General features: G+C 47.1%; 1 protein-coding gene across 2 annotated transcripts; it reads right to left on the reverse strand.

Annotated features, from left to right (window-relative positions):
* Positions 1-61,135: 61,135 nt before the first annotated feature.
* AMOT (angiomotin) lies at positions 61,136-121,333 on the reverse strand. 2 transcript variants are annotated; one of them, XM_053955778.1, is made up of 13 exons: positions 121,246-121,333; positions 96,316-96,481; positions 94,000-94,918; positions 87,028-87,481; positions 85,476-85,620; positions 84,068-84,160; positions 81,374-81,519; positions 71,720-71,869; positions 70,007-70,197; positions 68,011-68,133; positions 67,151-67,383; positions 66,156-66,380; positions 61,136-65,165 (listed from the first exon to the last, which is right to left on the reverse strand). In XM_053955778.1, the coding sequence occupies exons 3-13, from the start codon at positions 94,869-94,871 to the stop codon at positions 65,065-65,067; spliced, it is 2,733 nt and encodes a 910-aa protein (XP_053811753.1). In that variant the 5' UTR covers positions 94,872-94,918; positions 96,316-96,481; positions 121,246-121,333; the 3' UTR covers positions 61,136-65,064. The 2 variants fall into 2 exon arrangements, with proteins under 2 accessions (XP_053811753.1, XP_053811752.1); XM_053955777.1 differs by lacking the exon at positions 121,246-121,333 and adding an exon at positions 109,597-110,304.
* Between the last annotated feature and the right edge of the window lie 563 nt (positions 121,334-121,896).

Below are 121,896 nucleotides of genomic sequence, written 5' to 3' on the forward strand. Positions count from 1 at the left end.
TGCACAGACACAGACACAGACACACAGCCCGCACAGACACACAGCATGCACAGACACAGACACAGACACACAGCCCGCACAGACACACAGCATGCACAGACACAGACACAGACACACAGCCCGCGCAGACACACAGCATGCACAGACACACACTCGCACACTGACACACACCCCACACACACAGACACACACCCGCACACCAACACGCACTCTACACACCCAACACGCACTCTACACACAGACACACACTCTAGACACAGACACACACCCGCACACCGACACACACTACACACACCCCAGGACACCCCGCACACACGTACAACCCCCAATGCACACCCCGCTCAAGCGCGGGCCCAGCCACACTTCACACATTCAGCCACATCCCTCCTCCATTCACACCCTCACATGGGTACAGCCGCCCCTCACACACACACACACACACACACACACGCACACACCCCCCCATTCCAAACACACCTTCACAGCCACACCCGCACTGTTTGGGCTGGGGATGGAGTGCATTCTCCCCCCAGGATGTGGTGCGGGGCCGTGGGTTGGGTTCAGTGTGAGGATGGTGATGCTCACACCCCAGTGTTACAGCTGGCCAAGGGGATACCACAGTGTCCTGCCCAGTATAGGAACTGGGGGAACTGGCCAGGGTCACTGATCACTGCTGGGGGACAGGCTGGACATCTGTGAGCAAGTGGTCCATGTCTGCACTGTGTGTGCATCACTTGTCCTTCTTAGAGCTTATTCCTATCTCTCTTTTGTCACCTCCCTTTTCATTGCAGTTGGATGATGATGATGATGATGATAATAGTATTTTATTTCACTTATTAAGCTGTTTTTAGTTCAACCCACAGGTTTTGCCTTCTTTCCAATCTTCCACCCTATCCCATTTGTGGAGTGTGTGCATGTGAATGGTCTGCATTGTACTTTGTTGTTGGCTGGGCTTAAACCCCAACACCCACACACCCACACCCACACCCATCCACCCACCCACTCATGGTTCCCTCACACCCCTCAGAGCCCCCACCAGCCTGGTCCTGTCACAGGGAGGTTGAAGCATGAGTGTCCCAGAGCCAGCAGTACCTCTCAGCACAGCACTGGGTGACACCTTGTCCAGGGACCAGCTCTCAGCTGAGCTCTGCAGCCACCTCAGGGCTCTGAGCCCTCATCTCCTCCACTTTGTCTCATGGATGTCAAAGCCTGTCTGGCTCCTGATCAAGGCTCCTAACCCGTTTAAAGACAGACTAAATCCAGTGAATTCCAGCTTTCACCTTTTCCCTGGCCAGGATAGCTTGCTATGGCCAGACAAAGGAACTTTTCCTCCTTCGCTTTCCCACTGACCCCACCAGGTTATACTGGGGTTCACTTCTCCCCTTTCTGCACCTGGAGCTGCATGCAGGACTTTCCTTAGACCAGGAGAGAGGAACTGACCTCTGAAAGGAGCTAGCCAGGAGAGAGGTCCTGCTGATCCTGCCTCCCCTGTCACACTGTGACATTCCCACAGCCAGATCCATGAGGGCAGGACCACACCCACGTGGCAGCTCTGTCCCCTGCGGCTCTGTCATAGGCACAACACCACAGCATTAAATTCTTTTTCCTTTGTAAGCACCACAACTGTTACAATGAACCTTTCTTGCACTTCATGCTCCGAGTCTTGATGCTCGAGAAGAGCCTGTCGTTGGCCTCATAGACACATCAAACCCATGCTCTGCCCTTTTAATGATCAAAATCATTGCCAAACTCCCCTAAATTCTGCTGTGATGTTGTTAAAAGATGAATAATACATGCTCACACTCTGAATTTGCTGTACCTCACTCATGCTTCCCTTGAGGAAAGAGTTTGCTTGCTACAGCCTGTGCCCAGGGACCACTTTGTGTGGGACAGAGATGCAGCCACCTATGAGGAAAAATGCAACCACAGCTTTAATGGGACACAAAAACATGACACAGACAATGCCAGGCTCCATGGCTCAATGTTCCAGAGCCCACCAGCAGCCCTGCCAGGGAGGCACCACCTAAATCTGTCACAGCATTTGGGACAAACTCTTCTTCCCCTGCAAACAGCACTGGAGTCCACTCAATATTTTATGGTGCAAATGTTGAGCTGCCCTCCCTGTCCTCTGAGGTTCTGAGCAGCGCTGAGTAAATAATTCACAGCAAATCATTTATTCAAAACTCCTGCCTGTGTTTTGTGTCAGTCCAAGAACACAAAATTATGTTCTCCCTGTTCAGGTTCAGTCAAGCTGTGTTTTAGGGTTTGGGTTGGTGTTCAAGGGGCTGCTGCAGGGGTTCCACTGCGCTGTCCCTACGTGTACGTGCTGAGTGGGTGCAGTTGGCTTTGTAAGTGACATCCATTTGTCCCTGTTCCAGTGGGATGAGCTGAATTTACTGCCAGGGAACAGCCTTGAGCCCAAGGAGAGGGTCCATTTAGCAGCCAAGATTAGGTTCAGATTACAGACAGAAAACCATTCTAGTGAGACAAAAAAATTAAAGCAAAAGCCTCTGGTTATTGTGTAGAGAAAACATAGGAGGGGCTTCTCCAGCCTTCCTTTCTGAGGGGTGTTAGCAGGGGAACAGGGCAAAGCTGCAGCAGGGAAACTTCGCGCAAAAAGCAATGCAAAGGACCCCCCAAAATCCCACAAATGCAGATGATTATAAGCAGTGTCATTTTTGAAACACCATACCAACCCAAGCTCCATTTTCAAAGGCTACATATTTCTATCCCATTTGGGAATTCATTCCTCTGGAGCCACCTGAGCTCAATTAACCATCAAGGACCAGATTTCCATGTACACCAAGCTGTGGCAGTGCCTGGTGGCACTGGTGTCAATCAGAATCGGGCCCAGTGGGGCACTGACAACCCATTTTGTGTCACAAAAGCTGCCTGGTGCCAGTAATCTCAACGACAGTAACAAGTAAAATTGACAAAATTATTTATTTCCCATTTCTTTACCAGAAAGTGGACAGTTGCTGAGCCCTAAAAATGGAAAGGGAAGCAGTCAGCTATCCTCAGAAATAAAGCCTCTGGAAAAATGTCTTTTATCTCACTGAAAAAAATGTGTTTTCCTTCATTGTACAGAAAGGCAGATTTTGCATATTTTAATTAGATCAGTTGAAAACTTGGGAAAAGAGAAAAAAGAGAACCTGCTTTGCCGTCAAGCTCCTTAGTGAAGAAAAGTTCTGAAAGTTCAGGAACTTGGAGAGAACTTTAAATCTCCATGGCTAAAAATAATTCATCCCTTAAGAAAATGCCATAGACTTTTTTTTTTTTTTCTTTTTTTTTTTTTTTTATCATCGCTGCCTTAGATGACTTCAGGTCATCTGAACATGGAAATTAAAGTAGGAAACTGGAAATCTTTTTCTTCTCAACTTTCGGGTTCTTTTCAGAACCTTTTTGCTGCTCACTGGGCAGAGGGTAATCCCTGCAGGGCTGCCATTCCGCTTGGATTTGCAAGAAGTGGTGCAGCTTGATGAAATAGGGCTTGACAAGATGTTTGGAGCTACAGCTGGTGGTGCAGACATGAGCAGGAGATCTCTACACCTCCTCTTCAGTAGTTTTAATTTTTCTCTGGAATTATTAGCATTATTTTAGATTCTGTCTTTTTTTTGCTCCACTGAACACACACTGAGCAAACACCCCAGGCTCTGCTGGTGGCAGAAGGGACAGCTTGGCCCATGACCGTGGCAGAGCCTCGTTCACGTCAGGGGAAGATCAGGCTCCAGGACTTACACCTGCTGCTCCCACTGAACTGAACAGGAAAAGTAGTTTAATTCCTGCTGTGACAATGTTCTTTCCATCCTGCAATGGATCACAGAGTCATGGAATCAGCAAGGCTGGAGAAGATCTCTAAGATCACCGAGTCCAACCATCAAACCAGCACCATGTTCACCACTAAACCATGTCCCCAGGTGCCACATCCACACACCTTGTGAACTCTTCCAGGGATGCTGATTCCAGCACTTCCCTGGTCAGCCTGTTCCAGTGCTTGGCCACCCTTTTGATGAAGGAATTTTTCAGAATTCACAGAATGACCAGGTTGGAAGAGACCTTAAAGATCATTGAGTCCATCCCAGCCCCACCACCCCAACTGAACCCTGGCACCCAGTGCCACCTCCAGGCTTTGTTAAACACACCCAGGGGTGGTGACTCCACCACCTCCCTGGGCAGCCATTCCAGAACTTTATCTCCCTTTCTGTAAAAAGCTTTTTCGTAATATCCAACCTAAACTTCCCTTGGCACAGCTTAACACTGTGTTCTCTGGTTCTGTCAGTGCTGCCTGGAGAAAGGCAATAATAATATCCAATCTAAACCCCTCCTGATGCAACTTTAGGCCCTTTTCTCTGGTCCTGTCACTTGTTAATTGGGAGCAGAGCCCGATCCCCCCTGCTGTCCCCTCCTGTCAGGAGTTGTGCAGAGCCAGAAGATCCCACCTGAGCCTCCTTTTCTCCAGGCTGAGCCCCTTTTCCAGCTCCCTCAGCTGCTCCTCATAGGTCTGACTCTGCAGACCCTTCCCCAGCTCTGTTGCCCTTCTCTTGACGCTCTCCAGCCCCATTCTGTCAGCAGAGAGCTGATTTTGTCACCACCACTTTCTCAGCGCTGTCTGTACATTTTTTCCCCCTGCTCCTGCTGCTCCAGCCCTGCTGCCCAGGGGGTTTGTCTCCCTTTCCTTGTCAGGTTCTTTTTCCCTTTTGCTAACAGAGCATCCACATCTCTACCTCCCTCCTGCAGAGGACACACCCCGGGCTGCTTGGCTGCCCACAGCAAGCCGGGTGTTTCCTGGCAGGGCTGACACTGAGCTGCAGCATCTCACAAATGCTGGCTCTTGCAGGAGCCAGGAGGGGACAGGTGACCTCGAGCAGCAGTCACAGGGCTCCTTAATAGCCCCCTGCTCCTTTCTGCCGTTTGCTCCTCCTGGGGGAGTGCCCCTCTGTGCACACACGGAGGGCGATGTATCTGCTCCTGTGCCCCTGGTCCCTGCCTGGAGCTCTGCAGCACACACTGATCCCTCCAGGGATGCCTGCACCCGGTGGGAGTGCTCAGAACTGTCCCAGCAATTCCCCCACAGACACACACGCGGGTTTGGTACACACAGGAATTGTCAGAAAAGGAAGCAAAGACCTTGACCTGGCAAGAAATCTCCTGGGAAGAGCCGGCTGTAATGGCACACAGTGCCAGGGAACTGCACAGGGCTTGGCAGGCAGGAGCACTAAGGAATGTGAGAGTATTTGTATGAGACCAAAAGAGTTTAATTCCTATCTTCCCACAATTCACCTCTAATTTTAGCCTTCAGGACAAACCCCTTTGAAGTGTCTCTTCTATGCTGTCTTGCCCTGGATATCTGTCTTCAATCCTGGCCTTTTCCTTAGTGTGCAAATATTAATTATTTTTAAAAGAGAATTTTGGGTATTAGAAATAAATTCTTTAACTGTGAGGGTGGTAAGACACTGGCAGAGGTTTCCCAGAGAAGCTGTGGCTGCCCCTGGATCCATGGAAGTGTCCAAGGCCAGGCTGGACAGGGCTTGGAGCAGCCTGGGACAGTAGAAGGTGCCCCTGCCATGGCAGGGGGTGGGACTGGATGATCTTTAAGGTCTCTTCCAACCCAAACCATTCCATGACTCTGTGATTCTGCCTATAATTACTCTGGAGCTGGGGATGGTTACTTTGTATTAAGTGACTGGAACTATTTTACATTCCATCACTGCCTCATATTATTTTTGCTATGTTTAGTCCTTGGTTCACAGACTTCCTTTCCCCAGAAGTTCCAAGCCACCCTGCATTTCAAGAAAAACACTGAAATCTCTAGACAGAAGTGGAAATGTAGTGGCTTTCACTCTATGCCAGCTGGGCAAAAGCAAATGCTGCCAAAGGCACATCTGAGAGGGCAACAAGAAGGGTTTGCTCTCAGCTATACCTGCAGAGCTGCAGGGTGTTTGTTTTCCCCAGCATCATATTCCCCATCCACAGCCCCAGGGTGAACCCAGGGGAGACACCAGAGGCAGGACAGGAGTGGGGATTTGGGGTGCAAACTGCTTGAAATGCCAAGAAGGAAGGGGATCCCTTCTGTACTGGATGGTCTGAGCCCAGTGCTTTAGAAATAGGGGGGGTCACTGCAAAATCCAGTTGGCTTCAGATGCTCAGCACTGCCAAAGCATTTTTGAAGGGAATCTGCTGTGGGGAGAGGCTGCCAGGTGATGTGCATTGGAGAGTTCAGCCAGAACTTCCCAGACAGTATCCGAAAATGCTGTGGAACCACATAGCTCTGTGCCTGTCCCAGTATAATTTATATATATATATATTTTTTTTTTTTTTTTTTTTTTTTTGTGTGTGTGTGTGTGTGTGTGTGCTGCAAATAGATGCAGCCTACACTCATCTGTATTCAATTAGGATTTGCATACTGGGGACATCAAATCCTGTGCCCTATCCTTCTCAGGGCTGTGTTCTGGCTGAGCTAGAGAAAAAAAGGCAGAAAACCACATTGTGGATGCAAGGGGAATAAACATCCTGGAGAAAATCTTCCAATCTCTGCTGGCAATCAGCTTCTGTGCCGGAGCAGAAGGGATTAGATCCCTCAGAGAAAGATAAACTTCTTCTATCTGACTTGGTGGAGAAAACTCTCACTTTACAGATAAATCTCCCTGTGTGCCATCTTCAGGGCTGTTTATCCTCTATGCATCTCCCAGGCTAATTACAGGCTGTGGCTTTCTTTGTGTGCAGTGTCCTGCAGTTCTGAGCATTGTGCTCTTGGGATTTATGTGCCACGAAAATCAGGGGCTCAGGAGAAGTCTGCAAATGCAGAATATGCAATAAATGCCTCATGAGTGTCCATCCTTCTTTCTCTGAATCTGTTTCACCTCCCCAAACTGAATCATTCCCATCTTTTCTTTCTCCCCCTCAGCAAGGACATCTATTTTAATTCAGGATGTTGTCTTTTCATCTCTTCAGCCCTCAAGTCTCTCATACTGAAGCAGCATCGTGGTTGTCCAGGTCCCACCAGTAAGCCTGGTGTGCCCCTGCAGTTCTCACCTACAGCCAGACTCTGATATAATTTATGCATTGAACCTAAGCAAACTATTGATTTCAGTGGTGTTTCTCATGATTTACATTTGTGTAACAAAATTGTTTCTGCTACAAATACCCATTTTCTTTCCAATGTAATGGAAAGATGATTCTGGGAATAATTCTGCTCAGCTTTTAAAACTGGCTGCACTGGGGACTGAGTTTACCAAGTAAAAAAAACTCATGATTTGCATAGTCCAGATTACGAATTATTCTTTGGGAATAGGAACCTCTTACTTTCCTGTGGCAAACTTTTCCAAAAGGAGTCCATTCATTCATGTTGTCACACCTTACACAGTTATTAATGAGCTCAGAGATGGAGACACAGTAGAGGGGTAATACACTAATGATCCTTTATTGATTTAATTACAAACCTGCAGGTGTCATGGGATTTAAAATTGCATTTTAGCACAAAAAAGAACTATTTTTGTAGGGAATCAGCATCTATCTGCAATTTCAAACCGTGGTATCCAAACAGGTCCTTTAGTAGGAGCCTTTAAAGAAATTTCCCTTGCTTGTGCAAAGCCTCTACTACTTTGCTCTTAGTATTTCTACCCATTATATTTTACTGCCTTCTTTCCTTTTTATGACCCCATTTTTATTTACAGTACAGCCCTTAATTTAGTAGTGCTGACACAGTTACATTTGCAGCAATAGCTTAATTACCATATATTCATGAATAGGGTGGTTAGGGATAGTAGCTACAAAAGATGACAGATTCATTTGCATTATTATCATTAGCATGCTGCACAAACGAGTTTCTGTTTGGGAAGGAGCTGTTTAATGGGGCTGTATTGGTTCCATAAGAACCCAAGTCTGGAGGAGAAGAGTGAGCTGCCACTAGCACCACACTGGCCTGGAACCTCTGCAAATTGCACTGTGATCATGCTGACAGATGGTACCCAATGTCATTTTCCTACTCAGCAGAAAATGGAAAAATATAATAAAGACACGACAGAGATTAGAGTCTTTATCAATGAGACTTGAAATCTAGTGCACCATATGCTTGGTATAAAAAGAAACATTCATCTGAAAAAATTAAAGCAGAGCATGGGCTGAATTTATCTGTTACTCTTTGTAGACTCCGTGGTTAGGTTTTAATCCCTGTTTTTAAATATAAGTGGAACTGCAGTGAGTGATAACGTGGTGCTCCAACATCTTGCTTGTTCTCTAGTAGCAAGTCCTTCCCTCGCTGCTCTCAAAATGAGACTCTCTCTGTGCTGAGGTGGTTTTGTCAGCAGGAAATGGGCTGGTGTTCCCCACCCCATTTGCTGGTGGCAGATCTGAGCCAGTGCCTGGGGCAGAGGGACCTGAGCCAGCAGAGCCTGACCTTTCCTTTGGCAAAGGCCAGGAGATGCCTCCTCACACATCCACAGCCAAGGCTGGTGTTTCTGCCAGGATTATTGTGGCTGCTCTTTGCTGGGTGTTCCTTAGTGGCAACAGATGCTGAATGCTTGAAACGTGGGCTCACAAACTCTGTTGATAAACATATCCCTTTAGCACCATGCAGTGATGGCCATCATTCCTGGCCAAATGCCAAAGGCCAGTTCAGGTGTATGGGAAATTCTGGACCACCTCTGACTGCACGTGATCCATCCCTGGGCACACATTCACTGCACAGAGTTGGAGCTGCAGAGCTTGAGTCACTGGGATACTCAGGTGAGTACAGGAAAGTACTGAGTACAGGATACTCAGGCGAGTGCCTGATGCTTGGCACGGGAAAAATCCCACTGGAGTCGCTGCACTTGCTGAAAATCAGGTGTTTACTGAAGTGCAAACCCTAATCTGGAGCAGGGATCAGGTCTGAGGGAGCAGGGAAGCCAAAATGCTGCTCTGGGTGTCTCTTGAGGATGTAAACTCTGCTTATGCCATGAGATAAAAGTGGCTGGGAAGGCTAATGACACAGACAGGAATGATGATTCTGCTCCCACTGGGGCAAGGGGAGATTTCCCAGCCTTAGTGATGAATTTGCAAAACACAAAACTGGTGATTTGGAAATGTAACCATTTTCCCCCTCTTTGCCCTACCTGTTAGCTTGTTCTCCGGGGTAGGCACTGGTCTGAACAACAGCTTCTTTCAACCATACTCACCTGAGAGAACAGGAATTTGTTTGGAACAGGTAGAGAGGACATTCAGCCCATTTTCATTCTCTTCTGACACTCCAGAATAAGGCAAGAGAAGAGATATGTTCAGTTTTCTTATTCATCCAGATGAGATTGCTGAGACAGCAGGGCCATAAAACCCAAAAATTTTACCCGGCTGAGCCCTAGGAAAGCTTCATCACAGACAGTGACTATAAAGACACAGTACAGCTTGTGTGGAAAACTGGTGTGGGGAAGGATTTTTGGGTTAAAAACTGAGCTCATCTCTGTTAAGGAGCACTGGGTCTGCACCTTTCCAAAGATCACTCCTGAGTCACCACTCAAGAGGGGCACCTCCAAGGCCCCCGTGCTTGTAGTCAAATCCTGCTCACACCTGGTTTCCGTGGCATCATACTCAGGATATCAGTGCCTTATCTACATCAGGGGTCTTATCAGTTTAACCCAAATTCCCTTGTTCTTTTTGTCCCTGAATCAGAACTTAGAGACCCTAAATCCCATAATTTCTTGCTGGTTTGGGTCCATATTGGTTATGTGCAGCACAAGTGATAGAGGCTGTGGATAAACCCTTCCCTCAGAAGCTGGCAACGTCTGTGCTGGATCGTGCTGGAGGTCACTCTAGCAGCCAGGAGAGACTGCAAAGGGGGCAAGCAGACAGCAACACTTTCCTAGGAAATGCTCCCAGACCCTCACATACAGCCCTGGCACTTCCCAGCCAGAGATTCTGTCCTGGTATTTGAGATCCCTCAGTGATGCTTTCTTCTGTAACTTTCCCCCGCTTGTTTTTGAGCTTTATAATCTTCTAGCACCCACAGCATCCTGTGACAAGGAGTTCCAATGCTAATTCACATATTCTCTTAAAAACTCTTTTTTAAACTCATTTTCTGCTTGTTGTCTTCCATTCCTGGAGTTTTGATTGACTCCCCACAGGCAATCCCGTGACCCTGGATGTTCCTGGCTTCAGGATGTGTCAGCAGGATGTGCTTGTCAGGGTTGCAGAAGAGTTCCATTGGAATAAGGCTTGGTCTCTGTGTTCCCAAGCAGCAAAAACCCACTACATTACTCAGCAGTATATTCATGCTATAAATACACTTTTTTTTTTTCACATTAATTCATCCTTATTTACCACAGCAGATAACAGAACTCCAGGCTCAGATCCACACAGCAATAAAAAACGACAGAAATTTCTCCCAGATTATAAAGATTTGTCATGTTGTCACTACGTTTATTTTCTCCATCTATTTCTCTCCTTTCTGTGCATTGCTTTATGCTCTGCAGGGCCCTCAGGGGAGGCAAAGAGGGTATTGTTTTGAAAAATATAAGGGTTTTTTGATTAAAGGATACAAAATTAATTTGCTTCACAGAGCCTGGAAGCATATTATTTGACAACTGTACTTCACTGAACAAACACAGCACACACGGCCAAATTCATCATGTTGATCACCAGACCCTGGCCATTTGTTCTCCAGACTGGGGCATCTCTTTTGCAATTAGAGAATGTGAGTTTGGTAAAACACATGGAAACAGGGGTTGTTTTGTTCACTGGCTTGCACAAGGTTGGAGGAATGACATGGCTTCAGCTCCCACTTGTCGTAGTTGAGATGGAGACAACTCAAAGCAATGTACTCCATTTTCAGGAGGCTTCAAACTGGTTTCTCTATACATTCTTACAAAACTCATCAGTTTACACTTTACTCATTGGTCACAAAAGACAAACAAAGTGCTAATTGGAATAGGCAGTTGCAGGTTTCTCTTATTTATCCTTCTGAATTATCATCTTCACAACATGTTCTTTGAGGGTCCACGCTTCAATCCGCCTAGTGGCCAGTGTCACCCACTCATCCGACTTCAGCTGTGGAACCACCACCCATCCTGTTCCTCCCTGTATTCTCCAGACAAGAGCACAACGAGAAAAACCCAGCGAGGGCCATTCTCTGTCAGAACACACATGTCTCTTCCTTCACATTATTAATTCCACTGAGCCAGGCCACCTTCCAGTAATCAAATCTTTGACTCAGATTTCTTTCTTGGTTTCTATGTCAATGACCTTGGTAGAAAATTCTTTCAGGGGTAAACATAGATCCTCTGATCAAACTTCTCTCTGGCTCACAGAAGTTGCTGTAAAACCTCTTCCACACCCACTGAACTGGGAGGAGTGTTGGAGCACAGCGCTGACCACGCTGGGGATACTGGGCACCACAAAGACCAGTGCTGGAGACTGAACCACCCTCACTGGTAACCCCAAAGTAGGTTCATTAGCAGGTTTAATGTAGGGTTGGGTCCTAACTAAAAAGCAGAACTAGAAGAGTCACAGTGGTTCTCTCTGCAGGGTAGACTTTTCCCATTCAAAGGATTGGGAACTGAGGTTCAGAGTCACACCTGAATGAACAGCAGAGCACCATCACTGCCCTCATGCTGGTGCCAGCACTGCACTCTCAGGTTATTTTGGATATCTGATGCTCTCAAAACAGAGCACAGCCAGTCCTTGCACAGACACCATTTCCAACTGGGAAACAAAGCTGAAGACAATTTGCTTTTTTGGGGTATTTATGCACCAGAGAATGAGGGAGGGAAATCTGTGTGGCTGCCCTGCCCTGGGAAGGCACATCTGTGCTGTGCTGTCCCTGTGGATGCAGCTCCACTGGGACATCCCCTTGATGCACAACAGTCACATTGCCTGCTAAGCCTCTGGTTTGCTTTGTGTTTTTGAGTGCAACAAGGAAGAGCCCAAAATTACTCACACAGGCAGAAATGTCACTATGGAAACAAGGAGACAGCTTAGCCTAGTTTGGCCAGTATTGACAGAGCTGCTCTAATAACCCAGAAGATGGTGCGACCCTGGCTGCCTGCAGAGAGCTCCTGAAGAGCACAAATCCTTGAATCCTCTAAAATGTCTCTACATTAGGCCTCACAGACATTATCAACTCTTTCCTATTCTCACAGTGCCTCCCCATATCTAAAGGACTTTGGGAGTGCACAGATGGGATGGGACCTGAGCAAACCTTGTGAAGACACACTCTTCCCATCCCAGCCTTTCCACTGGACCAGATGTGTCTCTCCATCAGTGTGTGTTTAGAAATCACATGATGTTTACACGCACTGAGCAGTTCAGGTCTGTTTTCTGCAGCCTCAGCCTGGGCTCAGGATGGAGAGTGTCCCATGGCACCTCTGAGCACAAAACAGAGTCTGGTGGAGCACCAGCAGTGACTCCTGCCACAGCAAACACATCTCGTGTGTACAGCACAACCAGTTCTGTCAGCCCAAGTGAAAATAATGTTATAAAAACAAGTTGGATGAAATCTTGCTGCTTGTGAGCCCTGGAGAGAGTGCACGTCTCCATCTCCCTTCTCCCTGTGATTTATTTGCCTCCATTTGCTTCCATTCTCTCTGTGATTTTATGTGCCTCTCCATGCAGAGAGCTTTCAGGAAGCTGCTGCTGTAACCATTTTTCTCTGTAGATGTGTTCTCTGTGGGGTCTTACCCCATAGCCACTTGTCTGAAAGATGAACATGAGAAATACAAGGAGATGAGACCCTTCCTGCAGATCAGCACCAGCTCTCCCTGCCAGCACAGACTCTCACACCTCCTGTGGTATGAAACTAATTTAAGTTGAAAATACAATTAGAAGCAGTAATTCTTCAGAAAGCCAATGTTTTAAATACCTTCCAGACAACTCTGTACCCAGACAGAAACTCAATGTAGCATCCCAGTGGATGGTCCCCAAAAAAGGCTGAGTGAGGCTCCTAAGGACCCCCTCAGGGACATTTTGGATCTTTATTCCTGCCAAAGGTGGGGAACATGCTCGGGGCTCCCACCAATCCCAGAGACCCTCAGCTTGAGCCAGCTTCCCTGTGGCAAACAAAGTAATGAGTCTGACTGGGATGGTTTTGCTGGTTTTATTGCTTTTGGGGGGAAACTATTGGTGAAGAAGGAAAAGAGAAGGAAAACACAGCTTTTAACCATTGTGGGCACCACAAACCACCTCTGTCCTAGAATACCAGAAGTGCTTGGTGGCTCCAGAGCTCCTCCAGGGAGCCAGGACCAGACCTGCTGCCTGGGAAGTGTTTCCAACTATGCTGGGAGCTGCAGGGAAGAGCTTCAGGGGAGCTGCTCTCCCCTAAATCCATGAGCCACACTCAGCTGTAGCTCAGCCTTTGAACACAGGATTTGCTCCACTGCTGTCAGTCACCATCCACCCCTGGAACAACAAGAGAAAGAAAAACCCTTCTGTCTTTTCAAGCCTTGCCCCAGCTCAGGTCAAAGTTAACCTGCAGGGACGATTTTTGTCACCCTGTCCATGGAAGCAGCTAAGCCAGTGCAGGGGTTGGAGCTGAATTTGGGGAGAGGAGTAAGAGACACAGACACATTCCCACCCGAATTTCCTTAGCATGCATTAGAGGATGCTTTCAGTACAGCCAAGGAGCTGTGATCAAAGGTTGGCACCATTTCAGAAAGACACTATTTCCTCCAAAAAAAGATACAGTTTCTAAAGATAATTAATTGACCTATTTCAGCTTTTGCTTTTATTCTTTTTTCTTTTATCTGTTATTTCCTCAGCCCATCACTCCTAATCTGTAACTGTGTCATCTTTTACACAATCACATTTCTTACAATAGGCATCTTAAAAGAAAATTAATCCTGAAGAGTCAAATCTATCCTGGTCCTTCCTAGGCTTGTGTTTCTGATCTGATCCATTTTTTCCATGCTGCTCAAAAGCAGTGGAAACAAATCTTCCTGCAAATCACTGCCTCCTTCAGCCTGTGAGTCCTCTTAAATGATTAATTTAGTTCTGTATAGGAAATAAAATGAGGTGAGATGATCATTTTTTTCCCACTGAGGCAAGTTTATACTGGGACTTCCTGGAGTCCAGCACTTCTTACTCTCCTTACTCTCAATGTGATACTACCAAAAACACACAGGCAAGTGAGCTGGTGAAGAAGAGCTGTGAAAAATGCGAGGGATCTGCCAGGTTTCTCCATGTTAGGAAACACAAGGGTTTTGTCTCAGGCTGCTCTAGTAAACAGAATGTAAAAATGCAGAGTGAGAGATAGAATAATCTCCCATACACAATATAATTTCTGTGGGAGGGAGACGTCTGCACTGTTAGTTATATTGAACGTGTTCTGCTTCGCCTGCATTGTGCTTTCGAGTCTTGAGTCTCAGAAAGATTCCCCTTGGAGAACATTGAAATGAAAGACTGAATCAAGAATGAATTAATTGTGCTCAGTAATTGTAATTCTCACATTCCCTGGCCCTTCAGAGCAGTGGGAAGAGCAGCTGCTGCTCTGCCCTGGCAGGTTCTGCTCCCTGCAGCCAGGAAAGAGCTGAATGTTGGATTTTAATGCTTATTCCAGTCCCAGCACCTCGGGCAGCACATTAAACTTTGCTGATGCCAAAGTGGTCCCTGCCCTGGGATGAGCCTGGGCAAAATGCAAGGCCCTGCTGAGCTTTGCCAAGGTTTTCTCTACTGCAGAGGCACTTCACATTGAGCCAGGAAGGCTCTGGTGAAGGAGCATCCCATACAAAATGGTATTTCAGCATGTCAGCTTTCAGCCCTTTTCAGCTCTCCAAGTCCCTTTGCAGACTGGAGGTCACCCTGGCAGGTTGACCAGGGTTGCCACCTGATCCACCTTCCCTCTGGTGACCCCTCCCATGCCAGCTTACCATGGCAGTGAAAGTTGGTGGCTTTAATTTAAGGCCCAAATAGTGCTGTGACAGCTCCACTCTCCCACTGACTATCATCCTTCCCCAGCCCGAGTCACTTGCCACCAACTGGGGAAATTATTCACCTTTGTTGGATGCTTTGGTGTGACACTCTGATGTGACACTTCGATGTGAGGCAGCAGCTTCTCCTCTTGGAGCACCATTTGGCTTCACACACAGCATTCTCTGGGCCTGGTTTGTGGCCAAGAAACCAGTGGGAATGTCTTGGGTGCATGGTGAGCCCTCAGTGTGCCTCGTCCTGGGGAGAGACTGCAGCGTCCCGTGTCATCAGATGTGGCAGGGAGCACTCTGTAAAACTGGATGTGAATATAAGAATAGTCCCAAAAGGCACCTGTCAGTGTTATTGCCCACAGAACCTGCCTACTTTTAATTTTGGAAGTGTTTCTGCTGTGCTGCTCTGAGCTTACCAGATCTTTCATTCTAGTCCTCTAGTCTTCGACTAGTCCAGAGGTTTCTGAGCACTCAGGATGTGCACTGGGGGAGAAGGAGAGAGAAAGGTTCTGGAACTTGAATGTTCCCTGCAATGAGGTGCTGTTTCTCACCCACAAATCAAGGGCTCTTTGAATTTCCAAGGCTCACCTCCTCTTCCAAAGTGGCACAGACAAGTCCCCAACCCCTCAGAAGAGCCTTATGCCCAGTGACTTTACAGCACATCGGAGAACAATCCATAATGAACGTAGATTATCAAAAAAGTCACAGAGATCAGCCTGAGTGAACATTTTGGCTCTGGATGCAGCAGTGTCAAGTTAGAAAACAAGCAGACACACAAAACTTAACTTTTTTCATAAAAGCACACTTTAAATGGATGTCATCCCTATATATTTTTAGCTTTTAATGTGAAATTTCACTACTTTAAAATTAACTTCACTTCTGACATATAATGATGTGATTGTTCATCACATCTTCGATTCTGCATTAGCTGTTGGAATTCAAGGCTCTTTTTTCCACTTTTTCGAGTGTGTCTGAATAACAAAGTTCAGTTTAAAAAAAAAGAAAAAAGGTTGTCTTCATATGCATTTCCCATGCGTGTGTAAAACTCACAGGCAGCTTCAGAGCTGCCTCCTGATCTGAAAGCCCTCCATGAGCTTTTATAAACTCTACAATATATCGCTGTCATTTCGTATCTAACAGCAGGTGCTATTAAAGGACATAAAACATGTCAACGTAACCCTGGAGGAAATGGGAGAGGAGCGTGGTGGTTGCAGAGCTTTGTGTGCAGCAGGAGAGTGACAAGTGGTGGGTGTTTGGCTCTGGCACGTTCCCCTGGCAGGCTCCTTGCCTTGAGGGGTGCAGAGTTACAGCACCACTCATGTGGCACCAGCTCCTTACGTATGAATTGCAAATTTAGATCCTCCCTCTTTTGGGGGGGAGTTTTTATGGAGGAAAAAGGCAGGGCACTACTTCTTGTTTAGCAAACAGATCTCCTGATGTTCCCAAAGGGAGTGGGAAAGGAAATCCCTAATGATACAGGAGTCATCAGTCACTGTCACACGGCACCAGCTGGGCTGTAAAGGCATCATTATCCTATCAGTGTCACCCCTGGGCTCCGGGGAGAGGGTGGGGACAGACACTGGGACAAAGTCAGAGAATCCCAGGATGGTTTGGTTTGGAAGGGACCTTAAATCTCACCTCACTCCAAACCCCCTGCCATGGGCAGGCTCCCCTTGCACTAGACCAGGTGGAAGGTCTTGGAAGTCACAGCAGTGAGTTTTACTGCAAGCTGGAAAACTTCTTCCCAAGCAGTAAACTTGGAACAGATAGAAGCAGGAAAGATTCTGAATTTAGATCCCATCTCTGAATTTCACTGAAGCTGATATATCCCTGAGGCTCTGGGCTTGGCAGAGCAGAGGGTGCTGATATTACCTGCATTTCCTAAGTGCAGGATCTCTCCTCTGCAGTTGCATTTCAGACATTCGACAAGATAAAAAAATTCTCAGTGGTTCTCTACACACGTATGTGTGTTTATACAGATAAATATATATTAAAATATATGTGTATATATTCATCCCTAGTATGAATCTAGAGCACAACATCCCTCTAGCCCAAATTTAGATAGAGAGCAAAAACCTGGTTTGCATAGAATGGTTTGGGTTGAAAGAGACCTGAAAGATCTTCTACTTCCAAACCCCCTGCCTTCCACTAGACCAGGTTGCTCAGAACTCCATCCAACCTGGCCCTGAACACTTCCAGGGATGGGGAAGTGTTCAAGTGCTCATTTCATCCTGGCAGCATCCAACAACAGAGGCTCTGTGCCTTTAGGAATTTTCTGCTACAGCTGAGCTCTTGCTTGTAGAGCACATGGAATGCAAGCTACAACCTAAAATACTCAGAGGAATTAAAAGCATATAGGCTGTGGAGTTGTAAAGTGAAAGAAGGAAAACATTGGTTCACTGGTAAAAAGAAGGAAGAATTTATTTCCTATTTCATTCTTATTGCATTTTGGATAGCGTCAGTGAAGGCAAAATGCAAATGGCACCAGGGAGAACAGGAACTTCCCCTAAATCAAGGATTCTCACTCTTTAAGGGAAGAGCAGCTCCCTAAATGAAACCTGTCATGATTTTGGTATAAGAAAAAGGAAGTGCAAAGGATGGCAAGAGATGTCAGTGTGAGTGAAGCTGGGGAGAGGATGTGTGCTCTCGAGCCAGAAGGCTCTCAGGAGACAGGGGTGGGGCCCAGAGGGGCTGCAAACTGCCCAGGACTGGCAGGAGAACACTTGCCTGCCTGCAGGAGAACACTTTCCTGCCTGCTGTGCATCCTGTCTCCTGTGCACAGCTTGGAGTAATACAAAGGAGGTTCTGGGGGATATAAATGGCATTATTGGCTGTTTCTCATTTACTACCACGCTCTGCCTGGAGATTGCTCTCTCCCAGGGACAGGGATTGAAGCTTCACCCTAAAGGTGTTGGGACCACAGAGGCAAAACCCACCCAACCTCAGTGGTACAGCAGTATAAATGTATACATACACACAGAGTGCACTTGGGCCTGTTAAAATGCAAAAAGTAAATGCCGTTACAGAGCCACGTTTTGTGGTGTCTTATGTTCTCAGCATTATGTAGAGGACAACAACAAAAACAGGGAAGGATGCAGTGATTTTTGCTCTAAGCAAAATAACTGCAGCTTTTGACATGTATTTAGCTGGGAAAAGGCAGAATTATATTAAAAAAGTAATAAGAACAGAAAAGCAAAAGCCAATTTTTCAAGTTAATTATGCAACCATAGCAGCCCAACTTTTGGTAGGCTCCTTTGAAGAGTTATCACTCTTGCTTTAAAGCTGACTGTAAAGCACACCCTTTATCTTTGCTCTCCCAGCCACCTGCTCTCCGTAGATGAGTCCAGCTGCAATTGAGTCCTTGAGTCCAAGGAATTGCAATAAAACACTGCAAGGGGAGCAAGGCAGAGGAAAGAGGATGACTCCATGTCACATGTCCAAGGATCTCCTGGCACAATATAAGGAGTCAGTCACGGGGTACCCTGGGTGCTGGGTGCAGCTGAAAGCCCCAGATATCCCCAGTGAACGTGGCCCACAAATAAAAGTTGCCCCACAGTGCTGGGATGGCTCCAGAGCCTGCTGGGGTGTTCACAAGTGGGAAAAAAATGGCATTTTCACTGTCATTTACCAAAGCGATCCATTTCTGCAGCCTGCTTCATCTGAGGCTTTCCAGATGCTCCTGCTGGGCATTAATCACTGACAGAAAGCCTGAGGATGGCTGCAGGAGCTGTGTGCTGCTGAGGCAGGCAGAGAGGAAGAGCTGCTGCACACACCTGGAAGGGTTTTGCAGCACAGCTCGACTGCAGCCGTGCTGCAATTTTAAACGTGCCTGTGATTTAAGGGCACAGAATTACAGAATGCTTTGGGTTGGAAGGGACCTTCAAGAACATCATGGGCAGGGACACCTTCCACTGTCCCAGGCTGCTCCAAGCCCTGTCCAGTCTGGCCTTGGACACTTCAGGGATCCAGGGGCAGCCACAGCTGCTCTGGGCACCTGTGCCAGGGCCTCACCACCCTCCCAGGGAACAATCTCTTCCTAAATATCCCATCTAACCCTGCTGTATGCTTTGTTTGCAGCAGAGAGCAGTGGGTGACCCTGAGATGAGGGTGTTGGTGGGTGCCCAGCATGTCTGGGTGCTGCACAGCAGCGTTTGAGGCAGCAGATTTTGGGGTCCCAAAGGGAGCAGGGCAGCTCCTTCCTCCTCACTGGAAAAACAAGAGATCTTCACAAAGACAGAGATTTCTTTCTTTTACTCACAACTTGCAACAGCACTGACAGCCAGGGCAGGGGGCTGGAAACAGGGAAATCATTTGGGAGCTGGAGGAGGCCCAGGGAAAGCCTGGCAAGGTCGGGGGTGGATGCTCTGGCAGGGCTCAGGGCACCCTTGCAAACCCTGCCCTTTGTCCAGGTGGCTGAAACTGCAGCTTGGCAAGACAAAATCTGCATTATCCAACCCCACCGAGTTCCATGGAGGCAGGCCAGAGGCTTTCTGCCTGAGTGGATGCACATTCCTGGCCCATAAAATGTTTTGGGGGAATATGGGCTTTGAAAGTGGTTTTTATGCATGCTGGCAACGGGTTTTTTAATAGGGTCACTACCCAGAATGGCTGTGATGGTCTTTATATTGTAATGTATATTCTGAAGGTATAATTTGCTGGAATTGTAACATTTATGAGAAAATCAATAACGTTTTGAAAATTCTTTAGTGTTTTATGTCTCATGTACTGCTTAAGAAAAATAATGGGCTTCATTCTCATTTACCAAGAATGATGCCTTCGTATTGAAAACCAATGTTTTAAAAAATTCATTTCCACATCAGATTTGAAGCTGGATATTTAATATATAGATATTAGGGCTTTTGATTAATATCTTAGTTCCCCTGTTCACAGAATAGTGTTATTAATAACGACAAGCAAAATGGAGGCATTTTTCAGGCAGGTTTTTTTAATGGAAAATTTTATTTGAAGGTTTATCTTGGAACAACAGGCATTTCATACAAGAAAAAAAAAATTGGTTACTTTGCAGCCAGTTATCCTACCAAAAAATCTCTTGCTCAGAAAGGTTTTGCTGAGCTAAGGGCTATTTCCTTCATCATTTCTCCAAGGAGGCAAGGGCATCTCAGCAAAATCTGCTGAATAGAGCATTGACAAGAGATGCAGATTGACATTACAGCCCAGAAAACGTCTACAAGCATCTGTCACAGCATGTTCTTATTATCAAATCTCACATTTTATTGTCACCAAAACCGAGATGAAATCTTTATGGCCCTCCCTGACAACATTTCTGTATCAAATAGGAGGTTCCTATTCCCAGACCTAATGAGCCCTGAAACCTGCCAGTGGCCCCAGGCAGAACATGGCCCAAGCTGGATTTCAACAACACAGAATTCTGATAGAAATTTTGCTTTTTAGATGGGAAGAAGAGCACATTTCTGTGAAAAGTGTCTTTGCAAAGCTGGGGAGGGAGCTGGGAGTGCTGGGCTACGTGCTGCTCTGGTGGCCAGAGGTGCATCAGGCACACAGCTGAGCACATGGCTCTTTAATTGACTGCATAAATAACAATAGAGAGGATCTGAGAATGCAAACAGCCCAGCTGTGATCTGTGCCTCCCACAGAGCCCATCCCCACCAACCCACCGCTCCCCCGACGCCTCTTTCAAAGGTGCCACAGCCCAAAATCCTCACTTGCCAAAAAAGTTTGAAACTGGCAGGAACCTCTCTCAAATCCCTTCTCCACAGCTGAATTCCCATATCCTCCCGGCAAGTGCCTCATGTGCTGTGAACGTTTTATTGGCTCATTCCCTGGAGCAACCTACACACGGCTCCTGCCCATCCCTGCTGGCTCCTGCCCTGGGGAAATGAGCCTGGAAACTCAGGAAAACCCACACAAGCTCTCAGTCCAGCCACAACAGCAGTGTCCTGTCCAGTTAAGCAGAGGAAGGTGAACTTCCATGTGAGCAGAATGGGAAAATAAAATTGCAAGGAATTTTTTTTTCTTTTTTTTTTTTTTTTTTTTGGGGGGGGTTGGGGGGTTTTTTGTTTTTTTTTTTTTTTTTGTTTGTTTTGGTTTTTTTTGTTGTTTTGTTTTTTTTTTTTTGTTTTTGTTTTGTTTTTGGTTTTTTTTTGGTTTTTTTTTTGCTTAAAATACATTTCCAGGTGATACTGGTTTCTTAAAACGTTTCACTCTCAGATTTTCTCTTGCTGGACCATCCTGGCTTGCTGGACATGCTGCCTGAGCAGCTTCTTCACCAGGCTGATGCAAATTCTCGCAGCCCATCCTTTCCCTCCCTGGGGAGGGAGGCAGGCTCACCAGCAGAATTCAGTAAAATGAGAATTTTCAGCCACACCGAGGTGATTGCAGCCAGAAGGACCAGAGCAGAGATTTAATCAGGGCAATGTGCTTTTAATTTGGGTTTGTTTTTTTTTTTCCCTCTTCGTAACAGGCCCACTGAACAGCTTGGGAAGAGGAATAATTAATACACGAGGCCTGAGAGCAGCCTGGGTAGCAACTGCAAAAATTTCATTGAAAGCTAGGTTTAATTGTGCCTGCCAGCTCCCTTCCAGCAAAGTGCTGCCACACCAAGTGCTCTGCAGGAAAAACGGGACCATTTGCTGAGCAGCTTTGATGTTCTGGGCTTGCTCAGGCTGCCCTGGAGGGCATTTCATAGAATCACAGGATGGTTTGGGTTGGAAGGAGCCTTCAAGATCATCTCATTCTGCCCTCTGCCATGGCAGGGACACCTTCCCCTATCCCAGGCTGCTCCCAGCCCTGTCCAGCCTGGCCTTGGGCACTCCAGGGATCCAGGGGCAGCCCCAGCTGCTCTGGGCACCCAGTGCCAGGGCCTGCCCACCTCCCAGGGAGGGATTTCTTGCTGATATCTGATCTAATTGATAGATTTTTCTCTGCTGGGGAGCCACTGAGAGCTCCAACTTCTCTGCCTTGGTGTCTGAGACAAAAACTGGGATGAGATGCTGGGGAAGCATCCATGTGGCCTGAACCCAGAGCAGCACAGAGCTTTAAAGAAAATCATGACCCAAGGTCTTGCCACAGGCTTAGGGGACAAAGCTGATGTTGTTCTCTTCAGACTTTTTGAAAACTAGACTCTTTTTTTTTTTTCCTGTAGAGCAATGGGGTTTTTTTGTTGATGAAAATCTAGGAAGTCCTGAACTCCTTCAAAAAAAAAAAAATATACAAAATTCCCCTTCTCCCTTTTTGCAAGCCAAAGTTACTGGATGCACTAAAATGAGATTCACCAACATCAGTCTTCTGATCTGTATTTTATGAAGAATAAACTCACCTTCAAATTTCTTCTGGCTCTAGGCAAACCTGTAGGAAGCAAGCAAGTGAGAATTTTTTTCCTTCTAATGATTAAGCCATCATTGACATGATATTTTATTGAGATTATGACCTGTCATAACTACAGATTGCCCTCCACCTGCCCCAGTAGTCCCTTTCCAGTCTGTGTTGTCAGAGCCCTTAGGAAGGGATCTCCCATTGCCCTGCCCACTCTGCATTTTCCCTGCAAATTCTGTAAGTCTCTGGAGCATTTCAATCATGAAAGAGAAGAGGGAGGCCAGGAGCTGGTTGTGCTGCACAGAGAATATTGGTTTTCTTTGCACCATTTTCTTCAGATGCCATAGAAGGCAGTTTTGCTCCCCCTTCAATCCTTGTGTTTCATAAACTCTCTGCAGTTCTGCTGGAACAGAAATCAGCTCCCAGAAGACATTTTAAGAGTAAATGGTCCCAAATTTCCTGGCAGGAGCCTGTTAGCAGTGGCAGAGCAGCTTTTAAGGCCACAGTGCAGGGCTGCAGCTTTAGCTCAGGGTGAAGCAGTGGTTGTGTGTGAGCAGCAGCAGCAGCTCCAAGGCTGTGTGAACGCTGGCAGGAGGCACTGCTGGAGCTGCACTTCCCTCTGATCCCAGAGGAGAAGCAGAAGCTCCCCCCAGGTGTCACACTGCAACACCAAATAACTCACAGAAGCAGGCTAGATGTAAAAGGAAAGAAAAAGAACCCAAAAAAGGCAAACTTTATTTCCTGACTCCACTATATATACAATAGCAAAAGTGGCAGTGGATTGGAGGGTGAAACTGCCACCTCTCCAACCACACTGGTCAAACCAACAGCCCATCAATTCTCTCCACCCACAAAGAGTGCAAACCAATCATTATTTACATGAACATACATGAGAAAACTCAGTTGAAATACGTAAATATCAGAAGGCATAGGAATTTCTGGGAGAACTTTACAACTCCCAAAAGAACAGGGCGACACCCAAGCCTTGAACTAACACCTGGATAATGAGAAATCTCAGTGTGGAACCATTCCAGTAGCACAGGGCAGAGCTAACACTCATCTCCCAGTGCTGGGTCCTGCCAGTGCTGGATCCTCCCAGCTGCAGCAGCCCAGCACTGCCTGCTCCTCAGACATCACAGGAATTGGCACGCTGGAATTCTCATCCCCACGGCCCTGCTGGTGCTTGGCTCAGGCTCCAAAACTCAGACTGGGAGGGGAAGACCAGGACAGAGAGCACCAACTGTGCTGCCAACCTGGAGGCAGATGCATCATCCAGGGAGGAAACAACATTCAGTGGTTAGTCTGGGGACACGGTTCCAAATTCCTCTGTGCTGCCTGAGCTCAGTAACTGACTGTGACAAATGTTCCTGGGTGGCATCAGTTTTTCCCAACTTTGTGAAGCGTGCCCTGCTTCAGATGGGCATCCAAACCCAGAGCAAGGCTGGCTATTTGAGGATTCTTGTCTGGAGAACTGGGAAATTATAACAGCAAAGGAAATTACAGCAGAGCCAAAGAAATGCAAGTTTTGAGCAATTTACCTGCAAAATCCAGGTGGGCCCTTCCCTTCCCTCCCCACCACTCCCACTGCAGTGTGCAGTCTCCTGCTGTAGCAGTGATATGATTGTGTGTTCAAACAGACCTTTTTAAAGGAGGAAATAGCTGCTTTCCACCTTCAGGAGAAAATGGAGGTCAGTTGTGCAGGGTGACACGGTGAGGCTTGGCAGGGGCAGCAGCAGATGAGGGACCTGGGCTGCCAGCTCCCCAGCCAGACTCTGGTCTCTCCCAGCCAAATTGCTGGTGACTCACAGTCATTGTTTTTCCATTTCCTTCTGAATCTCCAGCAGTTGTGAGCTGTGGGGCTAAGGGCAGTGTGATCCCCAGACCCAGAGTCCAAGCAGGTTTCTCAGTTCCTAAATTCTCTGGTAGATTAGAAAGTCATTTTTGTTGTCATATTTAGGTTCATTAGTAGCCTGTCAGACAAATTATCTCTGATCTTGCTGATGACACTTGGTTGGGCTCCAGCTCCAAGCAAACCACAACACTGCTGGTGGCTGACTGTGTTATTCCCAGCCAGTTGTCAGCAGGAGAAGAAAAATCATTACAAATTTTGTCACTTTCATTTGGTCCAGATTGGATAGACTATGATGGAAACTTTAATGTCTCCAGGAAAAGAGAGCCATTGACTGTAAGTGGCATTTGCTGGCTTTTGCTCTCTGTGCTCTTTAGAGCCATCTCTGAGTTGTTTCTGAGCAGCAAGGGTTGGAGTTATAGGGGCTGTCTGCTGGCAAACATGATCACCCTTCACCTGGCTGTGGGGGTTCCTATGAGAGACTGGATTTGAACTAAAAGAAATTTAGATGGGGAAGGAATTGTTCCCTGTGAGGGTGGGGAGGCCCTGGGACAGCTGTGGCAGCAGCTGTGGCTGCCCCTGGATCCCTGGAAGTGTCCAAGGCCAGGTTGGACAGGGCTTGGAGCACCCTGGGATGGTGGGAGGTGTCCTTGTCCATGGCAGGGGGTGGAACGAGATGAGCTTTAGAGTCTCTGCCAACCCAAAGCATTCCATGGTTCTGTGATTTAACCATCAATGTGTGGTTGCAGGGAGACAAAAGGAGAGGCAGAAATGATCAGCTCAAAGTCTTCTGCCTTTTAATTTATTTGTGACCAATGAGTGACTCGTCGTTACAACCTGCTCCCATTTTAAAGAGCATTTGGCAGGTTTCCACCCCCTAATACCATATAGATAATTCTCTCACAATGTACCATAGATAATGCAATTAGCCTAGAGTTTCCATAGACATGTTTTATATTATCTACTTAAAATAATCCTGTTTCCTTGCTGTAATCTAATCTAGCTGTGACTTGGTGTGCCCTAAATAAGATATATGGTTGAAGACAAGATAGAAATAATAAACAAGGGGAGGACAGGTGCTGTACCCTTGTTTTCAATTGAGACACCATGGATTCAGTGTAGATTCAATGCTACATCTGCCTTGGGTGGTACATTTGTGTGACAGTGAATATTTTAAAGGCATTGCTGATCACGGAACCATAGAAATATTAAGGCTGGAAAAGCCCTCTGTGGTCATCAGGTCCAACCTCTGCCAGCCCAGCACTAAACCATGTTCCTGAGCACCACATCCACACCTTGAGTGAACACTTCCAGGGACAGTGACTCAACCACCTCCCCGAGCATCCTGACCACCCTCTCAGGTGAAGAAATTTTTTTTTCTCCAAACTCAGAAAGATCAAAGCACACTGCTGGAAGAGTGTGACTGAGCCCTTTGGTCAGTGCAGCAGCTCCTGGCTTTGGGAAGAGGGCAGTGGAATCTGTGCATCTTGTGTGAGAAACGCTACTCACTTCCAAAAAATCTAACACGTATATTAAAACCTTATCAAAAACACAACAGAAGACTGAAGAGAGAAAATATTACATCAGGAGCAGAGGATTTTTCCCACCGTGTGCTCACCCACCCAATGGAGGTTTTGCCTTTTAACCCTTTAGCCCCTCCCAGAGTTCTGTCCATGGACTCCTCCTTCGCTGTCCAGTGCTGGAGATCACTTCCTGACACCTTGACTGGGGTTCAGCTGTTGCCATGGTAACGAGCTGATCCTCCCAAATATCCCAAACCCAGGCCACCCCATAATAACAACACAAGGAGGGCAAAACATAACTGTAAATCTCTAAAACTTCTCTTAACGTATATAGATGATATTTGCCTTTTAATTGTGAGAGTCAACCATCACCTTACTCGTCTCCCACAATCTGAAGGGTTATTCCTGCTTCAGAGGACCTGCCAAAATCTGTGAGAAAAGGTGGTGAACCAATGTCCGTGGCCTGGACCATCACTTCTGCCTTCCCCTGGCATCCAGCTGATCCTGCTGGTGTCCTGCAGGGCGTGCAGAGGGGTGAGCACTCCGAGGAGCATCCTTCAGCAGCTCCTTGGCACTGCCAGAACACAGCTTTCCCTTCAGCTCAGCTGGCACCACGATAAACACAGCTCCACCACCCCAGAGCACAGGAAGGGCCCAATACAAAGCAAAACATTCACAGTTATTAGTACTGGAGTAAGATTTGATGGTATGGTTAGGTTAAATAAGGATTGATGTGGCTTAGCTGCCAAGCTGGATGTGTTTGCTGTGGGAAACACGCATTTCCCACATTTCATGTGCTGGAAATATGAGTGATCATGTGAAATGTCCTGTACCATACCCAGGAGGTGCCAAAAATGTGAAAAATTCCCCCATCTGCACCACAAAATAGCTTTGAGGGCTTCTGTTCTTGTATCCTCCTCTAATGATCTGTGTGCTGCAAAATTAATTTGCATTTGGCTGAAAACATGGATGGGCCTTCAGTATCTATCAAAACTTCTCAGTCCAACATCTGCCCTCTGCAACTACAGGCATCCACCACTTTTTTCCCTCCCTGTCTTCAAAGCATCTTATCGTGGATGGGCAGGAAGTTTGGAAATTTAGATGGTTTATATGGAAGGAAAGAAAGCAAATCCCTTGTTTACATGTCAGACCAGATTCTGCCTCGCATTTTCATGCACCCTGTGCAGGGGACAGTGCCACAACTCCTGTCCCCAAGGCAGGGACTCCTTTGTGTGCCCAGGCCACTCAGCTCTGTCAGTGAAAATCCTGGGAATGGGCACTCGTTCCTCCTGCCCTGAGCCACACAACCTACAAATGAGCTTTGCTTGTAGACATGTATATTTTATAGGCAAACATTCAGCCTGCACGCTCCAAACATCCTTTAGAGCTGTTGATACAGCTGGAAAATCTGATGGATGTAGGAGGGCTCGCAGGTATAACACCAGCAGTGCTTTTGCCACAGTTTAAAGTCAGATTAGTCAATATAAATGGAGGGCCTGGTTGTGCTTTTAGCATGAGAGATGCATCATCTGTTCAAGCTTTTGAGGGCCCTGTTCATCAAGGCACTGGAGCATGTGCTCTGCTGCAGGAACATGAATCCCATCCCTGCACCCTGTGGGATTCCTGGCTGTGCTTAGAGATAAAAACACTTCCAGGGTGGCTTCAGTTCTCCATGAGCAGAGGTGGACTGGCTCTTTAAACAGGTTTAAGTTTCAAGATGTTTGTGTTTGTGTAGAGGAGGCTGAGCACCCAACCCTGCTGTCACCTGCTGTCCCCAAAAGCCACATTTATCCCCATCTGCCTGAGCAGGCTGACACCTGCCTTGGAGTGTGATTTCCACTTGAATCCATTCACTGGTTTGGCTTCCCTGGGCTCCAGTGTCCCAGTCCAAGTGCACGATTCCTTCAACTCCCCTCGATGATAAAGCTGGTTTTCCCCATTTATCGAGCTCATGGAGATAAAAGAATATATACCATAAAAATAATTCCAGATTTAAACTCCTGCATTGATTTCCCTCCTTTTATTTTTTTTTTTTTTCCTTTAAAATTACTCCACCACCACTGAACTGCAGTGTCTCTAATCTGTGTGTGGACAAGGATGCAGGAAATCCAAAGCACCTTATTAATATACAGTAATTTCCAAAGCAATAAAAGCTGACACGTATTATGGCAGACGCTGTAAAGCAGCAGGAAAATCGAATAACATGTAAAGGAAGAGAAAACCGTACTCTGGAAAGCTTTTTTCGAGTTGAAGAAGGATGATGTAAAATCCAGTGGGCAGCAGCAGCTGGAGATGAAGTGAATGGGCACATGGAGATGCTGCAGAGAAATGCCGAGCGCATCCCTCGCACGGCTCAATCACCGCTTCATTACTGAGGAAGGGTCGCTTTGTTGTGCGGCTGGGAGAGGGTCCCAGCCCTTCTCCGCGTCCCAGCAGCAGCGATGTCCCGAAGGCAGGCGCTAATGGCAGGATTTATCACTGCCAGCACGCTTCGTTACCGCGGTTTAGTGGTTAATGGAGCGAGCAGAGGCTCCGCGCTGCCTCGGCCCCCGGCTGCCGCTCCTGGGCGCTGGGATGGGCGGTTTAAGGGTTAATTTAATGAGCCTGGCAGTGTGACAGCGCTGTTTGGCCTCACTCGTCGGGAAATCAGAGCTGGGGCAGAGCTGGGGTGGGATGTGCAGAGCCCCAGAGTGGTGACAGAACCCCAGGGGGGATGTGCAGAACCCAGGTGGGACATGAGGAACCTCAGGTGGGATGTGCAGAACCCCAGGGGGGATGTGCAGAACCCCAGGGGGGATGTGCAGAACCCCAGTGGGATGTCCAGAACCCCACTGGGATGTGCAGAACCCCAGGGGAGATGTGCAGAACCCCAGTGGGATGTGCAGAACCCCAGGGGAGATGTGCAGAACCCCAGTGGGATGTGCAGAACCCCAGGGGAGATGTGCAGAACTTCAGGTGGGACATGAAGAACTCTGAAGCAAAAGGCAGCTCTGGGTGGGGTGTGCAGAGTTCCCCAAAAATGACAGAATCCCAGCCCAAGATGGGATGCCCAGAGCTCCAGAGTGATGGCAGAACCCAGGTGGGATAACCAGAACCTCAGAAGGGACGTGCAGAACCCCAGGTGGGAGCTGCAGCAGCCCCAGGTGGGGTGTGCAGAAATGACAGCCCCAGGTGGGATGCCCAGAACAGTGATGGCAGAACCTCAGGTGGGATGTGCAGAGCCCAGGTGGGATGTGCAGAGCCCCACTGTGATGTCTCGTGGCACAAAGGAGGCAAAATCTGCCCCCCAAAAAAAGGGAGCAGGAGCCAGACACAGCACCCACAGCCCCAGGGAACCAGCACAGAGCTCATCCTGCAGGTCTCTTCCTGCCCCAGCACGAGGGATTGGAGGATTTATGGCTTCTGCAAGTTCTCCCTGATCAGGGCAGGCTTATAAGAGTGTGCATAAACATCAACACTCTGTGATGAACAAATAATGAAAGTATCTCTGTGAAAAAGGAGAAGAATGTACAAATGGTTGAGCAAGTAATGAGCAGTTTGAAAAAGTAGAGGCAGCAGCCAAAAATCCTGCTGCATGATGGTACTTCAGATGCTGGTTGTCACACACAGCAACCCAGCCAGGTAATTTGCTGCCTTTAGAACTGAAACAACTTCATTTTTCTGGCTTGAAATGTTATCTTGGTGCCAACTGCTCTTGTACTGCCTCTGTTGTGCCCTGCCTCCCATCAGCCACGCTGCTCTGCTGTGGGGAAATGTCAGTTTGAGAGATCCCACAATCTATTACTGCCCCAATTCATCCAAATTCTTCCAGCTACTTCAGTTATAGGATCAAAAAGAGCGTAGAGAGCCTCAAATTTAGTATCCAAGTCACACAGCACATGTTAAAGAGCTTGGAGAGTTAAGCCAGCATCAGCTACTCTGCTTTAATTTTTTAAATGCCAAAGCTCCCCAGAAAGCATCTTTCAAAGGAGGATACCTACTTAAATCCTAAACACTCTGATAAAAATGTTATTTAAAACATTGGGATATGTGAAAAAGAGGCACTTGAAAGTGAATAAAACATTCAGCAAAGTAATTGTGCACACACATAAAACACTCACCCCCTGCACACTCTGCTAGTTTTGCATTCTAAGCTTCAAATGACGGCCCATGAATTAATGCTGAATATAATGTGAAGGTTGTGGGATGAAATAAAGCACAGTAGCAAAAAAAAATCCCCAAAAACAAGCCCTGCCTGCTGTCCTGAGCTGTCCCCCAAACACGCGTTCTTGTTTGCCCATGAACTGTAGTGCCCGGTGTACTGTCCATCAGGGATTTCATTTCATTATTTCATCAAGGGAAGATCATAAAACCTGATTTTACAGCTACTGTAGAGAGGCTGAAAAGTGCCCAGAGAGGAGATGGAGCACACTGTTGTTCCTGATTGACTCGAGCCAGTTAGATTGATTTCATCATGAGGGGAATAGTTATTAATGCCTCCTCAGCCACTAAATAACCAGAATGATTTAGAGGCCGTGCCTGTGATACAGGAATTCACTCCCACCCCCAGCAGCATCCCCTGGACAGGTCTGGTGAGCCTGAGGAGTTCATATTCCCCTGCAAGGGTGAGATTTTCATCTGTAGCACATTTAGATTAAATGTCGCTGTATTTCCTGCCCCATCTTTACACTCAGCCTATTGTAGAGGCCACCTTGTGTATAAAATTAACTTCTATTGATGCCTCAGGTTTTGGCTTTTTTATTTTTCATATTCTGTACTGCTTTAGTGTGTGGCTCTGGGCTTCATGTCAGGGGATGGTGAGCTCTCTGCACAGAGCAGGGAGACAAAACAATTCCTTCTCCAGCTGGGCACCAAGGACAAATGATCCAAATCTCAGGCTCAGGAGCACAAACACCGTGGGCTGAAGAGAGAAAAACAAGGATGGGACTGCATGGGCTGGAGCTGGAATTGGACAATGAACTCCAAGGTGCAAATGGAGCAGAACTGATCACAGTGAGAGCCCCCAGGAGTGGTCGTGCATTTTGGGACCATTTTGGTTCATCTTGGGTGCAGCCCTGGCTGGGCTCTTGTGCTGCCCAAGGTGGATCCATGGAGGAGATCCTTTCAGTAAATCCCTACTTTATTCTTTAGTTCCATCCAGCCTCTGCTCTAGGCCAGCCTTCTCAAGGCATCAGTTTCTGGTGACCAATGTCACCAGACATGGAATAACTCACACACTCACTCAAGATGCAAAAGAAGGAAAAGAGGAAGTTTTATTTCTGACCTCATATAGAATTCCGAAAATGACAGTGGATTGGAGGGTGAAACTGCCACCTCTCCAACCACACTGGTCAAACCAACAGCCCATCAATTCTCTCCTCCCACAAAGAAGAATGCAAAACAATCATTGTTTACATGAACATACATGAGAACTCCAGCAGAAATATGTAATCATCAGAAGGCATAGAAAACTTTTAAAAGAACTTTAAAACTTTTAAAAGAACAGGGTGACAGACCATGAAGGGACATCTGGGAAACCAGAAGGCATCTGGGAAACCTCTGGAGCAGAGCCTGAGTGTCCCACCTGCACCTTCAAACCTAGTGGAAAAGTCTGGGTGAGTTGCCTGGATGGCCCCAGGTCTCATTTCAAAGGCATCTTCATAGATGGCATCTTCAAAGATACTGAAATAAATGATGAAGAAAGGCCAGCCCAAACCAGCTCTAAATCCATCTGCTGTCAAATTGCCTGGGAAATGTAACTTAGAAACCTTTATTTTAAAATAAAATCAGACATCTGATTTTTCTCTTCTGAATTTAAACCTCATGGCCATCCCTTGTGCCTTCCTGCAGGCGCCCAGCTCGGATCCCAGAGGTGATGGATTGTCTGTCCCTGCTGTGAAGGGCAGCTCTGCTGCTCTAAACTAGAACTGTCCAACAGGTTTAGTCTGAATCTTTTTTCCTTTCACATTTGAAAATATTAAATCTAATATTAATACAAGGTCTGGTTTTTAGGCTTCTTGTTCCCTGCTTCCCAGGTGCAAACTGGGCTGGACCACAGCAGGGGTCAGAGGGGCAGAGCTCAGCTTTCTCTTCTCTCATTCTCCATAACCTCTCTCCATCTTTCCAGCCTGGATTTTATTCCATGCCAGTTGGCACATGACAGCCTGGCTCCTGCAGGGAAGCAGTGAGGGAATACCTTCCTCAGGCCCACAGGGGATTTTGCCCTGCCCACACTCTGTCAGTGCCTCAGCTTTGTCCTCTGCTCCATGGGAAGGGCAGGTTCACCTGCCTGCAAATCCCGTGCTCCTGTTCCTCAACTGAAGGATGAGTTTCTCTGCTGGAATGGCAGGAGAGGGTCACAAAGACCACTGGCTGGTTTGATTTTCTTAAGGACCTCTTTAGGGTGACACTGAGAAGGCAGCAGGGCCACCCCAAGTCCTTTGGCTCCAAGCCAAGCCCAGGCACTGCCAGTCCCAGGGATTTCTGTGATGGTTTGCTTGACTCACAGATAGAAACTCTGCCAGAATTCCTCTCGAAAAACCCTACTTTTGTGTTGAGAAGTGGAGGCTCAGGGCAGAGTTACCAACCCAGTTTTAATTTAGAACCTCCTGATAAGCTGGTGCCACTTAAGTGACTGAGTTGGACCCGTGCTCCAACGAGGTTCCATGGCTGTCTGCCCCTGCACTTAATGTTTGCAAATATTTCTGAATTTCCATCAATCATTGCGAGACCTCTTGTTCTTCTTAGCGTGCCATGTGCTGGAAGCATCCCCTCAAAGGGCTGCCAGGGCAAATTCAGAACCCAATCTTGTAATGAAAAAGCTTCAAAAGGGCCTCAGGTTTGAATACATTGAAAATGAAGATAAAATTCCCCTTGGCATTTGAACGTGCTAAGTTGATCCCTGAGCCACACTGTGCCCACAGCTCGTCCTGGAACTTCTCCTTTACTTATGGAATCATGGGATGGTTTGGGTTGGAAAGGACCTTCCAGATCATCCCATTTCATCCCCCCTGCCATGGCAGGGACAGCTTCTCCTATCCCAGGCTGCTCCAAGCCCTGCCCAACCTGGCCTGGGACACTTCCAGGGATCCAGGGGCAGCCACAGCTGCTCTGGGCACCCTGTGCCAGGGCTTGCCCACCCTCCCAGGGAAGGATTTCTTCTTAAAATCTAATCTAAATCTGCCCTTTTTCATTCCTCCTTGTCCTGTCCCTCCATCCCCTTCCCCAGTCCCTCTCCAGCTCTCCTGTACCCCCTTTAGGCCCTGGCAGGGGCTCTGAGCTCTCCCTGGAGCCTTCTCCTCTCCAGGTGAGCACCCCCGGCTCTCCCAGCCCGGCTCCAGAGCAGAGGGGCTCCAGCCCTGGAACAGCTCTGTGGAGGTGCAGATTATGGGATGTAACACTCAAATGAACCCTGAGCTCTAAACATGGATCAGGACCCCCAAAGCAAAGTTTCTTATCTGGCTTTGGCGATTGCCAGCCCAAACTGTCTCTGCTCTGAAGAGACCAAAGCTGAAACTGAGATGTCAAATCATTAAACCAGCTCAGGCTTTGGTTCAGGTTTCCAGCCCATCCAGCCCTGTGCATCCCAGCCCTGCTGTGGATTCACTCTCCTGGCGGAGGAGATGTATTTTTTCAGGAATTAACAGTTCTTTGGTACTAATATCTGGCCCAGCCCTTCCCTTAGCAGCAGCACTACCCAAAGAAGAGGGATCTGAGGAGAGCTATCAAAACCAAGAGGTCAGAAGGGAAGCAGAAGAGCTCAGGTACCCAAAAGCAGCCCAGGGCATGGCTTGCACTGCGTGACAGCTGGTAAGATTAAACTGTTCAGAGAAGAACAGCAACAGCTTTTCTTGTCTTTTTGTTGTTTTCCCCCAGTACTATTTTAATCAGGTTAGCAGGAGAAATGTCTGCAAGGCATCTCTCACCAGTTTATTTCTTTTACTGGTAAATATGTATGAAATGACAGATTTTCCTGTGGAAACTTGAATCCTGTGGCCACTTGGCAAGTTGTAGAAAATGAGGCCAGGGGCTTGTAACAAGTGATATGCCCATTACCTTACCCATGCTGAGATAGCAAGAAATACCCACCTGGCTTTGTGAGAGAATTTCCAAGGACAGATGTGTTGGTGTCTGCAAAGCCCTTGGAGATCCAGCAGCAGTGCCAGTGTGTTGTTTGGAGCTGGGCCCTGTTGCCCACGAGGACAGCAGCAAATCTGTGGCCCAAAGGTGCTTTTTTAAGATTCCCAAGCTCCTGACCTTCCTATTTCAGCAGTATTTAACATTGCAGTCACATACACACACATATATAAGATTTAATCATTTTTTCCTGGTACTCATGCAGCTGCACTATTCTGGGAATCATTTTATTGCAGCATTCAGGGGCAAATTAGTCTTGCCAATAATTGCTGTGTTGTGTTTTCTTCTGCTGGATGTTTCCATCTCTCCCTCCCCTGTATTTAAGCACAGAGCAGCACTTCTCACTTGCTGTTCCTCTGCACTGAGGAGCAGAGCTGTGACCCTTGTCTGGCACTGTCAAGGGAGATGGACACCTGGGCTCTCTTCCCAAATAGGTTTCTGCCAGATTAAAGGATTCCATGACTTGGGATTTGGCTGCTCTGAGATGAGCCTGGTGCCACCCTGCCAGCCCTGTGGATGGTTAGCCCAGCAATGGGATGTTCATGTCATCAGACTGGGCCTCCCAGTCCTCAGAGTTTAACCAGCCACTTCTCCCCCTGTGTGAATGCTGAGGCACCCGTCCATCCCTGGAGCTGGTGCCCTCTTTCCTGGTCACTCCACTCCTCCCACAGCTCGTGGGAGCCAGCACTGCACTGTGGGGTTTGCAGCCCCTGTGCTCTGACATGCTCAGGGTGCTGGGATGCCCCAGGGCTGGGTGTCTGGCCATGCCTGGGGCGGGAGATGCACAAAGTTCACAGAATCACAGAGTGCCCCGGGCTGGAGGGATCCACAAGGATCATCAAAGTACACAACTCCCAAGTTCAGTGCTTCTTCCAAAATCTGAGCTGTGAAAATTGGGTGATAAGGGGTTACCTTTGGCCTTTGGCCTTTGGAGTGTGTTTGATACCTGTGATGAACAAACTGATGGTTTTCTGCTCCTGAAGATGGACCCCCAGTGCCTGCACCCACTGCCCTGCCTGGGGCAGCTGGCTCAGGGTGCAGAGCCTCTCTCCCCTCTTTTTATTCCCTCCCTACTGAAGTCAGAGCAAGCTTTTCCCTTCATTCCCCCTCTCTTCCCCATCAGGCAGGGCTGCAGAGATTCAGGATTTATTTCTAGGCACAGGCAAGTGGTTTGTACCAGAAAGCTCAATATTCCTTGGAGCCTCATCCCTCCAAATCAAATTTTGCTCCTCACCAAGGTCTCACTCCACTCCCTGTGTGCTGTCCTGCATTGCAGGCAGTCCCATCAGTGCTCTTACTCAGACCTGCAGCTGAAATAAAATCCTTCTTTGGACAGAAAACACTTTTCCCAGAGCTGGCCACGGCACCACGATGGAAGCAGAGGATGTGGATGCTCTCCTGATGGACCATAGCTGCTCTCCCTCAGCCTTCAGCCCTCGCTGGGGCTGGGCAGTGCTGGATGGGGACCAAACCCTCTGTAAGAGCTGCTGGAAAATGCCTTTTTCAAGGTCAGGGCTCAGTCTGTTGGGGAGGAAAACTCTTTGATCCATTTTCCTGGCATTTGCAACAGAAATGCAGCACAAACCTATTCCTGTGGGAATTTTCTACTCGAGATACCAGGCTGTTTAAGATGAGCTGGAGATCAGCACGACAGAGGCAGCTCAGCTTTTCTTTGGGCCATAAAAATATATGTCAGGCACAACTGTGGGTCAGGAAAAGGTGAGGTGGAGCAGGCAAGAGCCTGCAGCCTCTGTGTCCTGCCTGGAGGGGCCACGGGGCGCCCTGTGCTGGGGGTATTACAAACCACCCCAAAAAACCCCTATTGCAGTTCACAATATTTTGGCTGCAGCTCTCACAGGAGTGGCTGGCACACCTCACCCCTCATCCATCCCTTCCAGCAGCCCTGCCTGCCTTGAGAACAGATCAATTTGACCCCGTTGCTCTTTAGTCTCTTGACCAACACGATTCCCAAATTACAGCCCTGGAAAAGATTTTGACATCCTCTGCAGGAGCGGGGGGAGTGGGGAGGAGATTGTGAGCCCAGCCCCACAGAGCTGTAAGTAGCTAATGAGGAAACTGCTAAGGATGAGGTTAAACCTGGGTGAGTAACTCTGAGCACTGAATTCTGGGGTCTGGGAAAGCTCATTTTTGGGCTTCAGGGACTGTTTTCTCTGCAAAAAAAAAAAAAAATATTTATAGTGTCTAAAAGCCAAAGTATTACCAGCAGATGGATGAAACTACCATGTCTGCTTATCAAACACAGGAAACTGTGATCCTTTAGGGGAAATCCACCCTCCCCAGTGCCACTCACTGTCACACCAGCATGCCCAGGGCCCCGTGGGTTTTTTGAGGTGAAAGGCTGCGTGCAGCCACCTCCACAACCAGCCAATGTCACCTCTGAGTCCCCAGCAGCGACAGCCAGGTAAGGCACTGGAAGATGTGTGGGGTCTCCCCCAAGGGATGCAACCTCCAGGGAAGGTGACCCCGTGGAGGGAGCAGTGATGGACGTGGCAAACCAAAAGCCACCCCTCGTGATTTATGGTGAAGATGGGTTCATCTCCCCCACCAGGTGGGAGTGCCAGTGGCTCCTCTCAGTGTCCCTGTCCCCTGGGGGACACAGCCAAGGGACCCCAGGGTGACACAGTCCCTTTCCCCCTTCCTCTCACACCTGCAATCCTTCCTCTCGCCCAACCAGGTTAACATTCCCAGCTTCTCTCTCCGTTCCTGAATAATTAATACAGCTGGAAAATACAAGGTGTAGGTGTTTGATTTCCTTCCTGGGGGAATGTTGTTGTTCTGTGCCATGGCTTTTCCCCAAGCTCTTTGTAAGTGCTCCCCTGCACATCCCTGAGGGACTGCTCAAGTGCTTCATTAGGGGCTAAATTACCCTGAATTGAAATCTGGCCTCCTTTCCTTTTTTTAACAGTAGCCTAAAATTAAGGCATGACTTAAAAAAACACCCAAAAAAAACCCATTTTAGTTTCCAGCTTGAAACTGGAGGGGGATTGACTGAAACAAGCTGCTGAAGTGGGCTCAAAACTGGGGATAACTCACCTGTGTGTCACCTCCTGACACGTGCAGCACAGCACACACCCATCAGCCCCAGCCCTGCTCCAGCGTGGGCATCGAGCAGTGAGGCAGGTCTGGAGGACAAGCATCACTGCTCCACGGGGAGTGGAACCCTTCCCAATCACTCCTAAAAGCCAAATAACTCCTAAAGAGACTTTAGTGCTTCCTGGAGCAGAGCTGGAGCTGTATTTCTGTGTCATCTTCTCTGGTAATTGTCACTTGTTTGGGCCCGTGGCGGCTTGGCGGCGAGGATGGGTAGGCAATAATGTAGCAGATTATTAATTATGCTGCTTTATAAACTCTCCATCTTATCTACAAGCAGATCTTTACTCTGACAAGGAGCCTGTGCACCAGGCACAGCCAGCTACAAGGTGATATTAATTGTAGCACATGGCTGTTTACAGAGACACAACCCCACTCCCACCTCCAAAGGGATTAAAGGAGACCTGGGCCCAGAAACGGGGGTGAAAAATGGACCTAAAATGAAATTCTTCACCACGATGCTATTTTTAAGCCAGAATTGCATTTTCGCTCTACAGGCACATCAGCCCCGCAGCAGGGGCGTTAGATTAAACTGCAAAATTTAAATAAATGACACTTTAAAAATGCCCTGGAGCCAGGCAGCTCCCGGAGATGAGATGTCTGCAGGGAGAGAGCAGCAGCGTGGTTGTGGCGTGGGCATCTCTGCTGCGTGGGGGAGCTGCTCCTGCTCTGCCTGGCCCAGCCCAGCCCCCAGAGCCCCACCCGAGCCGGGGCAAAGCCTCTTCTTCCCCTGAGCGCTGCTCAGGCAATCCTTGCACACCGCAGAGCGGCTGGAAGGGCTGGAAACTGGCTTTTAAGGTGACCGTGGCTCGGGTGCCACTGGTCAGAAATGACCCAGCGCAGGAGCTGGCACAGCTCCCTCTGGCCCATTCCCAACCCGTTGCCATCATTTTCCCAACATAAAGCCACCGGGGTTTTGCTTCTGCTCTTTTCCACCAGCTGGCTCAGAAATTTGGCTGAAATACGGGAAAGTCCTCAAGACTGAGAGAGTATAACTTTGATATCAAACTTCTTTGTTCTTATTAGCATTTTCCCAAGAAATGTTTTGTCCTCTCTGGTAGGCAAAGTGTCCCTATTTCCAAAAAATACCCAGGCTGCCCTCAGCCCCATCCTCCCCTCCTCGAGCTGTTGTGGTAACACAGACACCCATTTTTACAGAACAGCTCACCCTTACTGATGTCAAATGTTGTTAAAATAATCTTCTTAGAAAGCTGCTTGATTTATGGTTACTTTTTACTGCTGGGCTTTTTTTTTTTTTTTTTTTTTTTTTTTTTTTTAAGAAAATCAATCCTTTTGTGTTTTCCCCTTTGAAAAATTCCACCTGTAAATTTCCTCCTCTGAACTGCTCTGACAGAAATCACTTTCCCGCCCTTTCTGCTTTTCAAAAAATGGGAAAATCAGAGGCAATAAATGACAAACCTCTGAGCCTCATTGACAGAAATGGGACGGTTCCGAAAAACAACTATTATTTATAGTTATCACTATTTTCCTAGTTTGTTCCTAGTTTTCAGCCGTGTCTCCTGAGCTGTGCTGCATCTCTGGGATGGCATTTTTGGCCTTTTTTCTCTTGTTGTTGGCAGTGACACAGGATGACATCTGTCCAAGACTGAGCACCAAGATGTTTCCTATTACCATCCGAGTAGCAGTTGCATCTGGACAGTTTTCCTTATCTCCTGTTAATGGGCCCATCAATGTCTCGCCTCGTGACTCAGAGATAACACTCTCCAGGAGCCAGCTCTGTTTAACAGGTGATTAAGAACACACCTTGTGACTCAAAATAACATCAGCCCATTGTGAGATGCTCCGCCCAGGGAGAGAAGCTAGGCATTGCCACCTGGATAAATCCAGGGATTTCTAGACAGAAAGGCAGCCTCTCCACAGGTCTCCGAGAAGACACAGCGACCACATCTGCCACTCCAATTTGGACTGCTACCAGCACGCTGGCCAAAGAGGTGTCACGTTGTATTCTGACTTTGTCAGTGGTCTTCCTTTTGTATCATTGCGTGTATTTTTGTCTTCTTTTTTCTTTTCCTAATAAATTGATTTCTGACTTGGAGTCTCTCACTGGTTTTGCTTTCAAACCAGAACAACATCGCATGTCCCTGTGATGGTGCGGCAGCTCAAATCCCTGTTTGTAGTGGAGCGCAGCAGGGGCTGCTCAGGAATTCCCCTGCGTGCCCCTGGGGGATCAGGCAGGCGGTTAACTGGGATCCCCAGCTGCTCCAGAGGCTGCAGGACGACTCAGTGCTTGCACCAGGCTGTGGGGGCTCAATTGCTTCTGTCCTTGTAGAGAACCGGTGCCCTCAGCCCGGCTGCTGCACGTGACAAGCAGCTCCTCAGTCATTGTATGCAAAAGTTCACAGTAGGACAGTTTTATTTTTGGATATGGCACTGAGTGAAAGTTTGGCAGAAGGAGGCAGGATTGGGATGGAGGAAATCAGACAGGGCTCCACCCCACGTCTCTCCAGCTTGGGGAATTTTGGGTTTGAGCACTGAACGCCTGTTTTCTTTGCACACAGCAGAGCTTTGGGACTGAAGCCCCAGAGGAGACACTTAGGAGGCTTTTGGGAGAGCTGTGTTTTTTCCAAATCCCCCTGTAACACGTCACTGGGAAGGGACACCAAGTGACCCCAGCTGGAGGGACACCAAGAACCCCACCCTGGCCCTCCCAGCTCACACCAAGTGTGAGGTCACCCCAAATCCCACCAACAAAACACCCCTGCAGAAAATTACTGCAAAACCTCAATCCAACCAGGAGCTCTGCTGTCATCTCTACATCCATCAGATGCACCTTGTAGGAGGGGAGAAGGCCCGAGATTAAATTGCACTGCAATCTTCAAGAAAAACTGCTTTTTGGTGACAAAAGTGATGAATTGCTGTCTGTTCTGGGAAGATCATATCCGTCTGTGGCAGTCGGAGCCGTTCAGTGCTCTGAGGCTGAGGGTGATGAATCAGTAGAGTGGGCCTGGAACTCATCCAAGGGAGGAAAAATATCTCTATTTTATATATATATATATATATATATAAACACATACTTCCACACATGGGTATCTTGAGTCTGAAACCCATTTTCTGCTGCCCAAAGAGCAGCAGTTTTCCATTAAACAACCCAAGGTTTCACCCACTCCTGCCCACGCCTTTGTTTGCACCCAGGACAGGATGTTATGAGGATGAGGAGGGAAGTTAATGATGCCCCCATATAATGAGGTTTCATTAATGAACTGTTTATCTCAGTGTCACATTTTTCCCCAGACTGTGACTGGTCTAGGTTGGACAGGGCTTGGGGCAACCCGGTCTGGTGGAATGTGCCCGTGGCAGGGGCTTGGAACAACACAGCCTTTAAGGCCTCCTACAATTCCATGTTTCTGTCATTCTGTAATTGTAGGATTTCACAAAAGCAGGTATAAAACACACAACCCCTTCCCCAGGCAGCGCTATGGTTGAGACATTAATGGAGAAGAAATTGCCAATCTATTAAAAGGCATCTGCTTTTGAAGATAAACCCAGCTCACTTTGCTATTTCCACGGTGACTCTTTTATTCCCAAGCCACCAGCTGAAAACTGCTTGGAGGGAGGCTGGGGGGGAAGCAGCAGAGATCATTCCTCCTCTGCCCCTGCCCTGTGGAGCTGCTCCCCTGGTCTGGGAGGAAAAGCTGCTGCTCTGGCATCTGCTAAAGCCTGGGCAGGTTTTAGTGCTGCTCCTCATTTATGGTCCAAGTCCAGGAGTGGCTCTGGCCACGTTGTCTGTGATGGCAGCCTGGGCAGGCTGCCATGTGGGAAGGGGTCAGGGTATGCAAAATCTCCTCCAGCATTGCTGCAACAGGTTGTAAAATACTGACAGCACCTGCAAGCCTGGGATCTGACAACACTGGCTTTTCTCTTCCCCAAACAGAGGAAAAAACCAGCATTTAAAACACTCAGAGCCTAAGATCTGCTGTCAGGGCCAAATGTCAGGTTTCCAAACATCTTTACAGTGGCCTTAAGTCTTGCCTGGAGGTTTTGGGGTGTTTTTAAGCCTGTCTTTGATCCCTTGGACAGAAGTGATCAGGAACATCTCCTGGGGGCACAATGCAGCCCCACTCGTGGAGGAACCTCCTTCTCTCAATAGCATCCTACAATTCTTTGTGCTTGGAAGGACCTTAAAGGTCATCCTGTTCCACCCCCTGCCATGGCAGGGACACCTTCCACTGTCCCAGCCGTGTCCATCCTGGCCTTGGGCACTGCCAGGGATCCAGGGGCAGCCATTCCCTTCAGTACACCAGGAACTTCACAGGCTTTGGAATGCAGTAAATCTGGATACAGGCTGTCTTCGTAAGACAGAGGTTTGGGTGGATAATTTATAAAGGACATAATAAAACAGACTGTGCAGTTTAGATCTTAATAAAACTGTGATGCCTTTTGTCTGATTTTTATGGACAAATTTTATTAACTTAGTACCTTTGCACCAGAGAGGTCTGACAGGTTTCTTATGGCTGAGAGCTCTCCTGAGCAGCAGCAGCAGAAGATCAGAAATACTTAGTGCCTGACAGCAGATCACAAACCCACCCTCCTTGCAAATCCATCCTCCTCAGGTGGGTCAGGGCTGGGATGGAGCTGCAGGAGAGGGGGAATCACAGAATTAGGGAATGGTTTGGGCTGGGATGGAGCTGCAGGAGAGGGGGAATCACAGAATTAGGGAATGGTTTGGGCTGGGATGGAGCTGCAGGAGAGGGGGAGTCACAGAATTAGGGAATGGTTTGGCCTGGGATGGAGCTGCAGGAGAGGGGGAGTCACAGAATTAGGGAATGGTTTGGGCTGGGATGGAGCTGCAGGAGAGGGGGAATCACAGAATTAGGGAATGGTTTGGGTTGGGAGGCACCTTCAAGACCATCCTGTTCCACCCCCTGCCATGGGCAGGGACACCTCCCACTGTCCCAGGTTGCTCCAAACCCCAGCCAGCCTGGCCTTGGGCACTGCCAGGAGTGGGGCAGCCACAGCTCCTCTGGCCTGGAGCCACTCTGGCTGGCAGCCAGGGCTGGCAGCACTCAGGGACAGCTGGTGCCTGGGAGCACCAGGAATTAGGAATGGTTTGCTAACAAATCTCATTCCAAGCCATAATCAGCAGTGCTCAAGCACCCATCCACAGCCTCCCTGTGTCCCACCCCCACAGTTCACACTGGAGAGTGTTTCCCAGAAATGTGGGGCTGAGTCCTGGCTGTGTGGTTGTGACAGAGGGACATCCCTGCTGGAGGATTCATGGGGATGGGTGTGGGATGAGACCATGGCAGCCATGGCTGGGAGGCCCTGGGGACACCCCAAAACCAGCTCTGCTTGTCCTGCCCATCCCAGCTCCTGCCTCCAAGGAACAAAATCCAGGTGAGAGCAACAGGTCCCAGTGCGCTGCCCTTCCTCATGCCAGCTGGTTCAGGGATTGTTTATCTGCTACAAATTATCCAAATGATTTGCATCTTCTCTAGGACTAGGCCCAGCTCCCTTTTGTGAGTGATCCACCACCCCTTTGTTCTGCCTCGTTAAGTTAATTTAGGTGAATTTCTGAGGTGCTGATTCTGACACTTGTGTGCAAGACTTTGCACCCTCCACCATGGCCATGGGATGGGGGAAATGGCCTTGGGGACCTCCCCCACCAGGAACAGCCGTGGGATTTATGGTGTTTTCCTTGGAGGGTTCATCCCCACACCTGACACAGCCCTTACAGAGAACATCTGTGTGGTTTTTTTTTCTCTGCTCTTTCCTGCAGGCAGGACAATGCCAGCAGACATGGGAGGCTGGTGGGGTTTGATTGGGACCCACACCCCATCCCAAGGCATCCACACTGCTGAAGGACACAGCCAACATCCTCCTCCCTTGTGCTCCAGGGTTAAAAAACGTGGGGGGGGGGGGAAGGGAAGAGAGAGCAGCAGCATTCTCGTTTTGTTGCCATAGCAGCCTTCTGGATTATTTAGACTGATAGCATTTGTAAAAATTCAACAAAGGGTAAAGGATCACTTGGAAATGGGAGCAGATGTAACAGTGCGTGCCATATGCCACTGGGAAAAAAATCCATTGGCAAAGGCAGCATCATCAGAACGAAAGCCTAACCCATATTGTGCCACGGAAAATGTCACTTTCTCTAGATTGCAGGGTAGAGCTATGAAGCAGAGAAAATTCTGTTCACATGTGTAATTGCTGAAAGCCGTCCCCGGCGCAGAGCCACGGGGAGCGGGGCTCGATGAGCCACCATGTGACACAAAGGAAAGGTTGTTAACATTAAAAATTAATTAACCCTCGCACGCAGCTTAATGGAGCTCGCTCCTGAGAAACCCTGCCCGCACGATGGGGAATTCCAGGGGGCTCTGTGAGTGGCAGAGCCCGTGGAAAGGCGCTGGCTTTACCCCCTGAGCTCTGCTGCAGCAAGCCCCGCAACGCTGACGGAGCCTCTTGGAGCTGCAGATCAAACCCAGGAGCTGCTAAAGGCTCCAGGACACCTGATGGTGCTCAGAGAGTTACCCTGAGCAGGGGTCAGGGCAAAGGCCCCCAGCTCCAGAGAGGGAGGGGGCTGGAGGCGAGGCTGGTGAGGCTGTGGGTGAGGGGGAGCTGCTCCCCAGCATCAGCCTCGTCCCAGTGCTCCTGGAAAGCACAGCCAGTGCTCCTCATGAATCCAGCTAACACCAGAGTCCTGCCAGGAAGGCACTGAGGGATGGACAGAGGCCAGCACATCCAGTCTGGATGAGGTTGGACAGGGCTTGGAGTAACCTGGGATAGTGGAAAGTGTCCCACAGAGGGATGGAATGAGATGAGTTTCAAGGTTCTTTCCAGCCCAAACTACTCTGTGATTCTCTAATAATACTTGGGATGATGAAGCCTGGCAGGGGAAAGCTCTGAAGCTCTGTCTCATCCCCAGAACCCTTCTCTGAAGCTCTCTGTAATGGGAGGCAGAGCTCCCATTGCAACTCACTGCATGGGGCTTAAAAGGCTCTTATTTATCAGATTCTCATTATGAAAGGGGCTATTAAATGCCCAGGCCTTCCTACAGCAGCCTGGGCATCAATCCTGGCCATGGCCCCTTGCTTGCTTCTGCTGCTGCAATTTTAAAATAAATAAATAAATCAGAATGGCCACATAATTATAGGAGATGGAGACACACATTAGGCTGGAGCAGCAGGGAATAATTATTTGCTGTCCTTCAGCACCCCGAAGCAGACAGGAGTGGAGGGGAGGCTTGCTGAGGGCAGGAGCTTCGTGTTGCCCACCCTGGCACAGGACCAAGCCCTGGCAGCCAGGAACGGGAAGCAGACACCAGGGATGGTCTTTGGCACAACCACAAGAGCCAAAACCACGTCCAGAAGGGAGGGAAGGACATGGCCAGAGGCACAGCAGGGGTGGAGAAGATGGGGAATGGAGCAGAAATATTCCGAAGGGGAGCATACAGAGCCCCTGAGTCACCCCGAGCAGGGAGCTCTCAGCCCAAGGGCAGGGAGACACAAGGACCGGCCCCCGCAGCTCCTCGGGTGTCCCTGGGGGTGGGACATCACCAAAGCCAGCCTTGAGGCCAGCAAAAATCACCTCGTCTGCAATTTCCAAGGAAAAAAAGTTGCTTTATTAAATTACCAGCCTGTGGAAAATGTATATCCTGTTCCTCTCGAGAGAAGAGAGACACATAAAATTTGGGCTCGTTTTGACAAGATACCTTCAGTGAGTGTAAATCACTCATGGGTTGATTAACTCCTCTTCTTAGGCAATTCTGCAAGTTAAATGACAAAGCTTCCTCTCCTCCTGAAGGCTTTTACTGAACTTGTAATGACTCCAGGTATACTAATGTCTTTCTTTTTTATTATTATTATTATTACAGAGCCAAGGCAGCACAGCAGCGTTCCTGCCTGGGAGCTGTTTGTCATTGCACAGGACACCACTTGCTGTTTACCTTGTTTTCTCCTCAAATACAGCAAATTAAAAGAAGAAAAAAAAAAAAGGAAAGAGAATTTTGTCAACCATGACAAATTATGCCATTTTTGATGCATATGCAAAACAGCAAATTAGGCATTTGCTGGTGCTCTTCCATTTACGACACAAAAGGGATGGGATGCTGGATATGGCCTCTGGGAGCAGCACAGGAGGGAGGGGTGGACAGGGTTGCCAGAACGAAAATATGATAAAAATATTGTAAATCCCCAGAAGACTCAGAAATTCCCCAATTTGGCCACAGACAGTTCAAATCTGTGATAGCAGTGGCAGAACAATCCCTCGGGGCTGGGAGCCAGGCAGCCCCTGCCCATGGGGTTTTCATCTCCCGGCCCTGCCTTGGCTCCAACCTTCACGGCTTCTCCCTGCTGAGATGCTGAGGCACTGAAGGTGAAGGCTTCAGGCTGCTCGGGAACTATTTTAATTCAAGGCATAATTATTTGAAAGGCAATCATGTGCCTGGTGAAGCTCAGGCAGAGACACCTCCCAAGTCGTGTCTGAAGGGAGCACTGAGCACCCCGGGTGGCACCTGTGGCATCTGTGACCACCCCGGTGCCTGGGGGAGTTTTGTTCCCCTCGTGACTGAAGGAGGAGGATGAACATCCCCGTTCCTGGCTCTGCACACCTTCATCCCAGTGTTCTCCCCTGGGAAGCTGCCTCCAGAGCGGAGGAACTCATTTCATCTCCTCAGCTTCACCTGCAGCATTTTGCCTGTGAAAGCACCGCGGCACAACAAAAAAACACCTTTATGTGTGTGTTCTGCTCGTGTCTCAAAGTCTGCAATGTAAAATATAATCATTTTTAAGCCCACTTGCAGCAACGTTTCTCTCACGCAGGGCAAAGAGCTGGGGCTGGGGCTGCTCCCCTGCTCCTCCTCCCTGCAGAAATTCAGATAAAAGGGGAAAAAATCCTGCAGCTTCCTACAACAGGGTCAGGCAAAGCAGGGATGTGCTGTTAACACAGAGGAGTGATCCTGTGAGCTGCTGGAATGTTTTCTTGGATTGACAAATAATAAATACTGATTTCTCTGGGCTCTAATAAGAGCAGGGACTGCGGTGAGGAGCGATGGACGAGCAGCCACCCTGCCAAGGGCAGTTCCTCAGCGAGGCTGGCAAAGCCACACCTCATACAGAAAGTCCGAGTATCTCTAGGATAACTTCGATAAATGATGGAATACATCCTCAGAAATAAACTCTGTCAAGGAAAGCTGATAGCAATAAAGGAGTTATGAGAGGAGAGGAAATTTGCCATTCAGAGAGAGATAACCTTGCAAATACTCTGTATTCCTGCCACAGAAGGAACAGAACCGACACGCTCCCTGCTCTCCCGCCTATTCCGAAGAAGCCGAGCTTTTCCACAAGCTGTGAAAAGGATCGTGCTTTATCTGCTCCTTCCCAGGTTCAGCTGAGGTTTCAGCAGGAGCTTGCTGAACCATCAGTGCCTGCAATTAACACTTGCAACTATTTTTACAGCAGGATCTGGGCTGGGTGTTGGAGAGCCCCCGGAGAGAGGCTCAGGCGTGCGCTGCTTCGGGAGGAACATCACCCTGACCCCGCAGGCTGCTCCCGCCCTTCCATCCCCACAGAGCTCGTGGAACCCTGGCGGAACACTGCAAACCTCTAATCTCAGCCTAGCCCTTAGGGGGACCCTGCTGGGGACCCCAAACCCAGGGCTCAGTGTGGTCCCCACTCCCTGCTGAGAGCACGGCCAAGCACTGCTGCCCCTGACCGTCATCACCAAACAGAGCTTGGGACATCCAGAGGTTGGAAAATTGTCCAAAAAAAAGCTTCCAGGTGTTATTTGGACTGCAGGGCAGCCAGCCTAGAAGGAAGGGGCTGGAGCCTGAGGGCTCTGCTGCGAGCTGAGGTGGGGGGAAGGCTCTGGGCTGTGCAGAGCTGAGCTCTCCTAGCAGGGAGTCTGGGAGCAGAAGGAGATTGTGTGCAGGATTGCTGAGGGAGGCGAGGAGAAACTGCCTAAGGATGAGATGCTGGTTTGTTTTGTAGCAGAGTAAACCCAGTGAGGCTTCACGGAGATCTCCAGCTTTACTCCAGGTCCCTCAGCCAGGACATGCTGCCCGCTGCAGGTACAAATGTGTCCTCTCATGACATGGCAGACCCTTTCCCCAAGCAGAAACAACAGTGTGGACCTGGGAGCTGTGGATTAAGTCTGGAAATGAATGCACAACCCGGGGCCATGCCTGGGGTACCCCAAGTCTTTGGTGCCATGGGGCTGATGGTGAACACAAAACCAGAGGTGATGTCCACTGCTGTCACCCAGGCTGAAGGATGTGAAGAACATTTTATTATTCAGTTCCTGGAGTGACCCAAGAGTAGATGGCAGGTCATGCTGGGGATCACTCACAGCCACAACAATGACATTTTGCAGGCTCTGCAGAGCCAGTGACCACTCACCCTGCCCCAAAGGGCACTTGCTGGAAAGCCACAGACCTAGCAGGAATAAGTAAAAAATCTTTCAACACAGTTTTCTTTTTGGTATAAACCCAAGAGAAGCTCCACTGTGAGTGGATGGAGGCAGGATGGGAGGCATGGAATGGGAGGAAAGTCTCAGAGCTGCCATGGGCATCACTGTCCCACAAGAAAGCTGCAGGCACCACCTCCAACTAATTTAATTTGGGGAGGGAAGGGGCTATATTTGTATTTGTGGCAGTATTTCACACCCCTCTGGTGGCAAGAAGGGGCTCCCTCTCCTCCCTCAGCAGCCTCATTCCCTGGCAGCCACGATCCAATGATTCTGCTTTTTAATCTGCCTGGGGAAAGGGGGATAATTAGTAACGAAGCACACGTGCTAAGAACATGCAATTATAACCATTGGGTTATAATTTATGTCTTATCCTTCTGTGCAAAGTAATTAATATAGTAAAAGATTATTTATACCTAAGTGAGTAGAAGGCAAAGTTAGCTCTGCTCAGCAATGCACCCAGCTGAACAACCGTGCCCAAAAGTGGCTGGAGGCTGGAAAGCCAGGGAGAGGCAGAGAAGTTCCTGAAGGAACAGGAATTGGTGTTTTGGCCTCCTCTTTTGGGCACCTTACAGTGGAGGAAAAGAGAGACCTGGCTCTGCCTTTCCTCTGCTCCCACTGCTGCTCCTCTGTGGGGCTGCCCTGTGGGGTGGGTCTGACCCTGCTGAGGTTTTGGGCTTCATTTTGGGTCTGAGATTTACTGAAGAATAATTTAGAGTCTTTGTTCCCCATCCAGCAGCCAGTTTTCCTTGTTTTCTGGCCATGAGAGGCAAGGGCTGGCCCATCCACAGGCTGCCACCAGCTGGGAGGGGGCAGCAGGGACAGGGGATCCCAGCCAGCCACCAATGCCACTGGGAAAGGAAACTGGGACCAGGAACCAGTTTTAAATACAGTCATGCCCCATGCAACAGTCTGAGCCAATTAGCCAGGACTATTTTTTTTTTTTTTTTCTGACGATGCAGAAGCAGTCAGGACCTTGCAGTTTAATGAGTTCTCCCCCTCAGCTCTGGCCTGCAGCTGGTCCTCACCAGCATCAGTTCCACATGTACATTTTTATTAAAAATCACTGCAAACTCCTGCCAGGCCACAGAAATAGAGAACCATTAATCCTCAGTGTCCCAGGGAAAGCTGGAACATGCCCAAGGAGCCCTGGGATGAGGTTTCCTTGCCCTGTCCCTGCTGTTTCTGGAGCTCTAAGCCCCAGGAGCAGAGGATGAAGGCAGCAGGGATGAACAAAGCCCTTCCCCTGGCAGGACCCCCTCGTTCCAGGCTCAGAGGCAGATTTTGTGTGCCTTGGCTCTGTTTCCATGGCAATTTGCTTGGGAGCACCACTGCAGAGGGAGCATCCCCAGGGAATGGACCTGGGAGCAGAATGGGCTGCAGGACTGGCCAGGGCAAGGGGGGTGCTGGTGGGGGACTTGGGCATGGAAAATGTGGGGAAGGAGCAGGCACTTGGACTTCCACTTCATTTTTTTACTTCAATTCAACTTCCAAACTGCTGCTTTTCCCTTGTGCTGCTGGGATTTACAGCCCTGTGTCCACCCCAGCTCCCACCCAGCTGCTCTCTCCTCTGTGTCCCACCTGGCCATGGAGTTTTAGCCAGGAAGTCCCAAAGTAAAGGACCAAACGCTGCTGCCAGCCCATGGCAGGGACAAATCAGCCAGGCAGGGGCATTAAGACATTGGCTTGGCCACCAAAACAGCTGAGGGGCTTCACCACTGTCATAACCCACGTCTATGCAAGGCAAAACCTGGATGCAAAATAAAGGTGTGCCAGGAAACAAACCTCAGCAGCAGAATCCACGTTTTAGAGCCAGCAGAGCACCCAGCAGTGATGCAGCTGTGAGGACAGAGCCTCCACCTGAACTGCACTCAGGTAAACTCCCTCAGTCCAAGGGGTGGTGGGGTTTAGCCCAGTTTGGGAAGGGCTGGAGGTTTGGGAGTGGCTCAGGTGTTCCTGTGCTTGCCCTCCAGCAGCTCCAGCTGCTTCCTGACCCACTCAAACCCCCTCTGGGGTTCTGCCAGCCCCAGAGGGGATCCTGCAGGGATAAAAGAGAACAGAGGGACAAAAGGCTGTGTGCTGAGGCAGCTGGATCTGTGCTGGGTGACCCAGGGGAGGTCATGGTCCCATGCAGGCAGCAGGTCCCTCGTGGCCTGGCTGTGCAGGAGCCTCTCCAGCCATGGGATGCTGCTGCTGGAGTCACCCCGGGGCAGGGGTCACAGTCAGAGCCTGAGCCCTGGCTTCTGCTGCTGGACCAGGGCTGAGCATTTCATCCCTGGAGCAAAATCAGATATGAATAAGCAAAAAATGACTTGGGGCAGGTGGCTGAGGAACAGATAGGCTTTGCTTTCTTTTTTTCTGGCCCCAGCCTGCTTCCAGAGCAATTTGCAAGAACCCTTTGACAGTCATTCTTCCTGCAAGAAAAATTGGCTTTTTTACAGATTATTAAAGGATTATTGCTCTTTGACAGTGCTGTAGACACACAGCTGTTGTGGTAGTAGTGCAGATAAACAGTTGTGTCCATCTGGCTGTGGCTCTGCCTTGGCTTGACCAGCCCTGGGGTGTGACATCGGACTGATGATGACGAGTGTGAGCATCATCACCTCCTGGAACAGCACTTGTCCCTCAGCTTTGTCCATCGTGGCTCTGCAGCTCATCAGCACCATGGTGGCACTCCATTTGTGCCTTTGGCACCAAGTCCTCACACACACATCTCACCTGGGGCACCTGTGCTTCTCCTAAAGGTCACTGCCATGAGTCAGGGTGATTTCTTCTCCCTCCAGGCCTCCTGAAATCCATGAAACTCATTCAGCAGGGAGCAACGAGCATTAAGGATTGCAAAAGGATGTGCCAAACGCTAGCAGAGAGGTGTATATTTTGAATTCTTTCCAGCACTGTAAGGATGGGGGATTCAGCAGCAGCGGGCTCTCGGGGGCCCTGGCTGGCGGTGGGCTTTGCTGCCCTGGGATTTGCAGAGACACAGCCACTCCCTTCTCCCCCTTCAGCAAGGAAGGATGAAGCCCTGAAAGGCACCCAGCTCTGTGCAGTGCCTCTGCTCAGCTGCTGCCCTGGGCTCGAGTGCTTCTCAACAGTTCTGGTGGCCATGGGAGGTTCTTGTCAGCAGATGCTCCTCACTGCTGCTTCCAGAAACGGTGCTATAAAGCAGTGCAATGAAAAATGGATAGAGAGAGGCCTCCAAACGCTGCTCTGCCAGCAAACACCTGCTCTGGATTTCCTTCCTGCAGGCTCTTTTCAGAGGAGGCATGAGAGGCACTGGTGATGCTGCAGAGCATCAACCCCTTGAAGGACCATCCACTGCCCCAGGAGCAGACCTGGGCTGGGTTCTGCTGCTTTACAGCTGAGCTCAGCACAGGGCAAGGTGCAGCCTGTGGTGTGAAACCCTATTTTCATTCACAGCCCTGCCAGGAAGCTTATTCATCTGCTTTGCCCTGGAATAGCCCCGTGGTGCAGCCTGTGGGCTGCTCCCAGGGGTGGGGGGGGAAGTAAATGACTCAGTGGTGCTCCTGCTGAGCAACATCTTCCTGTCCATCATCCCCAGCTGGGCTTTTCCCATGTGGAAACTGGGGCAGAGCAATCAGCAAGCCTGGGATGAAGGGAGGGGAGGCAGAAACAGCTGATGTGCCCAGGACAGCCTGTCCCTCCTGATGATCAACACCATTGATAAGCACTTGGTGCATTGACCCAGGGGGAGAGCAGACCCCTGTAGGTCTGTGGTTTAATGGCCCTGTTTTCACAGCTGTGCTGAGACTGCTCTGCCCCCAGTGGAGCTGCTCCCCTCGCTGCCCAGAACCCCCCTGCAGGACCCACTCCTCACCCCGTGCAGAACCCAGAGCCAGCAGCTGTGGGGCCCAGGCTGGGCAGAGCAGCCCATCTCAGATGGGGTTTGGTTCCCAGCCACAGCCTCTGCTCCTGCATCCTCTGCTCTGACCAACACATCCCTGCGCCCAAACACCCAGAAAACCAGCAGGAAGGGAAAGGTTTTGGACCACGGCCCCGGCTGGGAGCGCTGGTGGCACGGTGCCCTCGCAGCACTGCTGTTTGTCCTCCTGCCAGCAGCACCAAGGGCCTCTGAGAGGATTCTCCAAGGCCGGCAGATGCGAGGGCAAAAGCCAAGCAGCACTCAGAGCTGACAGCTCCGCATCTGGCTTCTGCTCTGAAGGAAGTAATTAACAGGAATAATCACCCAGGAGCAGCAGCACGCCTGGGAGGGGAGCAGGGTTCGTCATCACCAGCTGATGCTGGACAGGGGGATGGTACCACCTTCTCCAGGGGCAGCAACAGCAAAAGGCAGATTAATGCAAAAAACCCTGGAAAAATGAGAGAAAAGGAGGTTCCAGGCAGAGCTTGGGGAGTTTTCCTCCACACCAGGCACTGGGCAGATTTTTCAGAAGAGATTAAATAATTCAATGGTGGCCTGGCACGGAAGCAGCACCATCATGTTCTGAATCTTTCATCTTGCAGAGCAGGGATCAACTGCCCCAGCTCCTGATGAGCGAGATAAGGGAGAGGAGAAGTTCCCCTGTGGGATTTTTGGCTGTCCCCATCACCGGGACCCCTGAGAGGGAGCAGGGCCAGAGCTGGCACTCGTTACCTCCTGTCCCATTGGCTCTGCAGCACGGTGACATCTCCCACTGCACCAGCCTTGCTGTGTGGTCACACAACTCCTCCTCACCTGGCTGACACCTGCAACACCCACTAGGGAGCAGAAAAATCCTAATAAAATTCAGTGAAAGCACTTAAAGCATTCCTGGGAGCTTGCAGGCACACCTGTTCCTTGCTGCCAGCCACACTGGCAGTAGGGTGTGCTCCCCAAATGCCACCCCATGGGGGAACAACATCAGGTACCAGCAGCAGGATCCAGGAGGCTTTCAAAACCCAGTAGGGAGTGGCAGCCACTCTGCCTCCTCAGCCTTGCCAGAAGTCTCGCAGATGGATGTTAAAGGCCTTTAAGTTTTAATTTTTTATGGTGTCTGACAGTTTATTTTTTAATTAAAGCTGTGCCCGTGTGGGAATAGCTGGAGCTGTTGCTCTGTGGCTGCGCTGCCCTGGCAGATGCTCATGGCCGTGTTTCACCCATAGGTTTGGGAGAAGGAGCAGGATGGCCTCTGGGGGCACAGCCCTTTCCTAGATATTGCAATAAAAATGCTCAGAATGCTGTCTGTGCTGAGTCAATTTCCTAAGAAAGAAGAACTGAAGAAACTCCTCCAGGCTCCATCACCTCCAAGATACCAGACACAACAAGTCATTAAAACCCATCCTTTGCACTTACGAATGACATTACACACGGTGCAGCCCTGGAATGGCTTTTCTAGTGCTTCTAGGGGGAGGAAGGATGAAAAATCAGCCCAGGAGCTGCTGCCTCATTTCTGGGAAAGAGGAACTGAAAAGCTCCTGGTTTGGGTGCCCCAGCACAAGGCAGTGGGCACTGCTGGAGCCCCTTGCTTTGCCTTTCACACCAGCCCTGCTCTCAGCCAGTCGCTAAAACCAGGCATGAAACAGACTTAATTACGTTAGCAAATGGCTCCCAGGAAATAATTAACTCCTTTATGGAAGTGACCTCATTAGGGCACCATTAAATCGGGCAGAAAGGAGCCATCTGGTACCTCTGACATCACCGCTCCAGCCAGCGCTGGGATGCAGCCACGTCCGCCCGCCCTTCCCGTGCTTCACTCAGGGGTTGTTCTCCTGTCCCTACAGCCTGATCCCAACACACGTGTCCACATCTGTGCTGCAGGGCACCTGGGGGAGCAGCACAGGCACAGGACAGCCCGTGCCAAGGAGTTCAGGAGCAGTTCCTGGTCCAGGAGATGCGATACCTGCACGGACCTGCAGCACAGCGGCTTTGACAGAGGAACACCAATGAAATCCTGAAGGAGTCAGGGCTGCCTAGGCTGGGAACACATCTAAATCAATAACCAGGCAGCCCAGCATAAATTGAGATAATTAATTACCTCTTACTGCATTATTTATTATTGCAGGGATTTTTCATTTTCTAGAATGATTCGTTATTTTCTGCTTGCTCCCTTCTGCAGCTCCTAATCCTTGGTGCTGAGTCAACTCCAGCCCTGGGCAAATGTCTCAGCAGGGAAAAGCAGCCCTGCAAAGCTGCTGGGAAAGCTGCTGGGTGTCCAGCATGCCTGCAGGTCATGCTGCTCCTGAGCCAGGGAAAATGAGCAGCTCCTTTCTTGGGAGGGGATGCACAGGGCTGGGTGTGCTGCACCCTCAGCTGCCCATGGCTCTCGTGGGGGTGAGAAGAGGGGGCAGCACCTGGCGGGCAGAAAGAGCCCGGACACCTTCCTCACAAAATCTGAACCTGTATTTGTGGAAAAGTTGTTGAAACTGAAGGAGGACGGTGGGTGTTGGTTTTCATAGCTTTTACAGAGATGGGGCAACGGAGAGGTGTTTTAAAAGATTTTTATTTTAATTCTCAAAACCTAGCAAAAAGGTCACACAATCTTATACATATATATGCAAACACTAAAAAAATATACTAACTTTAAAAAATAAAATAAAAATAACATATTTTAAAAAATTTTTTAAAAATCAACAAATTTCAAAATATAACCTTGCAAAAAACATAAGTATTAAAAAAATTAAAACTATAAAAATACATTATAACAAAACCACATAAAGAAAAATATATAATTAATATTAAAATAATAACATTATATAACAAAAACCAATAAACTAAAAAAACACTTATAAAATATTATAACCAAAAAATCAATTAACTTCTGATGGAATGGCATTGAGTTTTACATCTCCTGTGTCTCACTATTCATCGAGACTGATAATAGAATAAAATCTTTTGAAACACCTCTCAGTTGCCCCATGTCTGTAAAAGCTATGAAAACCAACAGGCGGGCAGTGGGGTGGGATGGGGCTGTGGGATGAGCCGAGCTGGAGGCAGGAGGCAGCAGAAGGAGCAAACCCAGGGCCCTGATGCCCCTGCCTGGCCCCCAGCTCCCCCAGCAGCCCAGGGACCGCCGGTGGAAATTAGGGAGCAGCAGTGACTAAGTGTGAGCATGAAGAACCGCAGCTGGAAAGTGACTCTTGTTTCTCCCCACCTCCCATCCCTGAGGCTGAAGCCGGCTGTGACTGCGTTTTAGCAGAGAAAGCTGCAATCTTTGCCCCATTACCTGCCTGGAAGCCGCAGTGAGCGGCCCCGGGGGCTGGGAGCACTCCTTTGAACACAACAAATGCCAACCAGCAAACAATTTACTGCACCTATGGCCGGGGACAGCCGGGATTTGCGGTTTCCTGGCTTGAAGCTGCTCCAGTCTCAGCTCGCACAGCAGGACCCCGCTGGTCCCTGTCCCCCACGGCCCCACAGGCAGCACCCAGAGACTGGGGCTGGCCAAATCCGGGTGCCCTGGGCTCAGCCCACTTTGGCACCCACGGCAAGAGAGCCCGCAAAGTCTTCCTTGCTTGGCCAGTCACTCTGCACTTTAAAATACACTTTAAAGTTTGGATATAATGAGAAAATCTTTCCTAGCCAGCTGGGAATAAACTGGGTGAGTTGATTACTTTTCTCCAGGTGTGTTGGTCCCCTGTGAGGCACAGGAGCTGATGTCAGGGCTGGTGGCTCGTCCTGCTTGTCGCTCCCAAAGCCCCGCGTCGGGAGCAGGGAGGTCGGGAGAAGGGGTGGAGCAGGGAGCAGGACATGAGGGATGCTGACAAAGGACACCGGGCTCAGAGCATCAATTCTCCAGGCTGCAGAAGCCAGCGTGGCTCCGCAGCCAGCTTTCCCAGCCAGCTCCGGGAAGAGGCTCGGCAGCGCTGCGAGCGATTGCCATCTAGAGGTTTTTGGGAAAGCAGTGCCCTCGACCCAGCCCAGGTGACACGAGGGGCTCCTCCAGGACTGGAGGTGGCCGTGATGTCCCAGGACACCCCCCGGCCCTGCACGGTGGCGCTGGGATGGCTGTGTCGGGCCAGACCACAAAAGAAAAGCTGATTGTGGCTGGGTTTGGTAGAATCATGGAATGTTAAAGGTTGGAAGGGGACCATAAAGATAATCGAGTCCCCTCTGCCCTGGGCAGGGACACCTTCCACTGTCCCAGATTACTCCAAGCCCTGTTCACCCTGGGCTTAGGATCCTGCCAGGGATCCAGGGGCAGCCACAGCTTCTCTGGACACCCTGTGCCAGGGCCTCACCACCCTCACGGGACGATTTTCTTCCTAATATCTAACCTAAATTTCTCCTCTTTTAATTTTTCTTTTAATTCCTCCTTGTCCTGTCACTAAAGGACGATGGGCCCGAGAGGCTGTGAGGAGAAAGGACCAGCTGGCACGAGCCAGGCGATGTGGGCACAGCCTGGGGCACCCACAGGGACGTTCTGTGCCCGTTCCCAGGCCATGGGCACCTGCCTGATTTTGACCTCTGCCCAGGGATGGATGTGGGCTCTGCTTCGTGAGATGGTGAACTGCAAAGCTACTCCAGAAATTCACTCACAAAGATGCTGCCCCCAGACCCACATAATTTCACTACTGCGTTGCTTGCAAAGGGTTTTTTTTGTGGCACGGTGGCAAAACTCATCTGTCCTCTTACAGCGTGTGCAGCCTCCGTCCTCAGGTTTTGATGTGCTCAGTAAGAGATGGGTGCGGGGTGGGTTTGATCTGATGTTTTTTTTCCTTAAAGTTAATTACATTTGAGGCTTCCCTGCTCCTTGGCGTCCCCACAGAGCCCCCGCCCGCTCTGCAGGGCAGCGCTGCCTCTCCTGCCTCCTTCAGAGCAGCGTTCGGCAGCTGTGTGTGACCCAGCGAGGCACCGATTGCTTTCAGAAGCACTGATGAATTTAATAAGGGTCTTGGCGAGTCCGTGAAACCGCGGCTGCCTTGTGGCACCTGCAGCCCCGGGGCTCGTTCCCTTATCGTTCCCTTATCGATCTGTTTGTCGGCGGGGCCGGGAGCGCTGTCCATCCCCGGCGCCGGCAGCGCGGACACCGATAGGGCTGCTTGGGTGAGAAATGGGACATGCCTCTCGTTCAACTGCTCTGTGAAGCATGAAATGCTCATTTTTTAAAAGCACGGATGTCTGAGAGAGTCAGCAGTCAGTTCCTTTATGTTCCGTGCTGTGCTGAGCTGCAGGTGGAAATGTTCCCAAAAGCCCAAATCCTGCTGTTAAGCTTCTGTATTTTGCTTGAACCTCTCGAGGAAAAATGCTGCTTTCCAAAATCCCGTTCTTCCCTTCCTTCATGTTAAAAAAAAGAAGTGAGAAAGGTGCATTTGGCACAGGCTCCAGCCATGCCTCTGGCACAGCAGCCCCTGCACCGTGGCTGGGGGGTCTCAGGGTGACCTGTCCTGGCTCAGTCGGGTCTCCCTGAAGGGCTGGACTCTGCAAAATGTGCTTTTCTTGCCAGTCCAGTGCCTGAGGGCCGGGTGGTGCCCACTGACACACCTGCCCTGCCGAGGAGGGCCACGAGCAGCATTTTGTGTGGTTGCAATGAGGGGTACAGAGAGCATCACTGTGCTGGAGATGTCTCGTGGGCCAGGCACCCCAAGCCCCTAGTTTATAATTATGACAAATAAATACATGTGTTAGCATCAAAACCTTTTCCTACACATGTGGTGCATGGTGGATTCAAGCCTGGTTTGCTCAGCCACTCCATAAAGAGCTTTGTTTTCCCATCCAGCCATGGGGTATCTTTTTTTTTTTTTTTTTTTTTTTTTTTTTTTGAGGACTCAGCAGCAGCATTTGAGGGTTAAACCACCAAACCACCACCCGTGAGTGGAGCTGGCATGGCTGCTTATCCTCACTCCTCCTGGTGCTTGAAGTGAAACAGAAATCTAGGTTTCATTACACAACAGGCTGTGGGAAGGGTTAAATTTGGATTTTTGTGATGTGGGGTGTCACTCAGCAGCTTTGGTTTGGCTGTGAGAGGGGGAGAGCAGACCCTGCCCACTGTGTCTGCACAGCAAAGCCATTTCACTCTGCAGGTCAAACCGAGCTTGATTTGCAGCACATGGCTGTGCCAGCTGGGCATCTCCAACTCCTGTTGTTTATTTACTCAGCTTTAACCTCCATTTTCTCCTCACGAGTTGTTCACAGTTGCCACTAATGCAATTACTTTAATTTAAATTGATATTAGGAAGAAATTCTTCCCTGTGAGGGTGGGGAGGCCCTGGCACAGGGTGCCCAGGGAGGCTGTGGCTGCCCCTGGATCCCTGAAGTGTCCAAGGCCGGGTTGGACAGGGCTTGGAGCAGCCTGGGACAGTAGGAGGTGTCCCTGCCCATGGCAGGGGAGTTTGGAACAAGATTCCTTCTAACCCAAACCATTCTGTGATTTCATGATTTGGGGACCAGTGGAAGTTTCTGGTTCTCCTTCCAAGGACTTCATCTGGCAGTGAAAGATTTCCCATCAGAAATTGTTTAGAGAGTGCAGGATTATGGTTTGTCCAGACTTTGGGGTTTTAAGTGCTGAAGAGTTCCAGGAACGTCACCTCTTAGCAGCAGGGACAGCAATTTCTGCCCCAGTACACATCCCATCTCTGAGCCAGGCAAGCCCCACACCAGGATGGCTGAGAGGGCAGCAGAGGCTTAGAAAGAAGGGAAAACAGAAGGATTGGGAATTGCTTAATTAGAAACAGTTTTCTCCTTTAATGTTCTGCAATTACTTTGAGGTCAGGAGAATTATTAGTAATATTAATGGCTGTATTTCCAGAGAACTAAAGTTAAGAGTACCCTAATTGGGTTGTACCGTCCAGCACTAATTGCTGAGTGCCAGCAGGCAGCTCATTAAGTCTTCCAGCCCTTCTCCCTTGGCAAATCTCATTTCTCCTAAGTCCACATCCCGGATAATGTGGCTGCAGAGGGTTCAATGTTGGGATAAGCACACCAGACCAACGAGGCTGAGGCTCTCAAGGACTCTGCCTCTGCTTTCAACCTTCCTGCCATGCCACTGACATCTCGGGCCTCTTGCCTTTGGCTTGTGTCCCCAGGTGGGCAAGGAGAGGTGGAGGTGGGCCCAAGTGCAGATGTTTTGGCTCTGAACAGGCTGGGATCTCATTCCACCCCCTGCCATGGCAGGGACACCTTCCACTGTCCCAGGCTGCTCCAAGCCCTGTCCAACCTGGCCTTGGGCACTGCCAGGGATCCAGGGGCAGCCCCAGCTGCTCTGGGCACCCTGTGCCAGGGCCTGCCCACCCTCACAGGGGAGAATTGCTTCCCAATATCCCCTCTAAACCTACCCTCTGTCACTTTCCCCTTGTTCTATCACCGCATTCCCATTGTCCAAAGTCCCTCTCCAGCTCTTTGGATCTCTTTTAGGTGCTGGAGGGCTGGGTGCTCCAGCAGGGGAATGCTGCTGGTTCCCACAGGACAGGGATTTTCCTCCTGGCAAAGGAAATGGATGTGCAGACAGGGATATTGTGGCTGTGAATGAATATGACCCAGGCATCATCCTGCCTGAGCCATGGTGCTCTGGGGTGACAAGCAACCAAGGAAAGGAAAAGCAACCAAAATACACTCAAAATACTGAAATAATGAACTGAAAAGCTGCAGACAGGAGGGGTTCTTTCTTATTTTGAGTTCTCAAATGCAGCAACAGGAAACAGAACGGTAGAGACACAATGAAGTTCCAAACCCTCCCATTTATGTTTGAAAAAAATGACTAGGGAGGAAAAGAAAATTTCATCAGGTACAATTAGGTTCTAAAAATTACCAGTTTTTATAAATTGTATGTATTTTTTTTTGTGTGTGTGTGTGTGTGTGTGTGTGTGTGTATAAAAGCCTTATATTTAAAAGATTAGTGCTCCTTCTGGCAAGGCATCAATGAAAATTTTCCTCTCCCGTTTACCTCCACAATACAAAGTGAAGATTATCTCATTCCAACGTCACTATATATAAATAGCACTGTAAAAGCACCTTTACAGGGGCAGTGTTTTGCTGCCATTTTATATTATTCTTCCTTACAGAATTCAGATAAATGCTCCAAAATACATAAAATGCTCCAATTTTGCCTTGGGGAGCAGGAAGGGGAGGCACAGAGTTGTTGCTGGGAAAGGTCCTCTGGCATTATGGAATTTTGCTTTTCTCTGGAGGTGTTTAACAGCAATAGCAGGCAAGACTTTACAATAAATAGAATAATGCAGCCCTTGGGAATGTGCTGTACTCACTGTGCACTGTTTTAGCTTCTAACTCCCTCCTCCCACCCATGGGGCTGGCGTGGAATCAACCACTACCTCCGTTGCACTTAGAGAGGATTTGGAGCAAAGGAGCTTTTTCATCTAAAGGCTGGAGCCAACTGAGAGGGGGGAAAAAACCCCAACCAACCAAACCTAAACCACCAGCCTTTTTATTTTTATTCCCCTTTAAGCCCCAGCTCTTGGCAGGCCGAGTAGCAGATAATGGGATTGAAGGAGGTGCCTTTCCCATGCAGGCGTTCAGCAGATGCAGCAGCAGAACAGGGATGGCCTCTGGGAGGTGTTTAAGTCCAAGTGGGCAGGACAGCAGGAAAGGTGAGGGCATGTGGAATGCCAATGAAATCCCAAATCATGAAATCCCAAATCCTCCCTGTGTGGCTCCTGGCTGCTCCCCACAGAGCAGGGGTTGGATCTTTGCTGCCCACATGGGCTTGTGAAACGCCCAACTACTCCTCTCACACCCCTGTGCAGATGGGCCACACTTGTGGCCCCACTGGAGCTGTGGGGTTTTGTCTGGCCAGGTTGGTTTGTTGGGATTTTTTGTTGTTGTTGTTGTTGGGGTTTTTATTGTTTTGTTTTGGGTTTTGTTTTGTTTTGTTTTTTTTTTTTTCCCTTCTTGTTTCTGCTCTGGCACGCCAAAGAGATTTATAGAAACAACATCAAAAAGCCTGAGAGTGGAGGGGATGGATGTGCTGAGCTGACCACTGGCCCCTGGATTTGTCAGGCTGGTATTTATTACAGCAGGGGAGGCGACAGCTATGTTAAGATCAAACTCAAATGTCAACAGTGAAATTGCATCAAGGCTGACCATTTTCAAGCAGCTTCCCAGTAATCCCTGCTCCTTCCCTCCGACAGCACCATGAGAGGGGAGAGATAAATTAGGAGGCAGCAAAATGCACCAATACAGGAACAAAAAGCACACGGGTCTAGTGAAGGCTGTGATGTGGAAAATACTCACAGGGCTGAAGGCTGCTCATGTGCCGATGCCCTCAGATGTCTGGAAAAGGGACGAGGCATCAAAGGAGGGGTGGCTGTCACCGCAGCTCAAAGTGCTGCTAATCTGGCTGTTAAAAGGTGTGAGTTGTGGGCAGCTGCAGGGCCGGCCAGAGGGAAAAATAATTCGGAATGCTTAAGGGAAGAGACTGGAATGACAACTACTTTATCCTGTAAAATCTCAGATTAGGAGTTGAAAACCCAAAGAGAGAGGCCAAGCAGGAGTGAGGACGAGGGAAGGTGAAGATTGTTTTTGTTTTGTATTCCATAAGCTTCTCCTACCAATCAAATTTACCGCAAAACAAGCAAATCAGTGGAAAAAAGCTGAAAACACAGGATCCATTCTTTAAAAATACATGGATACACAACATTTACAAGACTTCTTAGTGCATATTTACACTGACTATTTTGTTTTCTTTCTAGAATTAAAGCTGCCATAAACCTTCAAAGACTTAAGGGCTGTTTCGACAGCTGCATTACAAAACAGCTCAGTCACAAATTACAAAATAAACTTGGATGGTTTAAATAAAGGGAAAAAAATTCCAAGTGATTCACTTCAATATAGATTTATATAGGAAAGAGCATTCCCTTGACACACACTCTATGGTTGTGAAATGGTAAACTTTAGTATTTTAGTTCATGCTTTGATATTTTGGGTCCTAAAGAGAAGCAGCTGACTGGGTCCCTGTTAGACCATAACCCTGCTGGGAGGGAAACTGCTCGAAGCCATTTGCCCCAAAAACTGCAAGTTGATGGTGGTGGAAACCAAACTCTAAAACCAACTTAGAAGAAGATCTTTTTGAAAAGAAATGTATTTTCTTCATAAATACAGTACAATTACATTTTACAATGTCTTTTTACTTCCTAGACATAAAAACACTAACTTTTACAAAAGAGTTCCTATACAAATACATGAAAAGAGACCCTCCCCCCCCCTCCACAGCCCCCTGTCCCCCACCCCTGGCACGGAGCAAACCCAGGGCAGCGGGGGGAACGCCGGGCTAAGCTGTGCCAGCCCCGGGGAGAGGAAGCTCAGCCACCCCGGGCTGCTCCTGCCCTGAGCACTCCGGGTTCGGGTTTGTCTGGTGTGAGGAGCCTGGGTCCGGCCGGAGCCACCACGGGTGTCGCACGTCCCGCACGGTGCCGGGGCTCCTGGAGCAGGAGGTGTCCTTGGAAATGGGCCTGGCCTAAAACTCTGCGAGTCCCCCCAGCTCAGGCAGCCCCAAAAACCAAAGCAGAGGCGACGCTCAGCTTTCAGCACACACCACACGGGCAGAACTTCAGCCCCAGCACACGTGGTGACCTCAGTGTCCCTCTGCAGACTCCTGAGGAGCATCTCACACATCCCCTTGAGTCCTCAGACACTAAATCGCTGCTCTAACCCCCAGGAGCTGCCAAGTAGGAGCTCTTTAATTTAAGAACAACGTTGGGCCAGGTGGAACAAAAGTCTCTGGATCTCAGGCAGTTCCCCGAGCAGTGAAACCACAAAGGAACTGCCCAAGGGAAGGACTTGGGAGTTTGGCCTTTCTGTAAGCAATGAAAGGAAAGAGGAAAAATAACTACACTTCATTTTCTTGTTTTGCTCTACAAAGAATATGTGGCTTTCTTTATAAAAGCTACAATTCTGCTTCTAATACCCGAGTTTAAGAAAAACTCTTAGTCTAAAGTTTTGGTTTGCAAAGGTCGTTGCAATCATTGTTAAAACCACTTTCTACTAGAAATAAGCTCTACAGAAAGCAAAGGAACTAGGTGTGCAGTTTGTCTCCTTAAAGCAGTTTCTGTTTTAAAAACAAAATAAAAATCTGTACAGAGACCAAAGACTATAGTACACATCTTCCTCAAAGCAAGCAGCTCGTTTACATTCACACCAGGATGGCTCTGAGGAAGCTCCAGGGGAAGAATACATTCCTGATGGCTCCCAGTTTGTCAGCACAGGAAAATGACCTCCAACGTCCACTGCAAAGTTTTGGGTTTTTGCTTTTTTGGAAGAAATTGAAATTACAAAACAGGGCAGAGAGCCCGACCTAAGCAGTGTGAAACGGCACCATCTTCCAGAATTACTTCAATGGGTAAGGAACTGCCAAGGCTCCTGCAATCCTGATGGTTCAGGCTGTCAAAGACAGCCTGGCTTCCATTTCTGAAGGAGACAGTTGCTGTATTTTATTCACAAAAAGCTATTATGTCCTTTTTGATTTGTAAAAATAAAATGCAGTGGGGCCCTCCACTTGAAAACAGTGAGCTGCAGGGAGGATAAACCAATTATTTTCACCTGAACAGCCAATACTGATCGAGGAAAATCAGTTTTCAGAAAGAGGTTTTATCTGTAAAAGATCCAGATTTTCACAGACATTTTAGAATTTATGTGAACCAAGTGAGTTGTAATTGTTTACTTAGAGCCCTACAGTCATAAATCTTCTTTCCAGATGCTGAGAAGCATTTGTAAAGATGGAATATAACTTTTCCTGACTCTAAAGGAAGAGAAAAGCATTCAAATAGTTCTCTCCTCCCTCATACCACCACTCAATGGCATTTGATTTCCCTTGTTCATTTTAAGGCAAACCCACAAAATATAATACAGATACTTATGCTGAAATGGCAAAGAGGTGGACACCTTGAGCTAATGAGAAAAGCTGCATTTTCAACAACTGTGGAGGAGGAAGAGAAATCAAATCATCCAGGGTGGGCATTACTTCATAAAGTGGGATGGAATTAAGCCAAGAGAAATAAAAGCAAGACATTCTCAGGGATGAGAATGAAGTGGTGGTGGACAGAGTGCCTAGAAAAGAGTGGGGAATGGTTCAGAGGGAGGGGAGGTCTGGAACTGTCTGGAAAGACACTGTCCTAGAGGACAGGCAAAGCCTGGCAGTGCAGCTCTGCAGCTGCCTGATGGAAGGGCTTTGTGCCTGGCCAGTGCATCTCCCAGCCCACCCCTGGCCACCTCTGCCTTCTGCAGGACTGGGAATGTGGCCTGAAGATCCCTAACCAGCAGCAAAGCTGCTAGAAACGGTGGGAAGTGTTTTCCTTGGATTTTAAGTGATTATTATCAGAAGGAAAGCTCAGGGCTGACCTTTAGGCACCACCTGTGCCGAGAGGGGCACCTCCTCTCCCCTCCCACTGTGGAACTCCTGTGATCCCTGGTGGTCTGGTAAGGCCATTTCATTTGAACACCACAGCAGTAGTGTCAAACAGGAATTAAAGACATTCACTAACTGTGATAACTGTTTGCTGGATTTCCTTATTTCTGGGGTGAAACGATCTGAAATGAAAATTTTGCTACTCTAATGCTGCACAGAAAGCTGAAACTAGCCAGGTTCCCAGTGTGTGACCACTGCCTAATGAAATATTTTAATTTTCAAGTACAAAAAAAGAGTAGGTTTTAACAGAAATTAATATTGAAGTGTTTTAATAAAATGCAAAGACAGTAACAAAAAAAAATACTCATGTACTTCTATTGGTCTTAATATCTCCTTACACTTTCTGTAACCAAAGCACTGCTGCATCTGTGCTAGTTCCCAAAAATCTGGAAGTGAACCTCATGACTTAAATATGTAACTTTCTTCTGTAATGCCTCTGGGACTTTCTTTAAGCTGCTCTCTCCACTCAGATGAATTAAAGAAGTATTTTGAAAGGAGAGAATCTGCCATCTGAACCTCTGCATGGAGTTTCTCTTTAAAGCTCTACCTCTGAGGCTTTGCTATGTGAAAAAAGATCCAGTTTCTCCAGAAAGGAGGGATATACAAAGTTGAAGGGCATTTGAAATATAAAAAAGTCTGCTACAGAGAAAGATCTCCACAGATGCAGTAGATTAAGTTGTTACATCTACAAGAGGGCTTCCCACTTGAGCTATGGTAAATTTGAAGTAGTTTCACTAAAGCCAGTGGAATTATGATGTCAGAAATCTGATCTAACAGATCAGGGCTGGGCCAGTAAATTCTCCTTATTAATTTATGTAAAACATGAATGCAATATATTATTTACTATCCACTGTAAAAATTACTGAAAAAGTATTTAAGTATAAAAGTGTGGCAAATGTTGCAAAAGGAATTACAAATATGAAATGCGACATTAATCACCGGAGTCGTTTGTTTTAATAATGAAATAATTTAAAAAGAAATTTGGGAAGTAAAAAAAAAAATGTTACTACACTGAAAATGGAAATATTTTCAGCCTGTGAACATGAAACACTTATTCTGAGTTCTTACACTGAGAGGAAAGAGGAAGTGAAAGGGAAATCTCCCTTGATCACAGCTCAGATTTATCAGAGCTTCCCAGAACACCTGTATTCTAACACCATTAACTGATGTCACAACGATGTCCCTGATTCTGATCACTTTAAGGCCATTAAGCTCACCTTACTACATTCAAGCTAGACATGTAACCAGCACCTGTGAGAGCAGGTACTTCTGCTTAAGAGACTTTAAAAACACTGAAATGAAATATCAGATGTAGTGCACCTAAGGGCTAGTTTTTTTCTCCAGATGTTAACAGATCCAGTACTTAAAGAATAAAGGGGGAAACTTTCAAAGAACAAGTGTTATGGGTTTTTTTATAATTTAGAACAAATTATAAATTAACCTGTCCAAACTTTCGAGACATAATATACAAGAGCAAACAGCTGAGTGTTCTTTTATTACTCAGGTACTACATTTTTTTTTCCCCAATAAAAATGTCTTTTAAAATTTTCTTGCTACTGTTATCCCAGCTCAGATCCTGGTACAGCCTTTCAGATGAGGTATTCTACCATCTCTCCATCTGGGAGGTCCTGCCCCACAGTCTGAACAGGGGCTTTTCTTTCAAGAGTGCTGGAGTGGAAGAGTGGCCCATCTATGTGATGAGGAAAAACAAGAGACAGTTAAAGGCGTAACTTCAATGAGGTTAGAAATATGACATTAACATTTTAAGTCTTGTATCATTGGCCAAAGACAGCTAATAACTTATTTAGTTTTAAAAAATTCAATTCCCATGTATGCAGACAGACAAATAAAGCTATTTTATCAAATTCCCTTTGGGTACCTCCCACTGATACACAAATCCACACAAAACTGGAGTGACTGCATGTAAACCAATGCAGTCAGGGTAGATTTTCACCACCAGACCTGTTCTCCCTTGATACCCATTAAACAGCACAGCAGGGGCAGGAGGCAGAGCCCAGCCAAACGCTCTCTGCCATGAAGAACAACAGCATTGTAATGTGTCTGTAAGGAGAAGAGGCAAGGTTGTGTAATCTGCATTGATTTGACAGAGTGGGCTGGAAAATGAGCAGCTCTTGCCAGCTGGGAGCTCTGTGGGAAGCAAATTCAGCTCCTGGGACAGTCACTGTCAAGTGGATCTCCAAGGCTGAAGTTGCTCCTGTGACTGGGATGGTACCAAGACAGCTTTATTGTGATAGTTCCCTCTCCTCCTTCTCCCTCCCCCTCTCTGAGTCCACCTGGCTTTGGATGCCCACTCAATGCAATAGCCAGTTCGAACAGCCCATTTTCATGTGTTTAAACCCCACATCCTACTCACAGCTTACTTCAGAGCAGACACTGACTCAGAGACTGCCCAGGGATTTGCATGTCCCTGTTCTCAATTCTCAAATCTTGCTGCACCTCCCTGCCCAGTGTGCCCACGCTTATGCTGCCAGTCTTCAGGCTTTTCTTTTATTCCTTCAGTGAGTTTGAGACCACTCAATCACACTTGTCCCTGAAATCAACTTGTCCTCACAAAAACTAACCCCAGTTTGCCTGGAGGGAGAAAGGGACATCAGGGCTGCCCCGCAGACGGTGAGTGGGTGGCAGGGTCCCCCCCGGGACTGGGGCTGAGCTCTGTTACCTGTTTTCTCTGCACTATAGGTCAGGTTGGTGCTGGGGAGTCGTGCTGGGGTGGGAGCTGCAGGGGAAGGAGCAGCTTTGCCCTGCTCACTGCCCCGGTCTGTCTGGGTGCTGCAGTCTCTGCTGCCTGTCTTGGAGTGGGCCGACAGCAACGGCGTGGAGGGAAGGACAGGAGAGGGGGTGGAGGGGATGGATTCAGAGCGATATTCTGTTCCCAGCAGAACACCTGTGTGGGAAAAGGGAAGGAAATGTCACAGTCACAGAAAACTCACTGGTATCAGCTCTGCACCACTCTGCACTGATGGCTCCAGGACCTGGAAAGTGCTCCCCCCCTCAGGAGGCAGCACTGGTTTGCCTTTGCACAGCACCTTCCTCCCCTGGGTGCTGAGGTACCCGAGGAATAGCACTGTCCCCATGTTGCTGCGTGCAGGTGGGCACTAATCTGCACACTCTGAAATCACCTGCAACAGGTCCTCATTTACATTTCAGGGGTTTTTACTCTCAGTTTTGGGCCAAACTTCTTCCAGGAAAAAAAAAATCACCTGGGATTTGCTTTGTTACAACTCAAAACAATGCTGCTGAGCCATTCCAGATAAGGAGTCATGTTAGTGCAGGCACAACACTGCAGGACAGAAATCCTGATTAAAATCTCTGCTCCAATTCAAGGAGACCTTACACTGTCATCCAGCTGTAACACCCAGCTGAAAGCAAGTGCTTGGGAACCCTGAAAACTGTATCCCAGACATCCCTAAAGTCAGGTGGCAAACTGGGAATAAAGGTTTACATATTTAATGGCAGAGCCTGAGTATCAGAAGTCACTACTTCCCAGAAGTGATTAAAATAAGCAGCTATTTCATATGTGTCCCATCTTGCAGCCAGCTTTACTGCAGGCCAGGCCAGCTGCTCTATCTGTCCAACACATCCTCTTCTGCTGCTCCTGCCTCCCCTCCAAGCACTGACTCTGAATCAGAATTGCCACTGGTATTTGGGAATTACCCAGGCTGCCCTTCCAGCTCTTGTCCTCCCTCTTCTCCTCCAGGATGGGGGTGCTGCTCAGCGTTGAGGAGTGGGACAGCAAGCCTGAGCCAGCGTTGGAGATGGACATGAGGGACTTGGCAGGTCTCATGGAGGAGAGCTGCTCTGTCTTGCCAGGCTCCTTGCGGGAGCGCTGCTGCAGCACTTTGATCATGGCATCCTTCTCGATGATCTGAGCGTGCAGGGTCTTAATCCTTTGGGGCAAAGAAAAAGAACAGTTTAAGTGTCTCCCATCTCCCTGGACTGAGGCCTCAGTGTCCCCATGGCTGTGACTAGAGCTCCCTTAGGCACTTGGAGAGGTGGAGGGAGGATGCCAGGAGATTGTCATGGGCACTGGCTGCTCTCTGGCCCACAGAGCAGATCATGTGAGAGAGTGTGGTACAGCACCCACCTCTGGCTACTGGAAACTGCTCTGAACAGCCATGGAAAGAGCTCTGAGACAAACCTGAGAGTAATGGGCAGGACACGAGACCAACAGAAAGAATTAACACACTTTGGGGAGTCTGCACTGGGGCCTAACCCCAGGGAAAACAGCTCTGTGAACCTCTGTTAAAGGGTGGCTGGAGCCTGGGCTCTGATGAAGATGCCCTGAAGAGAGAAGAGGAGCAAGCTAGATGCAAAAAAATCTAAGACAAGACTTTTTTGCATTAGCCCTCAGTATCAAGACAGGTTTTGGATTGCTATGTTTATACTTCCTTGCCAAATGAGTGTCTGGCATTTGACATTGCTGCTGCTGGTGAAGACACAAGAATTTCTGGTTCTGAGGTGTCTACCCAAATCCCTGTCCCAGAGAAGCCAGACAGGACCAAAGTGCAGTTTACCTTCCCTCCATGTCAAGACATCTCCTGTTGGCCAGCAGGATCTCCTCCTCCTCCTTCTGGATGCGAGCTTCCAGTGAGGTGTCGTAGCTGGGGTTGGGCGAGTGGCTGATCACCGTGGTGTCCCTGGAACAAGCAGGACAGCAGATGAAGGACCTGCTAAGTTTGCTGCTTTCCCCCCAGCAGCACAGAAGTACTGCTCAAATGGAACAAACATGGATATCCACTTTATTTTTTGAGTTTAAGCTGGCTCAGTGTCTTCCAAAAATCTAACTCCTAACTTCATTTGTGTCCTAGTGAAGAGGGATTAAAAAGCATGCAGATCATTACAACAACCTCCTGTCCATTTTGGGCCAGTGCCTCACCTGAACTGAGTCACTGCACTACTCTAAAATAATCAAGGAGGCAAATCCAAGGACATAAGGAGAGGAAAGGAATACCAAGCACTTTTCTTCAACTTCAGATAAAAAGCTTTTTCCCTTCCCTTTCCAACAGCATCATACAAGGGATGTGAATATCAAAGGGAACAAGGCATGGAAGTTTCTTAAGCAATCCTAAGCAGCTTGGCCCAAAAAATCTGGAATAAAGTGAAAAGAGTTTCAGACTGATTCCATATAAAACCTGACATGTTAACACTGTGACAGTTGGTCAGTCCAACTAACCAACTAATGAGTATTTCATTCTCCTTGTAAATGTGGAAGAGCATGAGAAAATCATTCACCAAAGAAACCCAACCTGACCCAGTTCCTGCCTGGGCTCTAAAGCATCCTTCGTGCAACCTCAGCTTCCCAAGGGATGCCAGTTTCCACTGTTAAAGAGAAGGGAAAGAAATCTGGACAGTGTAGATGAGGTTGCTACTGGAATTAGTGGAATCTAGATGGAAATGGAAAAGCAGAGGCTCTTTCCTGACTGGACAACATTCTTGTTCATTTAGTGAAACCTGAGCAGGCCTAACACATCCCCTCCCACTCCATGATAAACAATAGACCAGGCCCCAACTTATCAGCCCACGCTGAAAATATAACATGGCCTCTAAGCACAAGCAGCAGCTGGAGCCTTTAGGGAATCTCTGGGGAGGTGGAAAACAGTGCACAAGAAGCATCAATACCCTAAAATAACAGCTTCCTTCTGGAGCAAGATAAGATAAGTCTTTAAACGCTAACACAGCAGATCTGCAGCTTCACCCCTGTAATTCCAGTGTGATCTTACAAGCTGGGAAGCCAGTTGTGATAACATCCCCATCTGGATTTGGCTCATGAAACAATCTACAATAAAATCTGCTGTCCAGAACCATAAACTAGTGAGCAATGAAATTACATGCAAGCAAGGCGTAATGCTAAGGAGTTGCACTCCAGTAAAAGCTCTTGTTCACCAACCAGCTGAGGCTCTTGGGCCTATTCACAGCCATAATGTTTCTGTACAGTTGTCTTGGAATGGGAGCTTGTTACCAAATTTCAGACACCCTCCCTACCCCCACAAGCAGTGCTTTCCATACACAGCAGAATGTTTTGAGCAGAATTTCCTAGTAGATGCTTCTGGTTAGTAACCAGACAATACCACAAAGTAATTTGCAAAAACATTCTGGAGAACAAGGAAGCCATTCAGGGTGAATGATGTGAATCACCAAGCTCACCCCATCTCACATGACTTCAGCAAGGACTGATTCCTGTTTTAAAAATAAAAAAAAAAAAAACAAAAACCCAAGCCTCTTCTCCTTTGAACCAACAGCTTCTAGGAATGGCTCAGAACAAGTCTAGTCTGGAAAATGGATCCTGCATGTGGAGGAATCTTCCCCTGGAAAAGCACTTCTAATTGCTGGCAATTGCACAGCTCCCAGGAAGAGAGGCCAAGCTCCACTTGCTTGCAGGGTTCTGAGGAGCTGTTCAGACCACAGGGTGAGCAATCACAAGAGGATGGCATGACAACATTCCTGGGTGGGAAATATGACATTGAACTGGAAAAAGAAAATAATCCCAGTCCTGTGAAAAGTCCCATTTACCTCTGAGCAGCCACGGTCGCAGCTGCATCCAAAGCAAACTGTCTCATCACACTTTCCTCCAGGTACTTCTGTTCCCACTTGGTCATGTCAGCTTCCAGAGCAAGGATCCTCTCTTCCTTCTCACGCAGGAGCTCCATCAGCGCTGTGGCGTTGTACTCGGAGACGTTGGCAGCCTGAGATGTGCCCTGACGCTGATTCCCAGGAGGGAAAAAACAAACCAAACAAAAATACGAGTCTCAGGATGCAGCTGGAAGGCTCAGGGTTGGCTGGTGTGCGTTTTGTCACACGAAGTCCCCAGAGGGAAATGCAGTGGCTTTATGCTGCATTGGGCAGGCTAACAAGAAAATACCTGCCATGCAAAATACTCCTCCCAAGGCCTTTTTTTCCCAAAAGTATATGGAAAGTATCTTTTTTTCCCAAGATACGTTTTTTCCAAAGTATCTTTTTTTCCCAGAGCTGGACTGTGCTATACAGGTGTGATGTGCACAGCCCTTCCATAATGCCTGATATAACACACACTGACTCCCAAGTGTTCAGCAAGGCACTGACTAGTATCATCCTTTCCAAAAAATACATCCAAAATATTTTTAAAGCATTTGAAAATTAAAATATTAAATATTAAATTAATATGGTCAGTGTAGAGTTGGGGACTGAAATAATTCAGTTCTAAAGCAAGATTTGGAAGGCAGGCAGTGCTCCCTTTCAAAGTAAGGAAATGTGGAGATTTGCTCAGATAATAGTTCAATGAATAAAAATTGCAGCTTTATATAGAAGTCTCATGTGGGATTAGCAAGACATTTGACTTAAAAAATAAAAGAAATGGTTTAAATGAATATAAATAGGGCAGACTAACTACTTTATGCCGAGCTCAGAATTTTAACCATGACAGGAAAACAATTTTTTGTGTTGACTCAGGCTCAATGTAAAAAGTTGTGGGGTTTAGAGTACCTGATCTTCCAAAAGTGTAACAGAAAAATTTATCAAATTACTTTAACTCCTACTAAAACCAATGCAAAACCCCAATATTTAAATATATATTCCTATGCAGAGATGGAACTTAGGGGATAAAAGTAAGCTGAAACTACATGTGATTTAGAACACAGGTCTGCATCCTTTTCCAGTAAAATTCAGACACGACAGTTCATCTGTATTTAACATAGGCTGAAGTTAATGCAATTCTTAACACACCTGCACAATCTACTTCTCATTCATTCTTTTCACTGCAAAAAGACTCATAATTCTATTGCAATTCAGTCTTTGTGAAACTCCCATCTATTTCCATCAACTGCATTTATAGAATTGGCTTTGCTAGCTTATTCTTGTGTGCTTTTTTAAAATTCAAAAGGTTTTTGAAGGGCCTCTTTTCAGGCCAGTTGTTAATGAATTTTATGTAAAATCACAAACTGTGAAGAAGAATTTAAAAATAATTTCAAATAACATAACCATGGTATTTAAAGGTAAATCAGCATGTAGCTATGAGGCTGTTTCTGCATCTGGTCACAGGATGGATCCCCTATTGCTCCTTACCTAAATTCTCTGGTTGAAACAGAATGAAATCAGGTAAAGGCAATACAATGGCCAGGAAATCCATGAACCTAACTAGTGAAAAAGGAGGTTTTTAACAACCCAAGATGAGAAATGCACTGCCTTTCTCTGGTGTGTGGGACAGGGTGCAATCCCCCAGGAGCCCAGCAGGGCCAGGGCCAGGGGTACCTGCTGCATGCGGAGAGATTCCAGCTCCCTCTCCAGCCGGGTACGCAGCCGGTGCTCCAGCTGCTCCCTCTTCTCACACGCTGCCTGCAGCTGAACCAAGGCCTGCTGCATCTTCTCCACCTTCTCAACATAGACCTGCTTCTTCTTCAGCTGAAACAAAGCAAGAAAAGGCAACATAAACCACGGGAGCGAGCGAGTGAACTTCGGGCTTTGCCACCAGCCGGGAAGATGATGTCCAGGTGACTTCCAGCAGCAGAAGGAAGCCCACAGGAAAGATGGAGAGAGACAGGACAAGGGGGGATGGCTTCCCACTGCCAGAGGGCAGGCTTAGAGGGGATATTGGGAGGAATTCTCCCCTGTAAGGGTGGGGAGACCCTGGCACAGGGTGCCCAGAGAAGCTGTGGCTGCCCCTGGACCCCTGAAGTGTCCCAGGCCAGGTTGGACAAGGTTTGGAGTGCCCTGGGACAGTGGAAGGTGTCTCTGTGGCAGAGAGTTGGAATTGGATGATCTTTAAGGTCCCTTCCAGCCCCAACCATACCATGCTTCATGACAGATACCATGCTGTCAGTGGGCCCTGGCCTCTTGCTCTGGTCTGGCCACTCGGGATGTTACAGCTCTGTCCCAGCTCTGCTTTCCTGCTCGGTGTATTTGTCCTTTTTGTCCTCAGTGACCCCATGGTAATGACGGGGAAACAGAGAAAATTATCTGTGGCAAATGTCTGAGAGCAGCAATGGATGAGAAAGGGCACCAGGGACTGAAACAGTGTTTGAGTGACTTGATACAGGCTTCCCAGGTAACTGCAGCAGTGTTTAGAGCTGATCCCCAAGCTGGGAACACTCTCAGTGCAATATTGAAAATTGCTGGCAGCATTTTTACAAGATTAAGCAGAAACTGAATCAAAATTTGTAGCTTTCTATTGCAGTCCAATCACAATAAAATAATAGGATCAAAGCACACACCAGCCATGGCCCGGGCTCTCCCCATGCCAGGTTTATCCAGATTTATCCCAGCAGTCTGGCCATTCTTCTTGAGAGGTCCTGCTCTGTTCCTGCCACTGCCCTTCCATCCTCCTCCACTGTTCATCCTGCAAACCAAGCTGCCACTCTGCCTCACAAGAAGCAAGAAAAAGTACCACACTGAGCGCCCAGTAACTGTCTTAGCAAGGTTAATCCACAATTCATGTAGAATAAAAAGGAACTAAAATAACACTTAAAAAAAAATAAAATAAAACATATCCAGGGCCCGGTTCTATTCAAATATAGGGAATACTGCACACCTGTGAGCATTATTTTCTGTTTAGGAAAAGATTAACAATTGCAATTAGCTGGCCCTGTGCAGCAAATCTGGGGCACTGCTTTTGTAGCTCTGATTGTCATAAACCCTGAAATACAAAAATAGCAGGAAGAAGGCAACTTTTCCCAACAGTCAGAGCCAAAGTTCTAGACAAGCACCACAATGCAAAACACAGGCTCCCTTATGTGAGTTCAAAGAGCTGCTCTACAGCTTGATGGAAGAAAAGTCCACGGAGGGATATTAAAGACAAAGACACCACTTTTGGCTCAGGAAGTCCTTCTTGGAAGCGGAAAGTATTCTGGGAAAGTATCAGTGCTCGTTGGCCCCATGCTGACAGCGCTCCCTAGGAATCTGCTCTTGGTTTCAGCAGACACAGGATACTTTGATCTGAACAACAGGAGCTGTTCTTACATCGCACCTTTGCTCCAAAAAGGTCTTATCATGTGTTTCTTAAAGAATTTTCCCTTTTCTCACTCCTGCTCCTTCAGGCAATGCAAAGAGCAGAGACAGAAAAATCAGTATTAATCCCAGACATAGTATCCTTTTCTTCTCTCCATAAAGTCAGCAGGCATCTAATCTCACAGCGTGAATGTTGCTGCCTTAGAGGATTTTCCCCAAACAAGAATTTTATAATAAAAGTTACAACAAACAGTGAGCAATCCAGCCAAAGGACTTCCCACCAGTGCATGTACAGTAGAAAGGTATTTTTATTCTTTGATTGCTCAAGATTTCAAGCTTGTTTGGAATGGGAGGGATAAGAACATTTTTATGTAACTTAATAGTCGGCTGCTGCTCTGCAGAAAAATCAATAAATATGTTATACTTAATAAATCTTTTTATTCCAGATCATAGTACTTGATAACACCAATTTAAGGTTTGTCAGACTCCACTAAAGTGCGGATTAATGCACCAGTTTTCAACTTAGATTAACAGCAGCTCAAAGTAGCCAAAAGTGACAAATATAGGGTCAGCAGCAGAACCCAGAAATGGAGAGCACTCAGTATCTCGGGTTTTGACCTGAACGAGAGTGAGGAACAGCTTGATAAACTCACTGGCAGTGAAATACCATACATCGAGCTGAAAAATAATCTCTTCAAAACCAGCTCTCCTCCCTCTCTCTTCTTTATAAAAGAAGTTAAGGATGAGGTGATGGACATTTGGTCTGATTACCTACTACAAAGCATTTCAATTTCTGAGCAGTTTTTTAACACACAGGCAAAATCCTGCAGAAGCAGCCACCGACAACATTTTACAGTTTCGCAATTAACAAACCTGAGTATGCATATGTGTGGATTAACATTCTGGCCTGCATTCAAAGAATACCAAGAGCCCAGCCAAAAAGCAGAATTAGGACACAGAAATTCCACTGAAACATCCACTTTGAACGTTCTCCCATCAGCCAAACCTGCAGGTGAAAAGTTGCAACACAAGCTGTTGCCCAAGTTCCCAGCACTGCCTGCACATGCCTGACTCGGGCACCAGACCCAACGTACAGGCACAGCTTGTTCAGTGGCTTTGCAGAAAGACAACATTTTTTTTTCTCCATTCATAAGATGCACTTCATCTTCCAGCATCAGGAAGAATTAGGAATGTTGGAAGATTTAGGGCTGGTGTGTGTATTCTTTTCAACAGCTTAAAACTGGAATTAATTCACAAATTCTTCAAATAATTTTCAGGTTTTTGGAACTCAGGCATTCAGTAAGCTTTAATGGCATGGGATGTGCTCCAGACAAATTAGCTTTCCAAATGTCTTTTGTCAGAATTATCCTTTCTCTATATGATAATCTTATTTCATGCAGTTGCTGCCCTCAGTTAAGTCACTGTATTCTGGCACTCTCACTCATTTCCAGCTCTGCCACTCTGCTACTGCAAGTATTTTTGAGAAAAATTTACTTTTCTGTGAACCAAGATTCTCCAGAAGTGGTAGAAGAGAAATCTAAATTTATACACTTTTGGTTTGCATCTCTCTGATGGCATCTAACTCTCACTGTAAACAGGATCAGGAATGATTCTTCCAAGCACAGAGGGATTTCATTACCAGAAATCAAGAGTATGATCTTGTTTTCCTAAGACAGGAATTAGAAACAATTTCCCGAGTATTGCGAGTATTCCCGAGTATTCCCGAGTATTGCTGAAGACATAACTAAGATGGGAAGAAGGAAAAAAGGCAGCAAGCTGAGGCTTGCTCTTGGTCATTTGCCATGGATTCCCCACCCTCTCTCTCCCAGCAAAGAACCAAAACTGGCTGCTCAGTGCCAAGGGCCACAGCAACATCTACCAGGGCAGGGATGGCATCAAAGGACACAGGAATTCTCTCCTCTGCATCAGGCCTTGCAGAGAACACGTGCTTTAGATAAGAGTTCATTCCTGAAGCTTTACAAGGATGCAGTCACACCCTTTGGGATGTAATTTTAAATAAATTTGACAAGATAGTAATTTTCCTTTTGATGGTACAGCATTTAACTAAGAAGCAAGCTCATGTTCACTTAATGTATCATAACTGCTTTGCCTCCAAGGGTGCTTTGAAAACACAGAGCCATTTTGCTAATGAGAATATCTTTATTTTAACACCTATTTACGATATGAGATCTCAAATAACCTCAGTGCGTGTCTGGAAGCACAGCAGGATGACTGTATCCATTCCCAGCATTTCCTACAGCACAATTTTAATAATGTCCTTATCATCTCCAGGTCAATCCCTGACTGCTTTGGAAAATGTCCTAACCAAGCAATCAGGGGTCAGGCTATAATTCTGACTAAAGCAATGGAAACAGGAGCAGCCACTCTCCAGCTGCCATTTACTACAAAGTTTACATAAATTCTGCAACAGGACTCAGGACAAGAAAAACAAAGATGACCATGACTGGCCTGGGCTCTGCAGAAATCCAGGGAACAAAGAGCAAAGCAGTGCAGGGAATATCCCTGAAAGATTCCCTGGCTGCCTGATCAGTATTTCCAGCTTCATTTAACTTCCCCTCTCCCTTGGCACGTACTTGCATGGTCTAAAATCGATGGCCAAAGACAAGATTTCCTCTCAGAAACAGAGGATATTTGATTATTACTACAACTGCCCAGCAGAAAGGGAATTAACAACATACTAAAAGCCAAACAAATCCTGATCCTCATTTATTTAGGCTTTTACAAAGCATGCAATGCCTTTCAGGGATCCCAGGTCCCTGCAGAAGGAGGGCTCTGAGGAGGGCACAGAGGTGTCATGGAAAGGGAACAGGGGAACACAGGAATGAGGAATTTTCAGTCAAGGCACAAGGCACAAAGGAGGCTGTAACATCCTCCAACTGGAGCTGCCTGTGCAGGACAAACACAGCCCTGGACACAGCAGGTGAGGGGGAAGGATCTTCTTTTTGGAAAGAGATTTGTTGCTTCCAGATGCGTTACTCAGCAAAGATTTTTTTCTTTCTGGGGAAGAAGAGAAGACTTCCTGCACTGATTCGGAACTCTCCCAGGCATTTTGTCAAACCCAGCCATTACCCTCTTCATCTTGGACAGCTCCTATTTCAGCAAATTGGTAACACTCATCAGCATCTGCTTGTCTCCCACCCACTATTTCTGATGTCTTCAAAGTCCTTTGTTTAATATATTCAGGGTGTTTTCATAACATTCTGGGTTTATCCTAAAGCTGAATCCATTCACATGCAGCTGAAAATGTGTTTCCCCACAAGAATTTGCCAGCTATGGCAGAAATGTAGTTAAAAAAAAAAAAAAAAAAAAAAAAGCCAGCAAGCACGTTTAAATCACCTCACCCTCTTGCAGTTGGAATATATTCCTCTAGGATGCCTTTGAACCCTCAGTTTGTTTGAATTCAGGCCCAACAAGGCGCCAGTGGCCTCAGCAAGAATTCCTGCTGAAACAATTTGGTAACACTATCCCCGTGCTAGGGAACAGTGTTTGTGGCATGGGAATGTCACAATGTCGTCGCCCCATTTGTTTGTGTTAAAATAAAGTTCTAACTCTCAAAGCCACCACTGGAAAATCACTAACAGGCAGAATATGTGAGACAGTGACATGGCAATAAAAAGGCAGCTCTGTCACAAGAATGCAGCTCATTAGAGGGAACCAGTTACAGAGGAAACGGGGAGGTTTCTCTCCTCTGCACCTAATCCATCCAGGAGTGACAAGCCATCCAGAAAGTGTCCCTTTTAGAAGCAACTCTTTCCTGAAAGGAGTATTAGGTAGCTCTCAGGGTCTATGTGAAACAAAGCTGTGGAGACCAGGAGTATCTTTTTATAGACCCAGGGAAGCGACTGGAAAAAACTAGAGCAGGTATCAAGCAGACAGCTCTCCTTTGGGTCTCCTCCCGACGAGTCAGAGCTCTGATCTGAAAGTATCTCAGGCACAGCATAAAAAGTACAATAGATGTCATTGGGAAATGTATTTCTGCATTTCCCCCCAGACAGAACCCTCAGTGTTATCAGAAATAGAGCATTTTTTCTCTCCACAACAGCACAGTGAGAAATGAACACAGTATCTCAGCTGGTATCTGCTTCATGTGGAATTCTGATGGCTGAAGGATCTTAGACCTTCTAAACACAAGCAATTTTAGAAAAGATATTTCATTCAAACTTGTCCCCTCCCTTATCTCCCAATTTCTACCCATTAGAGAGGTCATCTCTCTTCCCACTGCAAGGTGTGTGTGTGTGTGAGGATGGCAAAGAGCAGATATTTTTATCTTCCTGGTGGTTGTCTCATTGAGGCACTCAGTAAAAAAGTGATTTGTAAAGCAGTGGAGCAAAGGAGTACAAGTTACACTACTGTAAAAAAAACCCCACAAACTTTTCTTACGTTGAAGTGTGGTCTTCCATGGAATAAATTAAATAGGGTAAGCAGAAATCATCAAGTTTGAGGGGAAAAAAAAAAAAAAAAAAAAAAAAAAAAAAAAAAAAAAAAAGCAAAACCAGTAGCACTTGTAGCCTCTGCACTCAGCATTTGTGGTTAGATAAAGTATTTGGCACCAAACTCCCTCCTGCAACATTCCAAGCCTGGTAAGGACTGGCAGCAAGTCAGCATTTACTCAGTGTCAGGTGGGTCAGGACGGTCCTTTCTGCAAAGCCAGCAGTTCTGGGCCTGGCCCAAAGCAAAGCCCAGCTTAACTGCTCCATCTGCTCCAGGCTGTCAAGGTGTATGTGAGCAGATGGGGTTAAATCCTGCGTGACCAGCCACAACCCTGCTGCCATCCCACTTGAGACCTTCACAGCAATCCATGCTCCAAAATGAGAATTGTTCATTGCTTTAGCTCCAAATACTATCACTGTTTCTGACTGTGATATACATTTTTAAGCCAATATATGTTTTACCTCAAATATGTTCAATTTATGTCAAATGTATTACATGTAATGAAAATAATCTGAAGTTTTGATTTTAGAAACCACAGACCAATACTTCACTAGAAACAATTTTAGTAAGCTGCTGATTTATGCAAAACTGTGGAACATTTACTAAAGGGAAGAACAAAAATAGAGAAGTGAAAATAGGGGTTAATAACTGTGTGTCTTTATGGAGAGTAGAGAAGTAGTAAAGTTTAAATATCATATATAAAACATATACATACTTAGCAATTCTGTTCTTAGACACATTTATGTTTGCTTAAAATATTTATGATCACTCACCCTATTTTGCACTTTGCAGAAATAAACCCCACACTATCAAAAACTTTAATGGCAGCTTGTTCTAAATTTGAAGAGCCATTTCACCCCTGCTAACAGGAGAAGCATTCTGTGAATGTCTACTTTTGTATCCAACTGCTTCACACTGTACTTCAGTATCTCCAAGATCGCTCCTTTCTCCATCACATTTAACATCCCATTATCTTTCACTCTAATTTGGATGCAAAAATCCAGTATATATAAAAACCCTCAAAGCTCCACAGGTGTAGACAAGTGTCTACATTTTACAGATTTTGTCCAGACTAGCAATTCAAGCCAAAGGTTTTGAAAATAATCTAAAGCTCCAATTCCAATGCAACATTTAAATTCAGTAACAGTCATATATGGCTTATAGCTCTCCCTAGAATGGAAATACTCTTTTTATAAAGGATCTGGTGCACACAAGGCAAGGTTACTCTGCTTAATAGGAAGTCAAAATGGAAAGGGTAAAAAGAAAAGCTGAAAACTTACATTACAGGAGGCAACAACTGAAATATGCATCCTTCCCTCAGGCCCTGAGCCAGAGTAGCTGCCAAACCTGAGCCTAAGAAACTCCACCCTCTGCTGCAGGACCAGTTTGGAAATTCCTGACACTTACAGGGACTAGTCACTCCGATTAACCTGGCCAGAATAGAGGAATAATCCAGTAATTGTTCATATCTCTTGGCCACTGAATGCCAATAACTCAGAATGGTGTTCCCAGCCTCTTCTAAAGGTGCCTTGAGCTCTGAGCAGCTCCTTGGCTGCCTTTCAGAGTAACCAAACAGCCTGGGGATTGGAGAACTTTCCACAATTCAACACTAATGAGGCAACAAATGCGTTATAATCCTAAGTATTTCATTAAAAAGTCATTTGTGAAACCTGCAAAAGTGATTCTTTACCATTTGTTTCCCTTGTTCCCTCTCACCTCTAAGAAAAAGCAGAGTTAATTCCTGCTCCCTCACTGAGACACTTCCATATTTATCTACAGCAGGAAGGGTGGCACTTCCTGCACACCCTGGGATTCGAGCAGAGGTTGGATGCATGTGACCACAAGCCCTCATGCAGATCATTTCACTCTGGATCAGCCTATGTGTGCTTTTTAAGCTATCATGCAATTTAGGCCAGAGTGACTTACCTATTTCACTATTCTACCTAGGCAGAAATACTTTGTTACAGCACTGAACCCAATTTTTCTAGTGAAACAAGAGCAGTCTTTTGAAAATAAAACATACAATTATTATTACCTCTCAAGGCTTCAACTTCACTGTGAGGGAGCCAAAATGAGTGCCTCTACAGAGGTTCAACCCAGCCAAGCACTGTGTGTGCTGGCCCAGCTATCAGAGCACCTCATCCACATTGACTCCAAGCATTTTCCAGGGAAACCACAAGGATGTTCCATGTACCTGGAGTTAGTGACCCATCAGACTTTTAAAAAAGGTGCTGAAATTTGAATGAAAGCCAAAGAGCTCCAATACATTGCAGAATCAAAGAGAGAATCGTTTGAGAGCTAAAGAGAGCCATGTCAGATGTAAATTACCCTATAACCTAATGCTCCCTCTCCCCTGAGAGAGTGCAAGTCAGCCATGCCAGGCTAGAAGAGGTTATGACAGCAGGTAAACCCACAAGGACATCCTGAATGAGCAGAGCAGGTCCAGGGGAGATCCACAGGGACTGAGGGAAGGCTTCCACAAAGAGATTAAAGGAAGGGCAAAAATTAAGGACACCAGGGAGAGACACAGGAAGGTTCAGGGGAAGACTATTGAGGCAAATCCAGAGCTTAGAGAAGAGCAGGCTAAAACTCAGAAATGAGCTACACCTGTACCTGGGAGAGGAGGATATGCACTTAGTATTTATCATTCCTCCTCTGTCAGCACAATGGGATCCTGAAGGGAGAGTGAACTAAAAGCAGACAAGGGGAGGGTTTGAGGAATGTCTCTGAAAGCAGCAAAATTCAGGTGGACATAGGCACAGTGCCCAGCTGAGGGTGACGCTGAGTGCTGGTAGCCAGGGAGATGGCAGGGTTGGAGAACAAATCTGCAGTGAGGAAGTGTGCTTGCTCAGGAGATTTCCTCCTGAGGCTCTCCATGGAGGAAGAGTAGGAGTAAAGGAAGCAGAGGCTGGAATGGGAAATGGGGCCTTTGAGAGGAGAGCAGAAAGCAGGGGGAAAGGACGGACACCGTGACGCAGAAGGGCACAAAGGTGAGAGCCATGAGTGGCAGGGACAAGGCTACAAAAGAAACTGCTGTGAAAGCTGCCCAGCTAAGCAGCTCAAATGCATTATCCCCTCTTGGGAAGAAAGGCAGAGAAAACAACTAAGGTCATGCCCAGCTTATTACAAATGCTGGGCACACACGGTGATCTGCCCTGTCCCCACACCTGGCAAAGGGACAAGCCGCATTCATCTGATATTACTTGAAAGTCCTTCCAGATCTGAATTTCTGCCAAGTTCAGCAGGTTTCCAGGGCTGAGATTCCACTTCCAGCTCACTTTTACAAGTTGAAACAAAATGAAAACAAAATATGGCAGCTTAGACAAAAGCTTCTCCAAGGAAATAGAGATTTGTGGCTTATGTGTTTAGCTAGTCAACACAAAGCTAAGCTGATGGAAACAGCTTTGAAGAAAGCAGATTTCCTTATAACTTCCACAAGATAAACCCATTCCCACAGCCACTTTTGCTGGAACACAAGCTACCCTAACTCCTCTCTCTCAGCATTCTTACCTCCTCCTCCAGTTTCACCACCTTGGCCTGAGCGTTGTTCAAGGCCTGGTCTCGGATCTCGATGTGTCTCCGCTGGTCCTCGTTGGTGGAGCGGGCAGCAGCCAGCTCTATTTCCAGTTTCTCTTTTTCCCGCTGTGTTTCCTTGTCTATGGATAAAAGAGTGACAGTTATCAATGCACAGCACTTGGCTCTGCCCAGTTTTCAGGAGCCTTTCACTCCAGAGGTAAAGGAAAGATTGCACTGGAACTTCTCACAAGAAAGAGAATGCAAATCTAGTGCTAAGAGGGAAAAGAAAAGGACATGGCTTTCAAGGAAGAGAAGGATCTGTAATCCTGAAAAACAAGTATGGTACCTTCAAGCAACAATGTGCCACAAAGATAGTGAGAAGGAATAGAAGGTGCATCACTCAGTACAGTTACTCAGGTAATTTGCTGTGATTATGCAGATGGTTAGTGAAACTTGGCACCTCTTCACCTCTGAGCTTTCAGCAGTGGAAAACAAACTGAGTAATTTTAATATCTCAGGCTGGGGAGAGAGATAGCAGATTGGTGTTCCTGAAAAACTTGTGTTCCTTTTTTCCACACTGACCCCCAAACCAGAAGGGGGTTCTGTCCTTTCCTTATTGAGGAACCCCCAGCAATATCTTCACAGGAGTCAGAAAACAAATCGGCAGTTAAGAACTCCTCAGTCTTCCTCTACTGCCTGTAAAAATGACCCCCAGGCCAGAAGCAAGGCACATACATCTGCTCTGTCACTTCCCAGAGCAGACCTGCCACCCCAAACACAGCAGCTCATCCTTTTCTGCTGCTGTCCAGGAAGAGCTGGATGCTGTTGGAGCAGCAGTGCTGAGTGTTGCAGGAACAGGGCACTGCCTTCATAAAAAAAAAAAAAAAAAAAAGATAGGATAAAAATAATTGGAGACTGGAGAAATTATCACAAAGGGTGTAAGGCAAAGCCACAACACAGAGCTGATGTCCTCTGTGTATGTTGCCATTCCCAGCTCAAGCCAACCAGCTCCAAAGATAACATTAACCCACTTACTGCATACACAACCACAGAATACTCCCTGGAGTGATCTACACCCAGCACTGATGACACCAGAGAAACTGCATTCCAGAAACCAATATCCCACGACAAAGGAATGAGGACAAGGAGTGGAAGGCTTGAAAAACAGGAACGAGGTGCTGGGTGTTAGGACAGACTGCATATGGAGTACACAGGCCGTTTGTGCAAGCATGTGCATAACTATATTTACAGGACCACAATTACTCCCTTTCTTCTGCCAGCGAAGAGCCAGGAGCAAAGCTTTAGCAACACAGAGTAGCTGAAGATTCCCTTCTGCCAGGGAATCAACACAGCCCACACACAGGTTGCAAAACAAACCTGTCCACCAACAGCACCCAGAACCTTGCAGAGTAAACCCTGAGTGCAGCTCAGAGCCAGCCCAGGACATAAGGACAAATGTCATCACATGCTTATTTTTTTTTGCCCATCTTTTCCCAGCATTTCTCCTCCACCCAGGAACGAGTTGCTGCCAGTGTGAGCACATTACACTGCACTGCAGACACTGATCTGCATTGAGACAGGGTGGCATTATGCCAGCAGGTATCAGTCAGTGCTACCAGACTGTTTGTTAATCTGGAAATGCTTGCAGAGATGCTTTTGGAGGTTTTGTTGCACACTTCTCTCCAAATGAGAACTGCTTCACTTGACAAGTGCCTGCAGCACCTCTAGAAATGCTGGGAATGATGAAATGCAGGACTGTGGCTTCCATGTTCACCCAAAAGGAGAGGCCCCACAGCTTTGACCTCCCCCATCTTTCTGGGTGCACCTATGAACCTCAGTGTCCACCCAGCAGAAGGAGAGACTAAACTCCCAGTTTTCCCAGTACCACCAGGTTTGGAATTCACTCTCTGACAGCCATTTACTTGCAAGGCAAACCTCAAGGAATAAGCTAAAGATCATACAAGAGAGGGACACCAGAATCTGTCAGGGTAGCTGCAGTGTCTATTACACCACAGAAAAACTCTGTTTTGCAATTTTATTGCACTACCTTTTTATATAACAATTGGAGAAAAGTGAGCATTGTCAGAAGGGTGGAGCACACTGTGGGATGAGAGAAAAGTTGGCCCGACGCCGTCAGCCTCAAGACGTTTCAGAACAAAGGAAAAGCAACATTTCACACCCGTCATTTTGGTTTGCCTTGTGATAAATCCACTGCTGTGGACAGAATTCCTGACCCTCACCCAGCCCAGCAGACTGCAGGAGTGCTCATCCCCTTTATTTTTGCTGAACAGGATAGGGCAGTGGCAAATTAAAGAGGAAGGAGATAGGTCTAGCAGGATCCTCTCCTACTGGTCTTAACTCATGCCAGGACTCCTGTTGGCCTGGGAAAGGTTTCATTTCAAAGCTTTCAAGGAATAAAATAGATGGATAAAATATGTAAATTACGGAGGAAACACTAATTTTACGGTTTAACTGAAAATTACCTATGCTCCAATATCTCTAATGAATCCCATCAGATGGACTTTAGATACTGACAGAAAAGGAATTCTTGAATCCCTCCTACTTTCTCCACTGCCAGCTTTGGGCTGCTGCTGCCCTGGTTTCTGTGCTGATCATTAACCTGCTGCACTGTGCTCCCTCCCAGGTGACTGGAGCTTGCCACTGGCCCACAATGGCTGTGTAACTCACTTTGTGCAAAGAGCTGGGAGATGGTTTTCCGATTGTCTTCAGACCCCTCAAACTCCTTCTCTGCCAGCTGCTTGTTGGCTGTCTCCATGCGTTCTGAAAAAAAAAAAAAACAATAAAAGCAAATGAAATAATTAAAAACTTTTGAGCATTAAGTTACATCTGCTCAGGGCGTTCCTGATGCTGGGGGAATGGATCTGCTAATTCTACAGCCTATCAGAAGCTTTTGAAATGTTTTTAATTATGTCCTTAAGGAAATACACTCAATGAGACAAAACAGGTTAAAGTTCCAAAGAAATTATTTTAAACATTTATAACACAGAGGTTTATTTTTTCAATTTATACTTTTTTCCACACAAATAAATCCTACCATGCAATTAAAAGATCTCCTATAATTCTCCACTAAATCTTAACAGTAGATTAAATCACTGTTGTCCAATTACCTGACTTGAGAAAATAGTGTAATACCCTAAAAACAGCTTAACAGCTCTGCTGCTCCAAGCTGCTAGAAATTTGTATAAGTCTGTGAAAATTAGAATGAAATGTTTATGCTGTGTTTTATTACGAATAAGATTATTTAATGCAGGCTTTGTGTACAGTACTGGGAAATGTATGGCTTTACTCCCTGGATGCAAAACAATTTCTGGGAGTCTTAATAAAAGACATGAGGCAGTGACAGCATGCAGGACAATCAGAAGCCTTTCTTTAAAAAATTAAGCTTACAGTTTAAACAACTGCTTGTGCACCTTCAAAAATTTCAAATTGCAGATAATTTCCGCCTTCCAAACTAATGCTTTAACTTTTACCCCGGTGAGGTCAAATACCACTCAACACCACTCTGCTGCCAGCCGTGGGGCTGCCTCAGCCTCTTAGCAAGAGCCAGACACCAATAACATCTCACTCTGGAAAAGGAAGGGAGATCCAAAAAACCAGATGCCTACATTGATAAGGACTGACAAGACCTTCAGGAAGAACAGACACTCTGCAGTTTGTATGTCAGTGCAAAAAGGGTCACTGGACAGGAAATAAAGTGAACGTGCCCGGTGTGGGATTAGGCAGTCAGCAAAACCTCTTTCCATTTGTGTAAACTGAACAAATTGTACAAATTGTCTCTAGGATATAAGACATGAGAGAATTCCAGGCTTGCATCTGGTTTATGGTATTTGGCTTATCACATGTTTCTTGTCAATGAGAAACAGGCTGGAAATGAAAGACTACAGCCCTCTCCTAAACCTGTCTTTTCCATTCCCCCAGCAAGTGCTTAAAATCTCTGACTACTGAATGCATCTGAGTATCCTGTCATATTCCAGTCATGTCAGACACTGAATTCTGCAGCAAAACTCTGTCCTGCCAAGTAAGCATAACAATAAAACCCCCCAGCATTGAAGAACAGAAGTTTTACTTCATTTACCTCTTAGATCCCTGTTGAAATCATGAAGCCTACGAATTTCTCCTTCCAGTTTGTTTCTCATGGCTTTTTCCAGGGCATCTCGCTTAGAGGATGATTTCTCCAGGTTTTTGTATGCCTCTGAAACTTGCTGAATTTCTGTTTCCAGCTGCAGTGGAAGTGAAAACAAGCACTTATATTTTTCATTAACAAATTTCATTGTCTCAGATAGGAGACCACTTTGTCTCAAGTGTTCTTTATTGAGGGAAACCTACACTTATACATTAAGTAAAAGAAAGCCTCAGGTCCGTGATGAATCCCTCTTATAGAAAGAGTACCACTGGTGAATAATTTTGCAATAAAATATGCTTTATACTTCCTTTCAGGATATGCTGTATCCTTCAGAGTAAAGCTTCTCTGATCATCTGGAGCAGGAGATCCTCTCCTAACTCTCCTTACTGGGCATGATTTGCTATGGAAGTGTGGATCCACACCATAGCAAATCCCATCAGCACTGTCTACAGCAAGTGATCAACAGGGAGGTGGAGAGAAGTGCATTTGTATCCTTTTGTCATTATCAGGAAGCTGTCAAACAATTCTCTCAAGTATTTCCTGGCCAGAAACCTTCAAAAAAAATACAACCAAATGAACATATGTCCGTGGTAAGAGCTAACATGGGGAATAATGAGTGTGGAAAGCCACACTGGTCACCTGAACTCAAAGACAAGCAGCCACACAATTTTCAGGCCCCAAACACTGCTCAGTGCAAAGAGCACAGTAAGGCCCACAAAGTCCTAAATTGCTAAGTAGCATCAACCTTGCCACAGCTGCAAGGCAAAAGCAAAGCTGACCTACTGCCCAGCTTTAAACCACTGGTCATCAAGGTGTTATTTCTGTGAGGCAGCATGAAAATACCTCCACATATGCACATTAATGAGGGGTCTCACTGGGGTATTTCCTTTTAAATGTCTTAGCATCATTTATTCTGCTTGTTCCATAAAGCCAAAGGTGGCAAATAGCTGGGTCCAAATCAAGACATTAAGTTTTCATGGAAGTTGTGTGGTGTTGAGAGAGGGACAAAAGGAGTGTTAGTCCCAGTCCTGTAGTCCAAATGTCTTTAGTGTAGCCATGGCAGCACTACTTGCCCTGCACACTGTGGTGCCAACCAGTTTTGTAGCGATGTCCCCTGTGCCTCCTTGAGTGGCTGTGGTCTCGTGCCACCCCAAGCAGGCCCTTCCTGCAGCTCTGAAGTCTTTTTGGGAAAATGAAACCTGCTGCTATCCTGGACAAGCCTTAACTTAGCCAAGCAGTCAGCCTCTTCAGCAGCTGAGGAGGATGTGCTTTTGAGCATGATCAATGAACTGTTAGCAGAAAACTAAAGGCTTTGATGCTATCTTCTGCCAAAGTTAAGCTGATGCCCAAAGGCACAGGACACAGACTAATCAATCTGCATACGAAAGACTTTACAGTACATAATCAATCCCTTCAGCAAAGGAATCCAACAGTTGCAGGTTAAATGATTCAATTAGGGACTGGAGCAGAGACAGGAGAATGCCTGAATTCCACAACCACCCACCTTCTGCAGCCTGGCCACTTTCTCATAGCACCCATCCAGCTCCTGCCGTAGGGACCGGTTCTCCTCCGACAGGATCTCCACCATTTGCTGGGCCCTGGACACGATGGCAAAAGGATCTACTTGCATCTGCTGGTAGGGGGAAGGGATCTGCTGGGCCCGGGGCATCATGGAGTAGGAGTCGCCTTGCTGCTGCTGCGGGCCCAGGAAGGGCTGGCATAGTCGGTACAGATCTCCCTGATGGACTGGGTTGGACAAGAAAGGCTGCTGGGTCCGTGGCAGAATGCCAGGATCTGCCTGGCTGGGAGTCAGAGGTTGCTGGTGCTGGGAAGGGGACAGCCTGGAGGGCGGCGGAGACTGGAGCAAAGTCAAAGATCCCAGGGATGTCAAGGAAGAAGTTGGGCTGTGGTGGTGAGGTGGTCTCTGTTGTAACTGCAGCTGCACATCTGGGTTCTGCCTGGAAAACAGAGCACAGGCTCCATCACAGTCATGCAGAGGAAAGGGCACAAACCCAGGGACAAGGTGTGTAGCTCCTGTGCACAGGTCTTCCCATACAAAAGGCTCAAGTGAGCCTTTCTTCCATTTTAGAAGTATGTTTTTAAAAAGCATTTCAAAATCAAATCTTTAGCAGAAAATTTATTCTAAGGGCACGAGGATGTTTCCTCTTGAGATTATTTTTTACAGAAGTACTAAGAGAAAGTGCATCAACAACTGCTGGCCAAAATTATTTTTGTAACTTTTCTCCACACTTTGTGGATAAAACTGCTCAACTAAGGACTGCTAGGAACAGGCTCTTTTGTTCTGGCCTTAAATGTGCCATCTGTCATCAAGAAAACAATTAATTTTCTTCTGCAAGCCAGGACAGAGAGTTGAAAGTATTGGCTAAGCTTGATGCTAGTATTCCAGCATCACTGATCTGAGCTTTCTGAAATATCAATCAATAAACTGCAGCCTGGTTAAATGAGACAAATAAAGGATCTGAAAACCAACCTAAGAATCAGAAGCAGCATTTTCATTCCAATCTGCCCTGTCCTATGCAGTATGTGTGTTTACTGCTCCTAACATTAACCTCTGCAGGCTATCAGAGACATCTAACAATCGATAACATGCCTGAGTCCACCACAGAACTAAATCCAAGCTACACCCTCTCGCATTTCCCAGGCTCTGGAGATCCCCAGCTCAACTCCTGCTGCATTAGCCAAGTAAGAAATCTCCCTGAGAAGACTGTGTGGATTTATCATGCTTGGATGACCTCAGGAGGCAGGATTTGCTTTCTCCTCCAAAAACATTCAACCTTTAACTTTTCTGGATGTTCTTTATTCTAACAGTTGAAGTCCCTCCCTCTCCATGCTGCAGCCAGTCTCTTCTTCAGCATGGAACTCAGGCCAGAGCAGACCCAGCCTGGCAGCTCAGCGTATCCTGAAACACTCCTGCTGCTCTGACAAAATTTCCCACCCTTTGGGATGCACTTCAGTCCTGCAGCTGGAAAAGCACACACTGTTGTTCCACCTTGAGCTGCTACAAAATACCTCCCTGGCTGCCTGTGCTCCCAGGAGGGATTCCTGCCCTGCAGAGGATGGACAAGGCACCTCACAGCATTCCCACAGCACCAGGAGCCTTGGAGGAACTGACAAAAGTGAGCAGGAAGCTGAGCTGGGAGCTCAAGGGTTACACAAAACGCTTCTGAGCCCAAGTGCAAACACTCAGCACCATCCTTCCTGCTCTCCAAGAAAGAGAGAATCACTCCTCGTGCCCACCACTCACACCTGGGCATTACTCACATCTGGCAGCAGCGCAGGGGAGTTCAGCAGCTCTCAGCCCAACACAGGGTTCACTATTTCAGCATCATGCCCTTCATGTCTCATTGCCCTGCTTCCCAGCAGAGAAACCTCCAAGCTCCCGCTCAAATTCCTAACTGGGGAAACAAATCTAGCCTTTTTTAACTAAGAAAAAACAAAGAATCACTGCTCTAGCTACTGTTTCTCTCCTTCTCACATTCAGGTGACTGTGGTCCCTCTGCCAGCAGCATCATTTCAGGAGCTGTATCTCCCCAGAAATGCTCATTTGCAGCATGAGGATTTCAGGGGTCATGCAGAAGAGGGATGTGCAATTAATTTTCTCAGGAATGTTCAGTTTAGTAGCAGCGATTTGGTTCTTCTCCTCCCAGGGGGGCAGCTCTACTTATTGTTGCACTGATTTCATTAACTTCATTTGCCAGTTCTCATAATGAAGAATGAGGCAAAACCATCACAGGCCATGCTCAAAGTCACCTGGTTTGTCTCAGGTGGTTTCCAGCTGCTTTCTTAGCTCACCCAGTTGTGTGCAGAGTTAAAACTTTGCATCCTCACAAACCACTCATCTTCTTGAGTTTATTCTTTATCTATCACCACAGCTCTGCTTTGATGTTGTAATCAATTAGGGAATAACCTTGCTGTGACATTTCATCTGTGATGACCTACAGAGTTAGATCAAAAAGAAATATGTTGCCAGTCTGCCTCATGGTGCAAAAAACCAATTGTCAACCTACAAAACTCTTTTCCAGTGTGAAAACAACTTGGAGCAGTTACTCCGGGAGACTGGTGTCAGTGAGTTAATCTTATAAGCCTCATGAGGATGATTTAGATGCCAATGTTAACAATTTGAGGTATTTGACTAAAAACATCTTGTTATTCTGTCAACAGAGACCCAGTGGCAGAACCTTGCCATCCTAAGCACCAATGAAACAAACAAAATAATGGTGAAAGAAGCACAACAGCAGCACTTTAATTCTGAAGGGCCATTGGAACTGACATGCCTTGTAATGATCTTTTTTTTTTTTAAACCTATTGTAAAGAACAACTCTAGGAAATCATGGCTGAGTATTTCTAAACAGGATACATTTCCAAGAATTCCAGCATCTTGGCACTCACATCCAAAGCCTCTCATAATCTTGAAATTATACCAATTTTGTGAGCTCAAGCTAGAACATGAGAGCTTGGAGCCTCTGGTTCTGTGGCATTACCAACAGCATTAGGGCTTCCAAAATGTCAGAAATACATTTATATTCCCAGCAGAACGAGACAGCACAGCTGGGTTAATATATCCTACCTTCAAAAAAAAAAAAAAGATATTTAAAAATCCTAGTAACCTCACAGTGACACCAGCCTTTTTAAGATCTTGCATGCAAACTTTTACATACACAAAGAACTTTTTGGCATTCCCACTATTTACAATTTTGTCTTATAAAATACTTACATACATTTTGTGGGTAAAAAATACCTGGTTCTGGGATTTCTTTATATTAACTAGAGAAATGAAGAATTTATTTCTCTGGTAAAGCAATTTTGGGCTGAGAGAGTCAGAAAGGTAAACGAACACAATTTGGATTTTCAAGATTTTTATGCTACACTGCAAAATGTAAAGGTAAAAATGACTATTGGTGTCACTTAACAGTATTGCTGATAAAAAGGTAACAGCAAATTCTCTCCATGAGAGAATGAGTCCTCAGGTAACCCTGCAATAGCAACCACAATTTTATCTGAACCATCACTTCAGAAAAAATGAAGACTCTCAAAACACATATACAACAAAATTACACAATCTCCTTCCATTTGCCTCAGTGTCACAGAGACCTGAAAAAACCAAATGCAGGGGGAAAACAAAACTCAGAGCAATTATCCCCACAAGTGTTTGGGTTTGAAAGCATAACTTTAAGGACCACTTCTCTGTGCACCCCACAGGAATTTCTGCTCTCTGGCATGGACCAGAGGAACTGCACACAGGCCAAGTACAAACCTGGATTTATGGCTCTGCAACCACAAGGGTCACCTCAGCTCTTCGGGCAGGAAGACAGAGACAGGGAGTGAGGGCAGCTCTGCAGCCATGGGGTGCCCAGGCTGCCAGGACAGAGGGTCACACACAAGGTCTGTGGGCAGAGCAGCACAGTGAGGAAGGCAGAAGAATGAAGGGACCAGGAAAGGTCTCTGGCTCGTTAAGGTTTTTTTCTAATGCCTTCCCAGCTTCTCCTGCCTGTTTCATGTTCAAGAAGCTCCAGTTCCCCTCCTGCACAAACCAGGAAATGCTGACCGCGGGAGGGAGCAGGCTCCACTCCATTACACAGCCGACATCAAACCCAGGAATTTTTGTTCTGCTGCCCAGTCACACCTGATTAGCCCCCACTTTGATGCTGCTCAGGGGAATGCACAGAGCGATTTACTAATTATGGGACAAATTCTGCAGACCTCCCTCTCAAAAACTTTCTGTGAAGTCAATGGGATTAATCGCCACAGCAGGAGCTCAGTCACTTGGGCTCCAGACAGAGGATGGCGCTTGAATCAGTGAGACAAGGAGCTTCCTCTGCACCCAAAAATGCATCAGACAGGAGCTTCCTCTGCACCTAAAACTGCATCAGACAGGAGCTTCCTCTGCACCCAAAAATGCATCAGACAGGAGCTTCCTCTGCACCTAAAACTGCATCAGACAGGAGCTTCCTCTGCACCCAAAAATGCATCAGACAGGAGCTTCCTCTGCACCCAAAAATGCATCAGACAGGAGCTTCCTCTGCACCCAAAAATGCATCAGACAGGAGCTTCCTCTGCACCTAAAACTGCATCAGGCAGGGCTTCCTCTGCACCCAAACCTGCTCCAGCCCTCGCTGTGCTGCCACAGGAGCCCTTGCAGCCCTCAGGACACGGAGCCCAAGGCACTTGTGCTCTGCTCTCAGACTGGAGAGTTGTTTTCACGACCAATGCTAAAGTGCAGTTGAAGCGTTAGGGAGAGAACTCGATTCTGGAGCTTCACATGTGGCCAGCCCTCTTACAAACTTTCTTTAAAATTTCCAAATAACAGCAGAGATGCCTCCGGCATGCCCGGTATTTACATTAAACCAGCATCATTACCAACAAACACTGTTCCCAAACTTACACCGCCCAGGAGCAGGTGAGGCAAACTGTTTGCAGACTGGTTTAAACTTACCACACAGCCCATTCCTTTCCCAGACTGGGGAGGGTGAAGCATGAGAATGCTGTGAATTCCCCAATGTTTATCTTGCTCAACGAGTTTTATTTAACCGCATCATTAGGTCACCCTCAAATTCCCCCGAACAATGAGGGGAAAAACCCACAGAAAAGGGTGTGGCTTCGGGAGCAGAGAGAAGGGGCTTTGTTTCCGTGACGCACAATTCAAAAAATGCACACATTTACCAATCCAAATGAATCCCGATAAATGCCGAGCTGCGGTGCAGGAAAACTGGAGACGGCAAGGACGCTCCTGGTGCGAGGCAAAAGCTCTTCCCGGAGCTGTTTGCCTTTAAAATCCCCACACCATCACCCAGCTGCACCTTTAGCAACACAGAAGGTTTCTTGTCTAAATGACAGTTTCTCTTACAGCATGTGGGAGAGGGAGGGGAATAGAGGACTCGCTCCCTTCCTTTGCTACGCTGCTCTGTAATTTATGGATTAGTCTTGCAATTGTTCTACTGCTCCAGCATTTGCCTGCAAAGGAAACTTCTCTGTGCAGCTATTTAGGTTAAAAAGTAACCTCATTAGATTCCTAGTGCTTTGAAGACAAATTTCAGTTGCTTCCCCTACTGGAAACCTTGCCAGCTGAACCTTTCTCCTCCCCCTCCTTCCCCCCACCATGTTCTTTCAAAGCAGCCAGGATCCATCCAATACAGACAAAAATCACCCTGTCTAGAGGAGCTGACTGTTGGCGTGTTTTCAAATACCTCTCCCTTGAACAGCAAGCAGGCTACATCTCACTACATATAATATAAGGAGTATTTCTGATGCAGCAGAACCACCGAGGAGCTGTTTCCCTGTCCCATGTGCACAGATGTTTGAGGCCTTTGAATTTGCAAAAACATTTGCAACGAGCTTCTACAATCATTACCCCCCCCCCAAACCCTTTACTTCCCCTTTTCCTGGCCTCTTTATTATTTATTTAGCCAGATCAAAGGGCCTTTTCATCAGGCTTGTATGCTGCTGAAGTCATTTCAGATCACAAACAATGGTGGACAAACTCTGAAAATAGCTCCTCATAGGGCTCGGAAGGTTCTGAGCAGATTCAAACTCCCTAAAGCTCAGACTCTGCTCCCAAATAGTGACTGGTTTCTTCATGCTCCCCTCAAAATGTGCAAACACAAATTCACAGAGACCTCTCATTTACATCCTCCTGTTGCTCCTCTGAATTACCCTTTTAGCTTCAAAATGAGGCCAAAATCATGACACCAGATACCACCTGGTGTCAGGCAGAGATGAGATGGTACAGGTACAGGTAAAGTAAAGCTGGGGTTTTAGCCCATCTTAATAAAACTTTATCTTCCCACATGGACATCAGTGTTTGGCTCAAGCCAAATCCAGCTCCTTATCTAGAGGAACCCAGAACAGGCTGAGATGTCAAACGATGCAAGAAAAATGAGCAAAAGCTGAACAAGCAAGCCTGAGACGAGGCACAAAGCATATTCCATTTTCCTCTCCTACACTTCAGTCCACTGAAAATAAAATTCTAAAAGCTCTGCAGGAAGCTCAGAGGTGATTTTTGCTACCTGCACCATTATTGCTTTCATTCACTTTCTCCTTACCTATGTGATGAAGTTTTAAGAAAAATCTTTTGTCTGGCAGATGTAATTAAAGAACAACTTAAGTCTTGCAATAAGTAACTGCAAGTTTCTACAGTGAATCACCATAACTTTGGCTTTTGTAGCAAAGCTTTTGTGAGGCTCTGGAGCCTCAGCATTGAACTTCCCCATACCATAAACTCAAGTTGGCTTGTTTTGGATCTTTTTTTTTTTGGTAAAAAAGCATCAGGCCTCTCTAGTCAGCTACTGAAGCAGGTAACAGTCCTTCCAGACAGTCGGCAGCTGAACACAACGTGTCATCTCACATAATGAAGATGGGGTCTTTGTTGAAGGAAAACCTGCCTCAGGAGTGAAGGTGATGGACTGAGTTTTATTTCCCCACGTGGCTGTCATGGGGTTTGTTTTAAGGTCTCGCTTACCTGACTGAGCCATACTCGGGGGGATGCTGATACCTCATCATAGGCCCATCAGATCTTCCCTGCTGGCTCATGCGGTGGTCACTATAGAAATGCCCCGAGTCCTGAGGTTTGCAGTTCATAGACGGGGTGGACACGTTTTTGTAAGGGTACTCTGGGGGAGGCCCCCGCTGCTCCATTCCTTTCATGCTGGGCTGGGAAGGGGGCTGCACCGAGTTCTTGTAGAACTCATTGGAGCCAGAATTTTTGTAAGGGTCGCTGGACTGCTGGGGAGAGAGCGGGGACAGCGGGGAGAGCGGCGCGCTCGTGACGGGCGCGTGGGCCTTGACCCCGCTGGTGGCCAGGGACAGCTGCATCAGCCTCTCGCTCAGGGAGCGCACGTGGCCTTGCTTGAGGTCCTTCAGTCCTTCGTCCTGGTGCACCTTCCCCGGGCTCACCCGCTGCACCGTGGGCCGCCCTTCAGTCCTCATCTTCTGGTTGGTGACGCCCGTGACGTAGAAGGCGGCCCCGACGCTGGCGTGCGGCTGGCCCCGGAAATACTGCGACTGCACCTTGGCCTCCTCGTAGGTCGGGAGGTCCTCGCTGTTCTGGAGCCGCGGCGAGAGCTGCTTCTCCATGATGCTGTTGTCCACCTGTATCTCCTGGCCCTGGGGCTCCTGGCGGGCAGCATGAGTCACGAGCTGGTGGTCCTGGGAGCTCAGCCCTTCGTTCTGAGAGGCCGGGCTGCCGGTGCTGCTGAAAGGGGGGGCATTCCCTGTGGCTTGCTGGTGTAAGGCGAGAAGGTTGCGGTTGTCATTTGGGTTCCCGTATCGGAGCTGCTCCTGCAGCAGGCGCTGTAAAACTGTCGTAGCTGCTTGCTCTTCTGAATTCCTCATCTCAAACTGTGGTGCCTTTTGGGTGGAATGTAAAAGCTGCCCTTGACCTAAGGAAAGGAGACACGGTTATTAGCGCCTGAGTGGATTGAGGGAGAGATATTCGGGAGCAAGGGCTTGAAATACAGAAAAAAAGCAGGTTAGATTACCAAAGGTTCCCATAACAATGGGGGTCATCAAGGCCCATGGAGACCTAAGAAGGACGTGCATGCCCGGGGGGCAAAGCCTCAGAAAGGTGATGAAAGGTGACTTGAAAGTTTATAGGCAAATCAATCTACTGCAAGGCGTAGGGATGCGTGCCAAATACCTCAGACAGCATCTCGGGCAAAAAGGAGACGTAGAATTCACAGGATGATGGTAAAAATGCCTGAAACCTGTTTGCTTTATACTTGGAGTTACCAACAGTGAAATACATTTCCCATATTTGTAGGCAGACAAGGATTGAAGTGTGAAATCAGCAACTTGTCAGTTTTAAGGGAAAGAAAAAAAACAAAAAAGAGGCCCATTGAGATAGCATATGGTTCAAAAGAAGTAAAGAAATCTCAGCTTGGATAAAGCAATTCATGAATACCTAGTTAGCCAGCAGGTTTTCAGAGTTATGAAATGCCCACAGTGAGATCAGCACCCCTTCTCCCTGCTGCAGCAACTCCCAGGCACGGTGCAAGTGAGGACTCAGGAACTTCCTGCTGTACAAAGGCAACCAAATCCTCACACATCTAAATACCCTCAGCGGAATGCATGCAAATGCAAGGGGAGGAAAAAGAGTTGTCTGATCTAAGGAACAGAAAAAGCCCTCTGAGTGGCAGGAAAAAACACTGCGTCCCAATGAGAGAAACACAAAGAGCCAATGTCAGGCACATCCTAAGTACAGATTAAGCCAGTGACCAACAGCAATTACATTTTGCTCAGTCTCCCAGTGGAGTCAGGAGTGTGTCATGGAAACTCAGGCCCATTGGCCTTGCCTGAGTTGAAATATCAAAAATTAATGATACCTTGGAGACATGTAACTGAAAGCAGAGCTACTTTTGAGCTAGAACAGCTCAGAATAGACAGGAAGCCTCATTGGCTGGCCAAGCTGTGGCTCTGCCCTGACAGCAGAACACGTGTTGGCATTCTAGCATTTTCTTTTGCCACTTTTTTCTGTATTACGTTATCTCTTAGCAGAAGGTAACTTGTTCCCAACAGAGTTTGTTCTGTGGCAGAACCAGGAGGCCTGAAGGGTCTGCTTTGTGCTGCATCTCCACAACCTCCCCATTTGCTCCCTCAGACCAGCCAACCCCTGCAACGCAAGGACTCCCACTGGGCACACAAAAGCCTTCTGCAAATCTTAATGAAGAGAAAGTTAAAATCTACCTCATTCCAGGCTGCCCACCACGGCAGGAATTCAGGCCCTGTTAGCTGACCTGGAATGTGACTCCTTTGAAATCCTGTTTGAAGTGGCACATACCTTTGTCCTTCACTTGGAGATCCCTGGTAAGGAGGAGCAGTTCTGCCACATGGGGGGACACACTCAGCCTTCCTCCTGCAAACCCAAGATCTCCACTCAGAGATGGCTTCAGGCTCCTCTTCAGCAGGCCAGATCACTTGATACTCTCCTCGCTCCCAAAATAATTCTGAGGAAAGCATTGAAAACATAATTTTAATCAGAGACCCTAGAAATTATAAACCTTGGCCCATATTTCAGATTTTCCTTTTGCAGCTTCTTGTTTTCTCCAGAGCCCAACAATTTTGATCCCTTTAGGATGAATGAACCCCCGTGTCCCCAGCAATCTACTCCAGCTGCTGCTTTAATCATGACCATTTCTGCTCCAAGATTAAATGTTGCCAAGTAATGCTTTGTCCCATCTGTGCCTCCAAGTGAAACAGTGATTAAAACCCGCTAATTCTTTAACTCCATTGTTTTATTTTTTGCTCAGAATGAAAGCTACAGCACAGATGAGGATGCCCTGTGCTTATGGCTCCTTTGCCAGTGGTGCTGAGTATTTCAAACTGTGTCAGCAGAAATCCTCTGCCGGATGGTGACACTGTGAAATGCCTGATAAACTTCAACACACTGTGCCTCAGAAATGACTGTGAGAATGATCAGTTTGTGAATATTAGCTTTATTTTACAGACTGGGAAAGTCAGGGGAAGAAAAGGACACTGACAAGAGTTTATGCCAGAAATGCATTGCAGAGCACAGCTCTAATTCCCAAAACACTCTTTAATTACGTTACTTTTCCCCTTCAGAATATGAAGCAGTAAAGAAACTTTAACCATTGAGAGGAGAGGCAGGAGAATACAGAACAATGTGTATTTAGGCATGTTACAAGAAGCAGTTACTGAAGGTGTCCTAAAGAAAAAGGCAAGCAATGCAAAAGATGTGGAACATATTTGTGCACTCAGTGTGTTCATACTTTAAGGAAAGGCAATGAAAACAGAACTAACGAAACTAAAAATATTCATTGATACTTATAATTTAACTTAATTTCCCGGAATGTTGCAAAAAATAAAGCAAACAGATGTAGTGAAGGAATGCAGACGTGGATACTCCTGTCTCTGACTTATTACGGCACAAATCCACACCCAACAAAAACTATCTCAGATCTGCAAGTTAAATACTTGAGGTGTCAACAGCAATTTCAAGGCACATGAACAATATCTAAGGAGAGAACAAGGCAGTGTTGTGTAGTGTGGTACTTCAAGATGGTGGTTGAAAAAAGCAGCTAATGTCAAATTCTTAACTGGTGACTTAGCTCGAGAGGGATATATTGAAAACAGCTGCCAGCAAATATGCAGTAAAGAACCTTTAAACCAGGCATTAAAGATAGCAGATAACTAGAGCAATTTCTAGCCTCTTTTCCAGTGTTGCACAACAGAAGTTAAGGATTCCTCATCCCCCTCACACCAGAATCATCACTGACTCTTCTTTTCATAATTTTTTTTAAACCAAGCTGCCCTGAGCAACTCTTTTTATTAGAGCATAAAAAGGCTTTTATTATGCAATATGATGCTGCCTTTCCACCAAAAGATTTCTTTTGTCTCAACTGGAAAAATCTAAGGAGGTGGGGGGGGGTTGTTTATTTTTTTAATACAAAGATACAATCCAGCTTGAGATTCTGCCTCTCTGCCTTAAAGATTTTTTTCAACAGAAAAATCCAATCTGTGCATGTTTAACTCCTTCAAATGCTCCAGGAACCATTTCACACGCAGAGCTTCACTCCTCAGCACTACCAGCTCATTCTGCTGAGCTGATGGAGGGAGGGCACAGTTCACACTGAAAACATTTGCTGGAACTGAATACTACTAATTTTAGTGTGGGTATAAACTAGAAATCAACCTGGAAACCCAACGCAAAAGGTGGGCTGAGATACAATATGAAGCTATTCTGGCCAACAAATCCGCTTTCTTGAAATACCGACTGGTAGCCATTTTTTTCCAGTTTTATCCCATTATTTTTAATTAACAAAGAAAATCTTGTGCAACTAACTTGGGTGGCAGCATTCCTGGAATCTGCTCTCTGAGCAGGCTGGAAACTCCTGGCAGAACCAGTGAGTTAACTTTTCTATTAACGAAACACAAAAATGAACAGTACAATCGGTGCTGAAGCCCATGTGTTAGTTATTTGGACACCAAACTCTATTTTTTGTCAGGCTCTTCCAGCAATTTCGGTTTTCACTGTGCCAAAGATGGAAATTAGTGAGATGCACTGGAAAAGTTGTTATGATAGAGCTGGAAGGAAATTGGGAAGGTTCTGTAGATACTTTGAACAAAAATATTTGGGGGTTCAGCCTACATCTATTATGATTGATAGGGCTGAAACCAGACTGCCAACAACTCTGCCAAACTGTATGGATTGGAGGGTGAACTTTCCATAGCCACAAAGCCTAGAAACACCTTTTCCAGTGGTAAATTCAGGTTTAGAGCAAATCTCATCCAAGCAATCACGGTGAGATTTCCAGGCTGAATCAATTTTGCAATTTGCTCCCAAGCATTGCAGCTCTATCATCTTACACCTCATTCTAAACTCTGGTCTGGAATTACTCCTGGCAATTTGAGGGAAAAGCTCTTGAGGAGACATCAGAACATAGAACTGGTAGAACTAACACAGGAATTGCAAATAATGCTTCACCATGCTGAGATCAAGAATGGGCACAAAATTGGGAGTAGTTTAGGTACTATTTAAGGCAGAAAAGCCTCATGTTTGCAGGGCATTGTGTAAAAACCCAGTAGCTGAGGCTTCTGACTTAAACATCATGTAATTATGCACAGGAACCTTGCCAGTCCCTCGTGAGGAAGGAAGATTAATGAAGAATTTAAAATGATAATACTGCCAGCCTGTAGGGAACCAAAGCAGCACATTTCTGTACAGCATGCAAATATTTTCCAGCATTATAAAAATAAACAAGCTTAGACAAGTGAGCGACTCACCAGTGTTTGATGAGTGGCTCTAATGCTATAGCTCAATTAACCTGCATGGAGCAATAATAACCTCACAAGCAAGGAGAAGCATCTTTCTTTAGCTTGTGAAACGAAGAGGAATGCAAGAGTCCCTGTGAGGACAGCCTGTGCATACTTGCCCAGAATTACTGCTTAGCCAAGGAGCTAATTAGCTTACACATCAGGTGGGATGGGAACAGGTTCACCACCTCGTCAGGGCTGCAGTACAGTTAAGCACTTTCAGTTTTACTCCTGAGTTTTGTGTCACTCACACCTGAAACAATCCAGTGACAGACTTCAAACTCCAGCAGCAAGTTCTGTAAAGCAATTCTGTGGTTTCTTAAAGGATGTGCTCGTGATACTGCCCATCCTGCCTGGCAGCAGGGCACGGGATTCTACCAGGTAGATGAAGTTTTCAGCTGTTTTATAGGTTTTCTTCAGACAGACCTGCACTCTGTAATAGAGGAGGGGACAGGAAACACTGTGGAAAGGACCAGCTGTGAGGTCCCTGGGCAATACTCCCATGCTGAGTCACCCCTGGGTAATGGAAACACTCTGCTGCTCCACGGCCCACGCAAACCCCAGCAGGCTGATCCCTGATCCTGCAGAATTCACTCAGCCTGTGTTGTTGGAACCGTGGCTGTTCTGCACAAAGGCTCACTTTGGAGTGGTTGGACATCAGGGACTCAGAGGTAAGGTCCCAAATTATTTAATGAATAGTGGAGGTTATCACTCAATGCTCTTTTTTTCCTTTCAGTCCTACCCAAGGAGGAGGAGGAAGAAGGGAGAGAATACACACCAGGCTAGTCCTGGAGAATAAAGGTTCCCAATGTCTGGCGCCAACACCCAGACCTGCAAGGCAGCACTCAACAAGTCCCAGCGTTGGGAGAGCGCTTTAGCACCTGCTCCTAAGCAGGAGGAGGTTCCAGACTCCAACCATAAACACCTCCCCAGCTCCCATTCAACCCTCCGGCCCTGCCTGCCTCCATCTGCTGCCCGTGGCTCAGGTGATCCCGAGGGTGGCACCAAGCAGGTGCATGGAGTGCTGCCAGCATTACTCATCTTCATTCCAGAAGGGCAGAGTCACCGGGCAAACAAGAAAAACTTCCTTCTTTTAACGAAAAACAAGAACAATGTCACCCGGAGGGGGGCAAATAAGATGCATACCCATTGTATTAGATCATCGTGCAAGGAAAGGCCAGGAGAACAACCAAAGACTGGTCCCGGTTTTAACAACTCTCCTGAACAAACAGAGTCCACCTGAGCAAGGATTAGACTGTCCCTAATCCTGCCCCTTACACACTCCTGTCACTGGGACCAGGCACAGGGAAGCCTGGCAGGCTGAAGAAAAGGCAGCAAGTTGCTTGGCCTGCCTGGAGATAAATAAGTCAAGGCATCAACATGGGAAGATCCCCTCTAAATTACATCTCAAAGGAAAAAACTGACAAGACCTTACTTGACCTTTGAATTACTGCTCCCCTCACTAAAAAGTATCAATTTCTTCACAGGGAAGTTCCTATAATCTTCACTAACATAATTTAGGCTTTATATTGCAAAGGAAAGAAAGAATAAACACAAAGCCCAGTATAAATAGGAATGTGTAGTGGCTTTTAAGCATTTTGAAAAGAATGCTTTGGGATTTCAAGTTCCTCCCTAAAATTTTAAAAGTGACAGGAGCAGGACGATTTATTCTGAATATACCAGTCTCATTGAAAAAACAGCTGTTTTTATTGAGAATATTTCTACATGAAGACATCACACCACTCAATTACTTAAACTGTTATGCAGCACTACCTAACACGGCTCACACATCTGCGGAGTCACAACCCTTTAGGGCCAGGTACTGCCACTTCTGCATAATTAATGAAACACAAATTCCAGCACCAAGATCTCACCTTTTAGACGTCTTCTTGCTAAAACCAGCTCAAGCTCATGCAGCTTTAGCCACACCAGGTCTCATTTCAGAGGGCTACCTCCCAGCACAGAGCGAGCAAGATTCATCTGCCTCAAACTTCAGCGATTCCCAGTTATTATCCTTGCAGAACTGGGGAATTGCTGCAAGCCCAAGCTGCAGTTTTAATTCAACATCAAGCTTTGTTTTGTGTTTTGAGAATGCTCCACTTCTCGCTGCTGCTGGCACTCAGGCAGCGCCCTGCTTCTGTCGTCAGCAGCCCCTGTCCCACAACTATCCCAACTATGCCTCAGCACCAGTTTCATTGCATTGTGTGGTTTCTCCATTCCTTCCCTGATTTAGTCCAGGCCTCTCCTCGGGGCTCTCAGATAATGAAAACCATGTGAGAGTAAAATGTAATCTTCAAACACGCAAACCAGTTTCATGTGCATTATCAGAAGGGAGCAGAATGTTGACAGTGCATCATTTGTCCCTACAGATAGGATCAGACTCTTTTAATTGCTGCTGAGATTAAAAAAAAAAAAAAAAAGATTGGAATCACCATCTACATTAAAAATAAAGTCAAAATTTGAAGCTAAAAGCTTAAGCAGTCCTGAAAACAATGGAAATATCATCCTCAAAGAGATGTATCCATTTTGTGCCACCTTAAGGTAGTTTTTCCTCAGTTGTGACATCCTGAAAATTTATATCATAAGTTGACACAAATAAAAAAATGTAGGTGGAGGAGGATGCAGGGAAGAAAACAACCACTATGGCCTAACTTTAGCATGGAATTTTCTGGCTTTTTCTAGCAATACCACAATTTAAACTATTTTAAGCCCCCATATGGAGGAGCTCTTCTTATTTCAGAATGCTGTTTCACAGAATTTAAAGGGACTAACCCCAGAATCCAGAAAGCAGGCAGGAATGGCCCCTCCTTTGGTCTCAGGTCTGTCTTTTTTTTTTTCTTTAGAAAAAGAAACAGCTAAAATACAGATAAATTGCCATTTATAAGCCAGAGATGCTGTGGCCCAAGGAAGGGCACAAACCCAGTGCAGTACTGGGATAGCCCAACACCACCAAGAGATCTCAGTGGGTACTATGGGTTAAAAACATGAATTAAAACTAAAACCCTACAGCAGATCCAGCCCACTGCATTTTTAGACAGCAAGGATGTTATAAAAGTGGTTTTGGTGTTGTTCTTTTATCATAACCACCTGGGTTTTCCATGTGCACCTTGTAAAAAACCTTTAATTACCTGTAAGATGATTAATTGAGCCTCACCACCACACTGGGAGGAAGATATTACTCCATTCATTTTAGCACAGTGGTGACTGGCTAAGTCCTGGCCTACACTGATGTTTTTTGTTGCCACAACTATGTCACTCAGGGAATTGATTTCTTTCAATGTGAGTATTCCAGCAACCACTCTAAAACAGATGCAGTTACAGTAGGAAATAATTGGTTTTAGGTGTATTGCTTAGGAAACCTCGTGTAAACCACACCAGCACGACGACTTCTGCCTTGCTAATAGAAACTTCATCACTGCTAGGAAGATTTTCTGTAGTAACAGGAGCAGCAAGCACAGATCCTGCCTAAATGGATCAGGGATCCAGGACTTGTGCAAGGAGAAGGCAGAAGAACCTGAGTGTTTTCTACAGCTGGAGAAGATACTTCTGAAAAGGATCCTCAGCAGCTGCAGAAAAATAGTTAAAGATTCAGAGGCCTAATGAAGAAAATGAATTTCACTGAGTGCACAGAAACCAGAGGTAACACACAGCTCCTTGAGCACAAATCCAAGGTGATTAACTTTCCCTACTCCCCCTCAGAGCTCAGTCAGTGCCAGCAGGGCTTGTGCAGGAAATGCACTCAGCTCTCCCCTGCCTGAGGAATGCAGTGCCGGAGCCTCTCCAGGCAGGAAAAGCTGCTGTCCTGGGTCTCCCAAGGGAACCCATCCTGCAGTTTGCCCGCCCCAGCACCACCCTGGGCCCTGACCTCCATCCCAGCCTTTTGAGACTGCTCCATGGAAGCTCCCTTCAAACCCCCTGAGCAGCAGGGGATGGGGCCAGCAGTGTCCCACACACAGCTTCTATTGCCATCCCTGCTCCCCCAAATCAGAAATCCACTGGGCTTTCAACACATGCTAAATCCACTCTTCTCCCCAGTGGTGCTAAGCTTTTTTTATAAGTTCTTCTTTTCTAAAGAAGATCCAAGAGCTCCACACCCAATCCCAACTCGACAAGAGCAAAAGCTGCTCTTTCTCATGTAACTTTGGAGGGCTCTTTTCCGCCTGCTCTCCACAGATCCCTGATCTTACCCAAAGGAAGGGGGGAACAGGCTACGTAATGGCTTTTGGTCTCTTCTACCTTCATCATTTACAGTAAAAAGTGTTCCAAATTTGTTTTTACCCAACACAAATATCAGCACTCAGCTGCGATGACTCCAGAAAATTCCAGATTACCACCTCCTTGTGCACCTCCACAGGCTATCCCAGGATCCCAGACTGGTTTGGCTTGGAAGGAACATTAAAACCCATCTTGTTCCAACCCCCCCACACAGGAAGGGATGCCATCTCACACTGGTTTTAAGTTCTGGCGCTCCAAAAATACAGAGGAGGTTTCAGCTTTGTTTCTTTTCAGAAAGACAATGGGAAAACAAGAAAGATATATTTTCCCAAGCCCCAGAACAAGACAGGCTAGCCCCAGTATGAAGCAATCAAATTTGTTTCAGCTGAATACAGAACCACCCAAATTAGAATAGCAGGAAAAGTCCACCAAACCCTGATGGGAACAAAGTCACTGAAATGTGGAATTACTTTCCTTGAGGGTTACAGTAAGTAATCCTAATATATTAAGTAATTCTTTCAAAAAACAAGTTGTGTAGAGACACAAAACATTTTAAAGAAAATTTTACTGTGACACAACTCTTAGACAAGGTCTTACAAATGCTACTTAATTCATTAAACAAAATCCTAAACTGGCTTAATTCATAAACATTCATATAAGAGAACTGTTCAACAACATCTTGGTCTACAATTGGACACTGTAAGTGCTTTGCTAATACAAATAAGCCTTTAAAAATTTTATTGGATCAGCGAACTTTTTTGTCATTTACACAAAGTCTGGTTCTATACTGTGACCAGTACTGATGAGCCTTAGCCCAACAGTGGTTACCAAGGAAAATGACCAAAGACCTCTCCAAACTCCCAAGGAATTTCAAATATTTAGTATTAAAAAAAAAAAAAAAAGTTATTTTAAGCTGAGACACAACCAAACTAGACAAGAGTCATTCTCAGAGAGGACGAGAAAGCAAAAAAGCAGCAAGTCTGAATGGCAGCATTTATCTCTGAAGCCCTTCTGCAGGACCAAGAATGCAGAGTGCCTGCCAGGACCAGAGGAGACACTCAGCTATTGGGAACAGGAGGGAGCCCTCACTTCTCCAGGGCCAGGCAAGCCCTGTGGGAGCTGCCCAGGACAAGGGATGACACATCCAACAACCACCACGAGGGATGGCCACAGCTCCATCCCAGGGGAGCCTCCAACACGCGTTCTTCCCGCACCTAAGCTGAGCACCTCACACAAACCTCTCCACTCTACTAAGACAGGGTTTTAAAGCTTTGAGGAGTTTGCTTCCATAGGCCTTTGAATTCTGTTCTCAGGTTTTTTTTTTTTAATTCATATTTCATTTTCTATTCCTATTCACTCCTCATGCACCAAGCTCCTGCTGACATCAAATGTCTGGTTTGCCCTGAATGGCCATTTATACACAGGTATGTTTTAAATATATTCTTACTTTAAAACTTACATCCAAGTGTCCATGTAAACACAAATTCCATCAACCACGAAAAGCTCCTTTCACTTACAGGCATAGTAGGCAAGTAAGAAAAGATTATATTGCGTATTTAAAAATTCATTGCTCCTAGGAACAACTTCACACTACTTTCCCCCAAAGCTGTTGGATCTTTTTCCTGTCCTGAAGACAACATTTCAAGGCTACTCTGGAGAGCCAGGTAATATGCAAGATTTGGATATCTGCTGACTTTAGAGCTCTCCATGCAGCCCATTACTTTCACATGGACACAGTTCCAGTATCAGATCTGTCCAAAGCATGGACCAAATGCTTTTGGAGAGGCTGAAGGTATGGCCATGGAGGCTGCAGCATGAAGTTCTTCCTGTGGCCAGCACTGCATTCCAGAGCTGCTTGGGAATACACTCTCTCCTGTATAAAAGGGTTTAACAACTCCTGCAGCCAAACTGGACTCACAGGGCACGTAGGTGCCTGCTCTTTCATAAAAGACAATGATTTAAGTCTACAACATGATGCTGCTGCCACATATGGGGCACGTGCAGAGAGAAAAGGCACCAGGGTATGTGGAAGCCTAACCTAGAAAGTACCTACTCATCAGAAAGAAAAGCAGAGAATTCCTAAAAGGAATGAGCTTAGAGAAATAGGTTGTGGCCCAGATTCAACACAATGGACTAAATCACTTTGACAAATCCTCTAGTGCTTCCTGCAAGTGTATAACCCCAGCAACAGGCAGTTTGGAACACTTCTATGAGGAACCAAGTCCTCTCTTGTATTTCAGTGGACAGAAGAGGAGAAAGAGAGCCTGGACCTTATTGCCAATCCCCAAGAATGGCTGTTCTCACACTTTTATAAACACTTGGTCTCCATGGAAGGGGGATACCTAGCAGCAAACATTGGCAACCAAGGACATTCCACTCCCACTATATTGTCCACAATGGCAAGAAGGGAAAAGAAAAAAAAAAATCCATAAGGCTGCTTTGATTAGGAACCCTTTGAGAGGACTTCTTCAAAAGTGAGTGTCTGAAAATACCTTGAAATGTGAGAATGTGCAACAACAGCCAGATGGGGGAAAACAGGCATTTTACTTTATTCTGAAAGCATTTACACTTCAGTCCAAAGTGGGAACATCCATTAATCCAAGAACCTTTTGCCAAGAACAAGGTCATCATTTTTTTTTAATTCACAACAGAACCCAGCATACAACATATTCTGCACCAAACAGAGAATCTCATCATTTACAGGTGTTTGGAGTCAGCTTTTAGTTTAATACATACTCTGAACTTGTAAGAATTTTATTATACTGGGTTTTGTCTTCCCTGCAGGTCAGAGCTCTGCAGCTCTTTAAAAGTCACTAGTAAGAATGAAACAAAAAGTGCACAAGGAGTTCTGCCCCACAAGGGGTATAAACAGACAAATTCTTTCACTGCCAGAAGTATTCATACATTAACACACTCTTGGACTGTTGAGAATTCTAAAATTGAAGACCTATTCCTGTGTATACATTAATACAACAATCTAAACCAAGCTCATATTTTACTCCACATTAAAAAAATTAAGCTTTAATGAGCTCAAAATTTCCTTGAGCTGTTTGCTCATTGCAGTGACAGTGAGCCCCAGCCATGGAGCAAGACATCATTGTACTAAGCCCTAGGAAGAATTAAATGGTGCAAGTTGTTCTATCAAAATAACCACCAAAAAATATATAAATCACATTACACTCAACTGGAAACAAAAGGAAGGGTTAGAAGTGGGAGAAGCATTTATGTTCTGAGAACTTGGGGGTTGCAAATTCTCAATTTCACTGTCATGGTTAGGAAAACCTAGCAGCAAACCAATGCAACCTTATTTCTAAATAAACAAAAAGATTGGTCAATCTGCTAATGCAAGACAGACTAAAGAGAACAAGAGAACTATTAAATTATCTCCACTTCTGGGATTCTGGCTATTCTTTTGCAAAGTGAATGGCTTATGCTAATCAGGATGCATCTGAAATGCATCATTCAAGCCTTCTTGTGCAAATACAGTTCTTATTTATCCCAAAAGATCCCCACCAGCTGGCAATGTTTGCATACAATGTTAAACCCAACCTCAAGAGCCCATGCATTATGAGTCATTTTACACTTAAAAACATTAGTTCCCTTCAGAGTTCTCCAAGACGGTGTATCCCACGAGAAGAATTTTAGTGGAATTCAGCAATAATACACTATGTTACCATCCAACTTCCTCTAGCACAAAGAAGTTACAAGGTTTCTGCTGTTTGGTGGGTTTGGTTTTTTTTCCTCCTAACAGTGCTTTTCCTCCAGAACATCTCTGGGGAAGGAACAAAAGGATTTGCACCAATCCCTTCTACATGAATCAAATATTTATGCTATACCCTCTTGAAGCACTTTCATCTAGTAACCTATGGAATGTGATCTCCTGACCTCAACACTCAGGCACGTCTAAATCAGCTGCCCTTTGAGCTGCATTAGAGGCCACAGAGAATTTTTATACATTTGTATCACAGGCATATGAAAACCTTGTGGCCCAGCTGTGCCACTCTCTGCTACAAAGCATTAGTCCAAAGTGTGCTTCGGGAAAGGGGAATGCCTTGACTGTCCCATGTTTATGGCACAATCTGATGCTGTGTGTCACCAGGAGCAGGCAGGATGATGAACCATGCTATCAGCACATTAACCAGCCAGCACAACTGAAATTCAATTGTCATGGCAAACTCCAAGCCCACGCCACATGGCCCACTCTGCCTCCAGCCTGCTCCCCAGGGCAGCCAGCGTTGCCTGCAAAACACCCCCAGAATCCAAAAGGCAAAGCGCTTGTGGGATGAGCAGGCACCCCATTTCCTCCATCTGGAAATCCCACCCTTTCCTCAAGAATAATAAATCATTCTACATCGTCTTTGTGGCTCCCAGGAATCTTTGAAGGATGGGGCTATGTTGCAAATATGTGTCCTGGAAGTAAAAGAGAGGGAGACCAGGTGTCCCAGATGAACCTGCAGCTTCCACTACGGCACAAATTTTTCCAGGGTCAGCTCATGACCCTGCTCCTTCGAGGAGCAGTCACTGAGGTAACCCTGGTGGAAGTCTGACCCAGAGAATTAACAGGGTCATGGGCCTGATGGTAGGGTTCACGTTTTCACAGCACCCCTGAAAAACCGCTGCCCATCACTCACAAGGGAGCAGCACAAGGGTGTAGGGAAAGCTCGAGAACACAGTTCTTGTGTTCCCACCCTGAGTGGTAGAAAAGGTTCAGTGCCCTGAAACATTCAAGCAGAAAAATGTGAGACAGCAGCCAAAACCAAGACCCTGTCCTCTGCCCCAGGATGGATCCTGGTCAGTCACTTGCCCCAGTCCCCTCGCAAGGTGCCCCACTGGCTGCTGCACCTCAGCAGAGACTGAGGCACCCCCAGGTCTCCGAGGGTCCAGCAGCTCAGAGCATGCTGACTTGCTGCCTCACCTATTCCACTTTCTTTTCCCACAGAAATCCCTCCAGGGAAGAGTAAAGGGGGGAAAAAAACTTAAAAAAGAAAGAGGAACAGGGAGCAGGACAGACCAATATGTAGCATTTCCTGTATCATCCACAGGAAAAACCCACGCAGTGGGGAAGAGCTCAATGTCAAGGCTGGTTTCACCACATGAACAGGCAGTTCCTCCTGCTGGGAGATGCTGTGTGATTCCACAGGGAACAATACAATCTTCCCTGACACAAGGAGTCCCACTAGCCTCCACACAAAATTCCACAGGTCCTTCCCTTGCAGAAATGCCTGGTAGCGAGGAAGGAGGAATGTGGGTACAGAGCTGGGGGAGAAGGAAAATGAGACATTCACTGTGGTATTATCACTTGTAAACCAGGACACACTCAGCACTTGGCCCCTACAGAAAGGAGTATTCTGCAAAATATGTTTCCCTGCACAGAGACTGGGCCTCCATCCAGTTATTATGTGCACATGTCCCTGCTGCGTTTCCAGTCTTACTTCGGAAAAAAGAAATCTCAAAACAAAGAAAACATCTCCTCATATTCACTCTGCCCAGTGCCAAGCGTGCTCCTGACCATGTTCAATAATCTGTTAAGGCTGCTAATTATGGGTGCAACACTTTTACACCTTGTGACACAGCAGTAAAGCACTTAATGTAAAACAAATTCCAGTGTGAAACAAGAAATCAGCCGATCGTGGCAGCCCTGTTTGCACGTGTGATACATAAATGCACAGAGATGCTCCTCTGTGCAGCACGACCAGCAAAGACAATCTCAACACATGGATTACAAGCACAATGACTGCAATTATTTTCTCAAAAGAAAAGAGCACCACAAGAAACGGCTGCTTTCAAACACAGCCTGACACAAACCCACTTCAGCGACTTCCACAAGTTTTACTAAATCCAATAACACACAAGTACATCACTATTCATTTTGGCAATTTACTACCACTGGTGAAATAGGTGGATGAGCATTTTTTTTTTTTTTTGCAAGAATTTCGCAAGATGAAAAGAAAAACTTTAGAGGAGAGAGAAGTGATGGACAAAAGAAGCTGACAGAGAAGAGAGCCAGTCTAACTCCCAGGTTAAGGCTGGAGAAAGAATGCAGAGTCCCTTGCAGCATGAGCACATCTCTTACCTACTGATCTGGTGAACACAAAAGGGTTTTCTTCTTTTCAGAAACTGGACACTTGTAGCTCGTTGGGTCAGTCACACAAAGCTTCCCTGCTGCCGAAGGTATTCTTTTTCCCCTCGGGTTTTTGTTGTTGTTGTTTGTTTTTTTACCCCAAAGAGTAAAGGGCAGAACAGTGGATTCAGCAGGGGCAAAGGGTGGAATTCGAGATTTAACGGGCTGGAGAACTGCAGAGCTCTCTCCAAAAGATGCTGTATTTCAAGGCGCTTTCATTTGCAAATCCTTCTTCATCCTCAGTGTCAATAAAACTGGAGGAGGGGGAGTAAACTTTTTTTCACCGCAGAAATAAACCGGACTCCACAGAACGGGGAATGTGATACGAACTGGATTTGTGGCTCGACTTTTTCTTTTATTAAAAATAAATATACTTTCAGAACAGGCAATCGAGCTGGAAGGTGGGGGGTAAAAAAAAAAATCCCAGAGTCAGCCAGGACCTGCCCGCGGTCGCTGGGAGGAGGATAGCGGTACCTCGAGAGCGGCAGAATAAACACAAAGAGGGAAAAGTCTGCGTCCCGGCGGTGGCAGCTCGGCTGTCAGTGGCAGCGCCGCCCGGGGCAGTCGCAGCGCCCGCGGCCCCGGCAGCGAAGGGCGGCCCGCGGCATCGCGCCCGGGCGGGCTCGGCTGCGCTCGCTGCTTCTCCGCGGTTACCTGTGCGCGGCGGCGGAGCGGCAGCGGGCGGGCTCGGCGGCACGGACGGCACGGGCGGCTCGGCTCGGCTCGGCTCGGCTCCCTCCTCCGCCTCCTTCCGCTGCCGTGGGCGCGGGCGGCCCGCGGGACGCGCTGGGCCGGGGCGGGCAGGAAGCGCCGCCGCCCCCGGGCCCGCCCCGCCCGCGGCACCGCCCCCGCTCCGCTCCGCCCGCCCGCCGCTATTGTGTGCGGACACACGGACACACGGACACACGGACCGGCCCGAGCCGTGGGGAGCAGCGCTGCGGATCCTGGCCCCGCACACGCACCCCAACAACCCCACCGTGTGCCGGGAGCGGTGTCCAAAGGCTCCTGGAGCTCTGGCAGCTTCAGGGCTGTGCTCATTCTCTGGGGAGCCTGGGCAGTGCCCCAGCACCCACCGGGGCAAGAACCTTTCCCAAATACCCAACCTAAGCCTCTCCTGACACAGCTCCAGCCGTTCCCTTGGTTCCTGCCCCTGCTCACAGAGAGAGATCGGAGCTGCCCCTCCACTGCCCCTGGGAGGATGTTGAAGACCACAATGAGGTCTCCTCCAGGCTGAACACACCAAGTGACCTCAGCCACTCCTCCTAAGAGTTTCTATCTAGACCTTTCCCCATCCTCATGGCCTCCTTTGTACACTCTTCTAAAAGTTTAATATTCTTTTTTATATTGTGGTGCCCAAAACGGCTCAAAACATTTGAGGCAAGAACCCCCCAGTGCAGAGCACAGCAGGACAATCCCTTCCCTGGCCTGGCTGGTGATGCTGTGCCCGGTGCCCCCCAGGACAGCCCTGGTCCCTCTGCAGGAGGAGCCGCCTGGGCAGCTGTGGAAGCACCTACAGGAGTCAGCCCCACCAAAACCAACCTGCCAAATGGGCTGAAATGGGTTTATAGCAATGTACACCAGCCCAGGACTCAGCCCCCTTTTTGCTGGCCAAATGCTGAAAATAAATTAAAGCAAGGCAAGAACTGATCATGACTAACTGCATATGGGCAGTGTATTAAAGGAGATCTCTGTATATAATTTTCTACTTAAAACCAAAATGTGCATCATATGATCTTCCAAAGCTTAGGCTATCCTGATAGGAAACATCCACAGACCTCTACTACTCTGCCACAGCTGGAAATAATGGTCAGTGTGGAAAGATGAGACTGAAGACACTTCAGTTCTCCCAAATACAACTCTGATTTTACTGTGTTTCAGCATTTTATCACATGATAAAAGATGGTGGCCACATTCAGAGGTGGCTTTTGCTGAAGGCTTTAAGTGCCTGGAATCAGAGTGTGGAATTTCAACTCCTAAAACAGTTTATCTTTAAACATTCCACAACCTTTACAGCAAAGCATGGACACATCACCTTTGTGCACGTGACCCCATTCAAAAGCCTGTAAAAGGATCCCAAAATGCTGCTAAAAAGAAAGATTTAAGGCAGTCTTGTTTTGGAAAATCTAATGGAGGATTAGTAATGGCAGTAACACAGTCAGCTCTGTAATGGAACCAGTCTTTGCATCAAAGAGGCAAAGCTCTTGTTCTGAAATGGGCTAAGCAACACCAGCTTCTCCTCACCCTGTCCCTGTAATCAGAGCAAGTCCCCAGCCTAAACAAGGCCGAGAGATAACAAACTGGTCCTTCAGTAGGGACTTATTTGTGTACAAACAATCTACCCTGCCTTTCTCACAATCCACCTCCTCCTCCAGCTTTTGCATAGGGAGCACTGGAATCCTCCCCCAGTGAGGCCATTCCTGTCCTGGACTCCTGAGGAGGGCAATCTTCCAGTGACAGCTTTCACTTGGCTCCTGGTCATTACCTTGTAATTTCAAAAAAAAAAAGAGCGAAACAAAAAACTGAATGCAGCTGTCATGGTGTGTCCACAGCTGATTTAATACATAAAAGCCTGATCATGCAAATATGAAGCCCACTAAGCAGTACCAATTTGGTAAGGTTTGAGGCTAAGATGCCACCAGTTTCCAAAAAAAAACCTGAAAAGTGCAAAAACTGGCCACATGTCAAATCTTTGCACTGTGAAATTTGGCCTCCATGTGAGGAGAGATGGCATGATTCAGCCATTTACCTTTTAACCACTCTGAGCAAATAAATCCTTTCCGACATTCCCAAATGTTAACATTGAAAAGAAAGACTTGGACAAAAATTCAGGAAATCAAATTACAGAAATCCCAAATGCAGCATCTATAAACATCTATTTCTTCCCCCCTCATAACCAACATTCATTCACTGGAATGTTTTAATGGAAGAAATGCAGAAACACATGTAAACAGCTCATTAACATCCCATAACCTTACAGTTTGAAACGCCAAAGGAAAAAAAACAGGCAGTGGAGCAGCAGCTACTGAAGGCAACATTTGCTGGATGCTGTGGGGCAGCGTTGTAAGGGAAATTAGCACAGCTAGAGCGAGGGAAAGAGTTATAAACTGTGCTTCAGTCACACATCCTGTCTCCCTCCCACATGCTCAAAGAAAATATGGGAGTAAAGAGAGGAGGCAGAGTCATCAGGAAAGCACAACCATTGCTTCATGCAGGCACTGGGGAGCAGCGAGCCTTGCCCGAGGCATGTTAACCTCGGCTCCTCTGCTGCCTATTCCAGGAGCACTGCTCGTGTTCAACCCACACAACTGGAGATACCAGCCTTATCGGGACTGCAAAAGAACAAAGCTGCATGAAATCCAAACTCTCTTCCTTAAAACACTCTCCCCCTGTATCCTCCCTTCACCCAGCTCCCCGCCCAGCCCGGTGCTCAGGAGCTGCAGCACACATCTGAACGGCTGCCAGCGGAGGAAGCGAGCAGTTTCCATACACACATCACGCCACAATGTGGGAATTCAGGAAACAACACAAGAAAGGGGTTCCTAATAACTGTTCCAGCGTGCTCGGGCCAATTCATGCAATCGCACAAAGGTCACGGTGGTTGTGCTAAAAAGCACAAAAGATAAGCGCTACAACGGCAACTAATTCGAAGTAGGAGAGTAAATCTCGGGCTTAGGAAAACCTGGAGTTGCTCCACCTACAATTTTTTGAGGTTGTCCTTCACATTCTTTAAAATTCCTCCATCTTAAAGTTCCTCCCTCCAGGAATGGCTGTAACTCTGGCGCCCTTTGTCCGCAGCAGCTGGAGCTCAGGAAGTTGCTGATATTATCCCTCCTGTACAGACACACCACAGCTCAGCTCAGCATCCACTCAGCACACTGCACAGGGCCCTGAATTAATTTCCGTGCATCTCTGATCTCGGGCCAGTTTAACAGAGCTTTTCTTCTTGCACATAAAAATAAAGTGTTAGCAGGGCTCAGAAGTGGCATTTAGCTCTTGGGGCCAGACAGAACGTCCCCACCAAAGTGAGGGGTTCTTTGTCTACAAAATACATTATTGGGCAAAATAATGACCCTACAGTAAACAGACAGTAATACAAAGAAACAGAAAAAAAATCCTAAGCAGAGGAGCTGAGGATGCTTGCCAGGAATGTGAGCAGGAGCAAGGAAGAGGAATTTCTGAAAAAGTAGAGTGTATTTCTTGTCATAAAAGCCAAAGTCAGAATCCCAGAATGGTTTGGGTTGGAAGGGACCTTAAAGCTCATCTCATTCCACCCCCTGCCTTGGGCAGAAGCACCTTCCACCATCCCAGGTTGCTCCAAGCTCCAACCAACCTGGCCTTGGACACTTCCAGGTGAGTTTGACAGATACTCATTGAATAAAAGGAAGTAAGCAAACCAACACCACATGTTTGGGAATACAGATCAAAACAAGACCAAAAGATTTCAAAGCCTTGTCAAAATCACAAGAAATGTGTGCAGAAAGCATCAGGATACCAGAAGGTTGAGTGGTTGGTCCAAAGTGAGGCTGGGAGTTCAGTCTGCACTTGCAGAGGCCCTGCCTTGCTGCCCACATGTACAGTGAGCTCCGACATGCAGTACTGCAGCTTTTGCTGCTGTTTCACCACCTGGTTTTAGCACCCAGCACCTTCAGGGTGGCCATGGCCATCTTTAAGTCATATGCAGAGGATTTGGTGTTGCTGCCACATCCAGCCTGAGCTGTAACAAGGCTTGGAAGGCGCCCTTGGGTCCTGTGTTGGTACGGCTGGAAAGTAACTACAATTTCTGAAGGGAAACAGAATCAGACAGACGAGAGATTGAGGCATGAACTACTATTACTCACCGAGATGGCAAGAACAGCTATTCACAGATCAAGAACACCAGAAATTAACACCATCAAACTTGACATGCGTGGAATTGCTAGAAAAATTTGATTCTCAAAACACACGAGCAGGAACAGTTACACACTCCTTATTCCTCTGGCCTTCACTAAGTAACTGCTGTGTCTTTTTACACAAGTGTATTACTTTACCAATTCTACACAATAAAACTTTGATGACCACATAACTTCTGGGAGGGAAGTAACTGATATAGAAACCTCTGCAAAGCCAACTTCATGTCCTGTCTCTACTGTGATTTACACTGTAACACAGCCCCAGCTCATCCAAGACTTTTCATGCTGCTGCATGTGAAGAGTTTTAAAAGTCTGTCAGTCTGGGTGGTGCCTCTAATGGATTGTAACTCAAGTGCAGCGTGGTTCCTGGGGTGAAGAAAAGGCCTGCAAGGAAGGGGGAGAAAAGGAACAGCTTACCACAGTGAAATGTAATATAGAGGTCAGCAGTGACATGTCACCCGTGAGGTGATTGATCAGGTACCACCTGTAAAGAGAATTATTCTAACTGCTGAACCTTGGCCCCTGTCTGTGCAGAACTGCAGAAGAGAGCTGTGTATCCAGGAGAGTGGTAAACAACTGCCAACTATGGAAAAACAAATGTTTCAGCTTTGCCCTAAACACATTCACACCTCAGTGCCTTACAGTTAAATGTAGTTTGGGCAAAATAAGGTTAGTCTGGACAAAGTGATTTCCTTACAAAACACTGTTCTTCTGTAAGCCTTTAACTGATGTCTATTATATGTTAACAACCTGGATGTAGGAAAGTTGACCACTCCCCTGCTTCTCTGCACTCTTACCTCTCAAGTCTCCTTAAAAAGAGATGTGTCTTTAAAATCTGCTGGAATTAATTGAAGGAATCCCTCAGCTTCCAGTGCATTTGGACCAGAGTGAACTGTAAGAGTAGGGCATGGAGGCACTGAACTTCAGCACAGTATCTGTTTGCTCTCAAGGACTAAAGATTGTGTGAAATTACAAGTGAACAAGATGTACAGCAGGTTCTGCAGCAAAAAAACAGACTTGCTAATCCTGATATTTCAATGACCATAAAGCCTAAAAGGGGACATCCATAGCTGGTTTGATACCAAAAAGCCCAACCTCTTCAAAGCTTCTAGGCCTTAAAATGGTGCAGCTGTATTGATAAATACCACAGGCATGGGAGACAAGGGGTGCTCTTTGATTTAAAGCTCTTGCAACTAATTTTTAATGCTGATGTCAGAAGCAGACTCCAAAGTGAGAAATGAAAGAGGCCCAACCAACAGCAGTCTCTGGCTGGGAGCAACCTTGCACTGCCTGGGAAGGATAAAGGCATGGTCTCAGTGAAACACTGGGTGCCATGTGCATACAAGAGCTCTGCTAAGTGCAGGAGCAGAACCATCTTCCCCTGCTACAGAGAAGCTGTACTGTAACCAGCTTGTTCTGAACATGAAATTAAAGAAGAGAAATGAAAGGAGAAAAAAAAATGTTAGGTACAAAAAACATATTGAAACAAAACAGATTCATTTCTCTTAAATAACTGCTTCAAAAAGTGCCAATTAGAATTTTTATGAATACATAGATATGCTTCTAAAAGCAGTCTTTCCCCTGGAGTAAGCTACAAAAAGACTGACAATTAGACAGAGCAAGATATCAAGTTACAGGTAATTGATTAACATTTCATTTTCATGTAAATGAAAAACTAAAAATAGAATTATGGAAAAAAGTCTGATTAGATTTTACAATTTTCAAAAGCTGCTGCCACATACTGGAAGAGCACCAGCACTCTCTGCTGGTGATCTTTGGTTAACAGTTATCAAGACAAAAATTAGGGATGAAAGTGCATTATGTTCTTGATATGAAATGCTATTTTTGTTATAAATTGATGATTACTTACGTCCCTAATAATTTAGCAAACAGCAACTCTAGGAGCTAGCTGTGCTTTTGGAAACAATGCAGTCATTACTAAGAACTGCATTTACTCTGGGCAATCATCACTCACTGGAATAAATTTCACTGTCTCAAATAAACATCTGATGTAAATGCTTCCCTCGGCAGAAAGCACTTCTGTGGTGCTGCCACACAAAGACAGGCTGGTGTGAGAAATTCCCATGATGCCAAATCCCTTGGCTCCACCCTGACTTTCCATCAATTTTAGGGCTATGCCAAGAAAAACAGCTCTCCTTTAAAAAGTCCTAGCCCAGTTCCAACACCTTCCCCGACGGGAGCCACAGTGGGAATGCTGCTGTGTTTTCATCAAAGCAAACCTGCTCCCAGCCCTGTCTCTGCTCCACCCTTTGCCAGGAAGCTGGAAAAGCTTTGATTCCCTCTCTCCATGAGAGGGATGCACCCAAGCTGTGTCTCCTGGGCTGCCTTACACACCTGAGCCAGAGCTTCCACAGGGATGAAGAGGCTGCAAAAATAAACCCCAAGCCAAGCACCTCAGTGCCAGCTGCCCCAGCTCCCAAACTGTGCTCGGATCAGGCACCAGGAAGAAGGGGTAAAAACTGGCAAATGGAATCCATGTGCAGCTCATGGAAGTGTGGGAAACAAAAGAGACAATGTTAAGGACAGAGTATTCATTAGCAAAGGGCTCAAGTTTCTCGGCTTCTGCCATCTGCTTCCCAAAGGCCATTTTTCAAGGTAGCTTTTTGTTCTTCAGTTTTGAATGGAGCTGTGGAAAGACATCCTACTCCTTCTTAGCTAACGAACTAAAGCTCGGTGCACGTTCAATGGCTTAAAATATTTTATCTTTTTAATTCCCTGGGGACAAGAAGGGAATGCAATGTCAGAGGTGGGGTTTTTCTCCTGGGATTTGGATCAAATTTTTACCTGACACAGCTGACCCAAAAAACCTCAGACACCTCCATAAATATTCATTTACACTGTGGTATTAAATACATAAAGAAATCCTGTGTTCACATAAAAAAATACACAAGACTTCATAATGCTGTATATATCTGTATATTATGTGTAGTGAGACACACAGCCGTTTTGACTCTTTTACTTTATGAAGTAAAAATTGGGAAGAACAGCTCCTGAATTAGAGAAACAGCTCAGAGCCCTAAAAAGAACACACTCTGTGGTAAAAATAAGTGAGATTTAACATAGTTGTAAGTCAAAGTCAGGAATAATTGTTCTAATGCATTCTGCTCCTGACAGATCTCAAATTTAGAAGAGCTTCACATCTGCTAAGAGTCCCAAGGAACTTCTTAAGCATTCAGGGATCACTGACACTTGGCAGAGTGGGACAGAGTGACAGCCAAATGCCAAGCACAGCTCTGAAACACTGCATGAGGAACAGACATTCCTGCCTAAGGGGGCAGAGCAAGTTTCCCACTGCAGAGGAAAAGAGTTTTGAAACCTGAAGTTTTCTGCTCTTCAAGGAATTTAATATTGTGGACATGACAGGATCCAGTCAGAGAACAGTGATCTACATGGGATGAGAAGATGCTCAAAGCCTTGAGAACCTGAGCACCTACAGGACATTAACATGATTATTTTTTTAATATTATTAACTATACATGCCAGGCTGCTCTTAAATATTTCCTTCCCACATTCCTACCCACACCTTTACCTTTGTGCCATAGGAATTCCACATTCAGCCCTGCTCCTTGATCATTAATGCAGACTCCTGAGTTTCAGACTTCAAAGCAAGGCAGGATTAAGAGTCACAGGCTCAGGACTGGGACAGCATCAAACCCTCCCTGTGCAGGAACCTCCACCTTGTGTTGGACTCCACAAACACCTCCTGGGTGTCAGGACTGGGAAATTCAGGGATTTACGTGGAGCTTCCCACAGGTTAAGTCAATAAGGGAGCCCAACAATGCCTCATCTCCTTATTTCATGGTAAATGAAAGGAAATGGGAATGTCTTGCGGGGTTAGGGAAAGAAAGATGTGAGTGCTCTACAAATGTGCAAGGGAAGAAAGCAAAGGAAGGCTTCATTGTGTGGAAATGCACTTCTCCAGGAAAGCACTTCTCTTCTCCCTCTCCTAAGCAGCACACGAGAATGTTCTTAGGGAACCCATCATCACCTACAACCCTGCTGGTGGTTTAGTTTTTATTACTGACTGTTCTATTTTCCCCCCTCACCCTCCCTCATTCTGCTGCTCAAAATGTCTGCACTCACAGCTTCCTCATTTCTGCAGGTCCTACCCTGCCATGTGCAGCACATCCCAGTACCACCAGCATTACTGGGAGCTCCAGCCATGCCCCACTACTCCGAGCTTCCAGCAATGAGACTGACCTACAGTCAACACAATACAAATGAAGAAATTACAGCACAGATATATCAAGATACAGGTCTGTCCAAGATCCTAAGGAACTTTGGGACTCATTTCAATCAGCATCACTTTGAGTTACATTTGAAAATTACACCAACTTGGCCAAGATTAAGCCACATCAGGCTTAGGGAAGAAGGCAGTCTGGGCTTTTTCAGCTTTATTTGTAACTGGTCTTATATCACCAGCTTACCAGGAAATTGCACAACACCAGACCAACACAGGTGCAGGTCCTTTAGTGGTAAGAAAGCTGCTAGAGTCAGGAATTTTCATTGACTACATGGTCTACACCTGCTCTGAGTTAAACATTGCAATGCTACAGTGGGAGAAGCTGTTGTAGAGACACACACTGTCCTCATCAGCCTCATGATCCCTCATGAACGCTGAGCTCAAGTGATGGTAGATGGTATTACAGAGCAGAGATTTACTTGCTGAGAAGGTGAACTGCAAAGCCAAACTCAGAAATTTCTCTGCCTAACGAGAATGTTGCAATTAGGTCATTGCTGAGCGCTGGGTAACCACAGATGAGAACAAAAACATTCCCACAGAATAACTCAGATGTGACAGCAGGTACTTGGAATGAGAACAAGGACTTTATCCACGTAGTCCTGCTGCTGAATTATGTGGATAAACAGTGATGCCGATGTAGCCAGCCCCCAGCAGGACACGCAGGTGTCGGGACACACAGACCCAGTTTAGCACAAGCAAATGAAATTCCCAAACAGCAAAGCCCATGTCCAACTTCGATGAAATTTGACAAAGAGCTCAGAGCAAGTTTCAGGTCAGAATTCTGTTTAGGATGTAGATCAACTGGATCCAGGCCATAACATTTTTCTGTATCTTCTGGACTCCAGTTTGAGCAATGCTTTTATTTCTGAACCCTATTTCTGCTAAAATACCCCATCAGTTCTATGCCCAACCCTGCTCAGCTCAGGCTGGATATTTTGGTAAACACAAGACCTTTATTCAAACACCAAGGAACTTCAATAGAACACTCTCCAGGCTGCTTTTGGTCACTGAGACTCCCTCCTTTGGATCCTGCACATGGAATTACCTGTCCTTGGGGCAGACAGGTCAGGAGAGGGGAGATTTGTGGGTTAATGGGATACCGTTCTGATCAGGGAGATTAGGTTACAAGGCCATGCCTTGTAACACACTGCCTTCTTCAGTGTGGCACTTCAGTTTACAAGTGGGGATTTCTCCCTTATTAGATTGTACTTTTAATTATTTATGGCCTATATTATATGCAGAAGCTGCCCAAAACCTAAGCCTTAATAAGGATAATCAGAATAATATTTTTCCCTTTTTTGTAAAGCACCTTGAGCCTTGCTGATGAGAAATGCTAGGATGTGATTAGATGCTTAATGAAAAATTATCATTAGAAAGTGGAATAAAAATTAAAAATTAACTGAAATGGAATTTTCTATTTTATACTGCATTGGGGCTGAATTAAAAATCATTTATCAGAGGCGCTGCTGAAAATTTTAACTTGAAAACTGAGTGGAGATCTTCTTTATGCATGTTATGATGGGAGAGTGCAGGTGAGGATGCCAGAGTCGGGGCCTGGGTGTTGTGAGAAGTCTGAACAATCCCCAGGAGCCTGAAATATGCGAGTGCTGGGCTGTCCCACCATGTGCAGCCAGCCCTTGGCTGGTGCCAGCACCAAGAAAAGCAGTGGGTGTTCAACACCACCCCAGCTCCTGTGTCCACCACAGCTCCTCCACACTGAAGGTTTGACTTTCCAGCCTTCACCCTCCCCAGAAAGTATCGGGAGCTGAGGCAGATGGGGTTTGAGCTGCTCAGACCATGCGGTGGAAGTCGCGGTGAATATTTATGGCCCTTCCTGACTCAGTCTGTGAATGAAATCCACAATGACCGTAGCGGAACGGCCGAACCAAGGCACGGATGCAAAGCTTTTAACCCTTTGGGGATTATCACCCTCCAAATTTGCTCTCTCGGAGATCAAAGCAGGAGGATTTGGAGACGTTTCTGTTAAATTCAGGGCTGGGGCAGGTGCGGGTGAGCTCCTGCGGGTGGCTGGGGCCGGCGGGAGGAGAAGGGCAGAGCAGGGACCATCCCTGGCGGCTGGGGCAGAGCCTACGGCTAACAAAACATCCCCGGCACCACCTGGACCTGACAATGGAGCCGGGGAGGGGCCGGACAGAGGAGCAGGGACGGCTCCCACACAGCCCCGGCAGCCCCCGAGCCCCGCCACCGCCCCACGCCCAGCCTTCCCCAGAGCCACCAAGAGCGCGGGCTGAGCCCCAGCACCGCCCCACACCGCCCGGGGAAGGAGGAGGAGATGCCCGTGAGGGCAGCGGGAACACCCGGCAGCCCTGCCCCGCCTCGGGGGGCCCGTCCGGGCGGTGCTTGAGGGGACAGCGCCGGCCTTTCCCCGCGCCGGGCGCCGCCGGCCTCGCCCCGCGGCCGCGCCCTCAGCCCGCGCAGCGCCCTTACCCCGCGGGCGCCGGGCCCCGCGGCCGCCCGCACATCCATCCCGGGCCGCTCCCCGCGGGCTGCCGCGGCCGGCACGGCGCTGGGCCACGCCGGGGAGCTCCGGCAAGGGCCCCCCGCCGATGCCGCGGGGAACTTTCAGCAGGCGGCTGCAACTACGGCGCCCGGCATCCCCCGGCGGGCCGGCGAGCGGTGCCGGCCGGGAGCTGTAGTTCCGCACGGGCGGGGAAGCCGCCGGGCGCCTGCGGGCAGCGGCCTCGGGAATCACGGCACCAGCGGGGCTGGAAAAGACCTCTGAGAACAGCGAACCCAGCCTGTGAGTGATCCCCACCTTGTCAGCCGGCCCTGAGCGCTGGGTGCCACGTCCAGTCGTTTCCTGGACACCTCCAGGGACGGGAGTCCACCACCTCCCTGGGCAGCGCTTTCCAATGTTTAACAACCTTGCCCGTGATGAAATTCTTCCCAATATCCAACCCGAACCTCTCCTGTCCTACCACTGCTTGCTCGGGAGCAGACCCCGACACACACCCTCCTGTCCGGGAGTTATGGAGAGCCAGAAGGGCACTCTGGAGCTTCCTTTGCTCCAGACTGAGCCCCTTTCCCAAGCTCCCTCAGCCTCTCCTGGTGCTCCAGCCCCTTCCCCAGCTCTGCTCC

This window comes from Vidua chalybeata, chromosome 14 (assembly GCF_026979565.1).
Source record: "Vidua chalybeata isolate OUT-0048 chromosome 14, bVidCha1 merged haplotype, whole genome shotgun sequence".
NCBI lineage: Eukaryota > Metazoa > Chordata > Aves > Passeriformes > Viduidae > Vidua > Vidua chalybeata.

Coding starts and splice junctions, on each gene's coding strand:
- AMOT (XM_053955778.1), bottom strand. CDS start 94,871: ATGAGGAATTCAGAAGAGCAAGCAGCTACGACAGTTTTACAGCGCCTG. Junction 85,621..87,027: donor AAGTGGCCAGGCTGCAGAAG/GTGGGTGGTTGT, acceptor CTTCCACTGCAG/CTGGAAACAGAAATTCAGCA. Junction 67,384..68,010: donor TGTCTTGACATGGAGGGAAG/GTAAACTGCACT, acceptor TTTGCCCCAAAG/GATTAAGACCCTGCACGCTC.